Source organism: Schistocerca gregaria, chromosome 2 (assembly GCF_023897955.1).
Source record: "Schistocerca gregaria isolate iqSchGreg1 chromosome 2, iqSchGreg1.2, whole genome shotgun sequence".
In the NCBI taxonomy this organism is placed as follows: Eukaryota; Metazoa; Arthropoda; class Insecta; order Orthoptera; family Acrididae; genus Schistocerca; species Schistocerca gregaria.
In genome coordinates, this window is record NC_064921.1 from 521,354,975 (window position 1) to 521,492,874 (window position 137,900).

The 137,900-nt window shown below is 41.9% G+C and overlaps 1 protein-coding gene across 1 annotated transcript; it reads left to right on the plus strand.

The window, feature by feature from the left end:
- The first annotated feature begins 39,186 nt into the window (after nucleotides 1–39,186).
- On the plus strand, nucleotides 39,187–100,115 carry LOC126330039 (SPRY domain-containing protein 7). The gene is made up of 5 exons (XM_049996291.1): nucleotides 39,187–39,614; nucleotides 39,693–39,809; nucleotides 68,641–68,801; nucleotides 68,880–68,982; nucleotides 98,168–100,115. The coding sequence occupies exons 1-5, from the start codon at nucleotides 39,503–39,505 to the stop codon at nucleotides 98,263–98,265; spliced, it is 591 nt and encodes a 196-aa protein (XP_049852248.1). The 5' UTR covers nucleotides 39,187–39,502; the 3' UTR covers nucleotides 98,266–100,115.
- The last annotated feature ends 37,785 nt before the right edge of the window (nucleotides 100,116–137,900 follow it).

Consider the following 137,900-nt stretch of genomic DNA (forward strand, 5'->3'; position numbering starts at 1 on the left):
TCTGTATTTGATGATATGTATGGCACTCTCTGAGGTTTACTTGTCGGTGCAATATGGTGATCAGTGTAAAATAGTTTATTGCCACTGAATGTTGTGACTTTAGAAACAAAGAAAAGGCTGATGGTGTTTTCCTAGGACTGAGGAGCATCGTGACATATAGCCGGTGTGAGTGAAGGCATACCATAACTTTTTTGGGTGCTGTAGGGATATAAGAGATAACTGCAGTGTTTGTGTAAGAAGTGCATATATTGTATTGTAAAGTTACCGTGGCTTATGTTGAGTAAGATGTGTACATATTGTATTGTAAAGTTACAGTGGTTTATGTTGTGGCATGACTAGACTGGATGACTGTATGTCCTATCGAGACGGATGTATAGATGCAGCACATCAGTAACCATGACGGTATGAGAGAGATTTTCTATGTGGGAAATTATATGCACTATAGATACTGAGACTAGTTCCAGAAGCACAACCATCAAGAGGTGACATTACCTGTACATCGATTGGTGTCAGACTGTAGCAGCAATCGTAATATTTAATTGTATTTACACTGGCAAATATCCTCCTAGCTTCGAATATTCTTGTGAGTCTCATATGAATTTGATGATCTGCAAACAACTTTGCATGCTTCTCTGTCAATGCAATTTAGCGATCTGTGCAAAATAATTTTACCGGTGAAAATCCCATCTGCAGAAAGAAAGAAAAGTTGGATGGTGCTTCAATACCAGTGGCATCAGTATTCGGTGGGTAAATTCGATAAGAGCTCGATTTATTCGCAAGACATTCTTTGTGCTGATATATAGGAGTCTCTCCATAGCTGTGAGAACGTTTGTGTGTGTTGAGAGCAGGAAGGGTAACACGTGATGTACTGGGTTATTACGCACTATTTTCGTAAACAGGTTCTGTTAGGATAAGAATTTCCGTGCATACAAGCCGAGACATTGGGAAAGCTCTTACAAAAGCGACCATTAACTATTTCTCGGACACTATACAATTTCCGAAATGTCGACTCGGTTCTTATTTTACATAGGCTTGTGACATCAATATAAGATTGAAAACCTTGTTAGATGCGCTTGCAATGGTTTGTATCTACGTGCAGCGATGCGTCAGTATGCACATCACACACATATCGTGAGTGGTGGAATAGTTTTCTATAGCGTTTGCGAGGGTGAGTCGCTCTGCAACTAGGTCTCCGCTGGATCACAGGTAGAGAAAGTGTTGGTATCGGCAGTGGTGAACACACATGCACGTGGTCCAGAGGATAACTTGGAACTTATTTAGATAGATATGTGACATCAGTATAACACTCAAAGAACTTTCACATGCCATTGGCAGTGGTGTGAAGTCGATGGCTCATGCTGGCTTGCATCCGGCAATGACTCGGGCCCTTAGAGCATCTGCGGTCTGCAAATAGGTGTTCGCTCCCGTCCTGTCGCGTCAGCAACAGTGTCTAGGTGATCACGTATTTCGAGAGAAATTTCTCAGGTGTCAAGTGTGAAAAGGATGTCGTCGTTTCATGCTTGTGGGCACCTGTGTGTGGTTTGACAGCTGCCGGTGTATCTCGGCTTCTGGGAGCAAGTGCAGTAGTCTCCTTTGTGGTCCAGTTGATAGGGAGGGGAGGGTGGCAGTGGTTGGCGCGTGCACACGTAGTTTGCATGTCTGTTGCATTATCTTGCGAGCAGGTCTGTAGGGTGCGCTGTACATTATTTGGACAGTTTACGAGACGGTTTCGTGTCTGCACATCAGTGTACTCATTACTTAGGAGGACATTGCATGTCTGTACAGAAATCGTTTTGGTAATTTAGAAGTTGTTTGCAAGTGTGTAAAGCGTTATTTAGTAGCAGGTTACATGTCTGTGGGCTGTCTGGTGTGACCCCAAGCATGTCAGAGAATGTGTTTTGTATCAGTGTGACAAACATACTATCTTTCAAAATCCACCCCTAAATAAATTGTTCGAAAATAAGTACACTCCGTCTTCTCTCCAGCATCCCAGCACAGACTGTGTCTTCTCCCAACCATTTCCTAGAACGAGGTGGCTGTCGGGTGACTTGGTGGAGGTATCCCAACTGACCTATCTTCCCGCCAAAATTCAAACTTCCCGCCAAAATCCACCATCTTGAATGATGACATAGCCGCCATTTTCGGCGATGACATGCGCTGTTGCCAAGTCTACACTTCGCCATCGTGGATGACGTCATCGTCGCCCACTTGGATACATTTGGCAACAATGGACATTGGAGTAGAACCAGTTTTGTCCCAATACTCCTGGATAGAGCTCTTCAATGTCCTAATCCAAGGCATGAGTGATGAAGCAAAAAAAGGAATGACGGCACTGCAAGATGACACATAGGCGCACGAATTGGCTCTGTCAGGTTGGCGCGCCACCCCCACCACGTTTGTATGCGGGACGGTTAGGCGAATTCGGTTGGAAGAGGACTTGTTCCTGGGCAGCAGCGCGGTACAGACGCAGAAGTTGGAGTTCTGCACTTTACGGTAGTATGATGTAAGGTATTGCAATGGTTCAAAACTGCTGCTGATTAAGGTCAGGATGGTGGAAGCAGGTGTAACATTACCGGCAAACCCCCATAAGGGAATTTATTTTCGCTACTTGCTTTAAATTTCCATAAGAACTTTGGGTTTGCGCCTTGCACTTGGGGGATTTTTATGATTTTTTCGATGTTTTCTATGTGTGCACAGTTTCCCTCCATGTGGCCAGTTGGAGTAACGGTCATGACATTAAAGTATAGATCGGTTATCGCTTAGATGTTCAATTAGTTTCAGTACAGTTTCGCTAGTAAATTAGGTATAACTAAATTTGATGTTAGGAAATGTGCACAGGCTCATTTTGGCGCGAAACGGGATCAATGGCCATTTTTTTATGGTCAGATTTATCAAAATGAGACCCAAATGAATAATTAAACAGTAGTGCACGACTGCAATGAACGGTCGAGTTAACCTGGTGTGTCAAGATTTCGTGAATTTTCCATGCTTTGAGTTATTCCAACTTAGACACGTGTGCGAGCTGGGATCAATGTTAGTTGGTAGATGTGCGTGTGTCCTCCTCTTTAAACATTTTTCCTTGCTAAGAATGAAGTTTATTGTGTAACAGTACTGTTTATCTGGTAATGAGCTCCGATTTCGCTGGCATTAATACTCGTGTGATATTGGTACCACGTGGTAATAGGTAGATGTTCTTGAGTTCCCTTAATCACTTTGCTTTAGAATAATGGAGCTTTCCGCCAAATGTTCTTTGTGTGATACATTATATTAGAGAAATTTCCGTTTTTCAGTATAATTTGTGCTGCTATTAAGACTTGTATAACTCTCCCGGCCACGTGGTACAAGGTAAACGTTATTGAGCTCCTCCAACCACTTTGCTTTAGAATAATGGTGGCTGCCACGCAACCTTCAGTGAACGATACCGTTTATTACAGAGATTTCCGATTTTTTATGGATAATTCTGCTATCATTAACATTCGCATAGCTTTACCGCCACGTGGTACTAGATAAGAGTTCTCCCGCCACTTTACCTTTTTCTTTATAATGATGTTTACTCTGAAACATGCATAGTAAGGCACTATTTATTTGAAAGAACCCCGGTTTTATGTATAGTTTTGATGGCCCTGATAGTTGCATCATTTCCCAGCCACTTGGTTCTTAGTAAATGTGCGTGTGTGCCCCATTTTATCTATGTGTGAACAGTAAATGTGTCTGAAAATTATTTGCTACAATTTACGGGTTACAATCAAGCCAGCTATGTTTAATAGGGAAAGCTGGGTCCTGGAATGTGATAGTGTATCTGTGTAGTCTTAACACATGAATGCACCCGAATTGCCGAACCCAATATCCTTATGAAACACATGTTACAATATCGTGCCTCCTGTTGGTACTAACCAGTGTACTTGACTTCTCGATAGCTGGACTAGCTTTGCGTTTCAGTTGTAGTACTTAGTAATAATACCAAAGCAAAGCATGGGTCTAGGCATGACTGTATGGTTGATATGTACTTACACTTAAGCCAGGTCAGCACTCCATCCCCCCCCCCTCCCACAATTGCGTGGTAATAACCATACGCTTACCTTGTTAGAGAGACCTTCTATGAGAGTAAATAGAGCTAATGCTCTTGCAGTTGTATGACTTTGGTTCTTGCTTAGTATTAATGTGTTAACAATTGTCTTGGTATCATTTAGACAGTAAATTACAATCAGTATAGAACTGCCAATAGTTTTTCCTCAAACCTGTCATCAATAATTTAAAGCCATAGTCAAATTTCAAATAGCTCAAATGCCCCAGTACAGAAAATTAGAAATTAATTGCTCTTTCCTAAGAGATGAGAGCAAATGAATCCCATTAGCTAGTCACAAGTTTGATCTAATCAACAAATATTGAAAGATCAGATGCCCCCTAATCGGCTATGTTTAGCTGCTTTCTGTAGCAGCTTTTATAGATGCGTTATCAGTTGCCTTTATTATTTGGTGGGTTAGTTAAATCACCTTGTTGAAGCATTAACACCCCAGTGTTATGTCTCGGGCCTATTGATTCGCGAGCCAAAGCTACAGAGGGCAACTTGCAAAAGCTCTGGACTCGTTAAGTAACTGTAATCCTCCCACTGGGTAGAGTTCTACTGATACTTAACCCAACACACACCCTGAGGGGTACGTTGCAATATGATCAGTCGAAATCGAGTTGTAGTAACAACTCAAGTGACTTATCCCTGAGCGTTCAGTTTTATTTTCGCAGTACAAATTGTTACTGAGAAAGTAGTCGGCAAGAACGATCTGTTAGATAATCGGAATTGCTTTGATATACACAGCTCCTTCTGGCAAAATCACTAATAGTAAAAATAACAACAATAACAATGATGAATATGTTACACATGTTGATTCCATGACAGTATCCAACGGCGAGTCGACTGCACGTGCAGTAGCAGCATAACAGTCGTTTTTTTATAGAGTTTAAAATCGATGGAATAACTGGTTTCTTAAAGTTCTACATGGAAATTCTGCAAGAATGTGGAATAGGAGACCTAACAGTGTAGAGTGTTTTAACAGGGACGCAGATGCTCCACGCAACGAGTATTTGTTGCAGACGCTGGAGGACCGATTGTCTTGCAGGCGCTCGCAAGTCGCGTCAGCACCAGCCCCGCGAAAGTACAGTCATTTGACTACGACAAAGGAAGTACGTTATTTTACATTCTGTCTCCTGCATAACGATGTCCACATTCTTGCAGAGTTTACGAAAAGAACTTAAGGAAGCTGTTATTCAATCGTTTTTAAAATTTATAAAAAACGATTATGCTGCTATCGTATGTGCAGCGCAGGACGTACTGTATTTCCGTTTTTGTATGGAGCATTTATTAATATGGGATTGAGTGTGAATCGATTTGCCATTGGATACTACCATAGACTCAAGAATATATGTAACATGTTTATTATTATTGTTTCTATTATTAGCGGTTTTACGAGAAGAAGTGTGTATGTCAAAGCAATTCCCAAACTCAAAACAGATCATTCTGGTCGGTTATTCTCCCAGAAACAAGCTTCTACCGCAAAAATTAAATTTCAAGAGCCTTACGTTGGAGTTGGCTGGTTGCCTGACTCCTGAAGGGTGTGCGTGCTATCTTTGAACATACAGCTGTTACTGAGTGTGGCACCAGCCACCTGCTTGGAGAGAGAGCTCCATACTGCAGCATCCAAAGCAGTGGTATACACTGATCAGCCAGAACATTATGACCACTACCTAAGGACCGGTATGCCCATCTCTGGCACAGATAACAGCAGTGACGCATTGTTGCGTGGAATCAATGGGGCCTTGGTAGGTCGCTGGAGAGAAATGACACCACATCTGCACACACAAGTCACCTTATATTCATAAATTCCTTCTGACACACGTTCGATCACATCCCAGATGTGTTCTATCGGATTCAGATCTGGTGAGATGGGGGTCAGCACATCAATTGGAACTCGCTACTGTGTCGCTCGAACCACTCTTCAGACTTATGGAATTGTGACATGGTGCATTATCTTGTTGAAAAATACCCCTGCCATCAGGAAAGCTGATAGTGATAAAGGGGTGGACGTCGTCTGGAACCAGTGTACAATACTCCTTGACCGTCATAGTGCCTTGCACGAGCTCCATTGGACCCCTGGTTGCCCATGTGAAATGTTCCCCAGAGCATAATGGAGCCATAGCCACCTTGTCTCCTTCCTGCAATCCAAGTGTCGAGGAGCTGTTCCCCAGGAATACGACGGATTCGCATATTCCTCCCTTTGGTATGATGAAAAAGGTATCAGGATCCATCAGACTGCACCAACATCCAGTGCCGATGGTCATGTGGCTATTTCAGTTGCACTTGCCGATGTCATGGTGTTAACATTGGCCCATATGTGGTCGTCTGCAGCAGAGGCCCATTGTTAGGAGAGTCGGATGGATTGTGTGTTCAGACACATGTGTACTCTGCCCAACATTAAAATCGGATGTTAGTTCTGCCACAGTTGGCTGCTTGTCCTGTTTTACCTGTCTGCCCAGCCCACAAGTCTGAAATCTGTAATGAGGTGTGGCCGCCCAACCTCATGACATCTGGATGTAGTTTCACCTTGGCTTCGCCATGTTTTGAAGACACTCACGACAGCACTCCTTGATCACCCGACAGCTCGTCCAATTTCCGAAATGATCGTGCCAATCCTCCAGGCTATCACAATCCATACTTGGTCAAACTCAGATAGATTGTGCACCTTCCCATGCTCACTGGTACTACATGCACCATGCATGTGACTGACTAGCAGTCATTGGTCGCCAAATGATGCCGCTATCACCTAGATGGGTTTATGTGGATAGTAGATCGATGGTCATAATGTTCTGACTGGTCAGTGTATCCTACTTACATGGACCGTGTTCTCGTATTATTGGTACATATTTCATCAATTCTATCTCGTTAGGGGTTTTATATTATTGACTGCACTATAGTAATCATCAGAGGTTGATTGTTTCTCTCTCTCTCTCTCTCTCTCTCTCTCTCTCTCTCTCTCTCTCTCTCTCTTTCTCTTCCTCCCCTCTCCTCTATTCTTGGAATTTACATAGTTTGTCTATCTTAACGTATAAAGTATCGTGTTTGTATAGTAGCATGCTTGCTACAACTTAGGTTACGTACTTGACACGCCAGAGACATAAGATTTTCGACTGCCCAGGCCATCTAAAATATTGGTTACAGGCTTTCTGTAGTTGTGATCTCTGTAGGAGTTTAATGCACCTCTAATCGTGTTTGGAGTGAGTTCCACTGTTGCACTGTGCTGAAATCAAGTGATCTCTAACATGTGCAGCTGTTTTTTTCTTTTTTTTTCTTTGAGATATTTCCTACAGTTCGAACATAGTATCTGTTCTGAAATCTTAAGAACAGCTTCACAGTCGTTATATTGTGATACTGCTGAAGCCATTTCCGCAGAATCAGCCACTGTAACACTTCTGTATAACACTTATGGTGGTGTCTGTACTAACGACTGCACTGCATGTGATCTTACTACATCAAAACTGCAGTATGGCGCCCTACATTATGGTGAGCACATGCTACAGTAACTACTGGCATAAACAATTAGCTTTTGTAGTTCTGTAAAGTTTTGCAGGTGTGGCGTAAAGGTTGCATGGAGATGACATCTAAAAACACGCCTAAGGTTATACTTGTGCTTTTGTAGATACATGTAGCTTTTTTATGCTGTAGGTATTGCTTTAGTATACAACACATCTGGCCAAGATTTGCATTCTGCGAGCATGATTGTGCTACGTGAGTGCAGCTGAGTCTATTCAGAGCCCCAGCTTCCCCCATCACTGCACTATTCAGAGCAAATTTGTGAGGGAGACTGCTACATGCTGAACTCAGCACATGAAAGGGAACTTAGGAAGATGTGTTTTCAATACAAAGCAATTACTTGTAAGAGGCAGATACTGCAGCAGGAGTTTATTATGTGTGTTTATTTTCTACTTTTTATTTTCCTGCCAAAGCAATAATTTTTATTAATTTATCAAATAAGTACATTAGATGTTGTTAGTACACAGAACTACAAAAGCGTTACATACATTTATTTAATATTACGTTGTAATTTTTATAAATTGAAACACATTTGTATTTTAGAATATGTAACATTGTCTGGAACTATAGCTCGTTATATAGTCAAACACATAAAGTCACATAGACTGAAGTCTTTTAAACCTGAACAGTGCTGGAACTTTGTCAGTTTAAGAACAGAAAACAAAACTTGGCACACAAGTGCCGAACCAAGCATTAAAATAAGATCAGCTGCTTGTCTGTGCAGTGTAGATATTGCTACTGACGTAACACTTTATAAAAATCTTGCAAATTCCTAGATTGGGTAACAAAAAGTATAGTAATAACATCCAAAAACCAAGAACTAAGTGATGTAATTGTAAATGATGTTTTTCACAAAATTATTAAGTGGTTCTCAGCAAACGGACTCTCTTTAAATTTTGATAAAACACAGTATATACAGTTCCGTACAGTAAATGGCAAAACTCCAGTAATAAATATAGAATTTGAACAGAAGTCTGTAGCTAAGGTAGAATTTTCAAAATTTTTAGGTGTGTCCATTGATGAGAGGTTAAACTGGAAGCAACACATTGATGGTCTGCTGAAATGTCTGAGTTCAGCTACGTATGCTATTAGGGTTATTGCAAATTTTGATGATAAGAATCTCAGTAAATTAGCTTACTATGCCTACTTTCATTCACTGCTTTCGTATGGCATCATATTCTGGGGTAATTCATCGTTGAGTAGAAAAGTATTCATTGCACAAAAACGTGTAATCAGAATAATTGCTGGAGCCCACCCACGGTCATCCTGCAGACATCTATTTAAGGATCTAGGGATCCTCACAGTAACCTCACAGTATATATATTCCCTTATGAAATTTGTTGATAATAATCCAACCCAATTCAAAAGTAATAGCAGTGTGCATACCTATAACACCAGGAGAAAGGATGATCTTCACTATGCAGGGTTAAATCTGACTTTGGCACAGAAAGGGGTAAATTATGCTGCCACAAAAGTCTTTGGGCACCTACCAAACAGCATCAAAAGCCTGACAGATAGCCAACTAACATTTAAAAATAAATTAAAAGAATTTCTAGATGACAACTCCTTCTACTCATTGGCTGAATTTTTAGATATAAAGTAAGTAAAAAAAAAAAAAAAAAAAAAAACTTAATCATTAGTGTCATGCAATATTTTGTGTAATGTAATTTCTTGTACAGACATCTTTTATTAACCTGACACGTTCCACATCATTACGAAGTGTCGTATTCATGATCTATGGAACAAGTTTTAATCTAATCTAATCTAATCTAATGTTTGAGGTGAGTACTGCCTCTAAGTCTGTCAGCTCGTCTGAAATAAATTAGCAATCAAAGGCGAGAGAGGTCTTATAAATAAATCGAAATCTGTCTTCAGACGTACAATGCCTTCGAATTTCTTTGCGAACTCATGATGAAATGTTTCAGTTACTGAAACCTAGTCATTCATGTCTTGTCCACAAATTAGTTAAAGGAAATGTTCCATGTCATGAGCTTGACACAGATTTTTCCATAAGATTACTTTTTTTTCGTAGCATCAATCTTGTCTGTCAAATCAATTAGCAAATGATTCTCCCCTTGCATTAAGACACTTAATGAATTCAAATAATTGGTGAAGTCGACCATAAAAGGTTTTGTCAACACTTGTGTTACCCTAAACTCAGTTTTATCTGCAGTCATCGTTTCAGTTCAGCTGTCATTTATTGTTGTTCATCAGAAAATAACTGCATCATACCGTCTTTCTAAAGGATGTTACAATGATGTTGCAATAATTGTTTTTCCAGCTCATAATAGTGCAATGGCACATTAATCACTTTACATGACGTTTAAACGATATGAAAAGTAAGGAAATTCCCATTTATCATTGAAAAAAGTGGCTTCTCCACTTCTTTCTTTTTTGAATAAGTGCATAGACGCCTTAATATTCTTAATGCAGAATGTAAATCTAATTTAACAAAAGTGTTATTGTCAGGAAACTGGTTTAGCTGTTTCCGGCTGCAGCCTTCATTTTCTTCTCTCCCCTTCATTTCTCAGACCCATTCTCCACTGTAATCCAAGCGCTAGGCAGAAGGACGGCCAGAGTGGCCACGGTTGCAGAGCAGTGCATGGCCAGCTCTGCTGTATGAGAATGTAAAAGGTGGATGGTGGTCACTTTTTTATCAGTGCTTACAGACAATGTGTCACCTCGACAGTTGTGTGTGCCACATACTCCAGTTTTCCTTTCTCGACTTCAAGGTCCTACATTTCCAGTTTCCTTTTTTTTATAGATAACACATTAACAGTGCTTGTATTGGGTTGTTACCCAAGTAGGCTTACTACAGAACACTGTTAAACACCACACACGGTTTGGCATTTTACTGTATGCATAGAGGCTCCTCCACTGGAATATGAGAGCGTACTGCAGTGGAGCGTCCGCTTCCAGTGTCGTATAGCTGTGTAGAACTTGAAGTTAACAATTGTTTTGCAAACGAGTTACCGTTAAAAAGCTGTTACTCCATATTTCAAAGTCTGTAAACGGTAATTACATTGTTTGGTGTACACCATCTAGACAGGTCCAGATGTGAGTGGAGCTATACAAACAAATTTGTTCCTTCATTTGACCCTTAATGTAATAATGCCTCGATTCCCACGTTTTCCACCAGTACTCCAACGTATAGCTACTCACCATTGCTTTTTACAGCAGAATGTCCCTGTGTTTCAAACACTCTGTATGCACTGCCTATGCATTATAATAGCTTCTTTCTTCCCGTACGTGTAAGTCAGTGTAAACAGAAAAAAATTTAGAATTTTTGACAGGGCAGGGAATAATAAAGGATAATATATACACTCATAAAAACTGTAGGAAGTCTTGCATATACATTTACACAGACAACAAATCTCTCTTATTTTGATGTAGTTTTAATAACACCCACCTTAATTTCTAACTTAAAATTTAAATGTACTTGAGAGTCAGACATTTCTTTCTCCAACCAGTATTTGATAAGGAGGAATATTGTCTAATTCTAGTACATTTCTCATTTTCTTCCTGTATAATATCTGTGTTATGATTTTAACAATTGCCTCTGTTCCTTTCTGCAGTTATTAGTTGAGAACATTTAAGGATTTTAAATTTGTCTCTTATCTACTGCATGACACTATTGCTAAAATCCGTCACATGTCTTTGGATTTATGTGAACTGTTCTTCTTTTCTTCATCCTCACAGAGTTTCTGTATAGAACTTAAAGTTTGCGATTTTTGCAAATGAGTGTCAATTAAATGTTGCTATTCCATTGGTTTTAAACTCTGCAAATGGCTGCTCTGTTGCAAGGTGCACAATATCCAGGCTGCCATAATTAGGATATAACCACTCGTTTTAAGCAGATCCAGATAGAAATGGAGGTTTATGAACAGATTTTTTAGTATGTCCTTTGACACAGTAAACATGCTCCAATCCATTATTTTTGGTCAAGACTTGAACATATGGCAACTTGCCATTGCTGTTTTCTGTAAATGCTAATATCTTGTAATCCTCAGTCTTAACAAGGTTTCTCAGTACACCATGCTTAAAGTCACATGCAAACCTTGCTCCTTCTTTTCGAATTGTAGTTTATATTCTTCTTTTAAGGCAGTTACTTCTAGCCATATACTCCAGTTTTCCCTTTTTCAACACTGATTTCATCCATTTCAGTTTTGTTTTGCTGTGTGCTTAACACATGAATTACACTTAAGGTCATAATTTCTTTATGAATGAATGGTTTAGGTGTGTTCACTACATTCACTCTTTTTTAATACTTGTGGAATAACATTTGTTGGTAGCAACCATTCCCGATTCAGTAATATCTATATTTGATGACATTATGGAGAACAGTGTCCTATATTGAAGGAAATATTTTTCTCCTGTTTTAATATACGATTAGAGTACAACACTTGCGTCATCTTTGTTGGAGCTCGTTTGGTTTACAAGTAGGCAATGAAAATTGTATGCAGGCAGAACATGATTTATAAGCTTACCTCAGTCCTGAGTGTCTGGAACACTTACTTGTACACTAGTCAGCTTTTTTATATTCTTATTACCTCAGTAAAAAAACTGCAGAATGTTGTTAAATACCAGACAGTAGCTGTTCTATGTGTTATTCTTTAATTGACAGCACATGGAAGCAGTTTGCACAGAGTAGAGTGGAGCACATTGTAAACACCGTTTGCTGGTGTTTAATACACTTAAACAATCTTGCTCTGGATCAAACACACAATGAAACACACGTTTCCACAGGAAATAAACACTTTCACATGATTACCCCCAGCATCACTTGTGCTAACCAACTTGCTGAGAAGCCAGTAGAGGGGCAATGAGAGAACTAGATAACCTTTAAATTACTTTAGCTTCACATTACAGCTTTACATGTCATATTGAAGGTCACTGTTGGTGGCAAGATCACCCAAAGGAGGGGAAGAGAAAGGTGAGAGGCAGATGGGTAGGTCATCCAATATGAATCGAGTACTCTACATTCTGTTCCCATCCAATAATTATTCGAGTTCCATGCTCTGTCATGGGAGGGACCATTGATCAATTTCTGTGACAAATTATTATTTAAAAGTCATCCAGTCGATAGGCAGGAGACGTAATGTATACAACACCATCGTCAATGCCAGTGTCAATGCCCGTGTTGATGTAGACATTGATAATGTACTTGTGCTATAATCTGTTGGCATGTGAGTTTGGGACATGTCTGTGTCGTTGCATATTTTTCATTACATTGTCTGGAGCCCACGGAACATTATTCTTATACATGTGTAATTATATATACCAGAACCTACTCCTGTTTCCTGATGCTGCGGTCGCAGGTTCGAACCCTGCCTCGGGCATGGATGTGTGTGATGTCCTTAGGTTAGTTAGGTTTAAGTAGTTCTAAGTTCTAGGGGACTGATGACCTCAGCAGTTGAGTCCCATAGTGCTCAGAGCCATTTGAACCATTTTGAACCTGATGCCCATATAACTCAGATGTGTTATGTATGGCAGCCCAGACATGAGTTGGAGGTAGGATCACAGCACCTCTACAACGGATCAGTTGTCAAGTCACTAAAGGAATAATCATCCATCAATATTTGTTTTACAATTAAAGGAAGAATAAATCACCAAGACTGTTTGAGGGTAGAGATTGTTAAAATCATCATTATTGCAGAAACAGTGTAGGGATTTTTCTGTGGTATCATGAGAAGAGAGGAACCAGTATTAATACTTATTTGAGTGTTCATCTTGGCCAGAATGTTATGTGGAATCATAAAAAATCGCTAATTATTTTCCTTACATCCGTTAATATCTTCATTTATAAATAAATTGCTGTTGACTTCACTTATGCAGCTGGCGCACAAATTGGCGACAACATATGTCATGTGTGGCCTTGTCCAAACATAAACGCTGAATTTTCTGCAAATCTTACATTGCACCATTTATGTGAATACATGCTCAGATTGTGCCCCCCTGCATTGAACTTCACTTCCACTGCTTGGCATCTATTGTGTGCACACACACACACACACACAGAGAGAGAGAGAGTATGCAGATACATGTTCCAATCTTTCTGTAAACATTGTACTGTGCCACTGACCCACAGTTTTATGAACACATCACTTGGTGTCACCTGTGGGCTCACGGCATCTGGATCCATTGAAGAAACAGTGATTATACTTGTTAGCATTTTAATTACATTGCCTGGAAACCTTAGAACATCATGCACTGTATTTCCTTTGTCGGCTAGTCCAACTATTACCTGAGGTAGACCCCACATAATTATATATCAGAAACTACACCTGTTTCCTGATACCTACAACTAAGACATATTGTGATTAACAGCCCTGACATGAGGCAGGGATACGATCACAGTGCATAAGTGATGAGGAGCAAAATTATTTTATGATGCAGCCTTAATTCCCAACTAAAATAGATATTATTAATACCTATAGACAAAGCCAGTCACATGAGAACTTTCAAAGGTCAACCATGTCATCACAAATAAAGCTATTTATAGTCAGCTACAGTTTAAACAAGAGTGCCTGTAAACATGTCATAATGTGGATGGTGGAAGCTTCAAAATCTATGATACAATGATGTTGAAGTAATATTATCCCTAGGTGAGCAGTGTTGTCTATATTTTGCCTCAATGCACATTGGTACTTTATTCCATGGAAACATTCTGTCCCTCTCAGTGGTACTAGGTGACCATACTATCACAGGGGAGGACTTCTCACAAGCAGTTACACTGTTTTAGAAGAGAGATTGTGCTTACTTACAGGAGCACACATTTAAGAATGTGATGTATACTAATCCTGCTCTTCAACATACTCTAAACGACAGGTGGGCAACCGGCAGCCCATGGGCCTCACCCAGTCCATGATGATTTTCAATCCAGCCCATGGAAGAAACTTTGGATGAACATAAAATGAATGTTTCCTCAGAAACACGTGTTTTGAGGCATTAACTTGTTGGCAGGGCGCGTCGGGGAAGCGGTGCCATTATCGGCGCGTTATCCCATCAACATTAAAGTCATGGACGCTATAGTTTTGACTTTATGCACTAGAAGTGTTGCTGTTGCGTCAAGGAGGCCCAGAAGCTTAAGTAAGAATGTGAATCAGGCCCGTCAGTCACCAAAGGTTGCCCATGCCTGCTCTAGACCATCAACAAAGCTGACAGCCACATCTAAAATTTATCAGATGGTTGGGCACTTTCATTATTTATGCATAAGTACATAGTTTTCAAATTTATTAATATATTTTGATGGTGTATATTTAATAATTTTTAATCAGTTACATATTATGTATCCACCTTTGTTAACGATGAGTGTAATCAGCTCAGACGCTAGTCACCGCTAGAGGGCTGTACTTCCTCTGCAATATGATTGTCGCTAGTTTCTGAACGCGACTACTTTCTGCCGTCACATCATACCATATCTCACTTTCACATGTGGCTGTCAACAACCCACAGGCCACATGCTTCATCATGAAAGTAAGTTCTTCTTCATTATTTGTTGACATTATCTTGGTTTTTGTGCATTCTGATTAACCTGGCCATACCTGCTTCAAATTTACAGTTGGGCAGTGAATTCCTGTTATTATAATGAAGTTAGTGATAAGCAGTTTACTATCTTTTCTTATAGTTTCTGCATGTTCCTATTACAGTCTTGTTTCAGCTGAAGATGGGTTTATAATGCTCAAAAACCGGTTATTGAACAAATTAATCTTTACAACTGGAGCAGTTTATAATCTCATTCCACAATGCTCAACTGTTGATGTCCTGTCAACTAAATTTTATAAAACATATTTACCAAGCATATGTAAACACTGACATCATGTTCAATGAATTTGTTAGCATATGCACTGATTGCTGGAATCACATTCAACACAGTTTTCTGGTAGCTGATAAAACTAGGAAATTCAGTGTAGTTCGATACAGACGAAATTTCCAGGAAATACTGCTTAAAAAGTAGCATGCTAATATACAACTATATCAGTATACTATAAACTATGGATAAATTCATGTGTGCATTATACATTCGTTCTCAGGGTGTGAAACACATAGATCTATATATTGACAGAAAAATCGAAGTAATCAACATGAAGATAATGGAACTGGAAATGCTAGGCTTTATCTATGCAATGGGTACAGAAGTTTCGTCCCATCACCACCAATAGTTTCAGAATATATATAAGTCTTATATTCTACATCTACATCTACATCTACATCCATACTCCGCAAGCCACCTGACGGTGTGTGGCGGAGGGTACCCTGAGTACCTCTATCGGTTCTCCCTTCTATTCCAGTCTCGTATTGTATGTGGAAAGAAGGATTGTCGGTATGCTTCTGTGTGGGCTCTAATCTCTCTGATTTTATCCTCATGGTCTCTTCGTGAGATATATGTAGGAGGGAGCAATATACTGCTTGACTCTTCGGTGAAGGTATGTTGTCGAAACTTTAACAAAAGCCCGTACCGGGCTACTGAGCGTCTCTCCTGCAGAGTCTTCCACTATCATCTCTATAAAGCTTTCGTGATTACAAAATATTCCTGTAACGAAGCGCGCTGCTCTCCGTTGGATCTTCTCTATCTCTTCTATCAACCCTATCTGGTGCGGATCCCACACTGCTGAGCAGTATTCAAGCAGTGGGCGAACAAGCGTACTGTAACCTACTTCCTTTGTTGTCGGATTGCATCTCCTTAGGATTCTTCCAATGAATCTCAGTCTGGCATCTGCTTTACCGACGATCAACTTGTAAGTAGGCTGTTTAGGTTTTTTTATTGGTAACGCCATGTAGCGCTCTGAAAATCACTGGCTGTGCCGTGTGCAGTCTGTGGCTGGTTTGCATTGTTGTCTGCCATTGTAGTGTTGGGCAGCTGGATGTTAACAGCGCGTAGCGTTGCGCAGTTGGAAGTGAGCCGCCAGCGGTGGTGGACGTGGGGAGAGAGATGGCGGAGTTTAGAAAGTTGTAAGAATTGATGTCATGAACTGATATATATATTATGACTATTAAGGTAAATACATTGTTTGTTCTCTATTAAAATCTTTCATTTGCTGACTGTGCCTATCAGTAGTTAGTGACTTCCGTAGTTTGAATGTTTTATTTAGCTGGCAGTAGTGGCACTCGCTGTATTGCAATAGTTCGAGTAACGAAGATTTTTGTGAGGTAAGTGATTTGTGAAACGTATAGGTTAATGTTAGTCAGGGCCATTCTCTTGTAGGGATTACTGAAAGTCAGATTGCGTTGTGCTAAAAAAATATTGTGTGTCAGTTTAAGCACAATCTTGTATAATTCTTCAAAGGGGACGTTTCAAACTTTATATGATCATTCCATTTTAAACCCAAAAAACAGTTTAATATATGACATCAAGTCAATGGCAAAGAATAAAGTGATCGAAATGGGAAAGGCTATTCAAGGGAAATAGTCCTGCTAAAACTAGGGCAGTGGTAACAGGAACAATCTCTCTAAGAAATGTTTACACCAATAAAACTATGGATGGAGGCTTACTATGGATGGAGGCATAAGTTCAAGAGAATCAGAAGAAGAAGAAGAAGGAAATATTATTACCAGTTATGTTAACAATCACAAGGATATAGAGTTAGACACTGTGTATGTGGTCAGCAAGGATGAGTCATACATGCTACGTATCAACCCTATATGCCTAACTAAGGATGCATTATAGACTGGGAAGACAAAATTTGAGAGAACACTGAGTTTATTAATGCTAATATTCTTCCAGTCTTCAAGTAGTCAAGTATCTACAGAAAGAAAGTCAAGCATATGCAGATATGTTACATATGACTAATGCACATGGGAAAGGCACTGATGTATTAAAGGCACTAAAGGTAGCAAATACAATAACATTATTAAACCAACTTTAAAAGGTATATATAATGCAGGTGATGGTACTGACACTCAACATAAAAGACTGAATACTCTACCTCCAGCCTATATATGCTGCGAAGACCTGAATCAAATCATAGAACGACTATGTCTACTCAAAGCAAGGGCTGTAGCAGGAAATACAGAGATTGCGAACAAAATCATATCAATAATTTCAAAGCTTTGAGAAAGACAGGTTAGTGCTGACTATGGAGACATTCGTTCATGAGCTTCACAAGACTGTGTGCTAATCAATCCCCCCCAGAGACGCATCATAACATAGAATGTAGATGATTTATGGCAGTCCATCTCAAAGATATGAACCAATATTCAAGTTCTTATAAATACTTCAAATATATCTTAATAGTTATACACTCCTGGAAATTGAAATAAGAACACCGTGAATTCATTGTCCCAAGAAGGGGAAACTTTATTGACACATTCCTGGGGTCAGATACATTACATGATCACACTGACAGAACCACAGGCACATAGACACAGGCAACAGAGCATGCACAATGTCGGCACTAGTACAGTGTATATCCACCTTTCGCAGCAATGCAGGCTGCTATTCTCCCATGGAGACGATCGTAGAGATCCTGGATGTAGTCCTGTGGAACGGCTTGCCATGCCATTTCCACCTGGCGCCTCAGTTGGACCAGCATTCGTGCTGGACGTGCAGACCGCGTGAGACGACGCTTCATTCAGTCCCAAACATGCTCAATGGGGGACAGATCCGGAGATCTTGCTGGCCAGGGTAGTTGACTTACACCTTCTAGAGCACGTTGGGTGGCACGGGATACATGCGGACGTGCATTGTCCTGTTGGAACAGCAAGTTCCCTTGCCGGTCTAGGAATGGTAGAATGATGGATTCAATGACGGTTTGGATGTACCGTGCACTATTCAGTGTCCCCTCGACGATCACCAGAGGTGTGCGGCCAGTGTAGGAGATCGCTCCCCACACCATGATGCCGGGTGTTGGCCCTGTGTGCCTCGGTCGTATGCAGTCCTGATTGTGGCGCTCACCTGCACGGCGCCAAACACGCATACGACCATCATTGGCACCAAGGCAGAAGCGACTCTCATCGCTGAAGACGACACGTCTCCATTCGTCCCTCCATTCACGCCTGTCGCGACACCACTGGAGGCGGGCTGCACGATGTTGGGGCGTGAGCGGAAGACGGCCTAACGGTGTGCAGGACCGTAGCCCAGCTTCATGGAGACGGTTGCGAATGGTCCTCGCCGATACTCCAGGAGCAACAGTGTCCCTAATTTGCTGGGAAGTGGCGGTGCGGTCCCCTACGGCACTGCGTAGGATCCTACGGTCTTGGCGTGCATCCGTGCGTCGCTGCGGTCCGGTCCCAGGTCGACGGGCACGTGCACCTTCCGCCGACCACTGGCGACAACATCGATGTACTGTGGAGACCTCACGCCCCACGTGTTGAGCAATTCGGTGTTACGTCCACCCGGCCTCCCGCATGCCCACTATACGCCCTCGCTCAAAGTCCGTCAACTGCACATACGGTTCACGTCCACGCTGTCGCGGCGTGCTACCAGTGTAAAAGACTGCGATGGAGCTCCGTATGCCACGGCAAACTGGCTGACACTGACGGCGGCGGTGCACAAATGCTGCGCAGCTAGCGCCATTCGACGGCCAACACCGCGGTTCCTGGTGTATCTGCTGTGCCGTGCGTGTAATCATTGCTTGTACAGCCCTCTCGCAGTGTCCGGAGCAAGTATGGTGGGTCTGACACACCGGTGTCAATGTGTTCTTGTTTCCATTTCCAGGAGTGTATGTTTCTCACAAGGGAACCTCCCCATGTCACCCCTCTCAGATTTAGTTATAAGTTGGCACAGTGGATAGACCTTAAAAAAACTGAACACAGATCAATCGAGAAAACAGGAAGAAGTTGTGTGGAACTATGAAAAAAATAGATAAACAAAATATACAAACTGAGTAGACCATGGGCAAGATAAGCAACATGAAGGAGAGTGTGAGCTCAGGAGCGCCGTGGTCCCGTTGTTAGCGTGAGCAGATGTGGAATGAGAGGTCCTTGGTTCAAGCCTTCCCTCAAGTGAAAAATTTATTTTCCCAAAGTTGTGATCTGTCCGTTCGTTCATTGACGTCTCTGTTCACTGTAATAACTTTAGTGTCTGTGTTTTGCGACCGCACCGGAAAACCGTGAGATTAGTAGACGAAAGGACGTGCCTCTCCGAAAACATTTGATCGCAAGGTCATAGGTCAACCGATTCATCCACAGGAAATCACGTCTGATATATTCTATACGACACTGATGATGGCATGTGCGTCATAAAAATTCATTAGAATAGACATATTTATTCGCACAGTTATAAGTTCAACTTCTATCTGCTCATTATTTCTCTCGCGGCCGAGATCGTGCATCAAGAGATTCGATGCAGACAAGAATAATTAACGACATATCTGGAGGAGCATTCCTGGAACGACATTGTCACACTCAAGACTAAATACAATGGAATTAATGTGAAGGTAATGACTCATACTTTATAGGCACCTACTGAACTTGGTTTACTTATACTACAAATATTGTGCTTCGTGTGTTTAAGGACTTATAGACAGATCGATAGTTTCAAAGGTGGCAGTGATTATTTGGAACTGCACACTCCTGTAAGCAGCAGTATGTAAAGCAAATTATGTTCACTGACCTTAAATGTACTGATATTCAAGGTCTACTGATATTGATATCGGTTAAAGTTCTCCCATGTATGTGCACAGATTCATAAATTACCTTTAAAATTTTCTCAACTGTTCTTTCCAATCAATTTTTCCAGTTATTTAAGCAATTATTAATCCCTTTTCATTTCCACATACATATTCACTGCCTAGACTTGATTGAGAATACAAAATTTCCCCAACATGTAGATACTGCGCTGACCTTGGTGTGCACATGCTGCAGACATGTCACACAAAATTCTTCATGGTACATGGTCCTTTTTCAAATACATGTACACTACTGGCCATTACAATTGCTACACCAAGGAGAAATGCAGGTGATAATCGGGTATTCATTGAACAAATGTATTATAATAGAACTGACATGTGATTACATTTTCACGCAATTTGCGTGCATAGGTTCTGAGAAATCAGTACTCAGAACTACCACCTCTGGGCGTAATAACGGCCTTGATACGCCTGGACATTGAGTCAAACAGAGCTTGGATGGCGTGTACAGGTACAGCTGCCCATGCAGTTTCAACACGATACCACAGTTCATCAAGAGTAGTGACTGGCGTATTGTGACGAGTCAGTTGCTCGGCCACCATTGACCAGACGTTTTCAATTGGTGAGCGATCTGGAGAAAGTGCTGGCCAGGGTAGCAGTCGAACATTATCTGTATCCAGAAAGACCCGTACAAGACCTGCAAGATGCGGTCGTCCATTATCCTGTTGAAATGTAGGGTATCGCAGGGATCGAATGAAGGGTAGAGTCACGGGTCGTAACACATCTGAAATGTAATGTCCACTATTCAAAGTGCCGTCATTTCGAACAAGAGGTGACCGAGACATGTAACCAATGGCACCTCATACCATCACTCCGGGTGATACGCCTGTATGGCAATGACGAATACATGCTTTCAATATGAGTTCACCGCGATGTCGCCAAACACGGATGCTACCATCATGATGCTGTACACAGAACCTGGATTCATCCGAAAAAAATGACGTTTTGCCATTCGTGCACCCAGGTTCGCCATTGAGTACAGCATCGCAGGCGTTCCTGTCTGTGATGTAGTGTCAAGGGTAACCGCAGCTATTGTCTCCGAGCTGATAGTCCACGCTATTGCAAACGTCGTCGAACTGTTCGTGCAGATGGTTGTTGTCTTGCAAACGTCCCCGTCTGTTGACTCACGGGTCGAGACGTGGCTGCACGATCCAATACAGCCATGCGGATAAAATGCCTGTCATCTCGACTGCTAGTGACATAAGGCCGCTGGAATCCAGCACGGCGTTCCGTTTTATCCTCCTGAACCCACCGATTCCATATTCTGCTAAAAGTCATTGGATCTCGACCAACGCTAGCAGCAATATCGCGATACGATAAACCGCAGTCGCGATAGGCTACAACCCGACCTTTATCAAAGTCGGAAACGAGATGGTACGCATTTCTTCTCCTTACACGATGCATCACAACAACGTTTCACCAGGCAACGCCTGTCAACTGCTGTTTGTGTGTGAGAAATCGGTTGAAAACTTTCCTCATGTCAGCACGTTGTAGGTATCGCCACCGGCGTCAACCTTGTGTGAATGCTCTGAAAAGCTAATCATTTGCCTATCACAGCATCTTCTTCTTCCTGTCGGTTAAATTTCGCGCCTGTAGCACGTGGTGTAGCAATTTTAATGGCCAGTGGTGTATATCAGCAAGTATCAGTTCCCTAATTTCTGCTTACTGTTCTTGAGACAAGCACTTCGATTCACTTATCTTCATGTTTATTGTGTTTTCATTTACCTCTTCTACTGCCGACTGTTCGTCGTTGTAAGTGTTGATAAAAATTACTTTGAGGTTTACCAATTGAACCTCAAAGTTGTGAGTAACTTCAATTTTACATCTATTAATACTTCCCCTGATCAGGTCTATTGCAAATAATTGTTTATTTACTGTGAAATGACATTGGCCCTTGTCTATATCAGTTTGTACTTGGTATGTCCTAAATGTATCCATACCGATTAAATAGTCAACTATTAATTTCTCTGCTTTCTAAAAATTACATCGTCGAGAAAACTGTCATAAATGGACGGGAATTAAAGCTTATATTTTTACTTCTTTCGATTTCTGACCTATCACAGTTGGTACCTTGCAGTTTTGCACCGGTAATGTGTGTATATGCCCACGTTTCTTCAGTTCTTGAAAGAATACCTGTTACATCAAATTAGTTGTAGCCCCATTGTCGAGCACAATGGGTACATCAAGGTCAAATATTTTGGCTTGAACAGTAGCTTGTACCTTGCCCTCTGCCAAGTTTTCCTGCATACCCTCATTAATGTGATCATCTTTCACATTACTACCTTGATCGTTTCTGATGAATCAAGTGTCGCTCAAACTCGTGCCCCCCCCCCCCCTCCCCCCATTCCACTCACTGGTCACAGAACGTCTGCCTACCGTGACTGGTTCAATTTCTCTGGCGTCGCGGTGGCATCAGTCTCTGGGTTTGGCGTAACTTCTACTATATGGACTGTTGGTGTTTTATTAGGCCAATTAGTATCCTGTGAGTCTCTCGACTGAAATTCTTTTTGATTTCGCACGTTGTTCGGCATATGTGCGCTACTGTGCTGGTCGAGTTCCACTATCTGTGGTTTATTCAGCTGTCGTATTGTTTTGTGTTTGCCAAGCGATCGGCTGATTACTGCAGGAGCTTGTGTCTGTACATATTGTACAGGCTTGCAATTCGCTGCTTGCCCATTGTAGTTGTTTTTCTTAAATTTTTGCCCATTTCTTTGATATCCACCCTTGAATTTACTGCTTTTGCCATTGCCATTGTGACTACCGTTACCGTTAACATAGGTCTGTGTAGGTTAAGGTTGCCATCCATGTTGTGCAACATATCCGTTGTTCACTTGTTGCTCCGTAAATCCCTGTGACATTATCTGCATCATTAACAGGCTTAGGTTGTACTGGTCTCTCTTCGTATATCAAATCTATTGAGACCAGTACAGATAGAAAGCATTGGGTGCCGTATTCTAGAATAGTAATAAATGTTTCCCTAATGTGGGCAGGTAGACACCGCTTTAAAATTTTCAGCACGTCTACTTGAGATACCGGGTTCATCCAGTATCTGGTTTTATTAAAATATTTTTCAAAATAGCATCTTAATGTTCCATGTTTAGTATTGAAAGCAGCTGGGTTGAATACTTCACGTCTGACTCTCTCTTGTACGGACTCAGACCAATATTCATCCAGAAAGCCTCTCTCAAACTGTTCAATGTAGTGGCAATTTTCCGCCACATCCGTAGGCCATAGCACAACTTCACCCTGTGTGTATCCAAAACAAATCTAATTTTCTGGGCTTTGGTCCAGGTACGAGGTAAAACATTTAGAAATACTCTGATAAATATCACAGGGTTTCCAGAATGAGATTTTCACTCTACAGCGGAGTGTGCGTTGATATGAAACTTCCTGGTAGATTAAAACTGTGTGCCGGATCAAGACTCAAACTCGGGACCTTTGCCTTTCACAGGCAAGTGCTCTACCAACAGAACCACCCAAGGACGACTCACGCCCCGCCCTCACAGCTTTACTTCTGCTAATACCTCGTCTCCTACCTTCCAAATTTTACAGAAGCTCTCCTGCAAACCTTGAAGTACTAGCACTCCTGAAAGAAAGGATACTGCGGAGGCATAGCCACAGCCTGGGGGATGTTTTCAGAATGATATTTTCACTCAGCAGCGGAGTGTGCGCTGATATGAAATTTCCTGGAAGATTACAGCTGTGTGCCGGACCGAGACTTGAACTCGGGACCTTTAACTTTCGGGGACAAGTGCTCTACCAACTGACCTACCCAAGCACGAATCATGCCCCGTCCTCACACCTTCACTCCTGCAAGTACCACGTCTCCTACCTTCCAAACTTTGCAGAAGCTCTCCTGCGAACTCCTGCGTTCGGCCTTCCTGATTTAGGTTTTCCGTGATTTCCCTAAATCGCTCCAGGCAAATAGCGGAATGGTTCCTTTGAAAGGGCACGGCCGACTTCCTTCCCCGCCCTTTCCTAACCCAATGAAACCGATGACCTCTCTGTTTGGTCTCCTCCCCCAAACAACCCAACCCCTCTCCTGCAAACCTTGCAGAACTAGCACTTCTGCAAGAAAGGATACTGTGGACACATGGCTTAGCCACAGCCTGGGAGATGCTTCCAGAATGAGAGTTTCACTCTGCATCGGAGTGTACGCTGATATGAAACTTTCTGGCTCCCAGAAGAGCACTTGCCCTCGAAAGGCAAAGGTCCCGAATTCGAGTCTCAGTCCGGCACACAGTTTTAATCTGCCAGGAAGTTTCACCACAGGGTTCGTTCTTGTCCCTTCAGAGGAAACTGTCGATGCCTAAGTAAGTTTTTATTTTAATAACAGTGTAGCGTACAGTACCACTGTTGCCATCGACTCTTATATCGCCCCTCATGTCGTACAGGTTTTTTTGTTTTGTTTTGGTTAGTATAACTCAGTGTCGGATAGACCGTCAGCGACAGAGCATCTCGTGTTCCTCATGCTAATAAGGCGAGTACGCCATTCGTTAGTTACACATTTTTTCGAGCTTCCAACAGGAGCGACTTATTAACAGATACCTGTGTAGTTACTAGATTATTCTTGTAATTTCTTGCGTGTTTGAGTGTTTACTAGGCACAAGCCTTTATTTTAATAACAGCGTAGCATACAGTATCACCGTTGTTATCGACCCTCGTATCGTATAGGCTTCTGTTTGTTTTTGTTAGTGTAGCTAAGTATCATTGCGAGCGTTAGTGGGAGAGCACATCGAATTCCTGCTACTGATAAGCCGAATACACCATTCGTTTCTTAAATGTTTTTACAAGCTTCAAACATGAATGACGGTAGTATCAGATGAGAACTGTGAATGTTAGTGTAGCTCAGTCTCGTTTAGAGCTTTAGTGGGAGAGCACTTTGAATTCCTGCTGCTGAAAAGCCGAGTACACCATTCGTTTGTTATATATTTTTACGTGCTCCTAACAGGAGCGACGGCAGTATCAGATAGGAACTGTGATTTCTGTGTACAGATGTGAACTGAGTTGCTGACCCTTCACTCGCAGCCCCAGTCTGTGTTGGCTTCCATCATACAGCTTGAGGCTCTTGCCAAGGAGCATCATTATGGGGGGGGGGGGTCAGACGCAGGGATGCAAGGGACATAGAGCACGTCCGCGTGTCCCGTGATCGATCCACTGCTGTGGCAGCTGTACTGAGGTTGACCTCTCACCCGTGATCGAGTGGGAGATCATTCCAAAGTCTGGCAGGCAACGCAAATCTTTCCAAGGGACCGATCATAGGGCCTCCCTGTTTAGTTTGACGAACAGGTTTCGAGCGTTACCTGTGACTGGTGATTTCTCTGAGCTGGATGCAGTCGTCCAACCTGTTCCAGAGGAAGTTTCTTAGCCTGCAATGTCTGGGCATTCACAGATGGTGGGTTTGCTGGTAGTTGTAAGCTCTAATGTTAGGTGTGTAATGGGGCTGCTTAGGAACATTGCTGCCAAGGAGGGTCAGGAAGCCACTGTGAACTCTGTGTGCATACCGGGGGGAGTCTTTCTGGATGTGGAAAGGGTACTTCTGGATGACATGAAGAGTACAGGGTGCAGCCAACTGCAGGTGGTGGCTCATGTCGGTACCAATGACGTGTGTAGGTTTGGATCAGAGGAGATTCTCTCTGGTTTCGGGTGGTTAGCGGAAATGGTAAAGACTGCCAATCTTGCTTGCAAGATTAAGGCGGAGCTCACCATCTGCAGCATTGTCGATAGAACGGATTGTGGTCCTTTGGTGCAGAGCCGTTTAGGCTGCAGATTCCTTGACTTTCACCATTTAGTGGTGGGTTACCGGCTTCCGCTTAATAGGTCAGGAGTCCAATACACACAGGAGGCGGCTACACGGATAGCGGGGACTGTGTGGAAGGGACTGGGCAGTTTTTTAGGTTAGAGGGTCTCTGTGAACCACAGAAAGGGAGTCTGTCTAAAAAGGGACAGCTAAAACACAGTAAGGTAGTTGTAGACACGATCGGTATTGTAGTTGTAAATTGTCGTAGCTGTGTTGGGAAAGCACCAGAGCTCCAAGCCCTAATTGAAAACACTGAAGCTCAAATAGTTATAGGTACAGAAAGCTGGGTAAAGCCAGAAACAAGTTCAGCCGAATTTTTTTCAAACGATCTAACAGTGTTCAGAAAAGATGGATTAAATACAGTTGGTGGTGGCGCATTTATTGCTGTCAGAAGTAGTTTGCCTTGTAGTGAAATTGAAGTAGATAGTTCCTGCGAAATAGAATGGGTAGAGGTTATACTTGACAATCGGACTAAACTATTAATTGGATCTATTACCGACCACCTGACTCAGAAGATATAGTTGCTGAAGAGTTCAAAGAAAACTTTAGTCTCATTTCAAATACACTCCTGGAAATTGAAATAAGAACACCGTGAATTCATTGTCCCAGGAAGGGGAAACTTTATTGACACATTCCTGGGGTCAGATACATCACATGATCACACTGACAGAACCACAGGCACATAGACACAGGCAACAGAGCATGCACAATGTCAGCACTAGTACAGTGTATATCCACCTTTCGCAGCAATGCAGGCTGCTATTCTCCCATGGAGACGATCGTAGAGATGCTGGATGTAGTCCTGTGGAACGGCTTGCCATGCCATTTCCACCTGACGCCTCAGTTGGACCAGCGTTCGTGCTGGACGTGCAGACCGCGTGAGACGATGCTTCATCCAGTCCCAAACATGCTCAATGGGGGACAGATCCGGAGATCTTGCTGGCCAGGGTAGTTCACTTACACCTTCTAGAGGACGTTGGGTGGCACGGGACACATGCGGACGTGCATTGTCCTGTTGGAACAGCAAGTTCCCTTGCCGGTCTAGGAATGGTAGAACGATGGGTTCGATGACGGTTTGGATGTACCGTGCACTATTCAGTGTCCCCTCGACGATCACCAGAGGTGTACGGCCAGTGTAGGAGATCGCTCCCCACACCATGATGCCGGGTGTTGGCCCTGTGTGCCTCGGTCGTATGCAGTCCTGATTGTGGCGCTCACCTGCACGGCGCCAAACACGCATACGACCATCATTGGCACCAAGGCAGAAGCGACTCTCATCGCTGAAGGCGACACGTCTCCATTCGTCCCTCCATTCACGCCTGTCGCGACACCACTGGAGGCGGGCTGCACGATGTTGGGGCGTGAGCGGAAGACAGCCTAACGGTGTGCGGGACCGTAGCCCAGCTTTATGGAGACGGTTGCGAATGGTCCTCGCCGATACCCCAGGAGCAACAGTGTCCCTAATTTGTTGGGAAGTGGCGGTGCGGTCCCCTACGGCACTGCGTAGGATCCTACGGTCTTGGCGTGCATCCGTGCGTCGCTGCGGTCGGGTCCCAGGTCGACAGGCACGTGCACCTTCCGCCGACCACTGGCGACAACATCGATGTACTGTGGAGACCTCACGCCCCACGTGTTGAGCAATTCGGCGGTACGTCCACCCGGCCTCCCGCATGCCCACTATACGCCCTCGCTCAAAATCCGTCAACTGTACATACGGTTCACGTCCACGCTGTCGCGGCATGCTACCAGTGTTAAAGACTGCGATGGAGCTCCGTATGCCACGGCAAACTGGCTGACACTGACGGCGGCGGTGCACAAATGCTGCGCAGCTAGCGCCATTCGACGGCCAACACCGCGGTTCCTGGTGTGTCCGCTGTGCCGTGCGTGTGATCATTGCTTGTACAGCCCTCTCGCAGTGTCCGGAGCAAGTATGGTGGGTCTGACACACCGGTGACAATGTGTTCTTTTTTCCATTTCCAGGAGTGTAGGTACCCCACTCATGCAGTTATAGTCGGTGGTGACTTCAATCTATCCTCGATATGCTGGAAAAATTATACATTTAAAGCCGGCGGTAGGAATAAAACGTCATCCGAAATTGTACTGAATGCTTTCTCAGAAAATTATTTTGAAGAATTAGTTCATGATTGCACTCGAAGCGTAAATGGTTGCGAAAGCATACTTGACCTCTCAACAACAAATAATCCTGGACAAATAGTGAGTATCGTGACGAATAGAGGGATTAGCGACCACAATTCAGTTGTTGCTATGCTGAAAGCCTTAACACCTACAAGCATCAAAAAGAAATGCAAGGTATATCTATTTAAAAAAGCTGATAAAAGTGCTGTTAACGTCGTTTTAAGAGACAGTCTTCACTCCTTCCGATCTGATCATGTGAGTGTAGAAAAGTTGTGGAATGATTTCAAAGAGACAGTATCAACAGCAATTGAGAGACATATACCACATAAATTAATAAGTGATAGTACTGATCCCCCATGGTATATAAAACTGGTCAGATCGCTGTTATAGAAGCCGCGAAAAAAGCATGTCAAATTGAAAAGAACGCAAAATACCCCGGACTTGCCAAGTTTTACAGAAGTTCGAAATATAGCGCTTAATTCAATGCGAGATGCTTTTAATAATTTCTATAACGAAACTCTGTCACGAAATCTGGCATAAACCCAAAGAGATTCTGGTCATACATAAAGCACACCAGTGGCAAGACGCAATCAATACCTTCACTTCGTGATAACAACGATGAAGCCACTGATGACAGTGCCACTAAAGCAGAGTTATTAAACACGGTTCTCCGAAACTCCTTCACCGAAGAAGACGAAGTAAATATTCCTGAATTCCAATCAGGAACAACTGCCAGGACGAAAAACATAGAAGTAGATATCCGCGGTGTCGCAAAGCAGCTTAAATCACTTAATAAGGGCAAGGATTCTGGTCCAGATTGTATACCAGTCACTTTCCTCTCAGAGTATGCTGATATAATAGGTCCATATTTAGCAATTATATAAAACCGCTCGCTCACAGAAAGATCCATACCTAAAGACTGGGAAATTGCTCAAGTCACGAACGTCGATTTGCAGTAGAGTTTTGGAACATGTACTGTATTCGAACAGTATGAAGTACCTCGAAGAAAACGATTTATTAACACATTGCATGGATTCAGGAAACACAACTAGCTCTTTATACTCATGAAGTAATGAGTGCTATCGACAGGGGAAGTCACAGTGATCCCACATTTTTAGATTTCCAGAAGGCTATCGACACCGTTCCTCACGCGCGTCTTTTAACCAAACTGCATGCCTATGGAATATCGCCTCAGTTGTGCTACTGGATTCGTGATTTCCTGTCAGAAAGGTCACAGTTCGTAGTAATAGATAGAAAGTTATCGAGTAAAACAGAAGTAATATCCAGCTTTCCCTAAGTAAGTGTTATAGGTCCTTTATTGTTCCTGATTTATATTAATGATATAGGAGACAATCTTAGTAGCGATCTTAGCTTGTTTGGAGATGATGCTGTCATTTACCGTCTAGTATAGTCATCGGGTGACCAAAACAAATTGCAAAATGTTTTAGATAAGATATATGTATGGTGCGAAAAGTGGCAATTGACCCTGAGTAAAGAAAAGTGTGAAGTTATTCACGTGAGTACTAAAAGAAATCCACTAAATCTCGATTACATGATAAGTCCCATAAATCTGAAGGCTGTAAATTCAACTAAATACTTAGGGATTACAGTTGAAAATAACCTAAATTGGAACGATCACATAGATAATGTTGTGGGTAGAGCAAATCAAAGACTGTGATTCATTGGCAGAACACTTAGACGGTGCAACAGGTCTACTAAAGAGACTGCCTACAACACGCTTGTCCTCCCCATTCTGAAGTATTGCTGTGCAGTGTAGGATCCACATCAGGTGGGATTGGTAGATGACATCGGAAAAGTACAAAGAAGGGAGGCTCGTTCTGTACTAACGCAAAATAGGGGAAATAGTGCCATAGACATGATATGTGAATTGGAGTGCCAATCATTAAAACAAAGCCGGTTCTAGGTGCTGCAGTCCGTTACCGCAGGACTGCTATGGTCGCAGTTTCGAATCCTGCCTCGGGCATGGATGTGTGTGATGTAGTTAGGTTTAGTTCTAAGTTCTAGGGGACTGATGACCTAAGATGTTAAGTCCCATAGTGCTCAGAGCCATTAAAACAAAGGCGTTTTTCGTTGCAACGGGATCTTCTCTTGAAATTTCAATCACTAGGTTTCTCCTCCAATTGCGAAAACATTCTGTTGGCGCCCACCTACATAGGGAGATATGATCATCACAATAAAAATAAGAAAAATCAGGAATTGCACAGAAAAATTTAAGTGTTCGTTTTTCCCCCGCGCCGTTCGAGAGTGGAACAGTAGAGAGACAGCTTGAAGGTGGTTCATTGAATCCTCTGCCAGGCACTTTATTGTGAGTACCAGTGTAATCACGTAGATGTAGGTGTAGATGCAGAATCTCCATCTGCAAATAATGTTGAGAAACAAGCCTTGACACACACGCCGCGCTGTCAGTGACAGGGAGGGGTGTTCATGTTCATATGTGGCATAGCACTTGCTTCACGGGTACAGCTGCCGGCAAATGTTATTGCGTTCTGCAACCGTCGTTATTTTCCTTCGACAGGCTAGCCACGTATTGTGGATAACAAGTGAAAGTATTTAACTTCTCTAAAAGATGGGCTTGTTTTCTGTCAAATGTTGTTTTGGAATGTCAGAAGTTTTAGCAATACTGCCTAGTAACCTTTCCACTGCTTACTTTAAACCTGAATCTATTTTGGCTATACATTGACTTTCTTTCTCTTTTAAAGCTTCTTCTACTGTATCTACACTCCTGGAAATGGAAAAAAGAACACATTGACACCGGTGTGTCACACCCACCATACTTGCTCCGGACACTGCGAGAGGGCTGTACAAGCAATGATCACACGCACGGCACAGCGGACACACCAGGAACCGCGGTGTTGGCCGTCGAATGGCGCTAGCTGCGCAGCATTTGTGCACCGCCGCCGTCAGTGTCAGTCAGTTTGCCGTGGCATACGGAGCTCCATCGCAGTCTTTAACACTGGTAGCATGCCGCGACAGCGTGGACGTGAACCGTAAGTGCAGTTGACGGACTTTGAGCGAGGGCGTATAGTGGGCATGCGGGAGGCCGGGTGGACGTAACACCGAATTGCTCAACACGTTGGGCGTGAGGTCTCCACAGTACATCGATGTTGTCACCAGTGGTCGGCGGAAGGTGCACGTGCCCGTCGACCTGGGACCCGACCGCAGCGACGCACGGATGCACACCAAGACCGTAGGATCCTACGCAGTGCCGTAGGGGACCGCACCGCCACTTCCCAGCAAATTAGGGACACTGTTGCTCCTGGGGTATCGGCAAGGACCATTCGCAACCGACTCCATGAAGCTGGGCTACGGTCCCGCACACCGTTAGGCCGTCTTCCGCTCACGCCCCAACATCGTGCAGCCCGCCTCCAGTGGTGTCGCGACAGGCGTGAATGGAGGGACGAATGGAGACGTGTCGTCTTCAGCGATGAGAGTCGCTTCTGCCTTGGTGCCAATGATGGTCGTATGCGTGTTTGGCGCCGTGCAGGTGAGCGCCCCAATCAGGACTGCATACGACCGAGGCACACAGGGCCAACACCCGGCATCATGGTGTGGGGAGCGATCTCCTACACTGGCCACACACCTCTGGTGACTGTCGAGGGGACACTGAATAGTTCACGGTACATCCAAACCGTCATTGAACCCATCGTTCTACCATTCCTAGACCGGCAAGGGAACTTGCTGTTCCAACAGGACAATGCACGTCCGCATGTATCCCGTGCCACCCAACGTGCTCTAGAAGGTGTAAGTCAACTACCCTGGCCAGCAAGATCTCCGGATCTGTCCCCCATTGAGCATGTTTGGGACTGGATGAAACGTCGTCTCACGCGGTCTGCACGTCCAGCACGAACGCTGGTCCAACTGAGGCGCCAGGTGGAAATGGCATGGCAAGCCGTTCCACAGGACTACATCCAGGTTCTCTACGATCGTCTCCATGGGAGAATAGCAGCCTGCATTGCTGCGAAAGGTGGATATACACTGTACTAGTGCTGACATTGTGCATGCTCTGTTGTCTGTGTCTATGTGCCTGTGGTTCTGTCAGTGTGATCATGTGATGTATCTGACACCAGGAATGTGTCAATAAAGTTTCCCCTTCCTGGGACAATGAATTCACGGTGTTCTTATTTCAATTTCCAGGAGTGTACATAAATCTTGCACTCTAATACTACCTTTTCACTTAGGGTGCTGCCCTTATCCAGCATCCCAGCTTCAGCTTTTTCAGTCTTTTCCTTTACATCTGCACATGTCTTATATCTCTGTTTTCTGGCAAATTTTGACTCTAAACTTAACTGGTCTACTCTTATACTTAACTTTTTTACTCCTGAAGGTAAGTTTTTGCAGACGTCTTGCAGCTCGCTGCCTGTGTCCGTCACATTTTTTACTGATGCACTCACTTGGGATTTCATCTCTTGAATTCGAGGATATGCTTCAAAAGGTTTTGTAGCACACCTGCAAGTTGTTCCTGTTTATCGTCTACAGATGATACTTTTTCCGTTAAAGTATTTATATTGCGGGATATGTCGGTAATTATCTCTTGTTTTAGTTGTTTACTTAGCTTTGTCAACTTTCCAGATAATTCAGTGTGTATAGTATTGCTCACCTCACTGAACTATTGACTAATACTATACTTCAAATCGTTGGATGCCTGTTGTAAACTGTTGTCCTATATTTTCCTGATGTTTTGTGAACTGCTGTGTCATACCCTTTGTTCCGGTGTAAAATCAAGTGCTGGCACACTGGGCGGGAACGTTAGAGCAGAGAGGGCTGTGAGACAACACCAGCCAATTGCACACTGACCGTCCACTCTCCAGCGCATCTCCAAACTTCTCCAAAAAATGTGCTTAATAACTTATGGCATTACCACAGTCTAACATAACAGTCGCAACACTCACTGCTGTAAAAGAATATATGAATTATTTTTTTGCTTCCAAGAGTGTGTGTAATAACAGAAGACATAGATGTTTTTAAAAATGATTCTAAAATGAACCATGGACCATGAACAGTGGACCTTGCCGTTGGTGGGGATGCTTGCGTGCCTCAACCATACCGATAGCCGTACCTTAGGTGGAACCACAACGGAGGGGTATCTGTTGAGAGGCCAGACAAACGTGTGGTTCCTGAAGAGGAGCAGCAGCCTTTTCAGTAGTTGCAGGGGCAACAGTCTGGATGATTGACTGATCTGGCCTTGTAACACTAACCAAAACGGCCTTGCTGTTGTGGTACTGCAAACGGCTGACAGCAAGGTGAAACTACAACCATAATTTTTCCCGAGGTTATGCAGCTTTACTGTATGATTAAATGATTGGGTGTATCAAAAAGGATGGTGCAAACTTACACGGCTGAAAGTACACGATAATAGAAGCACAAATGTCCCAGTAAACATGGGTCCACAAACGAGCCACTAGCGACGTAATCACGACTGTATGGTTTCACACCACCACTGTTGTAAACATCATCTTAGTACACATTAGCCTGCCCAGTTAGCCATGTGGTGTAACACAATGCTTTACAGGTGGGAAGGCATGCTGTTCCCCAGCACGAATCCGCCTGGAGGATTAGTGTCAAGGTCTAGTGTGCTGGCCAGCCTGTGGATGATTTTTATGGCTGTCTTCCACCTGCCTCGGCGAATGCAGGCTGGTTCCCCTTATTCCGCCTCAGTTACACTATGTCGGCGATTGCTGCACAGGCACTTTCTCCATGTCCTTGTACACCATCATTACTATGATGGGGACGAAGCCTCTTCATCGTTTCTAGGTTCCCAGTTCCATACACTACTATAGTACACATTAATTTGAAATTTAGACTTTACTATTGCATAGTACATCGCAATTAGTTCACATTTCACATATGGGGTATCTGTTAAAAGAGGTGTTTGAAGTGTTTTCCTTGCATCTGGATGCAATGCTGTGCTTGTATCTACAATGAATTTTGAATCCTTTTGAAAACCCCTGGATCGTTCCGGAATTCTTGACGAGCGTGTACGACTCTCTGATCCAGTTCTTCAACCGTGTTAACGGTTGTCCTGTACGCATTGCTTTTGAGGTTACCCCAGACACAAAAATCCGAAGAATTTAGATCAGCTGATCTTGGAGGCCACGACCTATCCATCTTTGACCATATCAGTGTGTTAGATGCCATCTCACACTAGCAGCAAAATGTTCTGGAGCTCCATCATGCACGTACCACATATGCTGACGTTGCTGAAGGGGAACATCCTCAAGCAATCCTGGAAGATGACACTGCACAAAGCTAAAGATCTCTGTCCATTAACTTGTGGTGGAAGAATGTGTGGCCAAATGAGTTGACCGCTTAGTACTCCTAACCACACATTTGGTGAGTAACGTCGCTAACGTGGTGACTCATGAACAGCTTGCAGGTTTATTTCACACCACAAATGTGTATTATGATAGTTAAACACACCACTGCATGTGAATCCTGCTCGGTCTGTAAGTAAAATGTTACATGTAAAACTAGGGTCGACTACAGCCTGCTGTTGCAGCCACTGACAAAACATTACTCTAGGAACAAAGGCTGCATCATTGAGACATTGAGCTCATTGGAGGTGGTAAGGGTATAGTAAATTGTAATGTAAAATTGTTCATACACCACTGCGGCTTAGTAATGGTACTTGTGTGGCAACTCTTTTCGTCAAGGTTCCTGGAGAGCACAGTACTGCTTCTAACACCTTATCGTCAACCTCAGGCGGAATGTGAGCAAGCCTACTTCCTGCTCTGTCATGTGCAAAAACCCTGTTTTCTCTCAGGCGCTGATGGACCCTTGTAAATATATGACTTTTTGGATCTCTTCGATCAGGATATGTTTCTTGGTACAAGCATGCAGCCTCCCGTGCATTGCCATTAGCCCTGCCATACATGAAATGCATATCTGCATACTCTTTGTTACTGTGTGGTTCCATTTTAACTACAACACAGCACATATGCATTCCTCAGACGCGACTGATACCCTTTGAGACTGTGTACTGCATCCGTCCTGTAAAATTCTGCATGTGATCCCAACTCCACCCCTCGGCAATATTCCGTTGTGTAAACAGCGAACATAGGATTGCCTCAAGTGCGCAAGGGGGAAACTGGACGATGTTACAAGCAATGCCGTCAGTGGCGGTGTGGAACCATACAGTCGTGATTATCTCGCAAGTGGCTCGTTTGTGGACCCATGTTTACTGGGATATTTGTGCTTCTATTATTGTGTATTTTCAGCTGTGTAAGCTTGCGCCATCCTTTTTGATACACCCTGTATAATAAATTTAGAGCAAACAGCTTGTTTTCGTCTTTCCATCTTGCAGCACTTTTCTCCTTCATTGGCATTCTAATCTGACTTAACAAGTCAAGGTCATCTTTTTTTAAATATCGGGATTCTATCGTTTTCAAAATTTGTTTACCCTTCTTCACTTGATCCTTCTGATACAGTTTCTGTTGCTATTTGCACCTAATATGATAGGCACTTTCCTTGTCCCATAACAGTTTTGCCCAAAGTCGAGCGATCTGCACGATCTGACACTTCACTGTCAAAGCAGGTCCATGGTGACGATTCAGATGAATCTGGCAGTGATATATGGAGAGTTGAACTAGCTGCTTCTGTGCCATACAATTGCTTTACAACTTTAGACGGAATATCGAATCTTTCTGGCAGTTTCCTCTTCATCGTCAGTTGAGGTAGCTTATTCGGGATGTCAAACAGTGTAGGTACTGCATTCCAAATGAGTTTATTATTGTTGCATTCATGAACTGGTTTGGTTCGAAGTGTAGTGAACAAAAGTTTATTATAAAAGTAAATAGGGTCTTTTTCTCGTCTGATATTCACTAGCCATTTTCTGCTCCTAAAATGAAACATTAATCATTTATGCACATGTAGTTTGCCATCCTGAGACTACAGTTTAGTAACATTATGATATATACCTCTCAGGGTCCTTACAAAACGTAAAAAAAGATATTTGAAATCTTTTCTTGTTTCTGCTGCAATTTATTACGCTGCAGACTCTCCCGTTTGTAAAAACCATTGTAGAAACCAAAATAAAGAACTACCATTCACTTTCGCTTTCACGGTCACGCTAAATTTGACAGTTTTACTTTCTGGCCGCTTGACGCGCTGCTGGCGCAGTAGGAAACATAATCGATGCAGAGTGTCTCGACCGTGACGTCAGACTGTGGCACTACTGTGAGACAAAACACTGTGATTTATCTCGTGTATCGTACAGAAAGGCATGTAGTATTGTAAAGAATATGCAACATTTTAAATTTATTAGTGATTTTACACTCCCTGAAGATGAAACTTCCTGGCAGATTAAAACTGTGTGCCCGACCGAGACTCGAACTCGGGACCTTTGCCTTTCGCGGGCAAGTGCTCTACCAACTGAGCTACCGAAGCACGACTCACGTCCGGTACTCACAGCTTTACTTCTGCCAGTATCCGTCTCCTACCTTCCAAACTTTACAGAAGCTCTTCTGCGAAACTTGCAGAACTAGCACTCCTGAAAGAAAGGATACTGCGGAGACATAAAACAGTTTTAATCTGCCAGGAAGTTTCATATCAGCGCACACTCCGCTGCAGAGTGAAAATCTCATTCTGGAAACATCCCCCAGGCTGTGGCTAAGCCATGTCTCCGCAGTATCCTTTCTTTCAGGAGTGCTAGTTCTGCAAGGTTCGCAGAAGAGCTTCTGTAAAGTTTGGAAGGTAGGAGACGGATACTGGCAGAAGTAAAGCTGTGAGTACCGGACGTGAGTCGTGCTTCGGTAGCTCAGTTGGTAGAGCACTTGCCCGCGAAAGGCAAAGGTCCCGAGTTCGAGTCTCGGTCGGGCACACAGTTTTAATCTGCCAGGAAGTTTCATATCAGCGCACACTCCGCTGCAGAGTGAAAATCTCATTCTGGAAACTCCCTGAAGAATTTGAATATTATAGGTGGTCTGAAATGGAAAGTAGTTGAATGAGTACAAGGAACTTGTGTAATTTGGTGATACTTTGCTTTTGGCATTACTAAGCGAAAAACGAGTTTTCTCAATTTAGACTCACCCATTACACAGGGGATTTTTTTTTTTACGTAATTAGTCTTTGGCCACTGACTTGGAAACATTTTCTACAAAGTATTAAGCACATGAGTTTTATACAGGAAAATTGTACAATGAAATATTTACAAATTAGACATTTCATGAAGGCATATTTGGAATGAATACAAGTATTTACAATAATAATCATGTCAGATATTTGTCAGTGGTATTTAAATAAATGTATAGATTTACTTACATTAGGGCCTATTAATGCTTGCTCATACTGCAAACACACTTGAATAATATATGCTTTTTTGCTTTCAAAGAACTCAAGACAGTTCACTTTCTACTATTTTATCTAACACTGAAAAATTTATTGCCAGTTGCGCTCATTAGTTTGTTGATGTTTTGTTGTATACAAAACTTAGCCCTTTATTTTGAGTGGTCATCTGTCGTATTCATGAAATAACCTGTTATATATTTAGATAGTCAACTGTCATGATATTAAATTATAAAAATATAGAAAATAATCAAAGCAGGCAGGTGACATTGAAAGATGAAGCATATTGGAAAGGGTGGATATTATTGCCTTATATATTTGACCGAACGTGTACTCTATCATCAATTTAAGTTAAAAAAAGGCGAAACATGAAATCGAGAGGTGCAGTATTCCTCAGGAGAGGAAATTTTGTTGTTGAGAAATTTCTGAGAACTTGCTGCAAAATTGTATTCCCCACATCAACACTATTAATTCAGAATCTCTCAGTCTGGATACCCAAGGAAGAATTAGATCAACAGAGTAAAAGGATATAGTAATGACACATGGCGTGTTAAAATACGTTACTCATATGATGTTAACACAACCAATCATCCACAGGAATTCTGCATGCAATAATAGATACACAACAAATTGAAGACATGAAGAAATTCAATTAGGTATTCTCCCACCAAAAAATTAAGACCATCTCGGAAACTGAAGAAATCGAGCAGTTTTTGAGGTCTCATAAAGCTTATGTCAAATGAATTATCTTGCACAGGAGTAAATGAATGTCACATTACATATACTTTTGTGTTGGATTACAGGGCAGTACACTTATTCCATTAAGTGAACAGTTCCAGAAACGAAGCTTCGAATTTTACTTACAATATTCAGTTTACATATTAGCTCATACTTGAAAAAGCGCGTTTTTAACGTTTCACTTTAACAATGCTGTAGCAAAGTTCTGTGTAGTTTCTGTTGAGCTTCGAGGATAATATTTCTAATAGCGACCGGTAACCTGTATACATATAATATGAAACACTAGTACCGTTCGAACATCAATTGAAATTTACTGGAAGTTATGGCAATAATTATGCCATTTCGCACTACTCACAATTATACCATCAAACAAAACTGATGGATTCCACCTAGTTATTTAAATGTAACCACGTCTGGAGAACTTGGCAGTGAAAAATAACTGACGTCGTTTGTAATGGTTAAAAATAATCATGGAGATAAAGAAGAGAGACAGTGATGCTACAGTTTTACGCTGTACATTTTTTTCAAGCCAGAGTGGGTGAGGCATGCTCCATTGGCAGACAACTATTTACGTGTGCTTCTTGTTCATTACTTCTGTTTTGTGCGCGCGCAATGCTAAAATTGTAGACCTTACACGAATAACATAATGTCAAGAAGGCAGTTCTAAACGTTTTTCTGTTCTTGAATGCGTATTTGCACTAGTAATACGACACAGTCAGAGTGACGTCACTGGGAGTGTCACCACGGTGAACTGTGGGGCCATGGGGATATGAATAAGGGGAACTTAATGTTTTAGTGTAGTTAAGATGGCGACATCGGCTTCAAGTTTGTGACTTAATGCCATCTCCCTTCTTCTTTCACTTCCATGAAAATAACTGATGTAAAAAATAACTGGTATCCTGATGACTGAAACTTCAAAATAACCGTTTGGCGCATCCCTACGCAACTCCAGTGTTAGTCAAAGTTCTTGAGGTCGATATCACCACTTATGTATATCTGTGGATAGCCACCCTTGAAATGTAAACTCGTTGAATGAAATGTTTTCACGAGTAACAACTTTGACACCAAAGCCGCGCTGACAGTTATTGCTTATTGGCGACGAGGTTGGGATGTGATGTTGATGTGAGGAATTGGGTCGTAGGGCTAAACCTATCTTGTTGACTTAAAATAGTTGACGAGTTTGCGTAATAATGTTTAGAAAAGTGTTAAGTTATATTGAATTAATGCAGCTACAGCTTTCCTAGACCCGTTTCAATCAAGGAATGTGCTCAGAAGTCGCGTTGAAACGATGACAATGTTGACAGCCTGAAAGCGAGGATGGCGATTGTGTTCTGCTGTGTGAAAAACTGTTTTGATGGGATGGGATTTTCAGCAACACCAGCGCCTAGGCGAGAAACTAATCCCATCACGCTAGATACTAATCACGTTGGTTAGTATTGTAGATGTAAAGATTGTTGCGAGTGTTGCCAGCTGTTGAAACGATAAAAATCTTGTTTCTTTCTTGTAGGTCATGAAGTTGTGATTGTAAAAAACGGATTGCGAATATGCGGGAGTGGTGGTGCTATCACAAATGCCCCACTAGTACAGAGCAAATCATACTTTGAAGTGAAAATTCAGCAGTCTGGTAACTATACTGTGCACATATTGATAGTTTATCATTTTATTGGAAGAGTACAGATTGCCACAGTACCAGTATTAACGGTACAAAATTAGATAATTTTATTATGTTTTATTTATAGGTTGCGCGTTTTTCCATATCCTCCGCGTATATTTGTTTTTGATAGTGTTGCTGTTTTGTAGGACAGATTAGGTTTCCGCTTCTCAGTGTTATTTGTTGCCTCAGTGGAAAGTCGTAATTTTTTTGTAATACCGAACTACTCTGTTACGTAATACAGAATTTCTGAATTTACTTTTTCGTTTTTTTGCAATGAACCGCACGCAAACTACTTTAAAACCTACGTAATGGTGTTAAGCTTGCAATAGGCTGCATAACAGGAATTGCTAGCGGAGAGTCTTGATGGGAATATCAGATACGGAAAACAACATGCTGCTTCCTTTGACAAACAGTGGTGCCCAGTGTGGGGGAATACTGTGACTATTAAAATTACTGACTAGTCTTATAAGACATCTGTGTTTTTACGTTTATACAACAATTTCAAAATTTCACAGTATAGTTATGGAGAATAGAGTAGAATGAAAACTAGTCTTGAAACTGTCAAATATACTAGCAAATTAAAAGCTATATCTAACACAGGATATTACCCAATATTATCCATAGTTTGCCTGAGAGCCTGTTCATGAGATAGACTTGCCGCCTGACTGTCTCTGAATATAGTTAATTTTTTGTCCACTGATCAGTTTTACAATGATTTTAGACATATTATGTCGCAAATTTATACAGAAATAAACATATTTCTTTTAGATTTGTCATTTGATACAATAAATAAGTCTATAGTAATGTTTACTGATAATATTTTTACTCAGAGATATATCATAGCCTGTGTTCATTTATGTAGCAGTCTAGTGCATACACACAGGGAAAGTCAACAATCTAATTGTCATACTGCTAATAATAATAGGCTAATAATATTAATATAATACATGTAGAAGAACTGAAGACAATTTTTTTAGTTTGATGTGTTAAACTCGCTGCATAGAAATATTAAGACATTTATACATTACTGTAACACTGCATCTTACTCTGTATGTTTTCTTCTGTATTTTCATCTCTATACTTTGTTTCCCGTTACCTTCTTTCAAGAAAACTTGACATTCCAACTTAAAATTGTCCTATGAATTTGCCAACAAGTACTACTTCACCTTATACCAGTATCCAGAGATGAGGTGTTCAAGTTTTCGTTTGAAGGTGCTAAGTTCCTTTATGCTCTTGATGCTAGATGGTAGTCTATTACAAAGTAAGCTTCCTACAATTGTAGTGTCCCTGTCTGCCTTTTTCAATCTTCTGCTACAGATGTAATTTACTCTGGTTCTTGTGTAGTGGCCATGAAAGTATCTGTCTGAGGTGCTGTACAATTTACCATTAGAAGCAGTATTGTCTCATATATGTACAGACTTGGTACCGTTAGTGTTTTAAATTCCTTGAATTTGTTTTAGCAGGATTCCCGAAGTGTTAGTTTAGCTATGCATCTAATGGCTTTCTTTTTAAGTTTTAGGATTCTTTGTACATGAACATCTGCTGCACGATTCCATGTTGAGATACTGTAAAATGTCGGAAAATGTCTGTAGTACATTTTAAACAAGGTTTCTGTGTTCACTGTATAACACTTTTTTTCATTAAAAATATATTTCTTATTTTGGAACAGATTCTGTCAATGTGGTTTCCTCATGTTACAGATGTGTGCATGTCTATACCCAGAAACCTATTACAGTCCACTGGTTCAAAGTGCACATCCCAATACAGAGAGTAAATATCTCCACTCTGTTGGTTCTGTTTGTTTCAAAATTTGTACTCAATGTGCTTCCTGTTGATGGCTGTTATTTCCTGTAAAATACCTTTCTGCCATTTGCAAGTTCTCACTGGCTCTTTTTCCCAACTTGTTCATTGAGTCACTATATACTAGTTGTCATCAGCATACATGATCAATTTTTTTTTTTTTTTTTTTTTTTTTTTTTTTTTTTTTTTCAGCAGTGGGCATATCATTTATATACAAGCTAAAGAGCAGAGGTCCTAGTACTGAACCCTGAGCAACTCCATATTTTACCTGCATGCAGTGAGTAGACATTTTTGTATTTCAGATTTGTTTTATTTCAAAACCCTGTTGTCTGTTTTCCACAAAGATCTTTATAATATCAGCAGCTTTCCATCTTACGCCACAGCAGTCCAGTTTCTGTAGAAAGGTTTTGTGTGAGTCAGTCAACAGCTTTTGAAAGATCTAAATAGAACTTCTGGATACTTTCTTTTGATGATCCAGTGCCTCACTGATGTGTGTGTCCCTCAGGGGGCTCGCCACTCTTTGGGCGGGTTCGTGCATGGCTATCACGGGCCCCAGCCCTTGCAGCACTCTTTCCCTTCCGTGTTGTGTGTCCCTCCTGTTGCTATTCTTTCTTCCCCTCCCTTGGGAACGTGTGTGGGGTATTATTGGGAATGTTCTGCATTCTGTAGCTGACGTGCAAACAGTCTCAACTTTCCCTGTGGGTCCATTTTCCTTTCTTTCTTTCCCTTCTCTCGTTCCTCTGCTTCGGCGTTTGAGGATCCTCCTTCTTCTTCCTCCCTGTGCACTCCTGAAGGCCAGTCCATGCATCTGATTCATAAAAGGTGACTGGGTAATGAGTAATTCCCAGACCCGGGTCAATAGGTAGTGTCGCACGTACCCCCTGGTACAGGCTAGGCCTAGGGAGGGGTGATTGCCTGAGCTGTAACCTTCCCAAATTGCGGACTGGTCCCTATGTAAGGTGTTCGGGGGGGGGGGGGGGGGTGTGACCTGAGATGTGGACAATCACCTAAGGTGGGTGCGCCCCCTTGTGAAGGGGCTCCCAGGTGGAAGGAGCGCACCATCGGAGATGTTGGCAATCATGGGGGATTTCCTCACAATGTGTGTATCATCCTCTCCATTGACATTGATCCCGCTGCATCGCAGTCCTTTGCCACGGTCAGCTCGTTTATTATTCAGAAGGGAGTTGATGCCAATGCTTGCCCTGTGAAATCCTGCTCTCGTTTACGGAATGGCACTTTGCTTTTGGTGACTGCTTCTGATTCTCAAGCACAACTATTTGCTGCTTTGCTTCTCCACGGCTACCCTGTCCGTCTTGAGGCACATAGAACTTTGAATTCTTCCTGTGGTGTAATTTACACCAGGCTGGTTGACGAGCTAACTGAGGCTGAAATACAATGTTGCCTCTCTGATAAGGGTTCTGTCCATCGTGTAATGAAAAAGGTCAATTCCTCCTTGGTGCCCACCCGCACTCTTTTACTCACCTTCGATAGGGCGGTGGTGCCGTCCATGATTAAAGCAAGCTATGAAATCGTCACAGTGCAGCTGTACATTCTGAATCTGATACGCTGCTACCAGTGTCTTCGGTTCAGTCACACAACTACGTCTTGTTCACAACCAGCCACATGTGTAACCTGTGGCAGGGTTGCACTCGAGGGAAAAGACTGCCTCCTTCTCCCCACTGTATCAACTGCAGTGGTGGCCATGCCGCCGCCTCCTGGGATTGGCACATGTATCTAGATGAGCAGGCTGTGAAAGAGATTTGGGTAAAGGAGAGTGCCTTACCCAGTAGCTCACAAGTTACTGTGTTCTCCCGTCAGGCATCTGTAGGCCAGTTCTTCTTACCCCTCGCTCGATGAAGGACATGGCCATGCAGACATGAGACCTCAGATTTGGCTCTCAGGTTGTGAAGTCGCCCAGCGTCAAGGAAGAATCGCCATCCCTCTTTCCACTTTACAACAAACTGTCCATTTCTCGCCTCAAGGGACAAAGCCACACACTACACAGCCAGCAGGCAGGAAAGGACAGAAGGGGTTCTCCAGAGGCAACTCCTCCGTACCTCCATCCAAACACCCAAGACTTCCTCTAACCTGAAGGGCTCGAAGGAGTCTGTGAAAGACAAACTCTTCTCTTTCACCAGCTCAAAAATCCTCCCCCTGTGGGTCTGGGGTAAGAATAGGCCCAAGGTATTCCTGCCTGTCATAAGAGGCGACTAAAAGGAGTCCCTCCCCCTCAAGGGAGTAGCTTGCGCCTGCGTCCGGAGACGGACAGTTTAACGACTTACATTTGTGGTCATTTAGGTTTTTCGCTTATTCTGGTTTCTTCCTTTCTTTACCCTTCTCCCTCTCTCACTGTCTGCCTTACTTTTAACCTTGCCTTACTTTTAACCTTGCCTTACTTTTAACCTTGCCTTACTTTTAACCTTGCCTTACTTTTAACCTTGCCTTACTTTTAACCTTGCCTTACTTTTAACCTTGCCTTACTTTTAACCTTGCCTTACTTTTAACCTTGCCTTACTTTTAACCTTGCCTTACTTTTAACCTTGCCTTACTTTTAACCTTGCCTTACTTTTAACCTTGCCTTACTTTTAACCTTGCCTTACTTTTAACCTTGCCTTACTTTTAACCTTGCCTTACTTTTAACCTTGCCTTACTTTTAACCTTGCCTTACTTTTAACCTTGCCTTACTTTTAACCTTGCCTTACTTTTAACCTTGCCTATGGTCTCTGCCTCAGCATTTGAGACAGTCTGTCCTTTCTCTCCCTTTTTCTTAGTATTCTTCTTTCCTCCCTGTGCGTGCCTGAAGGCCGACCCATGTGTTCGCATGCATAGCTGGTGACGGGGTAACGCGTAATTTCTCGTTCTGGGTAGACAAGTGAGGCGCGCACGTACCCCCTGGTAAAGGCCAGGCCTGGGGGGGGGGGGGGGTGATTGCCTGGGCTGACACCTTCCGACCATGCCGATTGGTCCCTCCGTCCGTTTCTCGGGAAGGGTGACCTGAGGTGTAAACATTCACCTAAGGCAGGAGCGCCCTCTGAGAGGGTCCCTGCAAGGAAGGAGCATGCCATCGAAGACGCTGGCAAACATGGGGGATTCATCCGCAATGAATTTCTCTCCTTCTCTCTAGACCTCTGCCCAAAAACGGAAAAGTATTACCACCTGCCCCAAAGTTCCTAGTAGTTTCTAGATCTGAGGAAGGAAAGGATTTTTCCATCTGTCAACCCTTTTGTTATTCAGAAGGGCATAGATGCCATAGCCGGACCTGTCAAGTCTTGTACCAGGATGCGTAACGGTACCTTGTTGTTGTTGGAAACTGAGTGCCTTTCAAGCACAAAAACTCCTTCGGGCCACACTCCTGTACACATTCCCTGTCTGGGTGGAGGCTCACCGCACTTTGAATTTGTCATGTGGTGTGGTATGATCACTCGATGGATTGACTGATGAGGAGATTCAGTTTTTCCTCGCTGAGCAGGGTGTGACGGTTGACCATAGGGTCATGAAAAAGGTCGACAATGAACTTGTACCGACCTGGATACTTTTTTACCTTTGATAGTGTTCAGCTGCTGTCGCGCATCAGAGCAGGCTATGAGGTTCTCTGTTCGCCCATATGTCCTGACACCTACGCGCTGCTACCAGTGTCAGCGTTTTAATCACACCTGCCAGTCTTGTTCTAATGCGGCTAAATGCGTCACTTGTGGCATGGACGCCCATGAGGGTGACTGTCCACCTCTGTCTCCTCGTTGCGTGAACTGTCAAGGTGACCATGCAGTGCCCTCCCACAACTGTCCTATCTACAAGGATAAAAGCTGTATACAGGAAATTCTGGTCAAAGAGAATGTCCACCTCAGCTGCTCGCAAGCTATTTGCTAGTAGGAAGCCCACGCTGCTCCCAGTGGGGAAATACAGTACTGTCCTCACCTCTCCTCGGACTACCAGGGAGGTGTCGTCGCAGACATACGATCTGACCTTTAGCACTATGGTCGTCCGTTCGGCCAGTGCTAAGATCGCCCAGTCAACGTCTCCTCTTCCTTCCATCACCCATAAGACACAAGCGCCTTAATCAGCTTCTGCCAAGACTAAGACACAGAAGCCAGATGCACGGGCCTTCATTAAGGAACCATCCCATGAAGACTTCCTACATACCCCAAACTCCCAGCCATCAACCAGTAATTCGACGAAACGACCTTCCAAGAAGTCAAATAGGAAGCAAAGTTCTCCTTCTCCAACACGGCACATTTCTTCTCCTGCGCCACCCAGCGGTTGCCGCCCCAGGCCGTCATCCATTTCACCTGGCCGCACCGCTGGTAGCCGAACATCTGGCCTTTCACCGGTGGAGGAAGCTCACACTCCTGGCAATCTTAACAAGATGGCCAATGAACCTATTGAACAAATGGACTATGACTCCGCCTATTGATAGCGGCAGCAGTACTCGCTCGAAGCCAGGCCCTCAGTAGCCTTCGAGGTGACCCCTTCTTGCTTCTCCTTTTTCTTCTCATGATGGCACTTCTTCATTGGAATATTCGTGGCATTCGCTCCAACCAAGAGGACTTAAAGTTGCTGCTACGCTTGCACTGTGTGCTCGTCATAGCTCTTCAGGAAACGAAGCTACTCCCATGCGATCAAATTGACTTGGCACACTATGCCTCTGTGCGTTTTGACCTACCCTCTGTGGCAGGTACTCCGGTTAATGGAGGGGTTATATTGCTGGTCCGGGATGATATCTACTATGATCACATTGCACACTGACCTGCAGGCAGTTGCTGTCAGAATTACTCTCTCCACTTTTACTTTTCCATTTGCACCGTTTACACTCCGTCTGCTGTTACTAGGGCAGACATGATGCAAATTATTGCTCAGCTACCTGCACCATTTTTGTTGACTACAGACTTCAATGCCCATCATCCCCTTTGGGGCTCTCCAGCATCCTGCCCAAGAGGCTCCCTGTTAGCAGACCTTTTCAACCACCTCAATCTTATCTGCCTCAATACTGGCACCCCCTACTTTTCTTTCGGACACAACTCACACCTATTGCCATTTAGACCTCTCTATATGTACTACCCAACTTGCACGCCAGTTTGAGTGGTACGCACTTTGATACGTATTTGAGCGACCACTTCCCTTGTGTTATCCATCTCCGTGCTTAACTAGTTGGAACATCTCCAAAGCAGACTGGGGGCTCTTCTCTTCCAGGGTGACCTTTCAGGATTAAACCTTCCCAAGCTGCAATAGTCAGGTCGCACACCTCACGGAAGTCATTCTCACTGCTGCTGAATATTCCATCTCTCATACTACTTCTTCTCCACGTTTTGTAGCGGTCCCCTGGTGGACCACAGCATGTAGAGACACTTTACGTGCTCATCAACATGCTTTACACACCTTTAAATGCTGCCCTACGATGGCGAATTGTATTAATTATAAGATTACATGCGCAGTGTCGTCATGTTATTAAAGAAAGCAAGAAAGCCAGCTGGGCTGCTTTCACAAGCACCTTCCACAGTTTTACTCCTTCTGTTGTCTGGGGTAGCCTGTGCCGGCTATCTGGCACTAAGGTCCACTCACCAGTTTCTGGTGTGACAGTCATCCTTGTGGCCCCTGAGGATGTCTCCAATGCCTTCGGCTGATTTTTCGCAGAGGTTTCAAGCTCCGCTCATTACCACCCTGCCTTCCTCCCCTGAAAACAGGCAGAGGAGGCAAGGCCACCTAACTTCTGCTCCTCGAATCATGAAATTTACAATGCCCCATTCACCATGCGGGAACTCGAAAATGCACTTGCCCGGTCATGGTCCTCCGGGGCCTGATTCTCTTCCTATTCAGATGCTGAAGAACCTTTCTCCTGCGGGTAAAGGTTTTCTTCTTCGTACTTATAATGGCATCTGGATTGAGGGTCATGTTCCCACATGCTAGCGCGAATCTATTGTCCCAATACCTAAGTGGGGGAAGGACAAACACTTGCCTTCCAGTTATCGACCCATTTCCCTTACCAGCTGTGTCTGTAAGGTGATGGAATGAATGGTTAACTCTCGTTTGGTTTGAGTGCTCGAATCTTGACGCCTACTTACCAATGTACAATGTGAATTTCTTAGACGCTGCTCTGCTTTTGACCATCTGGTTACCTTGTCGACCTTCATTATGGATAACTTCTTGCGGAAGTGCCAGACTGTGGCTGTGTTCTTTGATTTGGAGAAGGCTTAAGACACCTGTTGGAGGGCGGGCACTCTCCGCACCATGCATACATGGGGCCCTCGCCGTCGCCTCCCTCTTTTTATTTGTGCATTTTTAATGGATCACAAGTTTAGGGTACCTGTGGGTTCTGTCCTGTCAGACGCCTTTCGGCAGGAGAATGGGGTGCCACAGGGCTCAGTATTGTCACTCTCTTCGCGATTGCGATCAATCCAATCATGGATTGCCTCCCAGCTGATGTATCGGGCTCCCTTTTCGTGGACAGTTTTACCATCTATTGCAGTGCACAGTGTGCATCTTTCCTAGAGCTCTGTCTTCAGCGTTGTCTTGATAGTCTTTACTCCTGGAGTGTTGCCAGTGGATTCAGTTTTTCTGCCGAGAAGACGGTCTGTATTAACTTCTGGCATTACAAAGAGTTTCTCCCACCGTCCTTACATCTTGGTCCCATTGCTCTCCCATTCACAGAGACAACACAATTTTTAGGTCTTACATTTGACAAGAAACTTAGCTGGTCTCCACAGGTCATATTTGGCTACCCGTTCTCTAAATGTCCTCAGTGTTCTCAGCGGTACGTCGTAGGGAGCGGACCGAACCATCCTACTTTGCCGATATCAGTCGATCGTCTGCTCAAAGCTGGATTGTGGGAGCTTTGTATACTCCTCTGCACAGCCAGGAGGAGATTATTTTAATTCATCTGTGTGTTGGTCACTGCCTTTTTAGCCATTGTCAGTTGCTCAGTGGCACTGCCCCACCATGTTGTACCCGTTGCACCCAAATTTTAACTGTCCGTCACTTCATGCCGGAATGCCCTTTATTTATCAATTTACATTGCAGCTTGGGTTTACCATGTGATTTATCAGCTGTTTTAGTGAATGATGTCCGGGCTGTCGACTATGTTTTACTTTTTATCTGCCGAAGCAATATGACAAAGGCCATTTAATTTTTGGTTTTGGTTTCGGACCTCCATTTTTGTATGGTGTTTTTAGCTCTTTTTCCACATGCCTTGTTTAGCTGTCTTCTATTCTGTCCATTGGGACTGAATATAGCCGTTTCCCTCATCTCTCTGTTATTGTTCTATAGTTTTGACATGTAGGTGTATGACCCCTGTTGTTTTTTTCCGCCCTAAAACAAAACATAAAACTGACGTGTGTTATGAAGTTTCTCACTGTGGTCTTGATGGATCTTCCCTTTCTACATACATGTTGTGCTTCATTTAAAATGTTATGCTTCTCTATGAAGTTTATAAATCTATGTTTAGTAACTGCTGCTACTATTTTGGACAGAACAGGTGTGGTTGTTATGGGCATATAGTTTCTAGGGTCTCCTTTATCTGCTCATTTGAAAACTGGCCCAACTTAACTCATATTTAAATATTTCAGGAATACTCCTTGCTTCATTACTAGATTTATCATGAATGCTAGAAGCGTGGCAAGATATCTAGCACAGTGTTTGTTTTTGCTGAGATACCACTCAGTTTTTTAAGAACTTCTGGTTCATCTGTAGGCAGGAGATACAAACTCTTGGTCACCTTTTTAGGACTTTAAAGTCTTTTTGGTACTAATATGTTTTAAGTTTCTCATTATAGCTATATAGTGCTGGTTTTAAATATTGCTCACTTGTTGCAGATCAGTCACTTCTTTCCCTTCACTTGTCAGTGCTATAATTGTCTTTCAAGGTATGCGATTCTTTTCCGATTTCATTTATGTAGTTCCAAACTGTTTTAGAAATGTTAGAAGAAGATAGTATTTCAGGTTTTTGGTGGCTGGCCTTTGCTTCTCTTATTGTAGTGTATGCTTTCTTCTTACACCTGTTAGCTTCATGACTGACCTGAACTTTTCCTTTCTGATATGTTTCAAAGACTTCAATCAGTTCATCATTTGCTTTTTTTAGTTTTTGTGGTGAACATTTTTTGTTTGGTTTGCCTGTGATAGTTCTGCACATTTTAGAGCAATCTGTATCTATGTGGTGTCTTAATACACCACAGAAAGATTCACAGCTCTTTTCTACACTGTCCTCTATCATCTCACTTTTCTTCGTTTAGCAAAAATTCTAGCCTGCTCAAATTTCTAAGGTTAGTTTGTCTGAATTCAGTCACTATATTATTCTCAGTTTCTCAGTTCAGTTGTTTGTCCAAAATGGCCTGCAACAATGGTATTTATACCATGTACTTTTTGTCTGTCTGTTGATGTATTTGATCGAACATGGTCTGTTAATGTGCTAGTTGTTTCTGTGTTACATTAAACCGGAGACTGTATGTCCTTATAATGTCCTGAAAACTTCTTGTGTAGCTACTGACTTTCAGCATACTTAGATTTGTCACAAGCTGTTGCACATTCACAGGGTAACTATGGCTTCTGCCAACAATAAGCTCTGTACACTCTGTGTGTTCCACAAGTAGAACTGGCAATTCACAGTAAATCAAGCCAGACAGAAACCATAAGACCATCCATGAAGAAAAAACTAGTAACAAAGACTGGCTTTCTTAAATGTAGATGGGAATGAATGAAAGTAGCTGCATTTCCTATGTTTGTGCATAGACTTCAGACCCGTGTTTACTATTGCACAGACTAATGAAATTAGGGGCATTACAGGAACAATAATTCAAAGTAAAAAGACTAGTAAACATGGGCTCTAAAATGCATATCTGAAGAGCTATGAACACTTTATCTTCAAACTGTGAAAAAATATCTTCTACTCTTTTTCTTATTTTGGGAGGAGGTAATGTGGGCCAGAACAAGGAACAAAAATTGTCTATTGAACATAGGCTGTAAAATGCATATGTTACGAGCTATGAACACTTGTTTAGCAGGAGAGGTGTTTGACTAGTGAAAATGAAAAAGTGCTCTTAGCTCTTAAGGTAAGCATCTTTAAAACCAATGTTTATTAGACTTCTTTGATTCAAATGATTATTCCTGTCATGCACCTGAATATTGACCATTCCTCCTGAGATACCCTGTATCTTGTAAGTTAAGACATTGTCAAAATTAAGTGTGTTTGTCACTATCAGTTTTTATTCGATTTTCTGACACACTTTTTGAATTATGTATTTCTGTGAACAGCAGTTTCTTAAGAGCTATATTACAGAAATGTAAAAAATATCACTCTAAACAAATTATTATTATTTTACTTTTGTAATTAAAATCACAGGCTTCTGTGGCACATTGAATATTGGGGTGGTTGTGAGTTATATGTGTAAGGTGAGAGGAGGGGGCACAGTGGAGCCAGTAGCAAAATGTGATGCCCTTCTTCCCAAAAACACTCCTTGGGTCCACAGCTGTTCAGATTCAACATTTTTAATTTCACAGTTATTATAGCAATGCATATTTTATGCTTAATGAATTGATATATTATTGCCTAATTGCCAAAGTTACTTTTTTGTTTTTAAAGTTTCAAGAAATAAGTATTTGTTCTACAATAGTATGCCAGTAACTTAAAATAATTATAAAAAATAGAGCAATCTAAATATTGGGATTACAGGAAGTTCCCTCTTCCTCTCTACTTTCACCTATGGCATCACCAAACTGGCAGACACCCATATTTCTAGCAACCACACCATCATTCATTATTACACCTGCGAGCAAACATAAATAACATGCAAAATATTTAACTCAAACAATAAAATTAAATTCATGGGACAGCTACGGGAAGTTGATAGTTCTGGGCAGGTAAACTGAATATATGATAATAAGTCATACTAAAACAAGTATTAACTGAAAAATGATATACGTGAATTCTTTGGTCAACAGAACCAAAAACTCAAGAAAATCACTGTTAGTATTGTATGTTTAGCTTAATCTGTGTATCTCAACAAAGCCAGTGATGCAATCATCTCACATACAACTCGGTGCTAACCCCAAACCATGCTCCCTCAGTCATTCCCAATCAATGCCCAACCACAGTCACCTAAGATGGGAGTGCTCTCGGGGAGATGGCCCCCTCTAGGAAGGAGCGTGCCATCTAAGATGCCGGTAATCATTGGGGATGGGGGTAAATTCTCAATTGTTTCTTCTACTTCAACTTCTGCCAACAAGAGAAATCTAGACGAGCCTCAGCCACAGAAAATTCTTCCATCAGTGCCAAAGTTCTTGGTTGTTTCTTGGTCTGACGAAGGTAAAGATTTCTCAACAGTAGAACCCTTTCATTATTCAGGAAGGTGTCGACACAATGGCAGGTCCTGTAAAGTCTAGTTCAGGTTACGAAATGGCACCTTGTTAGAAACACAGTACCCTCAAGAATTACAAATTGCTTCGAACTACACTGCTACACAAGTCCCCTGTCTGGGTGGAAGTGCACCATACTTTATTCATTGTGCGGGCTGGTTTATACAAGATGACTAGATGGATTACCAAATGAGGACATGCAAAATTATCTGTCTGATCAGGGGTAACGGCTGTACATCAAGTAATGAAGAGGGTTGAAAAGGCATTGGTATTGACCCACTCTCTCTTCTTGATGTTTGACAGAGTTCATCTTTCATCGAACATTAAAGCAGGCTATGAGATAATTTCAGTTTGCCCTTACATCCCCAATGCTACTCGTTGACATCAGTGTCGTAGGTTTAATCATACCCGTCAGTCGTGTTCCAATCCAGCCAAATGCGTTACCTGTGGCAGGGATGCCCATTGATTGCTCACTCCCATCCTCTTGTTGCGTCAACTGTATGGGCAACCACGCTACTTCCTCTACAGATTGCCCCATTTTTAAAGATGAACGAATTATTCAGGAAATCCAAGTGAAGGAAAAGGTTTCTACCTTTGCTGCAAATCAGTTATTCGCCAGTAGAAAGCCAACTGTGCTGGCAGCGAGTAAATATAACACTGTCCTCGCCTCTCCTCGACCTACTAAGGTGGCCATGCAGATTTGTGATGTCACGCCACGGTTGCCAGATTGGCCAGCCCAAAGATTGCCCGTTCAGCCTCCCCACTTCCACCCACTCACTCTAATGATCAACCTCCATTGGCTCTTGCTAAATCAAGGGCCCCAAAATCGGATGCCTCGACTTCCAAAAAAGAGCCTACTCGTGAAGATTTTTTACGTTCCCCAGACCTCACAACAATCAACTCCTCATCTTAACATTCTGCTTCCAAGAAGGTTCATAAGAAACACCTCTCCTTTGTCACGGCATGTCCCTTTTACAGTGCCACCCAGCGGTAGCCACCCGCATCCGTCTTCGATGTCACAAAGATTCACTGCGGCCTATCAACCAGCCGATCACTGGCGGCAGGAGCTACCCGCAAACAACCTATGGATCAGGATCTTCTGCCTCTGGCTGAATGGTATTCTTTGCCATCAGCCACCGGCTCTCAGTGGTCATAGTTGATGGCAACTGTGGTGAGATTTTTCCTTTTTTGTTCATCCTAGGTCAGTTATCCATTTGAATATCTGTGGAATTCACTCCAATTGAGATGAACTGTCTATCCTCTTATGATCCTACTCCCCTGTCATCTTCTGTCTTCAGGAAACAAAACTATGTCCTCATGATCACTTTGTCTTTCATTTCCAATCAGTCCAGTTTGATCTCCTCTCTGTTGCTGGCATTCCGGCATGTGGGGGCTTAAAATTCTTCTGTGACCTGTCCATTTTCACCGAATCCACTTACATTGTTTCTTCCACACTGCACTGTCGCTATATGTCTTTCCCTTTCTGGATTCACCTTCTCTCTTTGTACGATATACATTCCATCATCCACACCAATGGCAAAAGCCAATCTCTTTTCATCTCCTTGGTCAGGTCCCACCCTCCTATTAGCTGGTTGGAGACTCCATGTCCTACCACCCACTTTGGGAATCCCCACATCCTTATCTGATAAGCTCTCTATTGCTTTACATGTGCCACCAAGTGGGTCTTGTTTGTCTCAGCACAGGGGAAACTACATTAATTGGTTGCCTCCAAGTCAGCCTACTCTCACTTGGACTTTTCAGTCAGTTTTGCTCGGCTAGCTCGGTGCTTTGAATGGTTCACTCTTACTGATACACACTTGACACATTTTCCATGTTTCCTTAGATTACAGCTACGATTGCCATTTATGTGACCAAGATGCTTTAAGTTTTCTCAAGACGATTGGATACTTTTCTCCTCTCTAGCAACACTGATTGACCATCAATTTCCTGGCATCGACGATCATGTCACTCATGTTACGGAGTTTATTCTTAATCGCAGAACGTTCAGTACCTCATACCTCCCCTTTGCCCTGGTGCTCCCAAGTTCCTTGGTGGAATGTGTGCCATGACATGATACGTGAGTGGAAACATGCTCTTCAAGTTTTCCGCCACCATCCTACATTTGCCAACTGTATCCACTGTAAACAGTTACATGTGCTATGCTGTTGTGTCACACATGAAAGCAAGAAGGCAAGCTGGGATTTCTGTACCAGCTCCTTTAATACCTTCACTCCCTCAGCAGTTGTTTGGGGTTGAATCCAACCAATATCTGGCATGTCTAGTTTTTCCCTGACCTCTGGGCTAACTCTCATGCAGGATACCATAGTGGACCCATTCGGAATCGCTAACTCATTGGGTCGATATTTTGCTGAGTTTTCGAGCTCTTCGTTACTCACCAACCTTTCTCGTGAAGAAATGTTTTTCCTCCCAAAATTGCAGAAGCTATTATGCCATTTTTTTCTATGCAGGAACTCTCACTCTCCTCCTCTTGCCCTTCTGCTCTGGGGCTGGGTGGTATCCATGTCCAAATGTTGTTGCATCTATCATACCCTAGTCTGTGCTACCTCCATTGCCTTTACAGTTGACTTTGGGTTGACAGTACCTTTCCCAGAAGATGGTGGGAAGCTATCATCTTTCCTGTCCTAAAACCTGGAAAGGACAAAAAACTCACCTCGAGCTATCGCCCAATCTATTTCACGAGTAATGTTTGTAAGGTTTTGGAGTGTATGGTAAATTGCTGTTTAGGCTGGTGGCTGGAATCCCGAAACCTTGTAACAACAGCCCAATATGGTTTCCGAAAGTGGTGTTCTGCAGTTCACCACCTTGTTGCTCTATTCACTTATGTCATGAACATTTTCTCAGGAAATGCCAAATGGTAGCTATATTTTTCGATGTGGAGAGGGCATACGATACTTGGAGGACAGGCATCCTCCTCACACTGTTCCCTTCGGGCTTTTGAGGTTGGCTGCCCCTTTTCATCAATGAATTTATGACATTGCACACATTTAAGGTGTGGGTGAACACTGCTCTATCCCACACTTTCTCTGAAGAAAATGGGGTGCCCCAGGGCTCCGAGCTAAGTGTTGTACTTTTTGCCATCTCCATAAAGCCAATTATGGATTGTCTCCTTCCAGGTGTCTCGGGCTCCCTCTTTGTTGATTTTACAATCTACAACTACTCTCAATGGGCCAGCCCTCTTAAACGACGTCTTCAAGGATGTCTTGATCGCCTCCACTTATGGAGCATTGAAACAGGATTCAGAGTTTCTCCCAGTTAGACCATCCTTGTTTTATCCACCTTCCTACATCTAGGCCCTGTTGACCTTCCATTTGTGGATGTCGCCAAATTCTTGGGACTTGTTTGACAGAAAACTGCTGGTCTTCCCACATTTCATGTATTTTGGTTTGCTGTTTGCAATCCCTCAACACTCTGTGTTCTGAGTGGTACCTCCTGGGGAATGGACTGAATGGTCCTCCTTGCCTATATCATGCTTCCATAGTCCTATTTCGAGCACACTAAAGCACAAGTTACTCCTCTGCATGGCTGTCTATTCCTCGATGTATAGTGTCTGTCCAGCACAGTGGATTGCGTTTAGCATCTAGAGCTTTTTACACTTGCCTCATGGAGAACCTTTATGCTGAGACTTCTGAACCTCCACTATCCAGTAGGCAAGCTGTCCTGAGCTATTACAAGAAAAGTGGTACAACTAAAACATTCATATTTCTTTACGTACTACATGAATGTGTAATAAAAATGGGGGTTCCTATTTAAAAAGAACGCTGTTGATATCCGTTTGACCTATGGCAGTACCATCTAGTGGGCCAACCATAGTGCCATCTGGTTTCCCCCTTCAAGCTAGACAAGTTTTGTTCTTTGTAGTTTTTTCCTTTGATGCTTATTTCGTGAGATATTTGGCCCGGTCGCGATCAATGGACCGCCCTGTATATGCCTCACCTTGAATAAATGTCCTCTCCATTATAAAACATACAAATCTACATAACCATTAGATGAAAAATTCTTGTCGGAAAATTCTTAATTAATCCATTACACAACATGTTTGTTAAATTTTAGTTCACGCATTCATATGTATAATGACTATTTCTGATTATATGTGTGGCACAATGAGCTTAAGCTATTTAGATTTTTTCAGTCCTCTAACGGAATTCATCTTAGAGTAACCCCCACTACAAACCAGTTATGGTGTTTTTTTAAATACAAACGAATGATTATAGGTATCCATGGTATAAAATTTCATTACAAATGCACAATATGCTACTTGACCACAAAGCCACATAAAACTTTGCACTAGAATGAAGGTAGATTTGTCTTTGTTTGCCGTCATCCAGTAACTGTCATGCATTTCGGTCACACTCTTATGCTGTCACCCGGTTTCAATCCCTTAGACACTGAACCCAAGGAGTTGCATGCTTCTAACCAACCACCACCACTTGTTGCCCTACTTGCCAAATTCCTCTTCTGACATTATTACTGGTACACACAAGGCTCAGACACATTCTTTCACACCATTCATGGAGTACCTGGACTTACAGGTCAACTACAAAAATCAGTAAAATGCATTTATACCTTGCAATTTGGGAGTCAGTCAAACGAATTGTTGGCAGCCTAATTCTGCAGACATCAGCCATACACTGCCTTCAACAGAAGGCCAACTCCTACATCCTTATATAAACACCGGACACAGATAGTGTCCTGAGTTAAGAATCTCATTTGGGAGAAGTGGGTTTCAAATACCTACTCAGCTATTTATTGTTAGGTTTTCACCAGTAACTGCCCCCCGCCCCTCTTTCATTAAAGAATTGAACTCCCAGGTATTTATAAATCTTACTGCTTTACAGCGTAGTTATGTGTTAAATATTTGATATTAAATTTGTAAGAAAGAAAAGGTTCAAAATTATGTTTAAAGTTTCAGAATGAGATTTTCACTCTGCAGTGGAGTGTGTGCTGATATGAAACTTTTTGGCAGATTAAAACTGTGTGCTGGACCGAGACTCAAACTCGGAACCAGTTAGTTTCGGTCCAGCACACAGTTTTAATCTGCCAGAAAGTTTCATGTTTAAAGTTTGTTGGTAGTTGCAAAGTGATTTCATTCTCAAATACTGGATGAATATAATCTTGGAAATTTGTGCAACATGAGTTATGCTGCCTTTAGGCATGCACACTGTTTCTGACTGTAATAGTTATCTTACTGTGTTAAACCTTTAACATAACATTATACATCTTAACGAGCAAGTTATGACAGCATTTTAAATATTATTCAGTTGTTATTCAGTAATTGTATGAAATATTCAAATCCAATTTTTGTTACCCTCTGGAAACTGTTAGATAAGCAGTCTGCAATTGGGACTGGGTACAAGATTAGTCATAAGTAATATAAAAGATTGCTTAAGTAGTTTAAATTTAGTGCTGGGATGGCTTTCTTTAAAAGAACAGAGCCTGTTTCGAGTTTGGGCTCTATCATTTAGTGAAGTCATCATTGATGGGACATTAAACTCAGACTTCCTTCCTTCCTGATTGTTTACTCCCAAGTGGAGGATGCATGTAGCATCTTGGGCTTGCCCAACATCGTATTCAAAAATCTTTAATTCAGTGGTGATGAAGCAAAGCACAGTTTCCCCAGTCGTCTCCCGGTCGTTTTTGCAGACTTTCCAAACCATGGAGTTGCTACTACTCCCATCAACTAGCATCTCTATTGGTATCACGAGGCTGAGTGCACTTCATATTAGTCAAAGGAAACACCATTAGCAGTACCAGGAATTGAACTCAGGTTCTAAGCATGACAGCCATCTGTGCTGACCACACAGCTGCAGAGGTGGACTATGTTGTAAGAATGCTTTCCATTATTTTTTCAGTATGCATCTTGACTGTTCAATGGTATAGCATGATGACATCAAGCATGGGTACTTTCTATGCAGTGTTGTGATTTTGCTAGATAAAATCATAAGAATACATTTGCCTTGAGGGATTCATTGTATTTGATGCATAGTTATGAGTGAGAACTTTCAAGGAGATAAAATTTTGCATCAGCTTGGATTCTCTGAGTGTTCTTCAAAGTATCTGGCACAGTTACCAGGAGAAAAATCTGTTCAGGACACCTTCTCGCTTGTAAAAGGATAGTGTTATAACTTTGCATGGTACTGGGCATATCAAATTTATGGTAACAAGATAGCAACTAAAGAGGTCTGTAAGGGAAGTGTCGTGGATGAATATGGTTTTCCCTTTCATTCAGTAATATGTCTTTCTTGAAAATGATGGTTGTTGATTTTAGAGAAAGAGATTGGCTGTTATTATACTATTACACTAACTAAATGATCATGGCATGCCTCCATTTACTCACGCAGATGGTACAAGGTAAGTCTAGATCACATTTGTATAGGGGACATCTTGCTTGTCTGTCTAAAGGCGCCACCAGTGCTTGATGTGTGTGCCGCATTTTGGTTAGTAGACAAAAAGTACATTAGCTGGTGGTACCCCCTTTATTTTGGATTGTGACACTACAGGTGTTGGATATCTTTTAAAATTATGTGGAGAATAAAATTTATCCTTAAAATTTTAGGCAGGCAATTACTATGTTTTTACAAACATAGTTTTGAATTGAAATGCATATTTTGGGTAGCATAATTTATTTTTCCACTTGATTTACTTTGATGTTTGCTATCGATTCGCTTGCTTTTTCTACAGTTATCTGCCGATGGGACGTTAAACACTAATCTCCTCCTCCTCCTTTCTACAGTTATCTATTTTTGCTATTAATGTCTGTTTTGTAATTGGATGCTAATTTTGGAAGGACACTTATGACCATGCTGCTGAGCTCAATTCACTAACAACAAAGAAACAATTGGCTTATGTTTTCTAGTATTTCATTGGCTAGCCATCATTGGCTTGCTGTCTGTTAGATGATAGTGTAGCAGAAAATTTTTCCAAAACAACTTAAATGTGAAATTTTAATCTTAATTATGTTGCTGATGTGGCCTGTCAGTAGTAGTTTGCTTCTAGCCTGCCATAGCCAGTTAGTTACTTCCTTGATGACTCTGAGTTTGAAATCAGTTGATTGTCTTTTGGATGATAATTGTAACAAAGCACACCAGTTTACATAGAGAGAAAATAACTGCATGAATCCTAACCAACAATGTACCAGGAAGCAAAAGCATAGTGGGTGCATGACTCAATTACAATGCAGACCTGCCTGTTGGTACTGCATCTTCAAAGTCCATATGCACATCTTCATCCTCTTAAACCTACCTGCCCTGACCTGTAGTGCAGTTTGCTATTATGCTTTGCTTCTTAACGTGACCAAGGAAGTAGTTAGTACACTCCTAAATGAGTAGCCAACAAATCTGGTAAATTCTTAACATATTGTTGAGCTTCAGTGTCCAATTTGCTCAGTATACATTTATTACATCAATTGTGCAAAATTAAAAGTGCGTTTATCAAAATTCAGAGATCCCATACTAGTAGCTACCTGCAGTCAACTCGGCACTAGCCCCCTTGAATGAAACAGTTGCTCGTGTATGACTTAAAATTCTAAACTACCACAGCATTGCTGTGCTCTGTGGCATATGTTTTATGTTCTCTGCCATGTGGGACTTAACACCATGTCGGGATGCTTCAGGATCTACTGGCAATCAATAATCCTATAATTCTCAGAGACACAAAGAAAGAAAGAAAGAAGAAAGAAGTCATCAGTGACAAAATAATCAAAACATTCAAACATTAAACTACTAGACAGGCCACATCACCCCACTTACTGACATCAGTTGGTGTGATGGTGTATCACACGGCATAAGTTTTGCACAGTTTATCATTGTCTGTGTAGATTGTCCCAAACCAAAATATATTGTATCAGCACCAAGCATATTCACTTCAGACATGACTGACTTGGACATTGTTAACTCGGCACGAGCGAAAATGAAGCTGCTTGTGCCACAGAGGTGAATCTGCAATGTGTTACATATCCAACCTCTTCCAACACCTGACATTTTCTTTCTGAACAGTGGCTTTCCACACCTCTACTAGCAGTTCTGGTCTGCAGTGACATCAGTAAATCTTCTTTGAGGAGTGTTGGTGCTGTTTGTAATGTATTGGCTTAACCCAGTGGCTCGAATGGAGACTGTCCAAATGACACGTGATATAATTTCTCCTACATAATTTTATGATGGACCATTTTTCCTCCCTTTCGCACTATGTAAGACTGTTAAAACATGTTGTAGCTGGAAGCTGCCCACCCCTGCACCCTGTGCCTTATTTTTATTTTCGGTCCTGTTATTATTCTTACACCAGGCCTCTGGACCCAGTACTTTGAACACCCATTGTGCTGACGTGCATTTTTTATGCTACCTAAGCCATCTTAACATGGCAATGGCTTCTCGTATCTGGTGCTGGCTACCATGAATTTTGTTTACTATGCTGTCAACCAACCTTCAAATACCTTATGATTCGAAGTTTGGACCATGATGCGATTTTCAGCAGTCTCACTTCAATAAAAATTCACATCCATGTATAAGGTGCAGTCAGAAGACAGACATGGGTGGAAATCAAGCAAGTCAACTGTTTATTTCAAAAGTAATTTACACAGCTGTTAATGTTGATCCCAGTGAGACAAGATGGTCAATGCCTTAATGAAAAAATGTTGGTGGTTGTCTACAGAACCATGATTGTACCAAGGGATCTGATGCAAACAGATGACCACAAAAAGTATTTCTTGAGGGTTCCAAAAATATGGAAATCATATGGGGAGAGATCAGTATTGTATTGAGGATGTGTAAGGGCTTTCATATGAAACTTCTGCAGCATAATGACCTTCAAAATAGGTCTGAATGACGATCTAAATCTGTTGCAACCTCAGAAAGTGGGCAACAGGTAAAGAACAAAAAAGCTCTGGATCAATGTGACATAGGAGAGAGAGATATCGGGGTTTCTGGAATGAGTTCCTTAAATTACAAAGAGCATTGGCACATCTCACTACCTTGGGTTGTTTTGGTGGTAATGAGGCTGATGCCATTCCCTATGAGCTCCAAAGTCTAGTAGAGATCAGGTCAGTTAAGGAAATCCTGAAGCAATTTGTTGGGGATCGTGTTCACATCAGTCAATAGTGTATGATGGTAATTGGGGTTAAAGTTGACATAAAAATGGTCTTCCATGACAATGTCATCCTTGAAAAGGGTTCCTCTGAAACTTCCATTCTGGTAAATAATAATAATAATAATAACTTGAAACCTCATCATAGCCCTTAGTATCATTCAGGGTATGATCATGGTTGCTGGGGTGTTGGATCTGTAGATATCTGATGGACAAACCAGTGTTGATGCTGAAGCATAGAGTGAGTGGCAGTCTGTTGTCAATGATGGTTTTGTTAAGCAAGTGTATGAGAAAAGTCATGAAAACAAAGTTCACAAAAAGAATGCTTTGCAATGAGTTTCCATAAATTTCAAAAACTGTGTAGCCTGAGATTGTCACAAATCATTAAATTTCCACAAATTGTTTCCTTTGGGTTCCACAAATGGATACAGATGCCCACAAAAGGAAGCGACTTTGACAGTGCCTTGAAATTTTTTGCTCATACAGTGATGTGGGAGATTAAACAGAATTGTCACCAGTGATAAAACTAGGGTTTGTTATGTCACTCCAGACTCAAAGCAATTGATGAAGTGGAGGCATTCATGAGCCCCAGAAAAACAAAAATTCAAAACAGCGTTGCCAGCATGATCTATCTCCCCCTGCGGGTTCGGGGGTTAGAATAGGCCCGCGGTATTCCTGCCTGTCGTAAGAGGTGTCTGAAAGGAGTCTCAAACTTTTCGGCCTTACATGATGGTCCCCTGTTGGGTTTTACCTCCATCTCAAAATTTTCCGAAGAGCGAGCCGATTGGGGAAGGGCACCTTACTTGGTGCATTGTGTCCATCTTGCGATCAGACCTTTTGCCAGCTTATACACCGTTGAACTGCAGTCCTGTCCGCTCTCCATCTCTTGGGCATGACTCTGTTTCTGCGTGCAGATTACACCTTGCACTGTGCAGTGCCTCTTTCTGCACCGACGGCGACCATGGACCACATGTTACCTAACATCCAGCACGGTAGCCAGTCCGTTGTGGTGGGGTCGCCATGTACCCTGTTGGTTGTAGCCCTCTGACAACACAGGGATCGCTCTACTGATGCCTGCCCCGTTAACTCCCCATGTATGCCAAGGAGTAGATGCCTATCCTCCTGGGGTATCGGGACTCCCGGCAACGGCCATCCTGCCAGGTGGCTCTTGCCGTGGCTGGGTGGCGCCTGTGGGGTGGGCCCTTGGTCGCAGTAGGTGGCATCAGGGCGGATGACCCGCAATGAAGCGTGGTACATCGTCTCTCGCTGGTGGCCAGCCGCCAGCAGTCTCTAAGCGTTATCGGGCTCGGTTTAACGATCAGAAGTATGATCCGAAAATGTTCCCCTCCCTGGCCACACCGTGGGAGGAACGTAAGTCTCAGGATGGCAGTAGCAGTTATTCGCCCCACTTCTTAGTTTGTACGAGGGCTGATGGGGAGTCTTTTCTCTCCACAAAGCCTCAGTTCTTCGTCGAGCATTTAGAGGACAAGTTTGGGGAGGTGGAGGGCTTGTCAAAAATGCGCTTTGGGTCAGTCCTGATACAAACAGCATGCTCTGCCCAGTCACGACGGTTACTCGCTTGTGACAAGTTGTGGGATGTTGCCGTTACGATCACACCCCATAAGAGTTTAAATATGGTCCAGGGAGTTACTTACCGTAGGGATCTTCTGTTGCAGTCTGATGAAGAGCTGCGCGCCAATTTAGAGCGCCGAGGTGTACATTTCGTCCTGCGCGTTCATCGGCGTCCGAAGGAAAATCAGATTGCTACCGGTGCCTTCATCTTGGCCTTTGAAGGGGATACATTACCGGAAAAAGTCAAGGTGATGGTCTACCGATGTGACGTTAAGCTCTATATCCCTCCCCCGATGCGGTGCTTTAAGTGCTGGAAGTTCGGCCATATGTCTTCTCGCTGCACTTCCAGCCTCACATGTCGAGATTGTGGACGCCCATCACATCCCAATACTCCATGTGCCCCGCCTCCCATCTGTGTCAACTGCGGGGAGCACCATTCACCTTGCTCGCCAGACTGCTGAATGTTCCAGAAAGAGCATAAAATCATGGAATACAAGACCCTGGACCGACTAACCTATACTGAGGCCAAGAGGAAATACGACCGACTCCATTCTGTGAGAATGACATCTTCCTACGCTGCTGCTACAACACATGTGCTAGCCCCGTCTGTTTCTCCAATTGTGGCCAGATCGACGAGTAGTAAAATTCCTCCTGCCCCCTTGCCAGTGGTGGGCTCTACCCACTGGGTTGCTCCTGCGCCACCTACCTCAGGAGCAACACCATCGCACCCATTGGGGATGTCCGTCCCCACTTCTAAGCCAGAGAAGTGTCCAACTTCTTCGGCTTCTCACGCTCACAAGCGGTCCCTTGGGTCCCTCCCTTCCCAGGTTTCCGCCAGCGAGAAGCCTGACGACCGACAATGGCGTAAGTGCCCGCAATCAGCTGGTCGTAGGGCTTCACGATCCTCCTCCATCCCGGAGACTGAATCGGTGAAGCCCTCCCAGCCGGTGCGACACAAGGAACGGCGTGAGAAACCCAAGAAGAGCTCTCAGCCTAAGGAACTCGCGGTGGCAGCCATCCCACCGCAACCTTCCAGCTCTGCATCTGAGGATGCGGTGGAGATTCTGGCATCTGCTGACGACCTCGATCTCGCCGGTCCATCAGACGCCATGGAAAGCACTATCACAGGTGCTAAATCGGAGGCAGCAGGTGACCCAGCGGCGTAATCTCCCTTCCCAGTCCCGTCAAGCCTTTCTCAGCCATGGACAACACCATCCTCCAGTGGAACTGCAGCGGTTTCTTCCACCATCTAGCTGAGCTCCGCCAACTTATCAGCCTTCACCCTTTCCTCTGCATTGCTCTGCAGGAAACTTGGTTTCCAGCAATGCGAACCTCCGCCCTCCGTGGATATCGGGGTTATTATAAGAACCGGGCAGCTTATGAAAGGGTGTCTGGTGGCGTCTGCATCTATGTCCTGAACTCTCTTCACAGCGAGTCTGTACCTCTCCACACACCTTTAGAGGCTGTAGCTGTTCGGGTGTGGACACCACAGGCTGTTACCGCCTGCAGTCTTTACCTTCCACCGGATGGTGATGTCGCGCAGCATGTCCCGGCTGCTCTGATAGCTAAATTGCCTCCACCTTTCCTGTTACTGGGCGACTCAAACCCATAATCATCTGTGGGGTGGGTCAATGGCAACAGGTCGAGGCGTCATCGTTGAGCATTTATTGGCGCAACTCGATCTCTCGATCTTAAGTGATGGTGCCTTCACACACTTCAGTGTGGCGCGTGGCACATACTCCGCCATTGACCTTTCCATCTGTAGCCCTAGCCTCTTACCGTCTGTCCAATGGAGAGTGCATGACGACCTGTGTGGTAATGACCACTTTCCGATCTTTCTGTCACTACCACAGTGTGTCTTCTGGGCACCCTAGCAGATGGGCTCTGAGTAAGGCTGACGGGGACTTGTTCTCCTCCACTGCCGCTATTGAGTCTCTCTCTAACAATGCCATTGATGCAGTGGTTCAATCGGTCACCACCGGCATCGTTACTGCCGCCGAATCTGCCATTGCCCGTTCTTCTGGGTCGCCTCGGCAGCGGACTGTGCCTTGGTGGTCGCCTGAGATCGCTGAAGCGATTAAAGCTCGCCGGCGGGCACTCCAGCGTCACAAGCGACATCCCTCAATCGACCACCTTATCGCCTTCAAACGGCTGCGTGCGCAAGCCCACTGCATTATCCGCCAACGCAAGCAGGAGTGCTGGGAGCGGTATGTGTCCACCATTGGCCTCCATGTCACTTCATCGCAGGTCTGGGCCAAGATTCGCCGCCTCTATGGCTATCGGACCCCTGTCAGTGTCCCTGCGCCCTCACTGAATGGACCAGTTTGTACTGACTCCGACGTCATTGCAAACCGCTTGGCAGAGCACTTTGCTATGACTTCCGCTTCTGCCAACTACCCCTTGGGCTTCCGCTCCATTAAGAAGCGGATAGAATGTTGGAGTCTTTCTTTTTGCACTCACCATCCTGAATTGTACAATGTTCCATTCAGTGAGTGGGAATTTCGAAGTGCGCTCGCTGCTTGTCCTGATACCGCTCCTGGGCCAGATAGCATCCACTCTGATGCTGAAACACCTTTCAGTGGACTGCCAGCGACGCCTCCTCGATCTTTACAACCGCATTTGGGTCAAGGGTGAGTTTCCGTCGCAATGGCAGGAAAGTCTTGTTGTTCCCATTCTGAAACCAGGGAAGAACCCTTTGGAGGTGGACAGCTACCATCCCATTAGCCTCACCAACGTTCTTTGCAAGTTGCTTGAACGGATGGTGAGCCGGCGCTTGAATTGGAGCCAGAAGGCCTCGAGACTCCAGTACCTGTCTCAGGGTGGGTTCCGTAAAGGCCGCTCCGCTGCCAACAATCCGGTGAGCCTGAAGTCGGCCATCCGTACTGCCTTTACCCGCCGTCAGCATCTGGTTGCTGTCATTTTCGACATGCGGAAGGCGTATGATACGACATGGTGTCATCACATCCATTCTACGCTTCATGGATGGGGTCTTTGGGGCCCTCTGCCGATCTATATCAGCAATTTTGTCGTATCGTACCTTCCGCGTGCATGTCGCGGCCTCATATAGTTCCTCCCAAGTCCAGGAGAATGGTGTGCCAAAGGGTTCTGTTCTCAATGTGTCTGTTTTTAATAGCTATTAACGGGCTTGCTGTGTCCATGGGAAATACTGTCTCCGCTTCCCTGTATGCTGACGACTTTTGCCTTTACTACAGCTCTATTGGCATTGCAGCTGCTGAACGTCAGCTACAGGGCGCAATCCGCAAGGCGCAGTCTTGGGCTGTTACACATGGTTTTCAGTTTTTCGCAGCCAAGACCTGCGTTATGCATTTCTGCCGGCGACGCACTGTTCACCCGGAGCCGCAGCTTTATCTTGACGGCGAGCTTCTTAAAGTGGTGGAGTCCCATAGGTTTTTGGGGATGGTTTTTGATGCCCGGTTGACTTGGCTGCCTCATATTCGGCAGCTTAAACAGGCGTGTTGGCGGCATCTAAATGCTATGCGATGCCTGAGCCACACCAGGTGGGGCGCCGACCGATCTACTCTCCTACGGCTTTACCAGGCGTTAATCCGGTCCCGTCTGGACTATGGGAGTCTGGCTTACGGCTCAGCATCCCCATCTGCGTTGCGGGTGCTGGACCCAATCCTCCACAGCGGGATACACCTTGCCACTGGTGCCTTCCGAACCAGACCTGTGGACAGCATACTTGTGGAGGCAGGTGTCCCACCACTGTGGTTACGACGCCAATTACTGGCTGCTTATGCTGCCCATGTTTTTAGCTTGCTCGGGCATCCAAATTATCATGTCCTCTTCCCGCAGTCAGTCGTTCATCTGCCAGAACGTCGGCCCCGGTTGGGTTGTCTGATCGCCGTACGTGTCAAACAGCTTCTTTCCTGGCTTGGGTGTTTCCGTGTTCCACCTCCTTTCCGGGCTGCTCTGCGTACACCCCCGTGGTGTGTGCCTCGCCCTTGCCTTCGGCTCGACTTGGCACATGGCCCGAAGGACTCAGTCCCTCCGGAGGCCTTCCGACACCACTTTTATTCCATCCTGGCCACGTATCAGGGCTCTGGCGTTGTCTACACCGACCGTTCGATGGTTGCTGGTCTAGTCGGTTATGCACTAACTCTAGGGGACCATTCTGAACAACGTTCGTTGCCATCAGGCTGCAGTGTTTACACTGCTGAGCTGGTCGCCATCTTTCATGCCCTAGAGTATATCCGCTCCTGCTCAGGTGAGTCCTTCGTTACCTGTAGCGATTCCCTGAGCGGTTTACGAGCTCTCGACCAGTGTTTCCCTCGTTCTCGTCTGGTGATGGCTATCCAGGAGTCCCTGCATACTCTCGCCTGTAGCGGCAGGTCTGTGGTCTTTGTTTGGACCCCAGGCCATGTTGGTATACCCGGCAATGAAACTGTTGACCGCCTGGCGAAAGAGGCCACCAGTGCGCAATCTCTGGAGATAGGCCTCCTGGCGGCTGATTTGCGGGCAGTCTTACGCCGCAAAGTTCTCTCGTTTTGGGATGCTGAATGGCGCGGTCTGACCACCCCTAACAAACTCCGTGCCGTCAAGGACACGATGACTGTGTGGCGGTCATCCGTGTGAGCCAACCGTAGGGACTCAGTTGTCCTTTGTCGGCTCCGCATTGGCCACACCCGACTCGCGCACAGTTATTTACTGTGTCGTGAGGATCCTCCTCTTTGTCATTGTGGGGCGTCCTTGAAGGTGGTCCATATTTTGTCGGAGTGCGCCCTTTTAACCGTGCTCGGGCAGACTTTCGCAATGCCTGACACACTCTCTGCTCTTTTATCAGATGACTCTGCCATGGTGGACTTGGTTTTGTGTTTTTATTCAGGCAGGGGGTTTTTATCCTTTAATCTGAGTATTTTTTTTCTTTTGTGTTGATTCTGGCTTTTAGCCTCTGATTTTAAACTGAGTTTTTAAAGTGTTCTTGGTGGTTGGCTTTTCCTCTTTTTCTCTACGGTCGGCCACCCACCGTCACACTGTGTGTTTTAATTTGTTTTGTCTGGTCTCTGTCAGAGTATTTCATGTCCTGTTTCGTCTGCTGTCTTTCCTGTTGTTTGTTTTTTATTCTCTTCGGGTGGTTTTAGTTTTTATGGAACAAAGGACCGATGACCATAGTAGTCTGGTCCCTTTAATCCCACAAACCAACCAACCATGATCTATCATGTGCACTGTGTTCTTAGACCGACAGAACAGCCTGCCTGTTGAGTTCTTTCCCAGAGGCGCAACTGTCAGTGCGTTAAGATTCTGTGAAACATTAAGAAAACTTTGGCACACAATTCAAAAGAAAAGGTATGGACTGTTTAATCAGGGCATTGTCTTGCTTCATAACAGTGCATGTACATCAACCAATTGTGTAAATTGATTCTGTAAATCTGTCTATGGCAGTGCCTCAGTGTTATCATAGCTGTATAGATGGCTACTGTGTTTGCTCTCAGCAGTTAGTACATTGTAGTTGAAAGCTGGCATCAGTGCTTTTAGCTGTCAGGGAAGTTCATACACCAACTTGACTATAGCAATAACAAGATGCTTGTTGGGAATTACTAGTAAGATTGGAAAACAAACAAATGGGTCAGACTTTTGTGTAGATAACATTAGAAAATATACAGGAGCAACATGGGTGTTAATTCTGTGAACTATTTTAGTAATATTAGGGATTGTTTTCATTTCTTTGCAAATGCGTGTCTAATAAATGCATAAAATGTTTGCTTTCCTTTCCAATCAAATCCATTCCATTCCTTTGTCATCATATCCCAGTAGCCTGTAGTGCAGCTTCTTTTGCCACACTGTGAGACTTATTATTTTTTAATTTCTCTTGTCTGTGTTGCTGCTGTTAGCATACACATTATTTCTGCATTTAGTAGGTGTTCTGAGTTAATTTATACTTTGGTTTCTGTGGTAGCCTTTGTTGTATTGAGAGATGATTTGTTTTTTAAAAAACACTTGGTTATTCATACAATAATAAATTTTACTCCCCCTAGGTGTATGGGGAGTAGGGTTGGCAACTCTCAACACTGACTTAAACAGGTCACCTGGAGGAATGGATGCAGGATCATGGGTATTTTGTTGGGATGGAGTATTCAGACATAACAATACTGAAATACAAAAAGCTCTGCAGCATGCTAATGAAGGTGATATTCTGGTGAGCTGGCAGTATTAGTTAATTATTCATTAGTTATGAATGTATGTTATGTACATTATAACCAGCAATTGTTTTCAGGGTGTCTCGTATGATCATGTGGAACTCAACTTTTATCTGAATGGAAAAAATATGGACAGTCCTGTAACAGGGGTCAAAGGACATGTTTTTCCAGTATTATTTGGTGAGTTAAGAGTCTTACTGTACTATTAAAAAAAAACTGACAGTTAAATTGGTGTAAAGCACAATACCTATTCACTCACAATGTGTTTTTAATTACTAAAGAACAAAGTTAAAAATATTGCCATTTAATCCTGTGGAAAATGATTTTAATTTAACAAAATTTCCTATTTTATTTTATTTCATCTTGTTGTAAAAGAAGAACCTTTTAGATTTGTAAATATGTTGATTTTTTAAAATGGTAAATCAATTGTGGCTTTTATTTAGAAGCTCTGAGGATGAGCCACTCAAAAAGATATTTTTCAGTAACTTATAACAGAAGCAGTCCATTAAATTTACACAGTTTTAATATTGACAGTCAATTTTCTAGAACTGTTGATATTGAAGGGTGTTTTTTTAAATGGGTGGTAGCTAGACTTTAGTGGAGTAGAGCTCATAAGAGCTCTGTGTCAAACTCTTGCCTCTGTCTCCATGTTATGTTTTGATGTGTCATTGACATTTAATATAACTGTTTTGATAGTGTTGAAGATACTTTTTTGTTTCTAGTCTTTGGAGTTCTGTCCACTGTAGCAAAGCCATGCTAAATTTTTTACTGTTTGCTAGAGTCCATGAGAATACATTAATTTTTTACCACCTAGTAAGATTTCATGAATGAAGATGAAACAATGTCACAAAACATATTCAATTACTTCAAATTGTTAACAATATCCTTTTTTGTTAAAGTGTGGTGTCCTTTTTGTGCATTTGATGGTTTTCGCAATGCGTGCATTGAATGGCACTGCCAGAAACATTTATTTTGAGACCAAAAATCAAGACGACAATCTGCCACTCGAGGATTTGACAACGTTGCCAACAGATTTGTACCCTTGTCTGGTATAGAAACTGAGCCACCTCTGAATTGGATCATACTGATGTATATGAGGCCAAGAGACTAAGTTGAAATCAAAGATAACTTAGCATTTTTGTGAAGAGCAGGATCATGTGAAAGTACAGGAGAATTTATCCAAAGTTATTGAGGCTATATAAAGCAAAGATATTTGAAGAACTTACTTGGTATAGGTGAATAAATACTTGAATGAGGAATACTTCTGTAGTGTGTAGGGTCTCTCAATGACTGCAACTTGTCATAACATACTCAGTTAAAACATTCCTCATTGTCTGTCACCTTGGACCTCCTGTAGCATCTGAAGTCCTGTTGTGGCCATGGCTAGAGTTTGTGAGCTCCCAGTGCTGTGCAGTGCACAAGACGAATCATGCGATGTATTGTTCGCTGGACTTCCACTCAAATGTTTGTTGGCAGACCTGGATAATTTGTAGCCCATGCTACACTTCTGCTGTAAAGCCGAATATGGGTTGCCAGGATCAATATTATGAAAACAAAAGTTGCTACTCACCGTCTAGCAGATATATTCAGTCACAAATAGGCACAACAAAAGTCTCTCATAATTAAAGCTTTTGGCCATGGGCATTTATCAACAATATTCATGCTCACAATCGACTGCAGTCTGACAACTGAGTGTGGTTTCAGTTGTGTGTGCATGGTATTGTTGACAAAGGCCATCGGCCGAAAGCTTTTCGTTGTGCCTATCTGCGGCTCAGCATCTCCTCTATACGGTGAGTTGCAACTTGCCTTTTCATAATATTGTTACATTTCATCCTGGATCTTCCATTGTTTGATGGTTGCCAGCATCACTTAGACCCAAGAGACAGGGTTAAAAAAGTCACTTCCACTATACCACTATTTTGTGCCGTGAAGCCATCTGAGCACCTTCAGAAGTTTGGAAGTCTGACCAAGAGATTGGACAACAAGCACTGCGGTCGATCACCACACTGCCACCAGCCAATTCCTCCCATGTTTTGTGCAAACAACACAGTCTAAAGTCAGAGGATAAGGACATACACATAAACTCCACACGTCAAATTTATATTGGAACAAAATTAAATTTATTATTCTTTGAATAACCCTCACAAAGTCTGCTTCATTTGTTACACACGTCTCCAGCTAGCCACTTTCTCAACACACTGTTAGGTAGTCTCTTACGTAAGTTGTTGTACACTACTTGACATTGCGGTTGGTCATTTCCTGCTAACACTCAGTTCACCTGTAACATGTTGCTATTTGCTGACACTTTCAGAAGTTTGTTTCCAAAAGATACTAGGGAACATCAACCATTCTGTGTGAAAAACACTCGCCTTTGAAAACCACCCAGTTGGGCTAGGCCACCACACTTTACCCAGATTAGTGGAACTGAACCCTTTACCTTCGGGCTGGAGAATAGCTGCAGTCAACGGGATCGGAAAACCAGTACTTAAATGATCTATTACCCAGTATGGCAATACCTAAATATTTGATTTCATCCTATGGCAAGGTTTAAATAAGGTTTGAAGTTGTTCAGATCCAGTTCATAGTTTCCAAGAAGTACTGAATCGGTCAAGTGAATTTTGGAGTTAGAAAAATATCCTTGTATTGAGAGTTCCGTGTTGTTACTTGATGGCAAGTAGGTAGGTCTCTATCACAAAGCACTTAGCATGTGCAGACCTAAATCTAAGTTAATGGCTGAAAATTCTCTAGAGATTAAAAATTATAACTACAATTAATTTGAGCCCAAAACAGTAGTGATGCATGGCACTGCAGTTACCTTGTACAGCACCATACAATTAAAAAGTTTCAAATCAAGGATCAATGTAAGAAAAGTGAGAACAGTTGAAGAGTCCAGGGGAAGAACCTGGTAAGCCAAAACTTTCATTTTATTCAGGGGAAAAAACTGAAAGTTCAGAGACTCATAAAATTGTGGTTGTTGAAGTTTTCTATTTTTGTTTAAGGTGCTAACATATATTTCAGACAAATGGAACTGCTGAAATTATACACATCTGATTAAAGTTTACGACTATGATGATTTTTATCGTGAATACAACTTGTACAGAAAAACAGTATCTCAAGTCCATAACATATTGCATGTAGCTACAAGATTTCAGACTTTACACTTACTTAAAATTTCATTATAATAGATTGTCTAATCTTCCAATAATACACTATGAAATATTGTGACCTCTTTCAGTGAGCATGACTAATGCTATTTCTCAGTAGATGTTTAAGTTCACCTGTAAAGCAATCAGGACACCTAAATTCAAATATTAATACACCTAATTCTAAAAAAACTTACTTTAAGAACTAAAAATGCTACCACTACACCTTGTTGTAAAGGAATTGCCGTACCATCATAACAAACATATGGGAGGTTGAATTCGCCTTTTTCGTGGAAGAAGTAATGAAGGTTGCTTGTACACTCTATTGTAGCTGCTAAATCGAACCAGTGCTGCCAATTCGGTATGGGAAATGCCATCCTTACAAAATCCAGTTGTTTTTCTGTATGGACTATATGGTGAAGGCATCTGAACACAGTGGAATTCTTGTTTTGCCCTATACAGGAGTCAGAAAAGATCTCCAGATGTCTGACTTAAAGCTTTAGAAAATTGTGTACTAAATTAAGAAGAAATGTTGAAACTTCGTCTTCTCCTTTTTGGCTGTGGTCTCTGGATACACATAAGAAAACAACTATCCCCTGTTGTCAAAATGTAAACATTAAAAGTAAATACAGGCAACTGCCATTTATAAAATAAACTCCATTTCTCTTTGTATTTGGACAAGGGAAATTTTTTCTGTACTCCATTGCTATTGTAACCTTTGATGGATATTATTATTATTATTATTATTATTATTATTATTATATTATTATGACTTCTTTCTTATCTCAGACGTTATGTCTGGTCAAAAGTAGTGACGCGGACCTTGATCAAGCGTGACTTCCTTTTAACTGTACGGTATATGTTACATTGCATTTAGGAACTTTTGGGTAATTGAACAAGTATCAATAATTACAGATTTCTGTAGTTGTATATGTAAGTTTGGATGTAGGTGTATTGCATTGATGTACTGGTGGATACTGTGTGTGGTATGACTCCTGTAGTTGATAGTATAATTGGTATAATGTCAACTTTATCCTGATGCCACATATCCTTGACTTCCTCAGCCAGTTGGATGTATTTTTTTCAATTTTTTCTCGTGTTATCTTCTGTATATTTGTTGTATTGGGTATGGATATTTCGATTAGTTTCTTCTTTTTATTGTTGAGTATGATGTCAGGTTTGTTATGTAGTGTTGTTTTATCTGTTATAATGGTTGTGTTCCAGTATAATTTGTATTCATCATTCTCCAGTACATTTTGTGGTGCATACTTGTATGTGGGAACGTGTTGTTTTATAAGTTTATGTTGTAAGGCAAGCTGTTGATGTATTATTTTTGCTACATTGTCATGACTTCTGGGGTATTCTGTATTTGTTAGCATTGTACATCCGCTTGTGATGTGATCTACTGTTTCTATTTGTTGTTTGCAAAGTCTGCATTTATCTGTTGTGGTATTGGGATCTTTAACAATATGCTTGCTATAATATCTGGTGTTTATTGTTTGATCCTGTATTGCAATCATGAATCCTTCCATCTCACTGTATATATTGCCTTTTCTTAGCCATGTGTTGAATGCGTCTTGATCAATGTGTGGCTGTGTTAGATGATATGGTTGCTCGCCATGTAGTGTTTTCTTTTTCCAATTTACTTTCTTTGTATCTGTTGATGTTACATGATCTAAAGGATTGAAGAAGTGGTTACAAAATTGCAGTGGTGTAGCCGATGTATTCATATGAGTGATGGCTTTGTGTATGTTGCTAGTTTCTGCTCGTTCTATAAAGAACTTTCTTAAATTGTCTACCTGTCCATAATGTAGGTTTTTTATGTCGATAAATCCCCTTCCTCCTTCCTTTCTGCTTAATGTGAATCTTTCTGTCGCTGAATGTATGTGATGTATTCTATATTTGTGGCATTGATATTGTGTAAGTGTATTGAGTGCTTCTAGGTCTGTGTTACTCCATTTCACTACTCCAAATGAGTAGGTCAATATTGGTGTAGCATAAGTATTTATAGCTTATGTTTTGTTTCTTGCTGTCAATTCTGTTTTCAGTATTTTTGTTAGTCTTTGTCTATATTTTTCTTTTAGTTCTTCTTTAATTGTATTATCTATTCCTATTTTTTGTCTGTATCCTAGATATTTATAGGCATCTGTTTTTTCCATTGCTTCTATGCAGCTGCTGTGGTTATCCAATATGTAATCTTCTTGTTTAGTGTGTTTTCCCTTGACTATGCTATTTTTCTTAGATTTGTCTGTTCCAAAAGCCATATTTATATCATTGCTGAATACTTCTGTTATCTTTAGTAATTGGTTGAGCTGTTGATTTGTTGCTGGCAGTAGTTTTAGATCATCCATGTATAGCAAATGTGTGATTTTGTGTGGGTATGTTCCAGTAATATTGTATCCATAATTTGTATTATTTAGTGTGTTGGATAGTGGGTTCAGAGCAAGGCAGAACCAGAAAGGACTTATTGAGTCTCCTTGGTATATTCCACGCTTAATCTGTATTGGCTGTGATGTGATATTATTTGAATTTGTTTGGATATTAAGTGTGGTTTTCCAATTTTTCATTACTATGTTTAGGAACTATATCAATTTAGGATCTACTTCATATATTTCCAATATTTGTAGTAACCATGAGTGAGGTACACTATCAAAAGCTTTTCGGTAATCATTGTGTGCGTAGTGTAGCGACCTTTGTTTAGTTTTAGCTTGATATGTTACATCTGCATCTATTATCAGTTGCTCTTTACATCCTCGTGCTCCTTTGCAACAGCCTTTTTGTTCTTCTTTTAAAATTTTGTTCTGTGTTGTATGCGTCATTAATTTCTGTGTAATGACTGAAGTTAATATTTTGTATATTGTTGGTAGGCATGTTATGGGGCGGTATTTAGCTGGGTTTGCTGTGTCTGCTTGATCTTTAGGTTTCATATAAGTTATTCCATGTGTAAGTGTGTCAGGGAATGTGTATGGGTCTGCAATGTAACTGTTAAATAATTTATATTAAAGACTTACCAAGCGGGAAAGCGCCGGCAGACAGGCACATGAACAAAACACACAAACACACACACACACAGAATTACGAGCTTTCGCAACTGGCAGTTGCTTCGTCAGGAAAGAGGGAAGGAGAGGGAAAAATGAAAGGATGTGGGTTTTAAGGGAGAGGGTAAGGAGTCATTCCAATCCCGGGAGCGGAAAGACTTCCCTTAGGGGAAAAAAAGGACAGGTGTACACTCGCGCGCGCGCGCACACACACACACACACACACACACACACACACACACACACACACACACACACACACACACACATCCATCCGCACATACACAGACACAAGTAGACATATTTAAAGGCAAAGAGTTAAGGGCAGAGATGTCAGTCGAGGCGGAAGTACAGAGGCAAAGAAGTTGTTGAAAGACAGGTGAGGTATGAGCGGCGGCAACTTGAAATTAGCGGAAGTTGAGGCCTGGCGGATATCGAGAAGAGAGGATATACTGAAGGGCGAGTTCCCATCTCCGGAGTTCGGATAGGTTGGTGTTGGTGGGAAGTATCCAGATAACTCGGACGGTGTAACATTGTGCCAAGATGTGCTGGCCGTGCATCAAGGCATGTTTAGCCACAGGGTGATCCTCATTACCAACAAACACTGTCTGCCTGTGTCCATTCATGCGAATGGACAGTTTGTTGCTGGTCATTCCCACTTAGAAAGCATCACAGTGCAGGCAGGTCAGTTGGTAAATCACGTGGGTGCTTTCACATGTGGCTCTCCCTTTGATCGTGTACACCTTCCGGGTTACAGGACTGGAGTAGGTGGTGGTGGGAGGGTGCATAGGACAGGTTTTACACCGGGGGCGGTTGCAAGGGTAGGAGCCAGAGGGTAGGGGAGGTGGTTTGGGGATTTCATAGGGATGAACCAAGAGGTTACGAAGGTTAGGTGGACGGCGGAAAGACACTCTTGGTGGAGTGGGGAGGATTTCATGAAGGATGGATCTCATTTCGGGGCAGGATTTTAGGAAGTCGTATCCCTGCTGGAGAGCCACATTCAAGGTCTGATCCAGTCCCGGGAAGTATTCTGTTACAAGTGGGGCACTTTTGGGGTTCTTCTGTGAGAGGTTCTGGGTTTGAGGGGATGAGGAAGTGGCTCTGGTTATCTGCTTCTGTACCAGGTTGGGAGGGTAGTTGCGGGATGCGAAAGCTGTTTTCAGGTTGTTGGTGTAATGGTCGAGGGATTCAGGACTGGAGCAGATTCGTTTGCCACGAAGGCCTAGGCTGTAGGGAAGGGACCGTTTGATATGGAATGGGTGGCAGCTGTCATAATGGAGGTATTGTTGCTTGTTGGTGGGTTTGATGTGGACGGATGTGTGCAGCTGGCCATTGGACAGATGGAGGTCAACATCTAGGAAAGTGGCATGGGATTTGGAGTAGGACCAGGTGAATCTGATGGAACCAAAGGAGTTGAGGTTGGAGAGGAAATTCTGGAGTTGTTCTTCACTGTGAGTCCAGATCATGAAGATGTCATCAATAAATCTGTACCAAACTTTGGGTTGGCAGGCTTGGGTAACCAAGAAGGCTTCCTCTAAGCGACCCATAAATAGGTTGGCATACGAGGGGGCCATCCTGGTACCCATGGCTGTTCCCTTTAATTGTTGGTATGTCTGGCCTTCAAAAGTGAAGAAGTTGTGGGTCAGGATGAAGCTGGCTAAGGTGACGAGGAAAGAGGTTTTAGGTAGGGTGGCAGGTGATCGGCGTGAAAGGAAGTGCTCCATTGCAGCGAGGCCCTGGACGTGCGGGATATTTGTGTATAGGGAAGTGGCATCAATGGTTACCAGGATGGTTTCTGGGGGTAACAGACTGGGTACGGATTCCAGGCGTTCGAGAAAGTGGTTGGTGTCTTTGATAATATATTTTTATATATTGATAATATATATTGATAATATATATCGATAATTAATATATTGATAATATATTTTTCCCATGTGGAAGTTTCTTTCTGTTTTATTTACATTGTTAAATAATTTAGTTAGATGTGAATGTGTTGAGGTGAACTTCTTTAATCAGAAATTTACTATTTTATCTTTTCCAGGGGCTTTCCATTTGTGAGTAGAATTAATTGCTTTGGTGGCATTTGCGGTATCATCTTGTATGTGTCTGTTTCTGCTTCTATCCACCGTGCATGCCTGTTATGCTGTACCAGGTTTGACCATATGTTGCTCCAGAAGTGTTCCATGTTTGTTATGTTTGGTGGATTGTCTGTTTTAATGTGTGTGTTATCTATTGTCAGGTAAAATTTCTTTTGGTTTGTGTTGAATGTTTGGTTTTGTTTCCTTCTATTTTCACTTTTTTTGTATCTTCTAAGTCGTTTGGCCAATGCTTGTAATTTCTGCTTCTTTTCACCTAATTGCTCTATCGCTTCTTGTTGTGAAATTTTACCTTACCTTTTTGTTTTTTTTTTTTTTCTGACATTTGATGTCTTATAAATTGTTAGCTGTCCAATGTCTCTTCTCAGTTTTTCTATTCTGATCTGTAGCCTGTGTTGCCTTTCTGGTTTTGTGGGTTTCTTCTGTGTGTTGGTTGGTTCTGATCTCTGCCTAGTGTGTATATTTAGTGTAGTGAGTGCTCCTATATAAACCAGTGGTTGTAACTCTTCCATAGTTGTTTCCATTTATTTTGTTGTGTATGATTGTGTTGATAGTTTTTATTGTTTCGACTTGTGGGTTATTTGGCGGTCTATGCAAGAATGGTCTAATGTCTGTATTTGTGTCTTTGTATTCTATATATGTCAACTGAAATTTTTCTTCTATATCTAACATGTGTGTGACTTCGTGTTCTATTTGTACTTGTTCTGGTGGCAGTCTTAAGATTCCCTTTTCCTCTGATTGTTTAATTGATGCGTGTTGTTCTTTGTTTGCTTGCTCTGGGATGTGTGAGTCCATTACTGTATTTTCTTCTGATTGCACATTATTTTGTTCCAGTATTTGTTGTACTTGTTGTTTGATGTTTTCTAATTCTGAATGGGGATCCTGTTATTTTTGATTATTACACGGATCTGATCAGCTAGTCATTGTTCTGTTAAAAATTTTAATTCTGGGTATCTGGTAATAAATGTTGTGTATACTTGTGATCTGCATCCAGTTGTGTTGGTTCCTAGGTTTGTTGCTTGGTAATAACAGAACATGAGGTGTCGATTAACTTCATCTGACCATCTCATCCTCTGTCTTTGTTTTCCTTCTAGGGTGGTTGCACGAAGCATATCCTGCAAAACACCTCTATTTGGATTTAAATCATTTTCCAGTTGTCGTTACCCATGTGGGCGGGCATAGCGTTCAAGCGTTGTCTCCGACCATGATGGCGCTTGTCCGAGGCTTCTTTAGTTGTCCTGAACCAACTAATCACACTAAAAGGGGGGATCAACCCTATTAGTGGTTTGTTCTTTTCATCGCCTTTTACGACTGGCAGAACATACCGGAGGCCTATTCTTTTCCCGGGCCTCCACAGGGATTATTATTATTAATTTTTTTTTACATTCCTTCTTTGCTTTTTCCTTCCTGTTATAGAACACTTTTTGTTTTGTTAGATGCAGTTCATGAGCCGTTTCATTGAATCAAAGTTCAGAATGGAGCTTTTCTTTATTTTCAGCAGGCGATGTTAGTCAGTTTCTTCTGCAAATTTTTCTTCGTGGCTGGATACTCATTGCAGAAAGCAAAGTATCTCTAATATCTGAAACTTATAGTGAAATTTGAATATTGTGCTGTTTGTTTCTTATAATACAATCTGATCCTTAAATTTCTCGTTTAACATAGTGAACATAATTTTTTATATCGAGAGGCTCCAGTATATAATTTTTCATTTGTCATCAGTGTGCCTTCTTATTGTTTCATGTCTCTCATCCATTAAAGCCTGTGGGTGGGTTTTATGTTTCTCTCGGTCATCTCACAGAGGTTGGTCTCCAGATTTGTTTATTTAGTAAATGATCTACCTTGACCATCTTTATCCCATGTAATGACATAAATTTGTGCATGAATATATGTATTTCTTTGACAGTACCATTAAGGGTAATACACACACAGAATTTATAAGATGCATCACGAAACTGTGCCTCCTGCTCTTCTCTTCTAGAACATCTGCGCTGTACAGGGACCACTTTGATTCCCCCCAGGGGCTCACCATTCTTTGGCGGGTTTGTGCTTCGCTACCATGGGGCCCCAGCCTTTGCAGCACTCTTTCCCTTCTATGCTGTATGTCTCTCATCTTGCAATTCTTTTTCCCCTCCCTTGGGGAACATGTGGGGTATTATTGGGAATGTTCTGCATTCTGTCGCTGACATGCAAACAGTCTCAACTTTCTCTGTGGCTCCCTTTTCCTTTCTTTCTTTCCCTTCTCCTCTCATTCCTGCGTTTCAGCGTTTGAGGATCCTCTTTTTCCTCCTTCATCCCTGTGCACACCTGAAGGCCGGCCCATGCATCTGACGCATAAAAGGTGACTGGGTAATGCGTAATTCCCAGCCCCGGCTTGACAGGTGGGGTTTGCATGTACCCCCTGGTACAGGCCAGTCCCAGGGAGGGGTGATTGCATGAGCTGTAACCTTCCCAAATTGTGGATTGGTCCCTCCGTCAGGTGTTCGGGAGGTGTGACCTGAGGCGTGGACAATCACCTAAGGTGGGTGCACCCCCTTGTGAAGGGGGCCCCCAGTTGGAAGGAGCCTACAGAGATGCTGGCAGTCATTGGGATTTCCTCACAGTGTGTCAATCATCCTCTCCATTAACATTCATGAAACATAAACATAATGAGGTTACTGATTCGAAGACACTTCCCGCTGCACTGTGGTTCCTTGTGGTATCACATACTGAAGACAGTCAGTCCTTCGCCAAGGTCAACCATTTATTATTCAGGAAAGTGTTTATGACATTGCTGGCCCTGTGAAATCCTGCTCTCACTTACAGAATGGCACTTTACTTTTGGAGATGGCTTCTGATTCTCAAGCACAACTACTACTTGCTGCCTCACTTCTTTGTGGCTACCCTGTCTGTGTTGAGGCACATAGAACTTTGAATTCTTCCTGTGGTGTAATTTACACCAGGCTGCTTGATGGTCTGAGGCTGAAATACAATCTCACCTTTGATCAGGGTGTCATTGCTGTCCATCGTGTAATGATAAAGGTCGATTCCTCCTTGGTGCCCACCCACACTCTGTTACTCACCTTTGATATGGTGGTGGTGCTGCCGTCTAAGATTAAAGCAGGCTATGAAATCATCACAGTCCAGCTGTACATTCTAAATATGATACACTGCTAACAGTGTCATTGGTTCAGTCGCACTAGGATGTCTTGTCGACACCCAGCCACATGTGTAACCTGTGGCAGGGTTGCACACGAGGGCAAATGTCCGCCGCCTCCTCCCCGCTGTATCAACTGCAATGGCGGCCATGCTTCCGCCTTCCAGGATTGGCCCGTGTATCTAGATGAGTAGGCTGTTCAAGAGATTCGGGTAAAGGGAAAAGTGCCTTACCCAGTAGCTCGAAAGTTACTGGCTAGTCGCAAACCCTGTTTTCTCCTGTCTGGCACCTATAATTTAGTTTTTGTTACCCCTCACTTCAAGGACGACATGCGACCTAAAATTTGGTCTGAGGTTGTGAAGTTGAAGTCGCCCAGGGTCAAGAAAGCATTGCCATTCCTCCATCCCACTCTGCAACAAACTTTCAGCTTCTCGCCTAAAGGGGCGAAGTTACACACTACACAACCGGCAGGCAAGACAGGACAGCAGTAGTTCTCCCGAGAAGACTTCCTTCATCCCGCCAGCCAAACAACAACAAAGTCTTCCTCTAACCAGAAGGGCTCAAAGAAGTCTGCTAAAGACAAATGTTCTTCTCCTTTGCCAACTCAAAGATCCTGCTCGACAGTGTCGTCACTTGGCCCGGCCCGCCTCTGTCTCGCTGGTGCGCACCACCAACCATTTTTCAGTCTTGGACTCCACAGGCTGACCGCACAAGCATGCCAATGCTTCTGTGGTTCCCATGGAGCAGGATCCTTCTGCTTCTGTGCCCTGTAGTAGCGACTCTCCACTGGCTGTCCCTCGGTGGCTACCTAGTTGACACCCCTACATCTCTTCCTTCTCAAGACTGTCTTTCAATGGAACATTCGTGGCCTTCAGTCCCACAAAGAGGATTTACAGCTGCTTCTAGCATTGCAGCATCCCCTTGTACTGTACCGTCAGGAAACAAAATTGCACTCTCGAGACTGCTTTGAGCTTTCACGTTATTTACCGATTCGTTTTGACCTTCCCCCTGAGGTTGGCATCCCATCTCATGGGGGCATCATGATGCTCATACAGGATGACCTTCATGGTCAACCCATGTTCGTCTTTTCCTTCCTCACCTGACTTTCTCCTTCTGTACCATTTATGTACCTCTGTCTTCCGATGTCACCAGGGCAGACTTGCTTCAGCTTATTGGGCAGCTACCTCTGCTGCTTTTAATACTCGGTGACCATAATGTGCATCATCTCCTTTGGGGTTCTCCCAGGACCTGCCAGATAGGTGCCCTCTTGGCTGACTTAACCAACTCAAGCCATTCTGCCTTAACACTGGAGCACCCACTTTCCTATCTGACCCCTCGCACACATATTCCCATTTGGACCTATCTTTTTGCACTGCCCAGCTTGCAAATAATCTTGAGTCGTCCGTTCTTTCTGACATGTGCTCAAGTGAGCATTTCCCTTGTGCTCTCTGTCTGCTGACTGCCACCTCATCCACATGCATGCCCAAATGGCTGCTTACTAAGGCTGACTGGCAGCTTTACTCCTTCCTGGCAACCTTCGCAGAACAAATTTCCTCAGTTGTGATGACCAGGTGGACTAACTCACTGACGTTATCCTTACTGGTGCAGAACATTCCATTCCTCACACTTCCTCTTTACCACGTCATGTCTCAGTCCCTTGGTGGACTAAGCCATGCCGCGACACAATTCACGCACAGAGATGTGCTCTCTGCATTTTTAACTGCCACTTTGTGCTGGAAAACTGCATTCATTATAAACAGATGGGTGCAGTGTTGTTGAATTCTTCGGGATAGCAAAAAAGCTAGTTCGATTTCATTCACTGGTTCTTTTAACAGTTCCACTGCTTCCTCTGTCATGTGGGCCATCTTCTGATGGCTCTCAAGAACCAAGATCCATTCCCTCATTTCCGGCCTGACAGTAAGTGCTGATGTCATTATGGATCCTGTTGCTATCTCCAACACCTTGGGCTGCCTTTTTGCAGAAGTTTTGAGCTCTCTTCACTATCACTCTGCCTTCATACATTGGAAACGAGTGGAGGCAGCTCGGGTGACACCCTTCTCTTCTCCGAATCGTGGGTGCTACAATGCTGCCTTCACTATGAGGGAGCTAGATCATGCGTTCAGTTCATCCTGGTCCTCCCACCCGGGGCCACATACTATCCACGTTCAGATGGTGCAGCACCTCTTTTGTGGGCAAGCACTTTCTCTTTTACACTTACAATCGTATCTGGTCTGAGGGCACATTTCCTGGATGCTGGCATGAAGCCACAATCATACCCATACCTAAGCCTAGTAAGGACAAAAACCTTCCTTCTAGCTACCACTCCATCTCTTACCAGCTGTGTTTGCAAGGTGATGGAACATATGATTCATGCCCGGCTGGTGTGGTGGCTTGAGTCTTGTCATTTACCCACAAATGCGCAGTGAGGATTTCGAGCTCGATATTCTGCAGTTGACCATCTCATTACTTTGTCCACCCATGTCATTAATGGTTTTCTGTGGAGCTCAGACTGTGGCTGTGTTCTTTGATGTGGAGAACTGGTATCCTCCATACTCTTTACACATGGGACTTCCGTGGGCACCTTCAGTTTTCTTCAGGCATTTTTACAAGACCATGTTTTCAAGATGGGTGTGGGTTCTGTCTTGTCGGCCACCTTTATTCAGGAAAATGGTGTATCTGAGGGTTCCATCCTGAGAGTCATCCTCCTTGCTATTGCCATTAACTCTATAATGGCCTGTCTCCTGCCGAGTGTCTCTGGTTCCCTTTGTGGATGATTTTGCCACCTATTGCAGTTCTCCATGGACCACTCACGCAGCGGTGTCTTCAGCTCTGTCTTGATAGTCTGCTCTCCTGGAGTATCGCCAATGGCTTTCGCTTTTCCACTGACAAAACTGTCTGTATCAATTGGTTTCTCCCACCATCTCTACATCTTGGGCCTGTTGCCCTTCCATTTGTTGACAATATGAAATTTCTGGTGCTCATGCTCGATAGGAAACTCTTGGTCCTGCTATACCTCTTACCTGGCAGCCAACCCACTGTACGCAGTCCCTCCATGTCCTACATGTCCTCAACGGTACTTCTTGCAGTGCCGATCAAACCACCCTCCTCTGTTCATGCCGTCTCAACACTATTAATCATCATGGCATCCAGTTGGCCACGGGTGCCTTTTACACCAGTCCGGGTGAGAGTCTGTATGCTGAAGCTGCTGAACTATCACTGTCCTGCTGTGACTTTCGCCTCAGCAGTTATGCTGCGACTTTAGCCTCAGCAGTTATGCTGCCATGCATGGCCACCCCTCCTATGCCTCATCCTTTGAAATTCCTTAGATCGTCAGTATGGGGCTCATCCCTCTTCTGTTACCTCCTGGAGTCAGCTTTTGCCATTTGCTACGGTGGCTTAACTTCACACTACCTGCAACTTTTCCCATGGGTGAGAACCCTTCACCATCTTGGCTTCGTGAAGCGGCCCATGTTAACCTTGGCCTTCATTCGCTTCCTACTCCAGCCTTGGTCTATCACCTTCAGTTTCATGACCTTCGCATGGAACTTACCTTTGTACACACTGATGGCTCTCGGACTGACCGTGGGGTCGAGTGTGCCTTTGTTATTGGCACTCGTGTCTTTTAGTATCAGCTTCCGGTAGTCTTCTAGTACTTACAGCCGAGCTTTTTGCCTTGTATCAGACCAGAGTACATCCAGCGACACAGCCTTCCCAATTGTGTCCTCTGCTCAAACTCACTCAATGCTCTCCAAAGTCTCTGTGTGTTGTACACTGCCCATCCCTTAGTGCAGCGGATCCAGGAAAACTGTCACTTGCTCACTCTTGGTGGAGCCAATGTCGTGTTTCTGAGAGTCCCTGGACATGTTGGTCTGCCAGGAAACGAGGCTGCTGACGCTGCTGCCAAGGGTGCAGTCCTTGTACCTCAGCCCGCGAGTACCTCTATTCCCACTGATGATCTCTGCGTTACCATCTGTCAGGAGGTGGTGTCCCTTTATCGCCCTTGGTCCTCCCATCATGGGAGTAAACTTCGGCTTATTAAGTCTCTCTCGGCGCGTTGGACAACCTCTCAGCCCTCCCGCCAGGAGGAGATTATTTTAACTCGGCTGCGTATTGGTCACTGTCATTTGCTCAGTAGCACTGCTCTCCCATGTTGTACGAATTGCTCCCAAAATTTAACCGTCCGCCATTTCCTGCTGGAATGCCTTTTTTTTTTTTCACACACATTCCAGCTTGGGTTTGCAATCTGATTTATCAGCCGTTTTAGCGAATGATGCACGAGCTGTCGACCACATTTTCCTTTTTATCCACAGAAGCAGTATGGCAAAGGCCATTTAATTTTTAGTTTTGGACCTCCATCTTTGTGTGGTGTTCTTTTAGCCCTTTTTCCACATGCCTTTTTTAGCTGTGTCCTGTTCTGTCCATTGGGACTAACATATAGTCGTTTCCCTCGCCTCTGTGTTCTATAGTTTTGACTTGGGCATGTATTATCCCAGTTGTTTTTTGCACCACAAAACAAAACCACTTTGATTAAATCACTTAAATAGATCATCACGATTTTCAAATTGGTTCATATTATTTATAAAAGTTTTGCGGCTACTGAGGTACATTACACCCTTTATTTCAGGAAGAAGGTAATCACCTGCTGCTGCAATATTATGAAAATTGACCCCCAAGGAATTGGAGGAAGAATGATCAGATGGAGGCATTACTGAGGTGAAGGAATATTTTGAAGAAACTAAATGAATCACTAAAAAAAAAAGAAGAAAGAATGTAATGTCGCATTGGAGTGAAATCCACTCACAGACATTGTGCAGTAACCTCAGAGTTGGAGAATGATCAACAATGAAGTGTTTCTTGGACAGCAACACAAATTGCAGAACAAGAATAATTTAGTGTTGTATCTTGAAGTTCTGGCTTGCAGTTCCATTGGATTGTCAATAGGTTATGTCCTTGTTAAATGTGAAGTGGGCCAGGAGGTGGTCACACCCAAGGACCTCTCTTTCATTGGTTAGTTTCTCATCAGTCTTTATGAGTAGGTTATGGTGGAGACTGAATCCCTGTACCATGTTGAGGGTCTTACAGGGTGTGATGGCAATAGGTATACCACTACCTTGTTACAAGAGAGTAACACTTCAAACGAATAGAATTTGCATGTTAATGAAGATGGAACCACTTCGTAATTTACTAAGGAAAAAAAAGGCTGAAAATATGTTTGCAATATTCCCTGCAAGGAACATACATTCAGTAGAGAGATAGGACCCTCCATTGGCTTGGGTGAACTGGTAACTAAGAAGAGTAACTATCTGCAAATCAGGATGAGGTTTTTCACTCTGCAGCGGAGTGTACGCTGATATGAAACTTCCTGGCAGATTAAAACTGTGTGCCGGACCTAGACTTGAACTCGGGACGTTTGCCTTTTGCGGCCAAGTGCTCTACTAACTGAGCTACCCAAGCACTCCTCACGCCCCGTCCTCACAGCTTTACTTCTGAGACAGGGTGTGAGTCGTGCTTGGGTAGCTCAGCTGGTAGAGCACTTCCCGTGAAAGGAAAAGGTCTCAAGTTTGAGTCTGTCTGGCACACAGTTTTAATCTGCCAGGAAGTTTCATATCAGTGTACACTCTGCTGCAGACTGAAAATCTCATTCTGGAAACATCCTCCAGGCTGTGGCTAAGTCATGTCTCCGCAATATCCGTTCTTTCAGGAGCGCTAGTTCTGCAAGGTTAGCAGGAGACCTTCTGTAAAGTTTGGAAGGTAGGAGACGAGGTATTGGCAGAAGTAGAGCTGTGAGGACGGGGCACGAGTTGTGCTTGGGTAGCTCAGTTGGTAGAGCACTTGGCCGCGTAAGGCAAAGGTCCCGAGTTTGAGTCTCGGTCTGGCACACAGTTTTAATCTGCCAAGAAGTTTCATATCTGCAAATCACTTTGTTTTGTTTTCCTTCCATGGCTTAGCCAAGGAGAGAGAGTTTTGTTGGCTCATAAAGATCATTCTAAATTTTGATCCATATGAAGAGTGTGTGAAAACCTCGTGGCCATTGGTTGATAAAATTGGTCGTTTTACGACATGAAATATCTGCCATGATGCTGCATGCTTCAAACAAGGGTATTCTCCGCAGGTGTCACCCAGCCAGAGAAAAAGCCACCTGATCTGATAGCCAGTGTTCGCAAATGGATAGGTACCTACTCCCTAGGATATGCGGGGAGGCGACAGCCCGGGTATCAATAATATGAATCCCTGAGTGGTCAGGAGGCTGTCACCGTGTGGGTATCTGATGACTTCTCCAAAAAGGGCCAGCTATAATGCTGGATATTAAGTGACCTTCCCCACATTGCCCACACATAGTAAAGTTTTGAATATGGAGGTCAAACTCGGCTGTGAGGATGGAATATAATTTGACTGAAATACTGGGTGGTTATAATTAAAATATAACTACTTACGTCATTGTAGATGGAAAACTATTTACCATATTGGTGCCCAACTATATAGGAATGATGTTCAGATTGTGGGCTGCAGGAACTGTATTGTTAATAGTGTTAGTGTCATGACTTGCTGTTAGCTACTGGTACTGGTACTGTGACGTGGGATTGAAACACAACTACCAGTGTGCAGTACAGTTCCAGTCAGTCATTATGGGTCTGGACAAAGTGAATAAAGCTGTTGTATTAAAACAACAACAATACTGTTGCTTTTCTTCATGATTATTGACACATTAACAGAGTTATCAATGTTTCCATACAGTTTCATTGTCCTCTCTATCACTCACTTGTCATACCTGTAATTGGTGAAAAAAGGGGAACAAAGTGGATGAAGCCAGAATTGATATCCTACAAATGAGCTTCGTTGTCAGCTGGAATCTGTCCTAGAGGAAAAAGTTGGAAAAAAGATGTAGTCAAGGACTAAATTTGCAGCACAAGAAAGGAAGAAATACTGCAATGGCTTGGGTCCCCATGTGTGCCACACTCTACTCACAAAAGAATAGCAAAACTCTTACGGGAATGACAAGAGGAAACAGCTTGCAAGATGAAGTCCCATGACTCCAGTGAATTATCACAAGCCTCCTTGGCTACTGGGTTGCAGTCTCCTTTACTCAAGATCTGAAGTGCCCCAGAATATAACAGAATGATATCTTGTGAACTTACTTCTATGCAAAATGTCTGAACAAGAATCTGCTAGATACATTATCTGGATGCTGTACAAGGCATTCTAAGGAGCAGATTAGGAAGGTCTTTGTATGGACACATCTCATCCATGATAGCCATAAAGGTCGTATATAATGTGTCAAAGATGCTGACATCTGCTGGCAGGCAAAACAATGGAAAAGGAAACTAGATAACCTTCATTGGATGTGTGTGTGTGGATCACTCTATTACAACACTGGTTTAAAATCTGCCATATTCATCTTGCACGCAAGTAATTTACATTTTGTCCTTCGTCTTTCTATCAGTCAAGATGACTGCTCCAAAATTGTGGGAGGCTCTTGATATGTGCTATAATTGCAGTTGTCTGTTACAAAGTGTTGTGCCCAGATCCCAAATGGTTTTTTGGTTTGTTTACAGTTCAGAAATAATGTCTGTTAGAGGGTGAGCAATTTCAGTGGTCACATGAAACTTTTGACTGACTTAGATTTAGGAGTGTGTCATAGGCCAGGAATTGCTGTCTGATATTTAGTGCTTCCTTACTAACTTTGGCACAGTTATCTAAGCTCCTGTTGCCATTCAGATGGCTGTATGGTGTATTGTGTCCAATATCCTTAAATATGATATTCAGGATGAACCATAAATGGTACACCCATTGTCTATAGAAATTGGAAAGGTAACAATATTCTGAAAAGGATAGTGCTGCTCACCATGTAGAAGGGGTGTTGAGTTGTAGACTACTAAACATTTTAAACTTTCAGCCAAAGGTGTTCTTCAGAAATAGGAAGTGCAACTGACACACATTAGGCCACAGTGGCGAGAGACAGTGGCCATCTGTGTGAGAGTTGTGCTTGTGTGAATGTGTGTGTGCTTATTATTTCCCACAAAGGCCTTTTGGTTCAAAGCATAAACATTTAGTACTCTGTGTGTCTGTGACTCAATGCCTGCTCTGTATGGTGAGTAGCAATCCACAATATTTAATTATTTCCATCAGGACTCTCAGCCTGCAAGATCTGGGCAGTCACAAAGAGTGGTATCATTGGTAGTTGGGAGCATAAATGTTAGGCTCGTTATGGGCCCCCTTACGGTCATGGGTGCCAAGGATAAGAAGAAAGCCAATGTGCACTCCATATGCATACTGGGTGGAATTATTCCAGATGTGGAATGGGTCGTTCCGAATGCCATGAAGAGCACAGAGTTTAGCCGACTGCAGGTGGCGGCTCACGCCAGTACCAATGATGTGTCACTTTATATCGGAAGACATTCTCTCTGGTTTAGAGTGGCTAACAGAAGTAGTAAAGGTTGCTAGTCTTGCTTGTGAGATGATAGCAGAGCTAACCATTTGCAGCATAGTCAACAGGACTGGTTGCGGACCTCTGTTACAGAGCCAAGTGGAGGGTCTGAATCAGAGGCTCAGATATGTGACTGTGTAGGCTGGAGATTCCTCGAATTGCACCATAGGGTGGTTGGGTTTCGGATTCCGCTGAGTTGGTTAGGAGTCCACTACACGCAGGAGGCGGCTATACGGGTAGCAGGGGCTGTGTGGTGTGGACTGGGCAGTTCTTTAGGTTATGTCATCTCGGGAAAACACAAAAAGGACTCCAGTCACATAGGGTGCAGGCCAAACACAAGAATAACTTCGATACAGGAACCATCGGTATAACAGTTGTAAAGTGTCATAGCTGTGTTGGGGAAAGTACCAGAGCTCCAAGTGCTAATAGAAAGCACTCATACTCAAATCGTTATCGGCACTGAAAGCTGGCTAAAGCCAGAGATAAGCCGAAATTTTTACGAAGAACCTAACAGTGTTCCAAAGGGACAGGCTGAACACTGTTGGTGGTGGCATGTTTGTTGCCATTAGTAATAGTTTAGCTTGTCACAAAATTTAAGTAGATAGTTCCTGTGAGATAGTAAGGGCAGAGATCATTCTTGACAACTGGAATAAAATAATAATTGGATCCTTTTACCAACACCCTAATACTGATGACACAATTGCTGGACAGTTCAAAGAAAACAGGAGTTTGATTTTAAACATGTACCCATCTCGTACAATTACAGTTGGTGGTAACTTTAATTTACCCTTGATATGTTGGCAAAAATATGTTTAAATCCAGAGGTATGTATAAAACATTACCTGAAATTGTGTGAAATGCATTCTCTGAAAATTATTTTGAGCAGTTTGTTCATGAGCCCATGTAAATAGTAAAAAATTGTGAAAACATGCTTGACTTCTTAGCAACAAATAATCCTGAGCTAATAACGAGCATCAAAACAGATACACGGATTAGTGACCACAGGGCTGTTGTAACCAGATTGAATATCGTAAGTACCAAATCCTCCCAAAATAAACAAAAAATTTACTTGATGCTTTCCTGAGAGACCATCTCCACTTCTTCCAAATTAACAATATAAGTGTAGACCAGATATTCTTGAAATCAAAGAAATACTATTGACAGAAATTGAGATTTATACCAAATAAATTAACAGACAACTGAGCTGGTCCTCCTTGGTGCCCAAAACGGGCCAGAATACTGTTGCAGAAACAATTAAAGAAACATGCCACATTCAAATGGATGCAAAATCTCCAAAATTCGCAGTCTTTTACATAAGCTCAAAATTTAATGTGGAACTTCAATATGATGTGCTTATAGACTCCAAACCTAGCAGAAAATCCAAAGATATTCTGGTTGTATGTGAAGTATGCTAGCAACACGACACAATCAGTGCACGACTGTAATGGAAAGACTGTGCTACCAAAGCAGTGTTGCTAAACACAGCATTTCAAAATTCCTTCACCAAAAACAACGAAATAAATATTCCAGGATTCTAATCAAGAACAGCTGCCAACGTGAGTAACATAGAAGTAGATATCATCAGACTAGTGAAGCAACTTAGCTCACTTAAAAAGCGAGCTTTCTGCTCCAGATTATATAAGTTATTTTCCTTTCAGAGTATGCTGATAAAATAGCTCCATATTTAACAATCATATGCAGCTGTTTGCTCAACAAAAGATACATACCCAAAGACTGGAAAGATGCATAGGTCACACCAACATTCAAAAAGACACTAGGAGTAATCTACTAAATTATAGGTCAATATCATTAATGTCAATATGCAGTGGGATTTTTTAATTATATTGTGTTCCAACACTACGAATTATCTCAAAGAAAACGATCTATTGACACACAGTCAACAAGGATTTAGATAACATCGTTCTTGTGAAACCCAACTAGCTCGTTACTCACACAAAGTGTTGAGTGCCATTGATGCGGGATTTCAGATTGATTCCATATTTCTGAATTTCCAGAAGGCTTATGACACTGTACCACACAAGCGCTTTGTAGTGAATCTGCATGCTCATGGAATATCGTCTGTTATGTTACTGGATTTGTCAATTCCTGTCAGAGAGATCACAGTTTGTAGCAATTGGCAGAGTCCTCAACTAAACCAGAAGTGATTTCTGACATTCCCAAAGGTAATGGATAAGCCCTTTGCTGTTCCTTATCTATATAAATGATTTGGGAGACAACCTGAGCAGCCGTCTTAGGTTGTCAGCAGATGATGCTGTCATTTATCAACTATTTAAGTAATCAGAAGATCAAAACGAATTGTAAAATGATTCAGAAAAATGTTTATATGGTGCAAAAATTGGCAATTGACTCTAAATAACAAAAAGTGTGAAGTCATCCACGAGTGCTAAAAGGAATCCATTAAACATAGATTACATGATAAAACAATCAAGTCTAAAGGCTGTAAATTCAACTAAATGTCTAGGAATTATAATTACAAACAATTTAAATTGGAAGGAACACCCAAAATGTTTGGGGGGGGGGGGGGGGGGAAGAAAGGATAACCAAAGATTGTGTTTTATTGGCAGGTTACTTAGAAAATGTAATAAATCTAATGAGGAGACTGCCGACACTACACTTGTCTATTCTCTTTTAGAATACTGTTGCATGGTTTGAGATCCTTACCAGATAGGATTGACGAAGTACATCGAGAAAGTGCAAAGACTGGCAGCACATTTTGTATTAGTGCAAAATAGGGAATGTGTGTCATGGACAACATTAAAACAAAGGCAGTTTTCGTTGCATTGGAATCTTCTCACAAAATTGCAATCACCAACTTTCTTCTCCAAATGCAAAAATATTTTGTTGATGCTGACCTATATAGGAAGAAACGATCACAATAATAAAATAAGGGAAATCAGAGCTCTTACAGAAAGACACAGGTGTTTATTTTTTCTGCATGCTGTATGAGATTGGAATAATAGACAACTAGTGTGAAGGTGGTTTGACAAACCGTCTGCCAGACACTTAAATGTGGTGTGCAGAGTATTGATGTAGGTGTAGACTTTCCATAGTTTCAAATTGGACAAATGCTTCATAAAATTGTTGTACATAGGACTTTGGTGACCCAGGCCTTCCACTTAGATGCTTTAAAATGCCTAAAATTTTTAAGTGCTTCCACTTCACACTTCCTGAAGTGTGGAAGCCAAGTGAACAACTGATCAAATGGCACTAAAAACCAAACTGACTGATTAAGACTGAGAATGGTGCTATTAAAATTACAATGGACATGATTGAGACCTATACACCCCATTTTACCTGTTGAAAATTTATAGTCTGTGTTTTGTGCTCATTCCTCCAGTCTGTGAAGTGTGAACTGTAACTGAGTTGTGTATGGAAGACTAGTATAGAAACAGTAAATCATCATAAACATAATCTGCTGTGTGTCATCTGTGTTGTCTTCATAGAAAATCTTTGTGTAGAACCAGTATTGCCAGGTTATCTAGAATAATACTTCCTCAATCCTCAATTAAATGGGTTTTTTCTCTCGATATCAACACTAGATGTCAGTCTACAATCTGCTCAAGTGTGTTTCCTACACAATTGCATGTAGAGGTACTATTCGTCTCTGGTTTAAGAGAGGTATCATAAGAGATTACTTCCATGAATCTGGCTATAGACCCTGTGACCATTTGTAGTTAAAGATTAAAGGAATTTCTTCTGGTCCTTTATATAGCTAACCTGTTACACGTTATAGCATGTGCCACTAAGCCAGTATCCTTAGTACCTGAGAATGTTTTTCCCAATTCTTTCTCTGAGAAGGGTTGTTTGAAGTCCAGCTGTACCCTTCCTGCAGCTTCTTTCTGGTGTAGAAATGTGGGATCTGTGTAAGTTTTGTCGCAGGAGGAGTTGGCATGCTATGTCAACTGCAGAAGTCAAAATAATCATATTATTCATTACGGCAAAGGTGGGTGTCAGTGGGGGCATTAGAGACACACTCAATTATTATATTCTTGTGGCTTATGTTGAATGAATGATGGATTTCAGTAAGCTCCTGGTACAATGCTTTTCTACTGTTTATGATTTTCTCCTGTAATCCAAATGGCTGCTAGGTTTTAACCTTCAGTGCCACCCACCAGTCGCTGATGGCAGTGCGTCATTTATTATTACTTCAAGGGACAGAGCACGCCTCAGTGTTCAGATATATTTGGTCTGGGTGTCTCATGCGCACGGTGGACCACACTTTTAACATTAACCATAAGTCGTAGGCATTTTCTTTCCATTCAAACCTAGCTAATGGAATGTGTAGAACCCACTTGTGGGTTTCTTTGAGCTCTTTTCTGCGTGGGTAGAATACAAAAGACCGAAGTGGTTGCTTGAATATGGATCTGTGTGTATCCCCTTCCCATGCTGTAACATCTGTGAGGTCAGTGAACAGATGGTAGGACAGTGGCTGACGACAAACCTGTGGCTGAGCTACAGTATGTCAGTTGGCCTCTGTTCAGATGAGAGATCTTCTGGTACAATGAGTCTCTTGAGAGCTCTATCCCTGGGACAGGTAGTGCTGGAATCGTAATGTGCATGGAGCACATAATTAGGTGCAAGTCTCTTTACCAAGTGGGTCATGAGGTGGAGCATACACTCTGTGCGTACTGCGATTTTCAATGATACATTAATGAAAACAGCTTCTGCCTGCAAGCTGGTGATGAGAGGTGAGGCTGGCCTGTGTTACTAACAAATACCATCACTCCATCTGCAGTCCTGTCACTGGGACAATCCTCTTTCTTTTGGAGAGAGTACTTTGTAACACAAGGGTATCAGGAGTTTCCATGTGTGTCTTCTGAAGACACGTGCACAGTGGTTTTTACTGCATTAATAGTTTGAGCTTCTCCTTATGAGTTCTGAAATCATTCATGTCCTTCCAGAATCCATTCACATTCCACTGATTTATGGGGAGCCATTGATAATTGAGTGTTTACATTTTCCCCCTTTCCCACAACCTGCACTGTTGTGCAGCAGCAATAGGGGTAAAAAGTCATTGAACTATTTGATTCTTCCATGAGGACGTCAGTGGCCTCAACATTACCTCCATTAGAAAGTGACAGTTCTGGACAATCCAATGGGTTTAATACTCTTTCCTGTGAACTTTTCTCCTTAGTTGTGAGTAGTGTAGTTTGTATGGATATGGATGCTGACTATTTAGCTTTTTGGTACTGAATATTGTTGTTTACAAGATTAGTTGACTTCAGAGCACTGTAAGGTTTATGGTAAGCTTTCCCTTTGCAGGTACAGCTGCATGTACATATATTTGTGTCACTCTAATGAGTGAATTGACACGTTGCTGTTGGTAACATGTTTTTGAAGGGCTGTTGCAGAGAAGATGAAAAGTTCCCTTCTGTTTATTCATACTCACTAAAATCTCTGTTCTACGTGGGATCATCACCTGAGTAATTTCAACACTTTTTTTGTTGTGAAGATCTACATAATTCATTTGCTTCATGTGCCTTTGATCCAGTGATCACTGCTTATGATGTTTATTTACTTCCAGGCTGGGCACTTAACTTTCCTGAGGCTGTGACCACCTTCATACTACTCCCCCCACCCGCTTTCTCCTTTTTTCTCCTTCTTGGAAATTTAAGTGTGCACCAGCTCCTGTGGCAAAGTACCAATCTGTATGGTAAAGACTTATTGATTGATTAGTTTCTTACCAATCTTGATCTGTCCCTTTTCAGTGACAGTACTGCTGCCCACTTCTGTGCTGCCCATGGCACTATTTTGGCTATCTACCTTAAGATCTATTCACCCCTGCTACCATGTTGGGCTCTTCTAAGAGCCAGCTGACAGTTTTATACCTCTGCTGTTACCTCCACTTCCTTTCAGCTTGCATTGGTAAGGTTGGTGGAGACCTCAGCAACAATCACCCAAGCCACTGGAACTATTGTGCTGTTTCCTACAGGCACACTTCACTGCACTGCAGGTGGGTTGCTCTTCTAAGGGAAAACAGAGTTTGAAGAAGAAATGCAGAAGCAGATGGGAAGGAAGAATAAGATAGTAATGGGGGATTTAAACCCACATGTTGAAAGAGAAAGACAAGGCTGTGAAAGTGTGCTTGGACCAGAGGGTTGGGACTGTGCAAATGAGTAAGGTGAAAGACTATTGGAGTTCTGTCAAAGGAATGGCTTTCTGGTTGGGAACTTTGGTTCAGGAAAAGGGAGAGCCACAATATTACCTGGTACAGTCAAGACTTAAAAGAGAAAGTTTATATTGACTACTTCCTTTATGATAGTGAGATGTATTGGAACATCATTGACATTAAGGTATTACCATCAGAGGCCTTGGATAGCGACCACTGTTTGCTGAGAGGGACTAAGGATAATAAAGGGACAGAAATCCAGGAAAGACGTATAAGGTTATGGAAGTTGGATTACAGGAAGAAATCAGGCTAGAATACCTACAAGTAGTAAAGGAATGCATCCCAAAGGATGAACCAAAAACAGTATAAGAGGAATGGGGTAGATTCAAGGGAACATTAGTAAGGGCAGCAGAAGCAGTATGTGGGAGCACAAGCAACAGAAAGAGATGGAAAGAAACACCCTGGTGGAATGATAAAGCAAAGGATATAGTACAAAAGAATAATACAGCCTTTAGGGTACAGTTCCAGAAGAGAGCAGTAGGGACAAGGGAAGAGTATCAGGCAAGAAAGAAAGAAGCAAAAGAGTGGTGGTGGAGGAAAGAAGAAAGTGGATGGAACAGTGGACCAGAATGATGGAGGAGAATTGTGGAGGTTCAAAAAAAGGTGTTATATGTAAGAGGAAGAATGGTATGACAGATTATGCTCGAATGGTGAACAAAAGTGGACAAGATGTAGAGAATAAGGAGGAACTCAAGAATATGTGGAAGGAAGATTTTGAAGAACTCCTGAACCTGAAGCTGAGGAGTAAAGAGTAGGCACAGCAAATAGAAAAAGACCTTGCATTGGGCAAGATGAAAGGAGGGAAGTCACCAGACCTGGATGAGCTAAGTGTAGAGATGGTGAGAGCAGCAGGAGAGGTTTGGATACAATGGCTGTATCAAGTAATGACAATTGTATGGAGACAGATGATTCCAGAAGACTGGAAGAAGTGAATAATTGTCCCAGTCTTTAAGAAGGGAAATAGAAAAGACTGCAAGAATTATTGGGGGATAACACTGATGAGTCATTGTGCAAAGATTTTTGAGAATTTTGGAAGCACAAATTTGGACAAAATTAGAAGGAAGGATGAGAGAAGAGAAACATTGCTTCAGAACAGGAAAGTCTACGGTGAATTTAATTTTTGCTGTAAGACAACTGCAGTAACAGCACTATGAATGTGGAATAGATCTACTAATGGCCTTCCTGGACATGATAGTGCACGTAGAAGCAAAATGTGGAAAGCCCTGGAGAACAGAGGAGCAGCAAGACATTATTTGGAGTATAAGGAAAATTTACCATGGAAGTATGAGCTGTGTGAAAGTGGGAGGAGAGATATCAGCTTGGATTGAACAGAAGAATGGCTTGAGGCAGGGAAGTGCACTTTCACCATTACTCTTCATTATAGTGATGGATGAAATGAGTACAAGAGCACAAGTAATTGGTGAAAGGAAGATGAAAGCTATGGTGTTTGCAGATGAGCTGATGATTTGGGGGAATAAGGAGGAAGTAGCACAAGAGCAGTTGGATGTATGGGAACAAACAGTGCAAGAATATGGGATAAAATTAAATATAAGTAAGAGTGAGATGATTATAACAAGAAAGGAGAGAGGAACAACTGGAATAACAGTTGGTGAGGAACGATTGAGGGGAGGGGAGAGTTTAAAGTACCTAGGAAACCTAATACAGGAAGATGGAAAAAATGGCAGAGAAATAAACGAGCGGGGGAGAAAAACAGAAGTATTCCGGAAGAGTGTCAGAAGCCTGATATGGAGCAAGTATGTACCCCAAATCAGTAAAAGGATTTTATACCAGTCATATGTCTCAATCCTGGCATATGCATCAGAAACCTGGGTTATGAAAGGAAGAGAGGAAAGCAAAGTACAAGCTAGTGAGATGAAATTCCTGAGAAACAGTATTGGAGTGACAAAGATAGACAGGTTGGATGCAGGTTTTGTGTGTGTGTGTGTGTGTGTGTGTGTGTGTGTGTGTGTGTGTGTGTGTGTGTGTGTAAGTAACAGATGAGCCATGGGAGACACCTTGTCTGCTCTGAGTTATGTACTGGGGCCTGTCCCAATTCTTTTTCTACTTAAATTCTTCCTCAGGTCTAGCTTCGATACTGCTTTCAGTGTTTCGTTTTTACTACTCCTGCGGACTTTCATAATTCAAATTTCTGGTGAATGTCACTAACTCCAACCGAACTACCTTTTGACGGAGGGATTTAGGACCTCACTGTTTAGTCCTTTAACCACCAACCAATCCTGCTGCCTCATGAAGAACCTCCAGAATGCATAACAGTGTTGCAGTGTGGCATGTTTAAGATGGATGTTGTTTGTATGCTGATGAGAGAAAGATTAAAGGTCTGATCAGACATGTTCCCTGTCTTCAGTGACAATTTTATGAGTGTAGCATAAGTTTTAAAATTTTGTGAAGGCTCTGAATTCCTTGCTAAGATTGTTTGAATGGCTGACTACTCATTTTTTGTGTTAGATGTTAACAAGCTATATTTATTTCAAGGAAAGGTTTAGTGTCTTTTGTTCAGATAACCTTAATTTCACAAAACATTAAGACATAACTTAATTTTATGTAACTATGTGGCCATATGATTGAACAGTAGTCAGTCATGCATATATTTGTTCTTTGTTTTAATAAACTTTTACTTTAAGTTACAGCTTTTCAAGCATTTCTTTCCTATATAAAAAAGTAGTAAGAGTATGAGAGATCCATCAATTACTTTGGTAATGTCTTTAAAGTTTTGCAGCCCCTTTATATGACAAAAATTACTCCTTTATTGTGTCACTCTCATGAATTTTTATTATATCCATCCTATGTCTTTTCAGTGCCTTTCTTATTCTGCCTTTCAAATGAACAACCTGATGGTGCAAAACTATTAGTTCCATAGGCACTAACTTTGGCATTTGAGTCTAAAATACCTTTTCATTTTCTGAAATTTATGAGATGTTTGTGCCAAATTACAGTCAACAGGCTAAGAAAGATCAAACAGCTAAGGTATTATAGCAATCTGGTAAAAGTTAAAAAGATATATCCTCTTTAAAAAATGATTTGTTATGTAGTCTTATACACAGTGTAGTATGTCCTCTCCCTCCCCGTCCTTTTTTTCCCCACATTTCGCTGGGTGAATCAAGATAATCTTCCTCAATGTATTTAATAATTTGAGATAAGATTGTCAAATGCTGAAGTTATTAGGGACACTCTTAAAATGAAAAGTTATTACTTTTTTAAAAATACATTCATTGTGGTTGTATATAAGATAATTTGATAGTCTGCATGAGTTGTTTCTCTGTTTGTCTGACATTAGAATTATAGTGCATTAAAATTAATATTTTTGTCTGATGTCTTTCAGTTGATGACGGTGCCATTTTAGACATTGTGTTGGACAACTTCAATTATCCTCCGCCTCAAGGTTTTGAAAAAATTATGTTGGAGCAGTCCTTACTTTAGAGCACTTCTGGTGCCAGCAGTGGTCTTCAGAAGTGGCCATGAAGCACTGATACCTTATTCATCATTTTTACAGAGCAAATAAGACTTAATTGAGTTTAGAGAACTTTATTAAAGTGGAGAACACAATTCAAGCTTAAGTTTTTCACAGATACGAGAATCTCTTGAAATGCCCACTGCATTACCAAATAATATCAACAATTTAAAGAATGGGAACTAGCTAAAGCTGTTAGAATTTGTCTGTGGGACGGGGGAGGGGGGGGGGTGAGAGATATACTTAACATAATACATCTTTCATGAAGTTGAATAGTATAAGCTTAAACAAGCATTGTGATTCAAGATATAAGAGGAAAATTTATGTTAATAGAAACGTAAGGTTTCAGATAACTACGTCTATGAACTTCTAAATGTATAACATCATTCCATGTATATGAAACAAATAGGCTGATCATTGTAAGTAAGGAGTTAAAAAAACTGAAACAAAAGCGCAAGAGAAAATAACAAGGTAAAAAAACCAAAATAATTTATGAATAGAAAGTAGAGGAAAACAGCCAGTGAAGCAGTTTTTAAACAAAAGTGTTATGTAGGTAAGTGCAGTGAGTCACCGTGATACAGACAATATGTTACTGTACATTGTAGCCTCAAGAGTGCAATGAACAAATACGACGTACCCATGACTAAGAAATGAAGGCTGAGCCTACTATTTCTGGATGTGATGAGCAGTCAGTATTAACTAGAGAAACAGTTTTACGGGAAAGACACAATTTATTTTCCCCTCTAAAATCATGCAGCATTTTGAGTGTTGTTCTGTTAGTTTCATTTTTCACCTTTCCCTCCAGTCTCTCCCTCACTCGTGCCATTCCAAATAGGTTCCTCAGCTAACAATTCACATTGCTGTGTACTATAAAACAGTGTTAGTGTTTAATTCAGTTCTCACATTGTTCATTATCTACATTGATATTATACACTTTTCTCTCTCCAACATAACATCTTTTCTGATCATCCCTGTTGTGAAATATTATTCTTTCACTTTTATGGTTACAAATTTCCAAAGTAATTTATGTATCTATTTTTAATTACCTTAATTTTACTTTCATTTAATTCTTTTCCATCTATGACCATGTTGGTGAATATCACGTGTTTTCATAATGTGTGTTGTTTTGGCTGGTTGTGAATGTGTGTATTTCTTCCAGATCTACTGCAGTGATAAAACCCTCTCCTATGTTTCACTCATTTCCTCTTTACACAAAGATAGACCTCAAGGTTTACTCTCTTTTTAACATTTTTTTCTATGTGTATACATTCTATTAATGTTGTTTGTTTTCAATACAGCATTTCTAAACCAAATCTTTCATCCTCTCTTACCACATGAATTATTCCATTATAGTATTTTTCTACATATTATTCTGTGTGTATTCTTGAGTTTGCACACTATGGCAGAGATTCTTCATTCCAGTAGACTAGCTGTCTCTTATCTACAGGTTAGTAGCGAGGCAAAAGTGAATCTCTGCTTCTTAGTAAATGTATTATTTAAACAGTAACTTAATTTGTATTTGTCAATGTGTAGCTATTGACTAGCTTTCAGTCCAATTATTTATGGTCTATTAATTTCATTTTTAATTAAAAACAATGTACATTGTTTGTAACTTAGTTATGACAATTTATATAATCAGCTGTGTTTGTTATTTTTATTACCTTACAGCAATATTGATCTTTATTTTTATACAAATAATGTATTTAAAATCAAAATGACAAAGTCAATCTACTTCTTGATGTGTACTGTACAAATTAAGAGACAGTATTAATTAATCATTATTATTTTCTGCTGAAATAGTACTTTTACTTAATTTTCAGTTGATTTTGATTTATCTAACAGTTGGTACCTCTCCCTTACTTGCTTGTGTGGAGCAGTAGAAAAAAAACTGAAATACTTTTTTACAACAATAAACAACCTTGTGTATTAAAAAGACAGAAAAATTTCAAAAGTTTCAAAAATTGTCACCTTAAGCACAGAGCACACACTGCCATAGCAGCACAACATAGGACCACACTTACAAACGTGTAAACACAGCACCAGCTGTTCGTGGCACAGTAGGTCTGTTTAGTGCTAACACAATATGACTACGAGCGACTGACTATTAAGCACAGTGCTGGTGTGGCAGAACATAACTAGATGGGCCACTAAACTAGTCAACAGGTACTTACATGAATACAAAACTATGCAAAACATAAGTCATGCAAATGATATAAAGCCAAATATGGGTTAAGGTGCCCATATCCGAGCAAAATAAAAAGTTGGAGATGGTAGCACGATATATAGCAAGTAAACTATGTCATAAAGGCCCACTTATGCACAATAAATTGGATAAAACGTACAGCGCACACATTCAATAACCAACAAATACAAACATCAAGCACCAGAATCAGGAGTTTCAGGAAGAAGGTTCTATCCATAGCCGCTGAAAATGAAGAAATATACATTGATCGTCCAGAACATTATACACCCCCCCCCCCCCTTCTGGAATTTACAGGAACTAGGTTAGTTGTGTGTGCAAATGTGGTGCCATCTCCCTCCAATGACCAGCAAGGCCACTGCTTCCCGCCACATTGTGTTGCTGCTGTTATCCATGCCAAAGGTGGATGTACTGGCTGTTAGGTAGGTGGTCATAATGTTCTGGCTGATCAGTGTAAAAATGTAAAAAAGAAACTATCACATATGATAAAACAAATCCTCTAATAGAACCAGAACTATCCTCCCCAACTTCTATCATACCAAAAGGGCAATATTAAATTATCCTCTTGTGAGATGACCTAAAACAGAAACCAGAAATCACCATTGCACCAACAGGGTAAAAAATTGGTAACATGGAATCATAATAAACTTGATGGTTTACCAATCAGTTGATCATTGAGCGAATTGTCCTTATCAACATCAGCACAATTACTTTCATAATGTTTTTATTTTATTTATTAGAAAGAAAGGGTGCAGATGTGTGTAATCCATTCTCTGTGGATCATTTGCTACTCACAGGCCACCAACCAAAGGGACTTGATAAAGTTACTATCTTCCATAAACAAAAGAAAGGTTATAGCTTTGATTTTCTTCGTGAACTGGAAATTTTTAAGTATTTGTCTGTTAATGATGCTCTCAATCTCAATTAACAACTAAAATTGCAAAATTTGTTTATAGGTTTTAAACTGCTATTTGCAACTACTTGACATTTTTTGCCTCAAGTCTCTATACACAGATCTGAAACATTGTTTACTCCCTTTTCATTTTAAGCACTTCAATGCTATCTGCACTAGACAGATGGTGTGTAAAATTGCTGTTTCATTTTACAGCATTACCTGCGCATCTATACTTTTGTTATTAAGTTTGGTGTCCTGTTACAGCTATTTTGATTCATAATATAACAGTTTTCTTAATTTGAACCCTTTGTGCTATTCATGCCCCCATAGGGGGTGCACATTGTGCTTTCTCCACATAGCGGTGAAGTTAGTTGACAGTCTTTTCAGTCTGATGTCAGTCAGTGGCTTACTATACACAAGGTTTTAACACTGACATTAACATGTAATAAAAACGTGTGTTCAAGCACTCGAGGCAGATAATTAAAAGTTAAGTCTCCATCCAATGTCATTCTTTGTAACTAATACTGTTTTGCTTTTAATTCTACTAGTTTTTCTTAAGGCTTTTGTTGTTATTCTCATATGTAGTTTAAATAATTTATATAGCTGTCTGTAACTTAATCTGATGAAGATACATCAGTCGTGTCAAAGATTGTAAATTCATGAGTGCCCCAGGATTTGGTGTCTATAAATTGGAATGCAGTGCTTGTGAAAAGACGTGTCTCCCCCCCCCCCCCCCCCCCCTCTCTCTTGGTTTCCGCAGGGTACTCCTTAGGTTATTTGGAACAGAAAATGTAAATAAATAATGGGATCAGATCCATAATTAAGGAGCTACGGTAATTGAAAAACTCGGGAAAAGGGCAGAAAAAATAAAGGCAGAGATTTGTACTGGAGTGAACTAAGCGATTAGCATTTAGTAATTTCACATGCTTGTTCCTTATTGCCGTTGCGGCATCGAAAATGTGTTGTATCAATTCTTCTCGCATTTCCACCTTCACTTCGTACACGATGTATTTAATCCACCTCCAGATGCCGCAATCTAGGGGGTGTTAAATGTAGCAGGCCAGTTAAGAGCCCCTGTGACCTATCCATCGATGTGGGAATTGCTGATTAAGATAAGCTGTTACCACGTGGTGGAAGTGTGTAGGTGGCCCGTCATGTTGGACTTACATGTGGTGTCTTGTTTCCAGAGGAACATCTTCAAGAAGCTGTGGTAAGTCTTCTCGTGAAAAGTTACTGTACCTCTGACCATTTAAATTTCGCAGGAGAATAAATGGACCCAGTAACTGGTCACACAAAACACCACACCAGACATTGATACTGAATCTACATTGTAATTGAGATACTATCGTGGGAGGTGATTTTCGTCTGCTAAGACATGCAAGTTGTTCATGTCTATTCTTCTAAAGGTTGCCACATCACTGAACGTTATGAAGCGATAGAGCTGCCGATTTCTGTTTAACCAGTTACAGAAAATGCAACTGGTTCGCACTATCATGTGGCTCTAACTGGTGAACTTTTTGCTCATGAAAAGGATACAGTCCATTCTCATGAAGAATCCTACAAACCTTAGATTGTGAAACATTCAGTTGGGTAGCTAGGCATCTAGTACTTAAATGAGGACTGCGCTCTACTGAATTAAGAATGTTTTCCTCTTCTTGAATATCATGATGTCTTTCGGAGTGAATACCAATACTGTGAAGAGTACCAATTACTAGCAGTGTTTGATATGTTCCATTAAATGTTTCAGCAATTGGAATCCTATGATTAGGATACCAACGGTGATATTCGGCAACAGCAGCTTTCGTATTACCATCACAGAAGCCCAAAATGTGAAACATCTCTCCATACTCCTGTGATGAAAATGTGTATGGCTCAGCAAAGTGTACTGTACACAGGGGACAATAACAGTAAACAGTGTCTGCAGTATCAGCAACGTGGTTGTTATGAAAATGTACCACTCGCTGTACTTGTCTAACTAAGAGTGATAGTGTGTCTTGTGAACACAAGTGTAGCAATCCATACATCTCAGAATGTTTCAGAACTCTGTTGTAGCTCCTTAGTTATGGATCTGATCATATTACTGTATTTACATTTTTTGCTCCAAATAGGCCAGACTAGCAGAATGTTTGACTAAGTTCAGTGAGCATTTATTAACTAAGAAGGCCAGATTAAACATTATTCTGCTTTTGCAGAGTGCCTTAAGTCAAACGGACATTAGTCTTCCACATTGTAAAACTTGAGAATATTACATCTTGCTCAAGAGGAGTAGTTGGAAATCGTTTAACAGCTATTTTTTAGGTAAGGATACATAGTGCTGCTACCTAGTCTTTGAGAAAGATTATAAATCTTTAGCAGAAGTAATGAGAAGTAGTGCATAAATGCCGTGGAGTGTTGGGTTAACTGCCATCTACTGGTAGCTAACATTGTGGCAACATGTGGCTTACAATAAGACCCACACCCGTGGGTTGTGAAGCCAGGGCAGCCGAGCGCAGCAGTAAGTGTCCTGCACAGCGGTAACCTTGTAGCCATTGAGGCAATATCACCGCACCAAGGCAAGTTTCTTGTGACTAGGTGTCAGGTTTTATAAAATAAGGTAAAATAAGCTGCACTGGAAAACTGTGCTGTAATGTGATACTATGTTCTGAATGAATTACTGTTTTTTGGAACCATGTAGTTTCATTTGATTAATCAGACATGGGAAACCTTTGGGGACCTACAGGTTCGATTCATGTATTTACTTATATTTGCAGGCCACCTGATTGCATGGTGCGATACCAGGCCAAAATCAGTGGCACCCATTTCTCAACATGCCATGTTAGCAAATTTTTCTTCAAAACCCACTTTTTTGGTCGTACATTGCTTTAACATTCAACCCATGTTCAGAAGTCTACATTATCCATAAACGTACTGGTGTCACATGGTGATCACAGCTGAAAGAGGTATTTACACCTGCAATGGTACTGCACTTCTCTGCAGTAGAATATGCAGCACTAGTTTGGCAAAATTCTACACATGCCAAACAAATGGATAAAGCTTTGAATGAGACTGGACACTTTGTGACTGACTGTGTAATACCAATCCTTGTCAACAAAATTTAGCAAATTGTGAATGTAGTGCCACATGACGTGCACTGAAATGGAAAAAAACAGGAAATTGACCCCAGATATGTATTTGGATGTTGTTGTTGTTGTGGTCTTCAGTCCCGAAACTGGCTTGATTCAGCTCTCCATGCTACTCTATCCTGTGCAATCATCTCCCAGAACCCACTGCAACCCACATCCTTCTGAATCTGCTTGTTGTATTCATCTCTTGGTCTCCCTCTACGATTTTTACCCTCTACGCTGCCCTCCAGTACAAAATTGGTGATCCCTTGATGCCTCAGAACATGTCCTACCAACTGATCCCTTCTTCTGGTCAAGTTGTGCCACAAACTTCTCTTCTCCACAATCCTATTCAATACTTCATTAGTTATGTGATCTACCCATCTAATCTTCAGCATTCTTCTGTAGCACCACATTTCGAAAGCTTCTATTCTCTTCTTGTCCAAACTATTTATCGTCCATGTTTCACTTCCATACATGGCTACACTCCATACAAATACTTTCAGAAATGACTTCCTGACACTTAAATCTATACTCGATGTTAACAAATTTCTCTTCTTCAGAAACGCTTTCCTTGCCATTGCCAGTCTACATTTTATATCCTCTCTACTTTGACCATCATCAGTTATTTTACTCACCAATAGCAAAACTCCTTTACTACTTCCAGCGTCTCATTTCCTAATCTAATTTCCTCAGCATCACCCGATTTAATTGGACTACATTCCATTATCCTCATTTTGCTTTTGTTGATGTTCATCTTATATCCTCCTTTCAAGACACTGTCCATTCCATTCAACTGCTCTTCCAAGTCCTTTGCTGTCTCTGACAGAATTACAATGTCATCGGCGAACCTCAAAGTTTTTATTTCTTCTCCGTGGATTTTAATACCTACTCTGAATTTTTCTTTTGTTTCCTTTACTGCTTGCTCAATATACAGATTGAATAACATCGAGGAGAGGCTACAACCCTGTCACACTCCCTTCCCAACCACTGCTTCCCTTTCATGTCCCTCGACTCTTATAACTGCCATTTGGTTTCTGTACAAATTGTAAATAGCCTTTTGCTCCCTGTATTTTACACCTGCTACCTTCAGAATTTGAAAGAGAGTGTTACAGTCAACATTGTCAAAAGCTTTCTCTAAGTCTACAAATGCTAGAAACGTAGGTTTGCCCTTCCTTAATCTAACTTCTAAGATAAGTCATAGGGTCAGTATTGTGTGTTTGGATATGAGCCTCAAAAACGTAGATTGAGGTTGAGAGGCTTCTTATGCCCGACGTTAGCAATTCTGTCAGTGCCTGGAAAGAGCTATGATGAAATTCATTAACCAAAAGGGATGAGGAGAACATCAAAGAGGAACCTGCTGCCAGCTTTCATCTGCCTTTATGGCATGAGGCACTAAACTGTTTGAGGACAGGAGTGTAATGATGCAAGGTGAACCTCAGGGAGCGGGGCTTCATGACTGAGGATGAGTCCTGTGAACATGGTGATCTGCAGAATCCACATCATATGGTGTGCGGAAACTTGCATGATCATTGCACCACAGAAAACCTGTATGCAGCTGATAATATCACAAAACTGGAATTCTGGAGCTTATGGTCCTTGTAACAGAAAATCAGCAGTACCCGGAAGAATTTTATTAATTTGTATTATCTAAACCCAGGATATGCAAAATAAACAAACAAATATTTCTTATTACATATTGTGAATATAGTTTCTTTATTTGTGATGTTTTACAATAGTTGTAAACTTCAGTTAGTTATTAAATAATGTTCATGACACACAAATGTAAACATCTGAAAATGACACCAGGCATATGTCACCATTGAAAAGTAAATGCCTATGAAAGCAGCTAGTTGCAGCTAATCCATTATACATTACATTACGTTCAACTTCATTAGCTAAAGTGTTCTAACATGTCTCTCTCCCCCCCCCCCCCCCCCCCCCCCCCCCAACCTCTCGCGCACACATGTACTTACGCGACCATACCATCCCCAGGCTAGACTGAACCCAATTGCGGGCCGGACGTAGGCTGTTGGTTGCCCACCTGTGTTGTAAATAGTTGACAGGTTTTTATTTTTTTAAATCTGATACTTTACGAATTTTTTCACACTTAATCATTTTGACTCTCCCATATTTATTGATTGTATGTGAACTGGGGACCTAGAAACAACGGAAGGGCCTGTCGCCGCCGCAGTGATCCACAACCCCACGACAACTACCACATTCCACTTCACCCCTGCGCTGACCCACACTGAACCCAGGGTTATTGTGTGGTTGGGCCCCCAGTGGACCCCCCAGGGAACGTCTCACACCAGATGAGTGTAACTCCTATGTTTGCGTGGTAGAGTAATGGTGGTGTACGCATGCGTGGAGAACTTGTTTGCGCAGCAACCGCTAACATAGTGTAACTGAGGCGGAATAAGGGGAACCAGCCTGCATTTGCTGAGGCAGATAGAAAACCGCCGAAAAGCCATCCACAGACTGTCTGGGTCACCAGACCTCGACACAGATCCGCCGGGCGGATTTGTGCCGGGGACCAGGCGCTCCTTCCTGCCCGAAAGCCATGAGTTAGACTGCACGACCAACCGGGCGGGATATATTTATTGATAGTATTACTGTTCCGAACCAAGTAATCTCTCATTCTTTTTCTGTTTCATTTCTTTGCATCTGTTTTCACTCGACATTGCATAAATACGTTTTTATGTCTTGGCAGAGTCACTCACTTTCACTTATTGTTCTCACTAAAATATTTATTCTGAATTTTCACTGATGTACTTTTGAGATCAAAACTTAGCATTGAAAATTTTGAGTTCCAGGAAATGTCACTTTTACTGTTTCTGAAATTTGCAGAACTTTTCTGAACCGAGTCAGATCATTTCAGTATCCTTCACATTGAAAAATATGTTCCCACTCTTTAAATCCTGTGGAATATATGCAATTTTGACAGCTTCTCACCCCCAGTAAATACTTCCACAAAATCAGTCCCACCCAAAACACTTTCCTACAGTGAAAGAGGTAAGTGAATTTCTCCGTCAGGGGGAGTAAGCTAAATAATACAATAAATACATACTTGAATATAGAAAACCAAGTTATTCTATATCTATGATAGCGTCATCAATAGTATTTGTAAAACAATTGTACATTTAGTGGTGGTTTTCATTTTCTCTCATAATTTCATCGACCATTTAAAAAGATTTGTTTATTAGGTACTCTTTCAGGATTTGTTTGAATTTTGGTAATTGCTTATGCAGGATAACATGTTATTCTTAGGTTGATGAAAGGTGTTTGTGGACTGAAAATATAGATTTAGATAGGTAACGGTGTAACATCCCATTGTGTGCACCCTTGTTTGAAGTAGGTGCAGACGCATGCAAGAGGAAGCCAGCATAATGACAAGGCATGACTGCGAATGCATTTCCATCTTCTATGGAGGCTCCCTTATGCTTTGGCGTCGTGCCTTGGCAGTGCCTTGAAAGCCACAGAGTAAAAGGCTCTTGCAATAATGTAAATGCAAAGAAACAACTGAAGAATCGTTCTGAGAACTGTCATTCGATTATGTGCTGTCTTCTAATGTGAAAGGAGTACCTGAACATATGTTTTAATCTGTTCACGCATCATTGTAACTGGAGCTGTCAAAAAAAAAAAAAAAAAAAAAAACACCATTTTTCATAAAATAGCTAAAGGATGAAGTTTGGTTGGCATACCCTGCACAACAAACTTGTCTCAGCGTTACCTATACAGGTCCCAAAATTTGTTCCTAACATACCCCTACAGTAAGCAGGATGGTATGGAGTAACAACATGTAATGATGACTGCTCGACACATTACACCCAAGTATATCTGTTGTCACCGTCCTCATACATTACTACCAGCTTTTGGTAGGTAACTTCACTTATAAAAAAAGTCATATAAATCCAGTCACTATGCATCATAGCATAAACAAGTATAAAATTCTTATTATATGTAATACATAATTTATATTAGGCTGCATCATACATCATGGTGGCAGTGGGTTTTGTTTGTATTATCATAATCATGTATTTATGAGAGAACTATGAAATTTTTTTCTGTAATAGAAGAATGGTAAGTTCTGTGTAATTCTATGACTAAAATTAGGATACGACAGTGGAAGATATGCTCAAGTTAAAGACAACAGTATAGAAAGTGTAGAAGAAACTGCTTCAGAGAAAACGAAATGTGAAATGCTAAAACAGTTGCCTGGACCGTCAGTGGTTGTCAGTCTGCTGAATCGGCGAAGATTGAGATTCTCCGGCACATTTGAATCTCTCTGACATGTCAGTATTGTGTAATCCCTTATAGTGACCAGTCTCCCATTTCACTAAAGACACTGCTTTTTGATGAGGTGGAGACAGCACCTTAAAGGGTCCCCTGTAATGTGGAAAAAAGTTGCTTCCCCCCCCCCCCCCCCCAAGTCAGCACTAGGGTGGAAAACTTTGACTTCCTTAATCAGGAATGTGGCTAACTTCATTCTGTAGTTGTCCTGCTTTTATTACCATTGATGGTGGCTACTTAAAACTTTAATAGTGGTTTACCAATGAAAGTTTTATTCATTATTTTTTCTGTCCTGTAGACATGTGGGGTAGTTCATTTAAAATAGTCTGGAACTAAGGAATCAACTGAGCAAGTGAGGTATGCTTGTTAGAACAATATGTTGTATACAGGCTCACTTAATATTAAGTAAATTGCCTCAGGTAATTAGCAACAAATTTAATTTAATAATATAATAAAGTAATGAATGTAATTGAATATAGTCGTCCCAACATTAATAATATTCATTTAATGTTTGATTTCAGTAAACTGACTATGATATTTGCAGAAATGCCTTAGCACGTGTAAGGAATATATTGAATCTTAATCTTATTTTGTGTTGTTGAATTAGCGATCCTGTTATAACACCATTATTCTGCTGCAGCAGTTAATAGACAATTGCAAAACAAATAACTTTCTTGGTATAACATTACTAATAAAACTTCTACAACTTCATTTACTTCACTTCTCAGTAAATAAATGCGTGCATAATAAGGCTAGTACGGCTCATGTAAATAAAAAATGATGAAAAATGTATAAATCTTAATAATTGACTAACAAAGTAAACAAGTCTTGCCCAAAGTTATGACACTGATTATATGAGATACACATCAGCAGTGATTCTATGTGCTCTGAACAGGAAGTAACATAACCACCATCAAGGTTTGGGACTATGAAATCTTTACCTCCCACATCTCTGAAATAATACTCTTCGCACTAAGAAACGGTATCTGCAAATTATAGTAAGCTTGGTATGATGTACCATCCACTATCACAAATAACATTCCTTCCTCCAGACATCACTACATAAATAGCTTACATACTATGTAATTATAACCTAAGGCACACACATTTATTGCAGTAAAATTTAGAACACAAACACCTACTGTTGTCTCTACATGTACTCACACTACCTCCAGGTATAGTATTGCCCGACCACATTGTTGTTGCACTTGGCCTCCTGTGGCTGTTACCCAAAACACATGGTGACCTCACAGTAAACAAGTGCAGTCATGACTAAGGAAAATGCATCATATTGTGAATGATTTCAAGATGGTTGTGCATATGCTATCAAGTGTTTCAGTATCCCCTTGTGGAATATCACAATAACAACTCAAAGTGTCCATCACTCTCAGGTGCAATAATATTGTGGTAAATTAATACTTTCAAAGCTCAATTTGTTGTCATCATATTCATTATGGTTCAAATATTTTTTGGAACTAGGTTTTCTATCATCATACATTTTAGTTTATTTACTAGGACACACAAATTCTTTTGGTTTTCTGCTGTATTGGCCATAAAATTAGGTGTAGTGCTGGTAGACTCAACAGTCTCGTGTACTTTCTGTTCAGTTAGTTCCTGTGGCTATTCCTCTAAACTAATCAAAATGTGTGAGGCAGTAGTTGTTTCATCAAATCATTTTTTTTTCGCTAATGCGTTCACTCAACCTTGGGTATCTGTGATGTGATTATTTAACTTCGTAGTTTCATTGTGTATCTCTTCAAACTGTTCATTCACTTTGTTTCCTACCGGGTTACACTATTTGTTTACTTCAGTATGTAACTTCTTAGGTAAATTTAATATTATTGTTTGCACATTAGAAATTTTATCTAATCTTTTAGCTACTTCCTCTAATGCTTGTCCTGAGTTTGTAATACTATTAAACAACTTGTCTTGGGTTTTGATACTGTTAGACAACTGTTTTCTGATGGTTGTAATACTATTACGTAATTGAGCTAATTACTTAACTCCTCAGCTTGAGTCTTAACAAAAGCTATTAATTCTTCCATTTTCCTAGTCCAAATGGACATCTAACTCCAACTATAACCAGTATATCCTTGATTGTATTTAAATAGTATAACTCCTTACTACTTTTCACAAAATGAACTACTAATAAAAACAATCTGTTTGGGGGCTGTTCACAACTTACCTAATATGGGCGCACAACAAGCTTCAGTGTGCTGCCAATGCATTAGGCATGGACAAAGTGACTTTGAAATGAGCTGTTGCATCGTCAGCTGATCTGCCACTGCACTCATAAAGCGTTGCTGCACTGCAATTGTGCTTTCTGGCTACTGCAGAGATGCTGCTGGAGATCTCTGTTGCAGTTGTAGTCACAAAATGGAATTTTTCAATGTAGTTAAGGAGATTCATCCTCATTTACATGCCAAAGGTCACTTAAGCTCCTTAGCTGTTGACCCCGTTGCTATGGTCAGCTGGTTCCTGTTGTCCATTGTTTAAAAATATTTAATATTTATTCACTTGTAACAAAAATTAACTCACTTCTTATATTTTCTTGGTTATTGACTTGGGTTGCTCTGGGCAACATTATGTCTTCTTCTATTACTCTCATCGAAATTCTTGAAAATACAAATGCTCTCTTCTTTTAGTAGCACTAATTAGTTTACTGCACTAGAGCGCCAAAATGGAATGTTACGAGGGGATGGTTGTGATGTGTTCCACTCTGTGCGTGATCTGTCATCCAGTTTTGTGTGTGTGTGTGTGTGTGTGTGTGTGTGTGTGTGTGTGTGTGTGTGTGTGTGTGTGTGCCACTTGACTGTAATGTGGGACTTCTCACTTTTTGCAGCTTGGGTGGGTGCTGAAAGAGAAATCTGATCTTTCCAAGCTACTAAATAGAGTACAGCTTCGCAGTAACTCTTCTGTATTTTATACACAATGTTTTTCATGTACAGCTCCAATTACACCAATAGGTAAACAAATCTCTTACTTCATAGCTTATAATGGATTACAACATGCATTCATGTACTCCTTTCACACAATATACAGCACATAACCAAATTACATGTCTCAATGGTTCTTCAGTTGTTTCCTTGCATTCACATTATCATCAGTGCTTTCTGCTGTGTGACTTCCAAGGCACGGCAAAACTATGATGCCAAACCATGAGCAGTCCTCCACAGCAGGTGGAGATATGCATTTGCAGTCACCACATCTTTTATGCTAGCTTTCTCTGTATCCATCTGCACATGCATCAAATAAGGGTGCACAAAGTTGGATGTGCCACACTTAACAACTACCTAAAACTATGTTTTCAGTTTCCACAAACATCTTTCATTGCCCTAAGTCGTTAAAAGTACATATTATTCTGTAGAATCACCACATTACACCACAACCTTTAATTATTTTTCAATTCAACTGCTGTTACTTCACCACTGCTGCCAGTTTATTCAAAGGTCCACATTTGCTTGCAAAGTTCCCATCTGAATTTCCAACTGGCTCTTCATGGCTTTGTTCTTCTTGCCATTCTTTCACCTGGAGTTGTCTCCAGCATGGCACTTGCTTCCTAATTTTTCCATTGGCTGAGGTCCAAATTGGCATCTTTCTTACAATGTCTTTCCGTGTCATGTGTAGATTGTCTAAATAGCACTTTCTCTTCTATTATTATCCTGTGTCCTGTATGTTCACTTATGCACTGTCTGCTGTGCTAAAACAGGAATGCTTTGTCACCCAGGGCACCACATGAAAGTTTACTTACTTGCGAATTCTGTTTTGCACTCAGTGTCTTATTGAGGATTGCTGTAAAACTGGCGTTATGAAGAATATTCCAGTAACATACAATATACAAATTTTAATTTTATTGTGACTCATTACACATTTACAGGGTGTTTCAAAAATGACCGGTATATTTCAAACGGCAATACAGACTAAACGAGCAGTGATAGAAATACACCGTTTGTTGCAATATGCTTGGGACAACAGTACATTTTCAGGCAGACAAACTTTCGAAATTACAGTAGTTACAATTTTCAACAACAGATGGTGCTGCGGTCTGGGAAACACTATAGTATGATATTTTCCACATATCCACCATGCATAGCAATAATATGGCGTAGTCTCTGAATGATATTACCCGAAACCTTTGACAACATGTCTGGCGGAATGGCTTCACATGCAGATGAGATGTACTGCTTCAGCTGTTCGATTGTTTCTGGATTCTGGCGGTACACCTGGTCTTTCAAGTGTCCCCACAGAAAGAAGTCACAGGGGTTCATGTCTGGCGAATAGGGAGGCCAATCCACGCCGCCTCCTGTATGTTTTGGATAACCCAAAGCAATCACACGATCATCGAAATATTCATTCAGGAAATTAAAGACGTCGGCCGTGCGATGTGGCCGGGCACCATCTTGCATAAACCACGAGGTGTTCGCAGTGTCGTCTAAGGCAGTTTGTACCGCCACAAATTCACGAAGAATGTCCAGATAGCGTGATGCAGTAATCGTTTCGGATGTGAAAAATGGGCCAATGATCCCTTTGGAAGAAATGGCGGCCCAGACCAGTACTTTTTGAGGATGCAGGGGCGATGGGACTGTAACATGGGGCTTTTTGGTTCCCCATATGCACCAATTCTGTTTAATGACAAAGCCGTCCAGGTAAAAATAAGCTTTGTCAGTAAACCAAATGCTGCCCACATGCATATAGCCGTCATCAATCCTGTGCACTATATCGTTAGCAAATGTCTCTCGTGCAGCAATGGTAGCAGCGCTGAGGGGTTGCCGTGTTTGAATTTTGTATGGATAGAGGTGTAAACTCTGGCACATGAGACGATACGTGGACGTTGGCGTCATTTGGACCGCAGCTGCAACACGGCGAACGGAAACCCGAGGCCGCTGTTGGATCACCTGCTGCACTAGCTGCGCGTTGCCCTCTGTGGTTGCCGTACGTGGTCGCCCTACCTTTCCAGCATGTTCATCCGTCACGTTCCCAGTCCGTTGAAATTTATCAAACAGATCCTTTATTCTATCGCTTTTTGGTCCTTTGGTTACATTAAACCTCCGTTGAAAACTTCGTCTTGTTGCAACAACACTGTGTTTTTGGCGGTGGAATTCCAACACCAGAAAAATCCTCTGTTCTAAGGAATAAACCATGTTGTCCACAGCACACTTGCACGTTGTGAACAGCACACGCTTACAGCAGAAAGACGACGTACAGAATGGCGCACCCACAGACTGCGTTGTCTTCTATATCTTTCACATCACTTGCAGCGCCATTGTTGTTGAAAATTGTAACTACTGTAATTTCAAAAGTTTGTCCGCCTGAAAATGTACTGTTGTCCCAAGCATATTGCAACAAACGGTGTATTTCTATCGCTGCTCGTTTAGTTTTTATTGCCGTTTCAAATATACCGGTCATTTTTGAAACACCCTGTATTTTCACTATTAGCAACACAGTGGCCATTACAGCTCTCATATAAAAATCTTTTTCACAGGCGGGCACTTTCACATTTGAATTTTGATATATTACTATTACAACATTGGTTTCAGTTTCCAAACCAGGTTTCCAGATATATGACACCAATGCACAGGCATTCATGATGTTTACAGAAAGATGCAACTGGAATGAATGTTATCCACTGATTGACTCGAAGAAGATAATAAAAGATAGTACAAGTCACTACAGAGATGTTGATCATATGACCACGGATGGCAGATTTGTTACATAATGCCTGCTCATGTGTTAGCTTGCATGGGACTGAATAATTTTGGGTGGGGCAGTTGCATAAAAACTTGCATGTGAATGCTTTTGGATTTCGAAAACTAGATATTTGTTTGAAAAACTGTGAGGTTAGAATTTACTGCTTTGGATGAGCTATACATATCAACAGTAATTTGGTGTACATAATACATAGCCAGTTAAGAAAATACAAAAGATTACAGGACTATTTTGTGTGTCCACACTGTGAATTCCATATCTGTGAGTACATATGCCATATTAAAAATTATTGTAATATAATGAGTACACTTGCCATACACGTAATATGACAGAGAGAGATTCTGCCAGATTAAATAGCAACACCGCTACTTTCTCTAACAGTTCAGACAAGACGCTGTGAGTAGGAGGTGGTATAACTCGCTTCCTTTTGTTTTTGTGATTACACAATTGTTGAAAATTTCTTATATTTTTCATATCATTTATTTCAATATTGCTACTGAAATGTTGTTTTACTCAACTTCAATCTGCTGGTTGGCAATCATTTGGTAAATTGCCGTTACTATTTGGTCATTTTTTCCTGCTATTAACAGCCAACAGCCTGTGTCTTTAACAAAAAGAAACAACTAACACTAATATTAACATGGAAAACTTCCATATCATTTTGACACAGTTATTCTACTTCTTCATAGAAAATAAACAGATAACTGTGAAACTTTTTCTGTTATCTCACCATATATTTTTGTAGGCTGAGAAAGATCTTTCTACAGTGTGAAGACAAGGCAGCATATTTCATAGATGTCATTGTTCTTGGTCCCCAATACAATCCACCTACTAGCTTTTCTGCCTGAATAAAGGTGGACACATTCTTCATAGCCAGAATTCTTCAGTTTATTGATGCATGCTGTACTTAATGAACCAGGTATTCCCCCCAGGTACATCTACATCTCGGAGATCACTTCTACAGCATCTTTCAGTGGCAGAGATGTAGTTCTAGGCATTGAATTTCAACATGTAGATGTTGGAAATGAGCTCTTTAAAAATGCAAAGGATGCAACATTCTTGTTATTCTTAAGGGTCATCTTGACTTTCTCAACCAAAGCTGACTGACTAGACCAAATTTGTCTTCTACCTCTGACTTTTTAGTAGTGTTTGGCACAATATAAAGCTACCAAGAGCCAGGTGCACCAAAGTGTAAGTAAGGGTTCAGGGGCGATGGGGATGTATGGAGCTATTTCCTTAAAGGACTGAGAGTGGGTAGTAGCTTTTAGAAATACTTCCTTAACAGAGGAAATGATACTGTGAACCCCGAGGAAAATTATTTCTGTGTGTGTCTGTCTGCATTTTGTTAAAAAAGAAAAGCGTGTTGTCGTGGCGAGTCAAGAAAAGGGTGCCATTCATATGGTGCCTCATACCATAAACATTGTCACAGGATGCTGCAGTTATTACTTTGTGTGCTAGGAGTGCTGCTGTTGTGTCACATGGTGAAAGAACCCACGGATCATCAAATGTTTTCATGCCTGATGTAGGCTGTGGAAAAGCAGGTGCATTGGATCACATTTGGATTGAATTCTTTGTGTTGCTACCACTTTGAACTTGCAGATAGCACAGTCAGTCATCTACAGCAAAAAATTCTCATCGACCTTCTCCTGGCCATAGGATGCATAGGGTATCCCTCGCACTGGGCTATAGTGCTCTGGTTCATCTGCTCCAATTCTTGACTCAGTAGTAGGTGGGGTCTTCCTGTTGCCGGAGGATATAATTTCCGCACCACATCATTAACTATAAATCTGTCACTGGTCTCACAGACTGAAAGCCTGATTTAGTGGTCACCCATATCTGTTTTAATATCAGGAATAGCCATTTCATACACTTGTTTCAAATGACTTAAGCGTTGTCGACTCAGCTGGTATACCACCAGGTCTCTGTAGATGGATTTATAATACGGTCAGTGATGCTCTCCAGGAACACCTTAAAAGTAGGGTCTTTAGCACATTTCATGGCACATTAGTTGACATTAAAGCCTCACACAAGTCTAGATTAAAGCTGTCATGAAGGAAATTGATGGTTGAATCTGTTGTTCGTCCTCCTCCGTGGTAATGCTCGTAATGTGATCTTAAGAACCTAAAATTAAAATAAACACACATTAAGATGATGATGGAAACTAAAAAATAGGAATATGATAATGTAAAATGCCAGCTTTGAGAGGGTAGATCCTTATAGGAATGATTGCTAACTGTTAAGACAGACATGGCTTCGCACTCGTGCCCTGTTGTGACATGAGGAGTAGGTGCAGCTGGGCTGGTGCATGTTTTGTCACCTGAGGCAGCACGAAGGACACAATGAGCTGAACACTGAGAGCTGCACGAGTCTCATGGTGTCATCAGTAGGTGGTGGCATCCTTTGAGCCTCAGTGATTAGCAATACTGCAAGTATTACCCACACCACGAAATGGCTACCAGATAAATGTGTGATTAGGAAAACTCAGGCATTATGGCCTTGGTGAGCAACATGGAAAGCGACTACCATGGCTAAATTGAGTGACCAGCATAAATATTAGATAGGACAAAATCCAATAAAAAAATGAGTGACGAGTTACAGAGAAGAGGGCAACATTGTTGCAAGAGCAAAAAGAAAGATGAGAGCAAAGGTGAAAACATGCCCTTGATTGGAAACGTAGTTTTTAAGTTATTTAATGTTAAATGTTTTATGTATAAATTGAACTTTGAAAAATGAAAAAAAAGAGCACCTTAAGCGATTTTCAGAAACAAAGAGTCTACAGACAGGATTCATTCAGAACAATTGGTATATCATCGTAGAATTCAAACAAACGTTGCCTACTGTAAATTACAGGTTGGACTGTGCATTCTGTGTGCAACAAATTTTCACGTAAAAGCACCGGCAATGTTACAAGTAAACATACATATAATGGTTTACACTTATTAGCAACCATACAATGTGAAGAATTGTTTACCGTAACAAAATCGTTACTTTTGTACACACTGTTTACCTTAGAAAAAGTCTAAGAACAGCAATGGAAAGCTAAGAACATGTACGCACAAAATGATGTATGATACATTGTACGACATTATATTTGTAGTTTTTTAAGTATGTTGCAGAAGTGTGCGCACTCGACTAACGCTAAAGTGAGGGATGGATAAGTGACAGTGACAGCCATCTTGCGCGAAGCATTCGGATTCGTGGAGCAGTCAGCTTTGAGGTCTAGGAGTCTGTACGAATGAATAACTGAAGGATTTACAATGATAAATCTTGCTTGAATAATGTGTATGGACACTCCTATGCCAATTTAAAAAAGTATTCATCAGTCAAGCAACAAATATAAAGCAGTATGGAAAATAGTTAAAGCAGAAACAGGGCTAATTGAAGAAAATTTACCTGTTCCTCTAAGTGCAGTTGAACTAGATAATAGTTTCATAAATACTGGAGTATTAGCTATGACAGATGAAAGTAATTTAGATGATAGTGAGGACCGACTTCCCAAATTGCAGGAAACAGAGTTGACAGGAGACTTGCCAAAATTTGAATGGAGAACCATTTATCCTAAGGATATACTGGATGTAGTCAGAACACTAAGCAACTCCAGAACTGAGGACATCCATGGTTTTTCTAATTTTACCATAAAGAAAATAATAGACACTATATGCCTTCCAGTGTCTTACTTAATCAATAGGATGTTTACAGAGGGAACATTTCCAGACTGCCTTAAACTGACAATTGTATTGCCCATATACAAAAAGGGAGACAGAAATTCACCCCAAAATTACAGACCTATAGCAATAGTACCAATATTATCTAAAATTATTGAAAAATTAATGATAGACCAATTAAACGATTTTATTGAGTGTCACAACCTTCTCAATAAGGCTCAGTATGGATTCCGAACTGGGCTATCAACAATAAAAGCAGTTCAGTAAGTTGTCTTATCAATATTACAAGGTTTTGAAAATAGGGAATATACCTATACAACTTTATTTGATTTAACGAAGGCATTTGACACTCTCTCACATAGCATTTTAATTAAGAAACTAGAAAAATATGGAATAACAGAAACAGAACTATTACTGCTGAAATCATACTTGACAAACAGAGACCAAATGGTCTATATAAATACAAACAACTAATCTGACCTCAAGGTAAAATATGGAGTCCCACAAGAATCTGCACTGGGACCTTTCTTATTCATTGTGTATGTGAATGACCTGCCCAACACATTACCATATACATCTGACGACACAATTTTTTATGTCACATAATGACGTGAATGTTGTCAAACAAACGAACAAATCCATGATGGAAAAGGCAGCTCCATGAAAATAGGCTGTCATTAAATACAAATAAAACTGAACACATCCTCTTTTTCCCTTAGAGATATTAATGATGGACCTAATGAACTCCGACATTTAGTAAAATTACTAGGCAATTATCTTGATACCAAATTGTGCTAGAATACCCACACGCAAAAGCTGTGCAGTAAGGTGGCAAGAGTTCTAAATCTCCTTAGGAAACTGAAGGACTGTGTCAGTAAGGATACTTATGGCATACCATGCCTTTTTTCATACTCATCTGCATTATGGAATACTTCTTTGGGGAAACTTTGCTGGGGCAAAAGATTTTTTCCTCTGGCAGAAGAAAGCCATTAGATGTATTTTTGGTGTGAGCAATTTAACTTCTTGCAGACAGTACTTCATTGAGCACAAAATTCTTGCAGTTCCCAGTCTATAAATACTTACAACACTTAAGCAAGCCAAAGAGAACGCCCACATGTATGAAAGCAGGTCAGATGTACTCATATGAAACCAGAAATAGGAACTTATTACACATTCCTTGGACATGTTTGAATAAAATCCAAAATAATTTTTTACATGCTGGCAAAACATTTTACAACAATACATCACATGAAATGTGGTAATTGCATGAGAATAGATTTAAAATGGTGGTAGAGAGATGGTTGAAAGAGAAAGCATTCTAAAGCATAAGTGAATTCCTACATAATGAAAAAATATGATTCTCTATTATTATAAATGTGATTGTAATCAAAGAAACTGTAATTTATTTCATACAACCAGACTGACCTTTTGTATAATCATATACCATATGTTAACTTTTGTGTAATCATTTGTACCACAATCTGTATAACTATGTAACTACTGACCTTATGTATAATGATTTGTATAACCATCTGACAATGCCTATACAACACAACAGTCGTCTGCAGGCAAATAAACATGAAATATGAAACGGCAGTAGGCCTAGATCATGGTCTAGAAAGTGTCAAAAGTTTTCTGTATTCATCTAGTTAATGTTTCGCATTAGGCAAGCTATTCTGAACTATAAAACTTAACTATGGTTATCTTGCACGTGATCTGCACTCATTAATTTAGCTAGTTTACTATAGTGGACTTTAATTTTCATCCTGCGCTAAAACAAGGTGTATACGTGGAAAAGAAAAAAAATCCCGGATTTCCCAGTTCAAACCGCACTTTTCCCACGTCAAAATACATTTCTTCCAAAATGAAAAAAACACTTTTCCACTGTTAAGTGACACTATACTTTCCCATGTAGCTTTAAAAATATCAATCCTCGAATAGTGAAATTTTTATACACCAACGTGGAACTTCAGAGAACGAAAACACACAAAAAAGCAAAAGTTAACTTTAAATTAATGTACATGGTGTAGCTACAAGAAAAGCTAAACTTTCACATATAATATTGGTCCTTGTTGCCTGTGTTATACTTTTAAGATACACCACACAAATGTGCCAGTAAAATTTTAAATGATGACATTGTCTGGTCTTCTGGACTAGAAATTATTCTATGTGTCTAGTCCTCGATGCGTCAAGTTTTAAATGAGACTCAAACGCTCTGTGGTATAAGAAACTCATTGCCCATTCATACACGTAACATAATTCATCTTGTGTAAAAGGAAGTTTACTTTGAAACTAGCGGTTTTCAAAGCACCATTCGCAATGTTTTCCTGCGACCTGTTAGAAAAACAGGCGTCTCTGCGCGTACGAAGCTTAAAAGGCCTATAGGAAGCCCATGTGTTAGTGCATGTACAGTATTAAGAGATCTTACACGACGCCATAAAAGCAGTGATCTCTATACTACTATGGAGACCACTGCATACAAGAGCAACGGAATTTCGTACACAATACTAAAATGCATAATTCGGCTTAAAGTGCACATTCATATATCCTGATTTACAATGAAGTAGGCCCCACCCTGATATTAAGATTTCAGTGCTGTTTTCGGGATCTAAATTGTCTTTGAGTACCAGTGCTGTACTGTCTCATGTTTGGTTCTTTATTATGCCATAATGCCAGAAAATGAAAAAGGTGCACTTGAAATTCAGTGAACTGTTAAAATTAGCCAATGGTGCACAATGAAACACTTCGTTTCTAATAAATTGACTGCCTCTGGGGAAAAGATTAATAAAAGCCACATTTATTTAGCAAACCGACACAAATTCCATTGTTCTGCAAGACAATTGACTGCCAAAAACGTGAAAAATAAAATAAGCTCATAAAACTGAAACTAACATATGTTGGCATCCTGTAATTATGTTAATATATTTGAATTCACTTAATAGCTCCCAACTACAGAAATCCGTTTTGTTTTCATTTGATGTGAGAATTGTAAACGAAGAGGTAACAGCAAAATTCCCCCGCTATGCGATTGCAACAATTGGCGGCTTGGGCACTCCAGAAAAAAATTTCCGGGTGACATCTGGTTGAATGTTGCTACTACTCATACAGCTAACAGCCAAACTTCACGTAGCCGGAAGCAGGAGAAGGTAGTGCCGATGTGCAAGTCAACTGGGCATGCGTGTGAGCCAGTACGTAGCTGCGCGAACTTGAAATGTAAATGGTTGTGATGTCACGCTCGTCGGCAACAGTTTATTCTACATCTACATGGATGCTCTACAAATCACATTTAAGTGCCTGACAGAGGGTTCATCGAACCACCTTCACAATTCTCTATTACTCCAATGATGTATAGCGTACGGAAAGACTGAACACCTGTATCTTTCCACACGACTCTGCCGGCCGGGGTGGACGAACGGTTCTGGGCGCCGCAGTCTGGAACCACGCGACCGCTACGGTCGCAGGTTCGAATCCTGCCTCGAGCATTGATGTGTGTGTTGTCCTTAGGTTAGTTAGGTTTAAGTAGTTCTAAGTTCTAGGGGACTGATGACCTCAGATGTTAAGTCTCATAGTGCTCAGAGCCATTTGAACCATTTGAACCACACGGCTCTGATTTCCCTTATTTTAAATGGTTCAAATGGCTCTGAGCACTATGGAACTTCTGAGGTCATCAGTCCCCTAGAACTTAGAACTACTTAAACCTAACTAACCTAAGGACATGACACACATCCATGCCCGAGGCAGGATTCGAACCTGCGACCGTAATGGTCACGCGGTTCCAGGCTGTAGCGCCTAGAACCGCTCGGCCACTCTGGCCGGCTCCCTTATTTTATCTTGGTGATCGTTCCTCCCTATGTAGGTCGGTGTCAACAAAATATTTTCGCATTCGGAGGAGAAAGTTAGTGATTGTAATTTCGTGAGAAGATTCCGTCGCAACGAAATACGCCTTTATTTTAATTATGTCCTGCCCAAATCCTGTATCATTTCTGAGACACTGTCTCCCATATTTCGCGATAATACAAAACGTTCTGCCTTTCTTTGAACTTTATCGATGTACATGGTCTGGTAGGGATCCCACACTGTGCAGCAGTATTCTAAAAGAGGACGGACAAGCGTAGTGTAGGCAGTCTCCGTAGTAGATCTGTTACATTTTGTAAGTGTCCTGCCAATAATACGCAATCTTTGGTTAGCCTTCCCCACAACAAGTTCTACGTGTTCCTTCCAATTTAAGTTGTTCGTAATTATAATACCTATGTATTTAGTTGCATTTACGGCTTTTAGATTAGACTGATTTATCGTGTAACCGAAGTTTAACCAGTTCCTTTTAGCACTCATGTGGATGACCTTACACTTTTCGTTATTTAGTATTAACTGCTACTTTTCGCACCATTCAGATATCTTTTTTAAATGGTTTTGCAGTTTAGTTTGGTCTTCTGATGACTTTATTAGTCGATAAACGACAGCGTCATCTGCAAACAACCGAAGACTGCTGCTCAGACTGTCTCCAAAATATAGATAAGGAACAGCAAATGGCCTATAACACTACCTTGGGGAACGCCAGAAATCACTTCTGTTTTACACGATGACTTTCCGTCAGTTACTACGAACTGTGACCTCTGGCAGAAAATCACAAATCCAGTCACATAACTGAGACGCTATTCCATAAGCACGCAATTTCACTACGAGCCGCTTGTGTGCTACAGTGTCAATTGTTGCGAAGTAATCCATAGTCTTCGTCCTAAAACATTTGACACATTTTGCTGTTTATCAGTTCTTATAAGTAAAAATTAAGAACATTTAACTGAAGTCAAAAACTGAAAAATTCCCGGAATCCTAAAAAATTCCTGGGTTTCTCCCGGTTTTCTCCTGGTTGAAAAAATTCTTGGATGTCCCGGAGTATATACACCCTGTAAAAGAGCTTGGATTTATATTCCAAGATCCTTCCGAATGTTTGCGCGATACATAACTTGAGATACACATAATAGCTTAAATATGTCAGGTCAAGGTGCTCGTTGTATGGGCTCCCATTCTTGCCATGTATTTGGTAAAATAAAGATAAAAGTCGTCCCATTTTATGCTGAAACCCAACTATGGATTCATACAGTGCATCCAGTGGCTCACTACAAAGAATTCGTTATGTTACTGTGGCAGTGAACAATGCATGCACGCAGCCGAGATGTTAAACACAAACAATTTAAGTACTGAACAATTCGTCACGGAAACGCAAATAAACGATATCTTGCGAGTTAAAGACAAACTAAAACTATTAAGAACAAAAAGAACAAATACACGTAGTAACAACAGAAGTGAGTGAGTCGAACAAGAAAAAGAAAATGTAAACACAATTCGAAAAAAAAAAAAAAAACATGAAGCCTTTGATACATCCATGAGCTTTAAACAGGAATGACTTCAATGATGGATAGAAGCTGTGTTTGCTGTGTACAGATACGAGTTGAATTGATGACCCTTCGCTCACAGCTCCAGGCCATGTTACCTTCCGTCGCACAGGTTGAGGTTGCTGCCAAGGGACATCACTGTGGGGGGTCGGACGGAGGAATGCAAGTGCGTCATGCCACTGCTGTGGCCACCCCAGAAACTGTCTGCACTGGGATTGACCCCTCACCCATGGTCGAGTGGGAGATCATTCCAAAGTCTGGCAGGCAGTGAAAGACTTACCGAGGGGCCGACTGTATGCCCTCACCTGTTCATTTGACAAACAGGTTTCGGCCTTTATCTGTAGCTGACGTAGTCTCTTAAGCCCATTGCAGTTGTCCACCTTGTCAGTCCGCAAGGTCTAGGCATTCACAGAGAGTGGGTTTGCTGGTAGTTGGGAACTCCAACGTTAGCTGTGTAATGGGGCCCCTTAGTAACATGACTGCCAAGGAGGGGATTGAAGCCCGTGTGCATACTGGGGGGTGGGGGGGTGGGTTATTCCAGATGTGGAAAGGGTGCTTCCGGATGTCATAAAGAGGACAGCTGCAGCGAACTGCAGGTTGTGGCACATGTCTGTACCAATGATGTGTGTCACTTTAGATCAGAGGAGATTCTCTCTGTTTTTGGGCAGCTAAGTAAAGACTTCCAGCCTTGATTGCAAGATTAAGGTGAAGCTCACCGTCTGCAGCATCGTTGATATCACTGACTTTGGTCCTTTGGTGCAGAGCCGAGTGGGGGGTCTGAATTTGAGGCTCAGGCAATTCTGTGACAGTGTAGGCTGCAGACCCCTCGACTTGCGCCATCGGGTGGTGGGTTTTCAGGTTCCGCTTAATGGGTCAGGAGTCCACTAGACACAGGAAGTAGCTACGCCGGTAGCGAGGGCTGTGTGGAAGGGACTGGTTTTTTTTAGGTTAGAGGGTCTTTTGAAAACACAGAAATGGCATCCGACTAGAAGGGGGCAGTTAAAACACAGTAAAGTAATTGTAGAAACGATCGGTATTGTAGTTGTAAATTGTTGTAGCTTTCTGGGAAATAACCAGACCTCCAAGCCCTAATAGAAAGCACTGAAGATCAAATAGTTCCTGGTAAGTTCAGAAAAAATTTTTCAAACGATCCAACAGTGTTAAGAAAGGGTAGATTAAATACAGTTGGTGGTGGAGCATTTATTCCTGTATTATTTATATGAAGACATGTCCGAAAGAACAGATAGTGACCATGCAGCTTGTTAGAATGAAATCACAATGAAATGAATACCCCCTAGCTGCATAAAGGCATTGATATAAGTCAATGGAGACAGTTGAAAATGTGTGCCCCAACCGGGCTCTCCTGCTTAGATAGCAGACGCTCTATCCATCTGAGCCACCGAGGACACACAGGCTAAAGCGACTGCAGGGACTTATCTCTGGCACGCCTCCCGTGAGACCCACATTCGCAACTTAGCATCTTCAGATATACTTTAGACCATCTTCTTCTGTGCGATTGCACAAACACTGCCCGAACTCTTACGGGAATCGGCAGTAAAAGCCGCGAGTAACGAGCATAATTGTCAGGAGCACTATGAATATAGTACGGGACAACAAGTTGCGGGGGTATTCATTTCATTGGAGTATTTATTGCTGTCAGAAGTAGTTTACCCTGTAGCGAAGACAATCAGACTAAATTATTAATTGGATTGTTCTACCGACCCCCCCCCCCCCCCTCTCCCGACTCCGAAGATGTAGTTGCTGGAGTCTCGTTTCAAATAGGTATCCCACTCATACAGTTATAGTCGGTGGTGACTTCAATGTACCCTCGATATGCTGGAAAAATTATACATTTAAAGCCGGCGGCAGGCATAAAATGTCATCCGAAATTGTACTGAATGCTTTCTCTGAAAATTATTTTGAACAATTGGTTCATGAGCCCACTCGAAGTGTAAAAGCTAGCGAAAGCATACTTGACCTCTTAGCAACAAATAATCCTGGACAAACAGGGAGTATCAAGACGAATGTAGAGACTAGCGACCACAAGGCAGTTGTTGATAGGCTGAATACCTTAACACCCAGAACCATCAAAAAGAAACGCAAAGTACATCTATTTTAAAAAGCTGATAAAAACTCTCTTAAGGACTTTTTAAGAGACACTCTCCACACCTTCCGATCTGATCATGTAAGCGTAGAAATGGTGTGGAATGATTTCAGAGAGATAGTATTGATAGCAATTGAGAGATATATACCAAATAAATTAATAAGTGACGATACTGATCCCACATGGTATGCAAAACGGATCAGATCACTGTTGCAGAACCAACAGAGAAAGCACGCCAAATTTAAAAGAATGTGAAATCCCTAAGATTGGCAAAGTTTTGCAGAAGTTCGAAATATAGCGCGTACTTCATTCACTGCAAGATGCTTTTAATAATTTCCATAACTAAACTCTGTCTCGAAATCTGGCAGAAAACCCAAAGAATTCTGGTCATACATTAAGCAGACCAGTGGCAAGACGCAATCAATACCTTCACTGTGCGTTAACAACGGTGAAGTCACTAAGGACAATGCCACTAAAGCAGAGTTATTAAACACGGTTTTCCGGAACTCCTTCACCAAAGAAGACGAAGTAAATATTCCTGAATTCCAATCAAGAACAACTGCCAAGATGAGATACATAGAAGTAGATATGCTTGGTCTAGCAAAGCAGCTTAAATCACCTGATAAAGGCAAGGTCTCTGGTCGAGATTGTGTATCTACATCTACATGACTACTCTGCAATTCACATTTAAGTGCTTGGCAGAGGGTTCATCGAACCACAATCATACTATCTCTCTACTATTCCACTCCCGTACACAATACTAAAATGCATAATTCGGCTTAAAGTGCACATTCATATATCCTGATTTACAATGAAGTAGGCCCCATCCTGATATTAAGATTTCAGTGCTGTTTTCGGGATCTAAATTGTCTTTGAGTACCAGTGCTGTACTGTCTCATGTTTGGTTCTTTATTATGCCATAATGCCAGAAAATGAAAAAGGTGCACTTGAAATTCAGTGAACTGTTAAAATTAGCCAATGGTGCACAATGAAACACTTCGTTTCTAATAAATTGACTGCCTCTGGGGAAAAGATTAATAAAAGCCACATTTATTTAGCAAACCGACACAAATTTCATTGTTCTGCAAGACAATTGACTGCCAAAAACGTGAAAAATAAAATAAGCTCATAAAACTGAAACTAACATATGTTGGCATCCTGTAATTATGTTAATATATTTGAATTCACTTAATAGCTCCCAACTACAGAAATCCGTTTTGTTTTCATTTGATGTGAGAATTGTAAACGAAGAGGTAACAGCAAAATTCCCCCGCTATGCGATTGCAACAATTGGCGGCTTGGGCACTCCAGAAAAAAATTTCCAGGTGACATCTGGTTGAATGTTGCTACTACTCATACAGCTAACAGCCAAACTTCACGTAGCCGGAAGCAGGAGAAGGTAGTGCCGATGTGCAAGTCAACTGGGCATGCGTGTGAGCCAGTACGTAGCTGCGCGAACTTGAAATGTAAATGGTTGTGATGTCACGCTCGTCGGCAACAGTTTATTCTACATCTACATGGATGCTCTACAAATCACATTTAAGTGCCTGACAGAGGGTTCATCGAACCACCTTCACAATTCTCTATTACTCCAATGATGTATAGCGCACGGAAAGACTGAACACCTGTATCTTTCCACACGACTCTGCCGGCCGGGGTGGACGAACGGTTCTGGGCGCCGCAGTCTGGAACCACGCGACCGCTACGGTCGCAGGTTCGAATCCTGCCTCGGGCATTGATGTGTGTGTTGTCCTTAGGTTAGTTAGGTTTAAGTAGTTCTAAGTTCTAGGGGACTGATGACCTCAGATGTTAAGTCTCATAGTGCTCAGAGCCATTTGAACCATTTGAACCACACGGCTCTGATTTCCCTTATTTTAAATGGTTCAAATGGCTCTGAGCACTATGGAACTTCTGAGGTCATCAGTCCCCTAGAACTTAGAACTACTTAAACCTAACTAACCTAAGGACATGACACACATCCATGCCCGAGGCAGGATTCGAACCTGCGACCGTAATGGTCACGCGGTTCCAGGCTGTAGCGCCTAGAACCGCTCGGCCACTCTGGCCGGCTCCCTTATTTTATCTTGGTGATCGTTCCTCCCTATGTAGGTCGGTGTCAACAAAATATTTTCGCATTCGGAGGAGAAAGTTAGTGATTGTAATTTCGTGAGAAGATTCCGTCGCAACGAAATACGCCTTTATTTTAATTATGTCCTGCCCAAATCCTGTATCATTTCTGAGACACTGTCTCCCATATTTCGCGATAATACAAAACGTTCTGCCTTTCTTTGAACTTTATCGATGTACATGGTCTGGTAGGGATCCCACACTGTGCAGCAGTATTCTAAAAGAGGACGGACAAGCGTAGTGTAGGCAGTCTCCGTAGTAGATCTGTTACATTTTGTAAGTGTCCTGCCAATAATACGCAATCTTTGGTTAGCCTTCCCCACAACAAGTTCTACGTGTTCCTTCCAATTTAAGTTGTTCATAATTATAATACCTATGTATTTAGTTGCATTTACGGCTTTTAGATTAGACTGATTTATCGTGTAACCGAAGTTTAACCAGTTCCTTTTAGCACTCATGTGGATGACCTTACACTTTTCGTTATTTAGTATTAACTGCTACTTTTCGCACCATTCAGATATCTTTTTTAAATGGTTTTGCAGTTTAGTTTGGTCTTCTGATGACTTTATTAGTCGATAAACGACAGCGTCATCTGCAAACAACCGAAGACTGCTGCTCAGACTGTCTCCAAAATATAGATAAGGAACAGCAAATGGCCTATAACACTACCTTGGGGAACGCCAGAAATCACTTCTGTTTTACACGATGACTTTCCGTCAGTTACTACGAACTGTGACCTCTGGCAGAAAATCACAAATCCAGTCACATAACTGAGACGCTATTCCATAAGCACGCAATTTCACTACGAGCCGCTTGTGTGCTACAGTGTCAATTGTTGCGAAGTAATCCATAGTCTTCGTCCTAAAACATTTGACACATTTTGCTGTTTATCAGTTCTTATAAGTAAAAATTAAGAACATTTAACTGAAGTCAAAAACTGAAAAATTCCCGGAATCCTAAAAAATTCCTGGGTTTCTCCCGGTTTTCTCCTGGTTGAAAAAATTCTTGGATGTCCCGGAGTATATACACCCTGTAAAAGAGCTTGGATTTATATTCCAAGATCCTTCCGAATGTTTGCGCGATACATAACTTGAGATACACATAATAGCTTAAATATGTCAGGTCAAGGTGCTCGTTGTATGGGCTCCCACTCTTGCCATGTATTTGGTAAAATAAAGATAAAAGTCGTCCCATTTTATGCTGAAACCCAACTACGGATTCATACAGTGCATCCAGTGGCTCACTACAAAGAATTCGTTATGTTACTGTGGCAGTGAACAATGCATGCACGCAGCCGAGATGTTAAACACAAACAATTTAAGTACTGAACAATTCGTCACGGAAACGCAAATAAACGATATCTTGCGAGTTAAAGACAAACTAAAACTATTAAGAACAAAAAGAACAAATACACGTAGTAACAACAGAAGTGAGTGAGTCGAACAAGAAAAAGAAAATGTAAACACAATTCGAAAAAAAAAAAAAACATGAAGCCTTTGATACATCCATGAGCTTTAAACAGGAATGACTTCAATGATGGATAGAAGCTGTGTTTGCTGTGTACAGATACGAGTTGAATTGATGACCCTTCGCTCACAGCTCCAGGCCATGTTACCTTCCGTCGCACAGGTTGAGGTTGCTGCCAAGGGACATCACTGTGGGGGGTCGGACGGAGGAATGCAAGTGCGTCATGCCACTGCTGTGGCCACCCCAGAAACTGTCTGCACTGGGATTGACCCCTCACCCATGGTCGAGTGGGAGATCATTCCAAAGTCTGGCAGGCAGTGAAAGACTTACCGAGCGGCCGACTGTATGCCCTCACCTGTTCATTTGACAAACAGGTTTCGGCCTTTATCTGTAGCTGACGTAGTCTCTTAAGCCCATTGCAGTTGTCCACCTTGTCAGTCCGCAAGGTCTAGGCATTCACAGAGAGTGGGTTTGCTGGTAGTTGGGAACTCCAACGTTAGCTGTGTAATGGGGCCCCTTAGTAACATGACTGCCAAGGAGGGGATTGAAGCCCGTGTGCATACTGGGGGGTGGGGGGGTGGGTTATTCCAGATGTGGAAAGGGTGCTTCCGGATGTCATAAAGAGGACAGCTGCAGCGAACTGCAGGTTGTGGCACATGTCTGTACCAATGATGTGTGTCACTTTAGATCAGAGGAGATTCTCTCTGTTTTTGGGCAGCTAAGTAAAGACTTCCAGCCTTGATTGCAAGATTAAGGTGAAGCTCACCGTCTGCAGCATCGTTGATATCACTGACTTTGGTCCTTTGGTGCAGAGCCGAGTGGGGGGTCTGAATTTGAGGCTCAGGCAATTCTGTGACAGTGTAGGCTGCAGACCCCTCGACTTGCGCCATCGGGTGGTGGGTTTTCAGGTTCCGCTTAATGGGTCAGGAGTCCACTAGACACAGGAAGTAGCTACGCCGGTAGCGAGGGCTGTGTGGAAGGGACTGGTTTTTTTTAGGTTAGAGGGTCTTTTGAAAACACAGAAATGGCATCCGACTAGAAGGGGGCAGTTAAAACACAGTAAAGTAATTGTAGAAACGATCGGTATTGTAGTTGTAAATTGTTGTAGCTTTCTGGGAAATAACCAGACCTCCAAGCCCTAATAGAAAGCACTGAAGATCAAATAGTTCCTGGTAAGTTCAGAAAAAATTTTTCAAACGATCCAACAGTGTTAAGAAAGGGTAGATTAAATACAGTTGGTGGTGGAGCATTTATTCCTGTATTATTTATATGAAGACATGTCCGAAAGAACAGATAGTGACCATGCAGCTTGTTAGAATGAAATCACAATGAAATGAATACCCCCTAGCTGCATAAAGGCATTGATATAAGTCAATGGAGACAGTTGAAAATGTGTGCCCCAACCGGGCTCTCCTGCTTAGATAGCAGACGCTCTATCCATCTGAGCCACCGAGGACACACAGGCTAAAGCGACTGCAGGGACTTATCTCTGGCACGCCTCCCGTGAGACCCACATTCGCAACTTAGCATCTTCAGATATACTTTAGACCATCTTCTTCTGTGCGATTGCACAAACACTGCCCGAACTCTTACGGGAATCGGCAGTAAAAGCCGCGAGTAACGAGCATAATTGTCAGGAGCACTATGAATATAGTACGGGACAACAAGTTGCGGGGGTATTCATTTCATTGGAGTATTTATTGCTGTCAGAAGTAGTTTACCCTGTAGCGAAGACAATCAGACTAAATTATTAATTGGATTGTTCTACCGACCCCCCCCCCCCCCCCCCTCTCCCGACTCCGAAGATGTAGTTGCTGGAGTCTCGTTTCAAATAGGTATCCCACTCATACAGTTATAGTCGGTGGTGACTTCAATGTACCCTCGATATGCTGGAAAAATTATACATTTAAAGCCGGCGGCAGGCATAAAATGTCATCCGAAATTGTACTGAATGCTTTCTCTGAAAATTATTTTGAACAATTGGTTCATGAGCCCACTCGAAGTGTAAAAGCTAGCGAAAGCATACTTGACCTCTTAGCAACAAATAATCCTGGACAAACAGGGAGTATCAAGACGAATGTAGAGACTAGCGACCACAAGGCAGTTGTTGATAGGCTGAATACCTTAACACCCAGAACCATCAAAAAGAAACGCAAAGTACATCTATTTTAAAAAGCTGATAAAAACTCTCTTAAGGACTTTTTAAGAGACACTCTCCACACCTTCCGATCTGATCATGTAAGCGTAGAAATGGTGTGGAATGATTTCAGAGAGATAGTATTGATAGCAATTGAGAGATATATACCAAATAAATTAATAAGTGACGATACTGATCCCACATGGTATGCAAAACGGATCAGATCACTGTTGCAGAACCAACAGAGAAAGCACGCCAAATTTAAAAGAATGTGAAATCCCTAAGATTGGCAAAGTTTTGCAGAAGTTCGAAATATAGCGCGTACTTCATTCACTGCAAGATGCTTTTAATAATTTCCATAACTAAACTCTGTCTCGAAATCTGGCAGAAAACCCAAAGAATTCTGGTCATACATTAAGCAGACCAGTGGCAAGACGCAATCAATACCTTCACTGTGCGTTAACAACGGTGAAGTCACTAAGGACAATGCCACTAAAGCAGAGTTATTAAACACGGTTTTCCGGAACTCCTTCACCAAAGAAGACGAAGTAAATATTCCTGAATTCCAATCAAGAACAACTGCCAAGATGAGATACATAGAAGTAGATATGCTTGGTCTAGCAAAGCAGCTTAAATCACCTGATAAAGGCAAGGTCTCTGGTCGAGATTGTGTATCTACATCTACATGACTACTCTGCAACTCACATTTAAGTGCTTGGCAGAGGGTTCATCGAACCACAATCATACTATCTCTCTACTATTCCACTCCCGTACACAATACTAAAATGCATAATTCGGCTTAAAGTGCACATTCATATATCCTGATTTACAATGAAGTAGGCCCCATCCTGATATTAAGATTTCAGTGCTGTTTTCGGGATCTAAATTGTCTTTGAGTACCAGTGCTGTACTGTCTCATGTTTGGTTCTTTATTATGCCATAATGCCAGAAAATGAAAAAGGTGCACTTGAAATTCAGTGAACTGTTAAAATTAGCCAATGGTGCACAATGAAACACTTCGTTTCTAATAAATTGACTGCCTCTGGGGAAAAGATTAATAAAAGCCACATTTATTTAGCAAACCGACACAAATTTCATTGTTCTGCAAGACAATTGACTGCCAAAAACGTGAAAAATAAAATAAGCTCATAAAACTGAAACTAACATATGTTGGCATCCTGTAATTATGTTAATATATTTGAATTCACTTAATAGCTCCCAACTACAGAAATCCGTTTTGTTTTCATTTGATGTGAGAATTGTAAACGAAGAGGTAACAGCAAAATTCCCCCGCTATGCGATTGCAACAATTGGCGGCTTGGGCACTCCAGAAAAAAATTTCCAGGTGACATCTGGTTGAATGTTGCTACTACTCATACAGCTAACAGCCAAACTTCACGTAGCCGGAAGCAGGAGAAGGTAGTGCCGATGTGCAAGTCAACTGGGCATGCGTGTGAGCCAGTATGTAGCTGCGCGAACTTGAAATGTAAATGGTTGTGATGTCACGCTCGTCGGCAACAGTTTATTCTACATCTACATGGATGCTCTACAAATCACATTTAAGTGCCTGACAGAGGGTTCATCGAACCACCTTCACAATTCTCTATTACTCCAATGATGTATAGCGCACGGAAAGACTGAACACCTGTATCTTTCCACACGACTCTGCCGGCCGGGGTGGACGAACGGTTCTGGGCGCCGCAGTCTGGAACCACGCGACCGCTACGGTCGCAGGTTCGAATCCTGCCTCGGGCATTGATGTGTGTGTTGTCCTTAGGTTAGTTAGGTTTAAGTAGTTCTAAGTTCTAGGGGACTGATGACCTCAGATGTTAAGTCTCATAGTGCTCAGAGCCATTTGAACCATTTGAACCACACGGCTCTGATTTCCCTTATTTTAAATGGTTCAAATGGCTCTGAGCACTATGGAACTTCTGAGGTCATCAGTCCCCTAGAACTTAGAACTACTTAAACCTAACTAACCTAAGGACATGGCACACATCCATGCCCGAGGCAGGATTCGAACCTGCGACCGTAATGGTCACGCGGTTCCAGGCTGTAGCGCCTAGAACCGCTCGGCCACTCTGGCCGGCTCCCTTATTTTATCTTGGTGATCGTTCCTCCCTATGTAGGTCGGTGTCAACAAAATATTTTCGCATTCGGAGGAGAAAGTTAGTGATTGTAATTTCGTGAGAAGATTCCGTCGCAACGAAATACGCCTTTATTTTAATTATGTCCTGCCCAAATCCTGTATCATTTCTGAGACACTGTCTCCCATATTTCGCGATAATACAAAACGTTCTGCCTTTCTTTGAACTTTATCGATGTACATGGTCTGGTAGGGATCCCACACTGTGCAGCAGTATTCTAAAAGAGGACGGACAAGCGTAGTGTAGGCAGTCTCCGTAGTAGATCTGTTACATTTTGTAAGTGTCCTGCCAATAATACGCAATCTTTGGTTAGCCTTCCCCACAACAAGTTCTACGTGTTCCTTCCAATTTAAGTTGTTCGTAATTATAATACCTATGTATTTAGTTGCATTTACGGCTTTTAGATTAGACTGATTTATCGTGTAACCGAAGTTTAACCAGTTCCTTTTAGCACTCATGTGGATGACCTTACACTTTTCGTTATTTAGTATTAACTGCTACTTTTCGCACCATTCAGATATCTTTTTTAAATGGTTTTGCAGTTTAGTTTGGTCTTCTGATGACTTTATTAGTCGATAAACGACAGCGTCATCTGCAAACAACCGAAGACTGCTGCTCAGACTGTCTCCAAAATATAGATAAGGAACAGCAAATGGCCTATAACACTACCTTGGGGAACGCCAGAAATCACTTCTGTTTTACACGATGACTTTCCGTCAGTTACTACGAACTGTGACCTCTGGCAGAAAATCACAAATCCAGTCACATAACTGAGACGCTATTCCATAAGCACGCAATTTCACTACGAGCCGCTTGTGTGCTACAGTGTCAATTGTTGCGAAGTAATCCATAGTCTTCGTCCTAAAACATTTGACACATTTTGCTGTTTATCAGTTCTTATAAGTAAAAATTAAGAACATTTAACTGAAGTCAAAAACTGAAAAATTCCCGGAATCCTAAAAAATTCCTGGGTTTCTCCCGGTTTTCTCCTGGTTGAAAAAATTCTTGGATGTCCCGGAGTATATACACCCTGTAAAAGAGCTTGGATTTATATTCCAAGATCCTTCCGAATGTTTGCGCGATACATAACATGAGATACACATAATAGCTTAAATATGTCAGGTCAAGGTGCTCGTTGTATGGGCTCCCACTCTTGCCATGTATTTGGTAAAATAAAGATAAAAGTCGTCCCATTTTATGCTGAAACCCAACTACGGATTCATACAGTGCATCCAGTGGCTCACTACAAAGAATTCGTTATGTTACTGTGGCAGTGAACAATGCATGCACGCAGCCGAAATGTTAAACACAAACAATTTAAGTACTGAACAATTCGTCACGGAAACGCAAATAAACGATATCTTGCGAGTTAAAGACAAACTAAAACTATTAAGAACAAAAAGAACAAATACACGTAGTAACAACAGAAGTGAGTGAGTCGAACAAGAAAAAGAAAATGTAAACACAATTCGAAAAAAAAAAAAAACATGAAGCCTTTGATACATCCATGAGCTTTAAACAGGAATGACTTCAATGATGGATAGAAGCTGTGTTTGCTGTGTACAGATACGAGTTGAATTGATGACCCTTCGCTCACAGCTCCAGGCCATGTTACCTTCCGTCGCACAGGTTGAGGTTGCTGCCAAGGGACATCACTGTGGGGGGTCGGACGGAGGAATGCAAGTGCGTCATGCCACTGCTGTGGCCACCCCAGAAACTGTCTGCACTGGGATTGACCCCTCACCCATGGTCGAGTGGGAGATCATTCCAAAGTCTGGCAGGCAGTGAAAGACTTACCGAGCGGCCGACTGTATGCCCTCACCTGTTCATTTGACAAACAGGTTTCGGCCTTTATCTGTAGCTGACGTAGTCTCTTAAGCCCATTGCAGTTGTCCACCTTGTCAGTCCGCAAGGTCTAGGCATTCACAGAGAGTGGGTTTGCTGGTAGTTGGGAACTCCAACGTTAGCTGTGTAATGGGGCCCCTTAGTAACATGACTGCCAAGGAGGGGATTGAAGCCCGTGTGCATACTGGGGGGTGGGGGGGTGGGTTATTCCAGATGTGGAAAGGGTGCTTCCGGATGTCATAAAGAGGACAGCTGCAGCGAACTGCAGGTTGTGGCACATGTCTGTACCAATGATGTGTGTCACTTTAGATCAGAGGAGATTCTCTCTGTTTTTGGGCAGCTAAGTAAAGACTTCCAGCCTTGATTGCAAGATTAAGGTGAAGCTCACCGTCTGCAGCATCGTTGATATCACTGACTTTGGTCCTTTGGTGCAGAGCCGAGTGGGGGGTCTGAATTTGAGGCTCAGGCAATTCTGTGACAGTGTAGGCTGCAGACCCCTCGACTTGCGCCATCGGGTGGTGGGTTTTCAGGTTCCGCTTAATGGGTCAGGAGTCCACTAGACACAGGAAGTAGCTACGCCGGTAGCGAGGGCTGTGTGGAAGGGACTGGTTTTTTTTAGGTTAGAGGGTCTTTTGAAAACACAGAAATGGCATCCGACTAGAAGGGGGCAGTTAAAACACAGTAAAGTAATTGTAGAAACGATCGGTATTGTAGTTGTAAATTGTTGTAGCTTTCTGGGAAATAACCAGACCTCCAAGCCCTAATAGAAAGCACTGAAGATCAAATAGTTCCTGGTAAGTTCAGAAAAAATTTTTCAAACGATCCAACAGTGTTAAGAAAGGGTAGATTAAATACAGTTGGTGGTGGAGCATTTATTCCTGTATTATTTATATGAAGACATGTCCGAAAGAACAGATAGTGACCATGCAGCTTGTTAGAATGAAATCACAATGAAATGAATACCCCCTAGCTGCATAAAGGCATTGATATAAGTCAATGGAGACAGTTGAAAATGTGTGCCCCAACCGGGCTCTCCTGCTTAGATAGCAGACGCTCTATCCATCTGAGCCACCGAGGACACACAGGCTAAAGCGACTGCAGGGACTTATCTCTGGCACGCCTCCCGTGAGACCCACATTCGCAACTTAGCATCTTCAGATATACTTTAGACCATCTTCTTCTGTGCGATTGCACAAACACTGCCCGAACTCTTACGGGAATCGGCAGTAAAAGCCGCGAGTAACGAGCATAATTGTCAGGAGCACTATGAATATAGTACGGGACAACAAGTTGCGGGGGTATTCATTTCATTGGAGTATTTATTGCTGTCAGAAGTAGTTTACCCTGTAGCGAAGACAATCAGACTAAATTATTAATTGGATTGTTCTACCGACCCCCCCCCCCCCCCCCTCTCCCGACTCCGAAGATGTAGTTGCTGGAGTCTCGTTTCAAATAGGTATCCCACTCATACAGTTATAGTCGGTGGTGACTTCAATGTACCCTCGATATGCTGGAAAAATTATACATTTAAAGCCGGCGGCAGGCATAAAATGTCATCCGAAATTGTACTGAATGCTTTCTCTGAAAATTATTTTGAACAATTGGTTCATGAGCCCACTCGAAGTGTAAAAGCTAGCGAAAGCATACTTGACCTCTTAGCAACAAATAATCCTGGACAAACAGGGAGTATCAAGACGAATGTAGAGACTAGCGACCACAAGGCAGTTGTTGATAGGCTGAATACCTTAACACCCAGAACCATCAAAAAGAAACGCAAAGTACATCTATTTTAAAAAGCTGATAAAAACTCTCTTAAGGACTTTTTAAGAGACACTCTCCACACCTTCCGATCTGATCATGTAAGCGTAGAAATGGTGTGGAATGATTTCAGAGAGATAGTATTGATAGCAATTGAGAGATATATACCAAATAAATTAATAAGTGACGATACTGATCCCACATGGTATGCAAAACGGATCAGATCACTGTTGCAGAACCAACAGAGAAAGCACGCCAAATTTAAAAGAATGTGAAATCCCTAAGATTGGCAAAGTTTTGCAGAAGTTCGAAATATAGCGCGTACTTCATTCACTGCAAGATGCTTTTAATAATTTCCATAACTAAACTCTGTCTCGAAATCTGGCAGAAAACCCAAAGAATTCTGGTCATACATTAAGCAGACCAGTGGCAAGACGCAATCAATACCTTCACTGTGCGTTAACAACGGTGAAGTCACTAAGGACAATGCCACTAAAGCAGAGTTATTAAACACGGTTTTCCGGAACTCCTTCACCAAAGAAGACGAAGTAAATATTCCTGAATTCCAATCAAGAACAACTGCCAAGATGAGATACATAGAAGTAGATATGCTTGGTCTAGCAAAGCAGCTTAAATCACCTGATAAAGGCAAGGTCTCTGGTCGAGATTGTGTATCTACATCTACATGACTACTCTGCAACTCACATTTAAGTGCTTGGCAGAGGGTTCATCGAACCACAATCATACTATCTCTCTACTATTCCAC

Coding starts and splice junctions, on each gene's coding strand:
- LOC126330039 (XM_049996291.1), top strand. CDS start 39,503: ATGGCGATTGTGTTCTGCTGTGTGAAAAACTGTTTTGATGGGATGGGA. Junction 39,810..68,640: donor AGTGAAAATTCAGCAGTCTG/GTAACTATACTG, acceptor TACTCCCCCTAG/GTGTATGGGGAGTAGGGTTG. Junction 68,802..68,879: donor CTAATGAAGGTGATATTCTG/GTGAGCTGGCAG, acceptor AATTGTTTTCAG/GGTGTCTCGTATGATCATGT.